At 38.1% G+C, this 138,825-nt stretch overlaps 6 protein-coding genes across 6 annotated transcripts in view; 2 read left to right on the top strand and 4 right to left on the bottom strand.

The window, feature by feature from the left end:
• Nucleotides 1-61,610: 61,610 nt before the first annotated feature.
• LOC135482114 (TPR repeat-containing protein DDB_G0287407-like) lies at nt 61,611-76,411 on the bottom strand. The gene is made up of 18 exons (XM_064761958.1): nt 76,298-76,411; nt 73,653-73,910; nt 73,275-73,489; nt 72,612-72,713; nt 72,186-72,261; nt 71,704-71,818; nt 71,174-71,457; nt 70,255-70,416; nt 69,362-69,590; nt 68,788-68,999; nt 68,345-68,491; nt 67,768-67,962; nt 66,984-67,159; nt 66,500-66,713; nt 65,855-66,053; nt 64,578-64,660; nt 63,683-63,866; nt 61,611-61,942 (listed from the first exon to the last, which is right to left on the bottom strand). Exons 1-18 carry the CDS (start codon nt 76,409-76,411, stop codon nt 61,611-61,613), a joined length of 3,297 nt encoding a protein of 1,098 aa, XP_064618028.1.
• Nucleotides 76,412-79,252: 2,841 nt separating this feature from the next.
• On the bottom strand, nt 79,253-90,438 carry LOC135482104 (nephrocystin-3-like). Its single transcript, XM_064761946.1, has 12 exons — nt 90,424-90,438; nt 89,122-89,283; nt 88,021-88,249; nt 87,494-87,705; nt 87,014-87,160; nt 86,335-86,529; nt 85,412-85,587; nt 84,670-84,883; nt 81,598-81,796; nt 80,658-80,740; nt 80,148-80,331; nt 79,253-79,580 (listed from the first exon to the last, which is right to left on the bottom strand). The coding sequence occupies exons 1-12, from the start codon at nt 90,436-90,438 to the stop codon at nt 79,255-79,257; spliced, it is 2,142 nt and encodes a 713-aa protein (XP_064618016.1). The 3' UTR covers nt 79,253-79,254.
• A 1,312-nt stretch (nt 90,439-91,750) lies between these two features.
• Nucleotides 91,751-94,988, bottom strand: LOC135482094 (telomerase protein component 1-like). The gene is made up of 5 exons (XM_064761935.1): nt 94,965-94,988; nt 94,208-94,484; nt 93,442-93,656; nt 92,859-92,960; nt 91,751-91,940 (listed from the first exon to the last, which is right to left on the bottom strand). Exons 2-5 carry the CDS (start codon nt 94,451-94,453, stop codon nt 91,751-91,753), a joined length of 753 nt encoding a protein of 250 aa, XP_064618005.1. The 5' UTR covers nt 94,454-94,484; nt 94,965-94,988.
• A 6,943-nt stretch (nt 94,989-101,931) lies between these two features.
• On the bottom strand, nt 101,932-104,767 carry LOC135461422 (cilia- and flagella-associated protein 299-like). The gene is given in 8 exon segments (XM_064738522.1): nt 101,932-102,273; nt 102,572-102,701; nt 103,173-103,249; nt 103,251-103,289; nt 103,291-103,317; nt 103,432-103,522; nt 103,848-103,978; nt 104,479-104,767. Coding segments are annotated over 8 exon segments (702 nt in total). The 5' UTR covers nt 104,587-104,767; the 3' UTR covers nt 101,932-102,174.
• Nucleotides 104,768-105,670: 903 nt separating this feature from the next.
• Nucleotides 105,671-124,339, top strand: LOC135461390 (calponin homology domain-containing protein DDB_G0272472-like). The gene is made up of 13 exons (XM_064738458.1): nt 105,671-105,834; nt 106,310-106,511; nt 106,836-106,944; nt 107,916-108,013; nt 108,332-108,411; nt 108,838-108,946; nt 109,945-110,042; nt 110,552-110,626; nt 110,865-110,965; nt 111,631-111,758; nt 117,432-117,587; nt 119,363-119,590; nt 123,650-124,339. The coding sequence occupies exons 1-13, from the start codon at nt 105,671-105,673 to the stop codon at nt 123,809-123,811; spliced, it is 1,710 nt and encodes a 569-aa protein (XP_064594528.1). The 3' UTR covers nt 123,812-124,339.
• Nucleotides 124,340-136,938: 12,599 nt separating this feature from the next.
• Nucleotides 136,939-138,825, top strand: part of LOC135481779 (uncharacterized) — a 15,123-nt gene continuing 13,236 nt past the window's right edge. Inside the window, exon 1 of the mRNA XM_064761479.1 lies at nt 136,939-137,067. The gene's annotated coding sequence lies outside the window, so the exon portion shown is untranslated. The remainder of the gene's footprint in view (nt 137,068-138,825) is intronic.

Below are 138,825 nucleotides of genomic sequence, written 5' to 3'. Positions count from 1 at the left end.
CAGAAATCAGGTTAACAAGAGAAAAGAAATCAACATTCTTTTCCGTCACAGACCTCTTGATTGGCACGTTTATGCGGTTCAAGACATAACCGAAAGGTAACTCCAAAAAGGTTAAATTCGTGAGATCAAACAGGTTTCTCAAAACGCGGCAAATGCCTGTCCTCTTTGTCTACTGAATGTGTCAAGGATGTGAATACGAATGACCAACTCACTCATGTTCACTTGTAACAGACACTTCACCTAGAAATACTTGTTCTCTGCTCTCGACAGAAATGTGTCAGCTTATCCTGTCCTGTTTTTGACATCAATTACTCTGAGCCTTCATACAAAAAATACATTCATACACACATGAATTGCATAGAACATGATTCGCGATTCGACTTGATTTATTTAGATGGAGGTCAAGTAACACGTCACTCTGAGGTACTTAGGTGTCTCAAAACAACCACATTCATCCAAAAGATCACTTTACTTAAAACGCCCGCTAAGATTTTCAGCTGTACAGTTATCGGAAATTCTTGCCTGGACAGGACTGCGGTATCCAAGCGCTTGGAGTCTACGCTTAATAAATCGGATGTCAAGTTTTGATATTTGTAATTTCGCTTAACGCCAAACTCCGAAACAATTTACTTATTTGATAGTATATAGCCAGTATATTATTGGGGCAAACCAAATCGCTCGGAGTAAATCACCGACTTGCTTTAATTTATACTGGTGATTTTTTTTTTTTTACGTGTAAAACATATCATATTGCTGGAATGAAAGTGGCTTCATAAAAAAACTTTACGTAAGAATACACGAATCATCACCATTGATCAAGTATTGACACCTTGGTCTCGACAACAATGGAAACAACCTATAATGTGTTACCTATAATTTCGCGCTGAAAATGGCCTGCAATAAGAAGGGACGCTTGTGACGAAAGAGACTTCAAATTACAGGAAAACAAAGTAATAAACAAGCTGTTGCACTGCAGTACACCACGTGTACAGCTCAGCTCAGCTCAAATCGTTTACTCACCTCACCTCGTCTGCTCGGCTCTCCTCAGCCTGTCTACTCACTTCATTACCTCTGTTCTCCTCACCTTGTATGCTCACGCCACTTCGTCTGCAAAACTCACCTCACCTCACCTCATCTACTCACCTCACCTCACTGCTCAGCGCACCCGTATACTCACCTCACCTCCTGTGCTCACATAAAATTGTCTGCCCACCTCACCTCGACGACTAACCTCACTTCGTCGGCTCACCTCGCCCCGTCTAGCTGCTCACCTTACACCGTTTGCTTACCTCTCACCGTCTGCTCACCTCACACCTTGGGTACACCTCACCTCGTCAACTCATCTCACATCGTCTGCTCACCACCCCGTATTCCTCCTCACCACGCCTGCTCACCTCACCTCGTCTGCCCACCTCACTTCATCTAGTCACTTCACCTCAACTCACTTTCACTACTTTTGTTTGTGTATTTGTGATCACACAGTGAACTGTCGCTTATCTTTTTAACTAAGCAGTTTATTGAAATGACAATATGGTTGCCACAAATGTCCTGAAAAAATTCTGCAAAATTTTGCTCACCTGTGCCGTTGCTCACTGTTCCTTAAAACTCCATCCGTGTAACATTCCAGCCCCTCATTAAACCTTAAGATAACGTTAACTTTGGTCAGGAATGTACTAAAAGGTACGTTCAAAGTATTTAGTACAGCTTATCAATTGTGTTCACTGTACAGAACTTATAACCGTTAATGAACAGAAGTTGTTTAAACAAACTGAGGGTAGTAAGCAATACCTTATTTAAACAAGTTATTTGGTACAGTATCGCCAACAGGACAATGGTCATATCCGATGGATATGTGCCAAAATATCCCTGAATAATTTTATATGTCGGCGTGTTCAGAAATATTATTTAATTGGTTTACTTTTGTATTCCCCGATGCGAAATATGACATAATTGTGTGCTTTCATATTCCCGGGAGACTTCCATAAAGGTATTCCTATAGAAGATAGGTTTTGAGCCAAAAAGCTGGATGCATCGCGACAAGAACCTGATACAATTCCAACCAGATCTGCCAGACTCAATCACAAGGTTGGCCGCTTGTCAAGTACCTGGAATTAATTTATTTATTTCATAGATGTTTTACGCCGTACTCAAGAATATTCCACTTATACAAGGGCGGCCAGCATTATGATGGGAGGAAACCGAGCTGATTCCGAAGGAAATCCACAACCATCCGCAAGTTGATAGGAGACCTTCCCACTTGCGGCTGGAGAGGACGCCAGCACTTGAACTCACCGCGACCGCATTGGTGTGAGGCTCCTGTGTCATTACACTGGGCACAATCACCTAGAAATCCTTGAAGATACTTGAAGATATAAGGGATCCATCTGAAGCTCAGATTAAGCCAACATCTTCACAGCGACATGCATTAATTGAGTTAAGACAAATGAGTTCTCATAGTCTCAGTGTAGCTAAGTGTTTCAATATATACATGATGGAAGAGTAGAAGAAATATACTGTTACCAGGAGCAGGTGTATTATGGATGCAGTGGGTATTTGCTTCATTTATACCCAGTCAGTGCAAGAGACTTTATTATGATTGATGCTGATTAATGATTGAAAATCGTTCTTCTGTTATAGCTTTTGCTCTTTTTCCGAACAGATAACTTGTAATAAATGAAGACGAATTAGATGGTATTCCGTTCATCCATCACAGATAAACCCCGTTTGGGCAAGTAAGGTGCGCTCCCTCATCGATATCCAAATTAACGGTGGTATTATGCAATCCTGGACGAAAGCTTTGCGGTTATGATTCTGAAACTTATCGCCGATTTACTTCAGTTGCTACGTTTGACGATTCCGGTTCAGATTTCTGACACTGCTAAACGGTATGGTCGCAGTCTGTTCTTAAAACCTCGTGTTTGTGAGAAAGAGAGGCAATTTAATGAAAAGCCTTTTATGAGTATTAAAGCGAAATACTGGCCACAAGTGCACGACAAGATGAATTACCGTATAAGATAAGATAAGACACCAGGAAGATTAAACATCTTCATCGACATTTTAAAAGGTGGTTTAGAGGTCAAAGGAAATTATTGGCAGGCTAATGTATGTGTAGTCAATCAGCTTATTTAATTTACCGGTATCTGAAGATATTCGAGTAACATCCGTTACTAATCTCTTACGTATCTAGTCATCTCGATTGGATATCGTTCAGTGCTGAGGTCTCCCGGGCCTATTTGGTAAATTTTGCCTGTTAACGTAGCACAGTTTATACTGACTTCCGCTTTCGTCGTACATGTACACACACATAAAGATGTACACACCACACCATCAAGATGCTGGCTGCTGTCGTAAGTGAAGTTTTCTTGCTTGAGACATAAAATTCCAATAAAATGAATAAATTAAAGAAATCTTTCAGTGTTACGCATGGCACACGCCGTAAAGCGGATTTCAGAACTGCGTACAAAACAAAATGAAATTGTTTGAATTAATTGACTCATTACGCAAATACATTACTAAAAGATGAGATGTGGGATAAGGGAAATCAGTTATCTCCCTTGATTTTGATTAGTGAGGGTAGTTGAGCTGGACCATGTATTCTCCTTACTATGGATTTTTTTAACAACGGCGTAAGGATTAATCCTGCAACGTTTCCTTTAAGAATTCGGAGTATAGCCGTATATATTTATATGTGAAGAGATAACAACCAATTTCATTAATCATGGCAAGGGGGGGGGGGGGAGCCGTGGCCAAAGGGGTCAGCATGCTAAATCACGGCGCAGACATTTAGGGATTTTACTCTTGTTAGGAAAACTGAAGACTAACAACCGCATGAAAATAAATCACTATAAAAATGGTCAATCAGGAGCCAGGCCACGCGCAAGTGTTTGGAGGCGAAGTGTACACGTGTAGGCTTGTTTAAAAACAGTTGTATATCTGCTGAAAGTACTCAATTAAGAGCTGGCAATTTAGTGTGTACAAAGCAAAACGAAAGAAACAACTTTTGTGAAGAACAGTTCACCTGGTGCGATTTGTTTTATCAACTTGAAGACTTCAACACAAATAAATATTTCTCTGTTACACAGCGCAATTCATACGACATATGAATATCTTACAATTCTTAACATTTTTTCAGTCATATGTCAACGAGGAGTCATTGGTTGTGTGTACATAATTTGTGTCTTCTTGTGGCAGGACGAGTCCATACCGCCAAAGTGCTGCTGCCTCTGAAATATCATGCCGACGACATCAGACATGACACCTGACCCAGTCGAATTATACCTTTTCCCTATCCTCTTGGTGCTGAACAACAGTGACAGCAGCACGCACCCCGAACCGGGATCTCTTACATCAAGTGAACTTATAAACCCATTACGAGGAGCCTAATACCATGGTTTCGTGTTTACGAAACCCTCTTAACGTGTACGAGCACATAACTACTATGACAATCAGCACATTTCGCCAAGGTAGTTACGTGCTCGTACCCTTTATGAAAGCTCCGCGGTGGGAAAGAGTCATAGACCATATATATATATATATATATATATATATATATATATATATATATATATATATATATATATATATATATATATATATATATATATATATATATATATATGAGCAGGACAATGTAACAGGTCAGCCCCTATGCGATATCAGGATTTTGTGTATTTTTTACGTATTTTGATATTTTAATTCTTTATAGATGACAGCTGACAACGGCTTGCTGCATAAAGAAATTTAATATCTTGTTTTGGGGGGGATATTTTTGCTTTTTTTTTTTCGTTATCGACATACTAAAGCCAAAAATATCGGCCATTCAAACGCTGTACTGTCATGGTTACAGCGTAGCTGCCTGAAAAGAAAGCGCTCAGTGACACGTTAATGTGCTTAAACAATCACCTTTTCACACAGTAACACAGCACCAACTGCATATCCTTACACACCTGCCAAAGCAAACAGACGCACTTGCAAAAACTGTCGTGTTTTACATATCGCTTTTTCCCTATTTTTCCTTACGAGTGAGTGAGTGAGTGCTTGGGATTAACGCCGTACTTAACAATTTTTCAGTCATATGACGACGAAGGAGTCCTTTGAGTGCATGTCATGTGCCTCTTTATAGCAAGGCGGATTTCCTCCGCTCTTTCACCTAGTACCGTTTCCCTGAGACGACTCATCGAAAGCAATTATACTGATACCACTCCTTGCACTATCCCCTTCATGATGAACGCCAAGCGAGAAAGCCGTAATTTCCTTTTTGTAGGCCTAAGGTGTGACCTGACCTAGGATTGACCCTGGATCTACCACCTTCCCAAAGTGGACGCTCTACCAACTATGCGATCGGAGCCGGTCATTTCTGACCATATGCCTCTGAGAAAGTAATTGTTGGTTGAGAAAACTAACAAGATTCTCACTCTTTGAGAGGCGATTTCTCCATTCCTGTTAAGTTGGTCATATTAACATTGTTAAAAACGTAAGCTCACTTGATTAGCGAGCTAGCGCAGCGTAATGACCACCAATGCGGTCGCTATGAGTTCAAGCCCAGCTCATGCTGGCTTCCTCACCGGCCATACGTGGGATTCCATGGGCTCTGCCCAATTTCCACCCACCATAATGCTGGCCGCCGTCGTATAAGTGAAATATTCTTGAGTACGGCGTAAAACACCAATCAAATAAAAATAAATAAAATAAAAAAATGTTAAAACGTAAACGATACACAGCACTCTCGCTATGTCCATCCACCCTGTCAGTTTTCCATACTGACAAAGTGCTTTTTTATGTACCCGGAGCAGGTAGGTAGTTTACTTTGGGCACCTCGATGTTCTCAACCCAAAAACATGTCAGGCGTCGTATAAGTTACACGAAAACCACTGCCTGGTGAGAGTCACCTTAATCGGTGACGCATATGAATGTCAAAAATTCACGCCACAATCAAAAAATGAAGAACAATATCTACTACAACAACAACGCTTTTTCTTGCCCTACGGCCATAGTATTATGTAAGCTTCAGTTAGTAATTAGAGATGGTGAAACGAACTTGGTTGAAGTGTTAACCCGTAACAAGACATTTACCCTTCTGGCCGACGAAATTGTGGATGAACAGACACTGTCCTATTACAGCACCCAACGGAACTTAACAGAGAGACATCTTCCATCAGACTCAGTAATGGCCCAAAATATCCGCTTATTGATGTTTGCAGAAAAAAGGACATTTTTATTAAAACCAAAGGAGTTAAGACCGTCAATCTCAGACTGGGAAAAAGGCTTAGAACTAATCGGTGTATTGACAAGTCAATCTCAAAGCAGGCGTGTGCCACAAACGCATAAAGTCTGTCAAGTACAGAAAAGAGGCTTGTCAGACATAAAGGGGCAGCTGTTGGCACCAATCTGTGATCTGCCAACTGGGTGCCGCAACTGTCTTCCTAAGTCATGAGTTATGATTTACTTTTTTATTGATCAATGAAGGTTAAACTCCCCCGGATATTGTGGGTTTATTTTGAGATTGTTTGGGCGGGAGTTAAAAGGATGACATCGTAACAGGCATATAATGATTATCAAGCCTATCAGTTGGTACCATGGTTCGCTCTGTTGCTTTCTTTGTGATGAAATGTCCTCAGATTCTTGACTGAAGCAAGTCCATCAGTTTATTAACCTAAAGGGTGTTAAAATTTGTTCTTCTGCCGATCGCAAATACAGAACAGAAAAAAACATGATTAAATGTTTTAAAAGTAGAGGCCACAATATAATCTTCTAGTGATACACAACAGAGGCAAAACTACGCAGACGGTGTATTCTCATTGTTGTTTATAACGTTTTCTAGGGGTTTATTGTAACTGTTTATGTAAAAGTTTACAAAATGTAACAACTTCAGACACCCAAACCTCAACGACTTAAACATAACCAGGTAAGAAAAAAGTATTGATGCCATTTGCATTACTTATCCCAAAACTGAGAATATTGAATTAACCGTCAGATATAAATGCAACCAGTTTTGTCTGCGTACTAAATGATAAAACTACAATACCTGATTTACTCCAACAATAATGCTGGCGGGAGTCGTGTAGGTGAAATATTCCTGACTACAGCGTAAAACGCCAATCAAATAAATAAATCAATGCAATACATACTATGACCCAAATACAACATTAGTCGAAGTCCATTTCTGCAGATTTAACCCTTGAATTTTCCATGATATTGATGGCTCTGTTTGGACAGACTTTTTGCTTGACAGATTTGTTCCTTGTGGCGGCTAAATCGCACAGCTCAATGCGCATTAATCAAAATCAGCGAGAAGGTCGCTATGACACGTGTTTGCTCTATACTCTTTCTCTCTCATACACCGTTTAGATTTTCCCAGGCAATGGGGCGAATGACATTCTGTACATATTTAGAGAGCGGGTATGTCCGTGTAATATGACGGGGTAATTCTTTTCACATGCATGTGCTCCATTGATCAGGGGGAAACATAAATCTGCTTAGAAACACGATGAAAAGTTTTACATCAATTTTTTGGCGCTATCAAAGAAGTGGTCTAGACGTAATTGGTAGCATACAGGCTGAACTCGATTAGACTCAAAACTTTGTGATTACAATAACAAAGTCGACCGGCCCAAGTCTCATCTCAGACCGCTGGGCTGCAACGTACAGATTAAGTGTGGCACAAAGATTAAGAAGAGATACGGAAGTGAGAATTTCATGGAACAGACAGAAATGGCCGATAAATTCCAAAAGAAAATATGCACAGGTGAGACCATTTTGAAATGTATGAAACAATCCACAAAGTTCAGTTAAAAAGCTATCGAAAAAACAGCTTCTGTCATGGTATTACTATATCAAGTAATTTTTGGTGTAATCTAGATATCAAAACAACATTTGGAAAGAATGGAGCATTCATTATAACCATCTCAAACCATTTAAGGGATGAAAATATGACATTTTGGCAATGGCGGTGAACGTCCAGGCATATATCGTGGTGATAATTGGAAAACTGTTGAATAACTAATAAGGGAAGTTACCAGGAACATGTGGATGACTTTAATTTAATTTGAGAAGCAACTGGAAGGCTGTTGAAAACATTAGAAGACATTAGGTTTAATAAATTTAGTTTTCCTGACAAAACTATACTATGTGTACATTGATGAATTTGTGAACTTATGAACAGTGATATAATATGAGTAGATCAATATTTCAGCACATATTTGACTGGGACTTTTAAAACTTTCAACATTACACCAAGTTATCATCTAACAACTTGGCAATTGTGTTCTCATGAATATATTTAAAGATCCTTCCTTCCCTACAAATTAACTAGCTAGAACTTATCCTCCTAAGGGAGAATAAAAAATTGTAAAGCTTCCCTTTTTGTAAAGAAATTAGATATATAGGATAGAATATTCCTCTATTCAGTGATATATTATGTACACATTGCACAGTGGGCTCTGTTTGTGATTCCGTGAGTCTCCACTCAACGCGCCTAATGTGTATTGCTTCGCCCTAAAAAAAACATGTATAATTGAGTTGGATCCGGAATATTTTGGACTGGTAATATTTTAAGATGCGCCATGAATCTATTATTGTGGTACGGCAGCGTAAAAAGTCAACCAGTTACCGACATACCAGTCCATACGTCATATATTCTATGATCATACATAGCCAATCAAGTAAATAGTTTGTCCTGTATCGGAACTGCTGCTCGGTCTTCGTCCGAATCTTTCAATACATTGCAAACGGTTTTAGAGTATAGAAAATTAATGCAGGGTTAAGTGCAGTGTGTTCTACCCAGTTCTGGTTAAATGTCAAGAAAATCTAGAAGCATGGCGCTATCTCCTGTTAACACACTGCTTTTCAATGCCAGGAGTTTTAGATTCTTTTGTACCTCAAGAACTTGTATGGAATGGAATGGAATATTTTCTGGAACGTCCTAAAAAGCATTACATTGACCTTTCCTGAAGATTATTGTTAACTGGCACCAAACTGAGAAATCTCCATAATACATCATTTTCTGTGATGTTCTTCGACATGCTCAAAATAAAGTATCAAATTTAATATCAGATCAAAAGAAAGTCACTTTGTTGTATGAACTTTTATGTTATCTAAGTGAATGTCATGGAAAGGCAGCTCTGGAGATTCCGGTCAACAGGCAAGTATGTAAAATGTGACTTGAGGCAGAGTTAATTCTTTCACAGTATGATGTTCTCTGCATGTGTTCACTGAATGAAGACATCTTACCATTTGCGCTGTGGAGTTTAAATGTATGCATGTCTTCGTGTTGGAATTAGGAAGGAATCTAAATAAGTTGACATTTCTGCCAAGGATTCTTTTGAATACTTAAATAATATTTTGTTTAAAACATATGCTGTATTAGTGTAAAAGGTGACTGGCACTATATTGTATGGATAATGTTATACTCAACTCATAGTGCTGTGCATTCTGCTTTGGGATATACTTCATGCTGAACAACATGATCATATGTTTCTCAGCAAACAGGTATTGTGGGTGTATTAATTCTATCTATTTGTTAATTATTTTCTAAAGCAATAAGTTTAATTTGGTATTGAATTTTTAATTTGCATGTACAGATGAACGGAAAAAAGTTTCATAAATATACATCATACGGGATGGGGCCGCCATCATTCTCAAAAAGCGGGTGAAGACAATATTTAGGCACACCAGAAATAGTCATCACTGTACACGTTCTCCATTAGGACTGGAGGAAATTATTCATTGTAAGACATGTAGTGACCCAAAATGATGGCAATCTCTGCACTCTAACTGCATAAATGTATGAGCTCTAATTGACAGGCGCTGCTAACACATGACATCCTGATCTCATCATATGGGATACTACACAAATGAATACCAGGGAACAAATTATTTGAGACTGGCCGATGTTTGGTCATTATTTATACATTTGGACATGGTTTGTGGAGTGTGTACATATGTCATACGTCGGACAATTAGATGCTTGGAGAATATTCTCACATGACCTTTACACAACTACCACTATGCCAAGTAGTATTCGTCTTGCATCCACGTAACATAACACCATTATAAACAATAGCTGTTTTGTTTGTTTGAGGTTTAACAATCGGTGCTCCCAAATTGTTTGACTGTGAATGCTAGTTGGTGTCATAGACGTTAATCAGTAAGAAACGAATAAGATTGATTCTAAAATGTTATTTTAAATTAACAAGAAATGTATTCATCTTACATCTTTGATTCTTTCCATAGATGCCGAGAACTTCTGTGTTAAACTGAAGTTTGATGTGCATTTGTAATCACCTGCTATCCATGTAACGGAAGTACAACTACAAGTGGAAGGTGTGGAGCAAGATCTAAATGTTTCATTGCGTTGTACAATCACTTTTTCTATCGCATTTCATACTCCTCATCTACTTGTTCTTGATTTTAACCCGAACAATTGGCGCAGGATCGCAAGTCAAATTGTGGCGCTGTTTTTTCAAATATCCTCCTGCATGTAATCTCGCACTGTCTTCTGGGGCAAGCCTTAGATATAGAGATCATATTTATATTAATGTTTGGGATATCATCAGTTGTTCTTTCAGTAGAGAACAGCAAACTGAGACCTGGAAATAGGGAACTGAGAACTGAGAACAGGGAACTGGGAATTTGGATTGAGAACCGGAAACTGGGAATAGGGATGGAGAACTGGGAAGTAGGAACTAGGAATAAGGACAGAGAACTGGAACTGTGAACTGGGAATCCGGACGAAGAACTGCGATCTGGAAAATGAGAATAAGCGCAGAGAATTGGAAACCAGAAGCTAGAAACTGGAACCTAGGAACTGAGAACTGATCAGAAAGGAGAACGTAGGAAATGGGAAATGGGAAGCAACATAATGTGGACCTTTTCTGACAAGATTATAAAACACAAAACTGTTCGAACGAGAATAGGTATAGAATCAGTATTGACAAAGGCTTTGTCCAGATTCAGTCGAGAGCCAAAATTTCGTGGACATTTCGTCAGTTCGGTCCACAATGAACGAGAGATTCCGTGGAATACGGGGTATCACAGCGGTATAATCAGGGCAGAATATCACTGGTTTGTCCTTTTCAGAATCAGGTATCGCTGTTACAACAAAGCACGACGTACAAGCCATGGCCCTGTCCGGCTTTCATTATTACAGTGGCAAAGTAACGTTGTACTGGTACTCTAAAGGGTATCAAACTGATAATCGTGTATAACACTGGGCGACAGGTGTTTCCTGATGATGTAGAAAGGCAGTAATGATGAACCGACGGTTACAAGTAGGACACCAACGTGACCGTTGACAAGATGACGTGTATACGCTTTAAAAGTCCCTCCTTATATTATCGGTGTTATCCCTAGCAGTTATGGTCAATCACACTAGACGCCTCCGAGTGGGTTCGGATACTCGGTTTCAGAACTACTGATGTGGGGCGAAAGACGTGGACTAACGTGAGCCTGCATTCTACGTATGGCTCTGTACGCTATACAATTTGGGAGACTTCGAAAGGTGTGGAACGTGCAATTACTGACAGACTCTGGATTTAGGAAGTAGACCGACACGTCAGCTATTAAGTCTAGTTGACACGTAAGGCAATATAGCACGAGGATCCGTGGAGTATCATTGGCCATGATCAAAACACGTGCTGTAACGCTTTTCTGAGTATTCCTCAGACATACCATTGGGTAAACGTTCAAAGGCAGGAGTAATACTTTGGAAATCACCGTGTCTAAAACTTCATTAAAATTTACTCATTCCTACTCCCTCACCTTTTCCCCGACATAAACCCTACGTCTCGGGTTAAACTGTGATCAGTGACGTCAAGTGACGTCATTGCCACCTGATCCAATCCGTATTGTGCATGTGTGCATGGTTTATTTATAAGAAGACAATGGATAGCTAGGGCTGTGCTCATACTTAAATACATTATCTATCAAAGAATGAACACAGTAGACATAAACCATGCAGTCAGTTTTTAATGTCTGTCTACGCTTTATATTTGTATTATAGAGTAAAGTGTGAATATGTGTTGAAAGACTGCAATACCTACATTTGGTAAGCTTACACGTACTGGGATGAAATATGGTGATGAAATCATGACTTTTACCATTCTGAAATATGTTGCGTTTGCAAAACCAATGCAGTTTCGTGATCATTTTTCTCAGTGCAGCTGCCTTCGCAGATTGATTGAAAATTCCTCTATCGTATACCTGGGACTAATATAACAGAATCTGTTATATTAGCCCCAGCGTATACCAAGTAATTTATTCATCAATTTGTGGCCCAAACAATCTTTATTATCTAGCTAAGCAAGTGACTTTTTCCTTTGTCAAACATTCACTGCAATATGAATCCATCTGCATGATTATCTCCATACGAGACAAAACGTGGTTTAAACAAACGGCTTCCCTGGATTTTAGTTACCTTCTATGCCTCTGCACGTAAGGTCAACGAACAACGCTCTTTGATGCTGTGTGAACATTGCTTGATATTCCGGCTAGCTTTGAGCGATAAGACTAGAGAAAACAGCATCGTCCTCTGCTCATTGCAAAAACGTAGATCTGTGTTGACTGACGCCGTTCTACCATAAATCTGGAAGGCAGACGAGATCCTTTATTTGATCAGCTTAATGAAGTCTTTGTCTCTGTCAAAGGCACACGATCTGCTCATTTTGTATAATTGGCACAGTACACACAAAGAATTTATGATAGACCATCCGCTGCGACACAATGATTACTTTCCAGCCAAAATAAGCAATATATTAGTACACATATGAGACCAGACACAATACGTTTGCGTTTAAAGGTTACGTTTTCCTAAGAATGGTTTAATATTTAAATAATACCAAAGACCATCAGATTTATTTCGTGAAACATACATACACCGTACCGTCTATAAAATATTTTTATTCATCACTTGTTTGTTTTATTCCTTTTTTCAATTTCAGATGTTTAATTTAATACGATAAAGAGATTTACACACATGAAAGTTTTGGTGTTTCCCCAAAACCATTAACAGTCGAACCTACATAGAGTATAGTATATTTCAAGATGTTAAACATGTCTGAATGTATAGGGTAAACAGTTATTGGGCATGGCTTCTACTGGTCAAGGAATTTCTCTGTTCAACTGTGGGAAAGGACACAATGCTTTTAAGAGACAGGTTTTCAACCACTGTTTTTGATTACGTCATTGACCATGGCCTTTATGCAAAACAGTTCTGTATAAGCACACTGTAGGTGATGTGAATACTTTAGTTAGGAACTTACAGTTAACTGTTCAAGATTTTATCACTATTTTCAGCCATGCAACAGGAGACCCTTTACTGGGATCGTCCTTGCTGGCTAATTGGATTTCTGTTTCTACATAAACCAAGTTCTGATTAGTATCTCTGGTCGAACTGATCCATCTTTTGTATATATGCACAGAAGATAATGCCAGTCAGTAGATCGGTTACAAAAGTTTACACCAGCACAGCCATACATTACAGGATATTGTGACAATCTAAATGGGATTGTTTTCACCTATAATATTAAACGGCCTTTCATGTTGTCGCCAAAACCGGATCTCCCACTGTGCGATTCTTCCAGCAATATCACGTAAAAACAGCTGTTGTTACACGGACGGAAAAATCAATCACACTGATTTTTAGGAGTTTGATGTGTTTGTCTGTTTCCCATTTCCTCGTCTGCGACTATCAGCGATGCGCTTGCGCTATGCTACCAATAGAAACTTTGAACATGCCCAAGGCTGAACGACGCATCATGATTTGTGCCAATGGCAACAGTCCTTCCACTACACTAGTATTTGTAGAATGCTGTCGTATCCTGGAGGATTACAGGACGCCTTAGAAGAGTAGTACAGTAGGAAACCCGTTAAAGAATGGTCTAATGGTACGTGCACAGACCTAATCGAACTCATTTAAAGGCAGTTACTTTACGTGTTTTTATTGTATGTGCAGTTAATTGTGTAAGCAATGCTTTTTTTACCAAGTGTAACCCTAAAACAAACAAACAATCAAAGCAGACTTTTATCTGTGGCCTTAAGTATCTACTATAGATCGACAGCACACTCAGGGCTATAAAGAATCACGTGGGTAATTTATTGTTGACCTTTATATAATTGTCACAGAGCAAAGCAAATCCAGTCGACACACACGTTTCCGTGCAATTCAATCTGATTCTAGCTCGTTACATCGGATTAGTACGAGTTTCTTTACATGGGAAGGCGAATAGGCTAATTGAATTTCAATGCAACCTGGGCCAAAGGTCTGGTGCACTTTTATTATATTACTCAATTATCAGTGCTGGATTCCAGAAAAACTTTGACACAGTGTTCCTTCTCGTTCACAACATTTTACAATGTCTCTGCTTTTTTTCCTGGATTGTCGTGTCGATATATTAACGTTTCACTAAGTCAAAATAGCAGGATTTTTTTATCATGATTCCCTGCATGCCGTTTAGCACATATCATTCATAAGCTCATTGATTTATTGGCCACTTTACATCGTTCATGTGATTCGATACCGGGTCAAGAAAACGGTTGAATTAACGAATACAACAGAGCCTGGCTACCACGATCCAACTTTACATTCATAGTACTGTGCGCTGTGTTTAATGGCTGCAGATCGAAAAGAGTTCTCACAGAAGCGACACAGAGCCTTGCTGATTGAATTTTCACCAGTCATATATCATGGCAACTAAGTTAGCCTACTTTAAAGGCAATCGAAAATGGCTCTACGACGTAATCTGTTCTAAATGATTTCGTGAAGGAAAACCTCGCTGCTCTTGACCACATTTGTGTGGACCGTGACTTTATCGTGCCACCAAAACCCCTAGGTGTTGACTGAACACCGGTTAATGACGTAAATAATACTAATCTTGCAGCATTTGTTATAAAAGTTCAATTATTTTTTTTATCTTCAGGTTGGATCTTTTTCCCTTCTTTCTTATTCAGCTTTAATAAGTAATCTGTTTTCTCCTTAGTGACCGTGAGCAAGCTGACTTTTGCTTAATGACCGACAATGATGGATTGTACATAGTCATTTAGATATCTGAGATGTTCGCGATCTTCAAACTGTCGGAGAGAACAAAGGCATTGGACATTCGATGTACTGATGAAATGGTTCAGATGTACTCGCTGGTTGTGTGTTTGACTGTGCAGAAACCGCAGTCAGTTTGTAATGCACGATTGATGGTTAATCGATGTAGCAAAAAGCACTGAAAAAAGTAATGTTTCATTTTGAATTATAACACGAGTTGTGTATTTGTCGAATCTGACTTTGATTTTGCAAGTGAAATGACATGGAAGGAACCCCATCTTCTCACAAGCCATGCTTGTCCCCTTTCATTTATTGTCTTCCATTTTAGCTGAAATAACATAATTATTTACAGACATGATTTCCTTTTATTTGGGTGCGTGTTAACCTGTTTTTCTTTCTTTAGTAGTCTAGGTCGCGTGTTATCTATATATTAGAGCGGCATAAATTCGGTGTATCTATTGTCCTACTTGGTTAATGTATTGGGAGAGTCCGGTAGAGAAGAAACGTCCTGGAAATGTCACCAGATTTATACTCTCGTTGATAGCCAGGTCAGCCTTCCTCTCCCAGCTTGACCACGTCTTTCCAATCCGAGAGCCGCGCTACTCTTTAAGGTCCATTACACTACTTGATGGTTGAATTGGACAATTTATTTGAAGTACTATTTCGCGCGCATTTTGTTGGTAAAAACGTAAACAAATCTCCTTGCTAATCAACTCTGACTTGTGGAAGTCACTTGATCGATTTACACACACTGTCTGTATTTGATTGACTCTTACCAAGCAGTAGTGTTCAGAAAAATCCGGAACACATCTACTCCGCTAAATGTACGACACTGTGCTGTCTTGGTCGTGCGGTGCTGCACACTTTTGTAAACGAGTGGTAACAGAAAAGTGTAATGCCCAGAAAAGATGGCTCTGAATGTTTCTCAACAGCTGTAACAGCACACGAAAAAACAGTGGTTCTGTTCTCGTTCTTTATGCTTCACGTATATATTCTTTAAACAACGTCATGTAGATTTTTACAATCTATTTGACAAAGGTATAATGGTAGAGTAAACACATTCCACAAATACCTTATCAGTAATTAGGATTAATGTGTACACATGTGTGAGATTTTATTATCACATGAAAAGAAGTATAAGCGATCTGCAAAAATCTCGAATTGAAACACGTATTAATAATTGATTATAATGGTATTATCGCTAGGTGAAAAAGAGAAAACATTCTGAAGACCTTTCCAAGACTTATCACGAGAGAAAATAATCAAATTGCTCTTAAAGTATCCAGGAAATTTTCTTCCGTCAAAAGAAAACGATCCAAGTAGTGTTTCAAGTGACCTTGGAATCACGCAATACAACTTTGGCGTGTAATCTAGTATCGTTAGCCAAGAATTTACAGTGATGACCTTAATTCAATATTAACTATAGATTCTAATTTAACCGTATAACACAATAACCTTTGATTGGGCAGACAATTTTTAAATCTTCGATTTTTTTATATTTTCTATGGCAAACGAAAAGAGAAGAAATATCGTTTAATCTCTTAGACATGACTTAATTTCGGGGTTACAAGCATTGGTTAGCAGACATTCTAAAGCACTTTTTGGCTTATAAGGTGAATTTAATGGATGGTTGTAATGCAATATATATCGAATTTCCGACACTGAAATAATTATCTAGAGACCAGTGAAAATAGTGGTTCGATTGGGACTCGAACTCACGATTTAATACATCTAGCCCCATTACTTTACCAAATGAGCTACAAAATGTATATTAAATTTCCTTTTGGGAATTTGGGGAATTCAATATATATTGATAATGATGGTAGTTGCTTTCGAAACACTGACTGGGCTGAAAATTGAAACATGGTATCTTGCAGTAGTACGGTCTTACGTGCTGATGCGAATAGTTATTCTTTGTAAATTGACTCTAACAAACAACACGTTCCCATCTGGCCCTGTAGCTCAGTGCTTGGTAGAGCGTCTGGGGCTAGACACTTTAAGTTCTCAGTTCGAGTCTCACTTGAGCCACAAGTTTCACTGGTCACGAGACAGTAATTTCTATGTTTCACAGTCCAACATTCCCAGATGTCGATGGTGCTTGTAATTCGTTTTTCATTCCACCTGCCACCTCCCTTAAGATGTTTGTTGAGTAACTGCAGACTGAGGCGTAGTGCCACCCCCCTCCCCCCCCGTGTGCAATGCGCCAGCTTTGTTCCACTCATGAAATTTAACGACATTTTGGTCAAAACGACCTAATACTGCTATGAAATAATTAAATACACTGAATGACCGAATGGCTGTTTTATTAAACTGTGGGCATTACTGTAGATTTGAAGGCCAACGATATTTTACCCAAGTCATCAGTGAATTGCAAGTTGTAACTGTAACACACTTGTTGTTTAGCCCCTGTTCAATCATTTCATCAATAAAAATATCCGATAATTTAGCTGTAAATTTGCAACCAGGATGGCGGCAAACGATATTTTGCTCAAGTCATCAGTGAATTGCAAGCTATAACTGTGATACGCTTGTTGTTTAGCCCCTGTTCAATCATTTCATCAATAAAAATATCCAATAATTTAGCTCTTGATCAAAATTGCTTGATTTCATTTAGCAAGACTCTGATTGGTGCCAGTCGCTGTTCGTTTTTGCCTGACAAGCTCATTTCAGTCTCTGACAGGCATTATGTGTAAGTGACATTTCACGGTCTTCGACGCCACTTGCCAGGACAGGTTATACGCTGCCTATTGACTAACCAGTTAAGCAGTTCTGACACAAATGCCAGATTGCTTACATTGGTAAAGCCACTGTTTATTTTCCCTCAGCGTCTTAATAATATATTTTATCATTGTACTGAAAAGAAATAAACTCTCTTCAATCTAAAATTCATTCATAAATAATAAATGATTGAGAGAATTTAGGAATTACGCTTTACAGTGCCTATAGTGTAAAATGTAACACTTTGAAATAGTGGTTTCTCCTCACACAATCAGGAATAAAACTGGTCTCTTAAGCATCTTCTTCAGAGTGTTACGGTATTGAAAACAGCAACAGAAAACAGACTCAGTGACTCAATATTACAATGTAAACAATGCTTTATATTTGTGAGCTTCTGCGGGAGCTGTGACTGATCTGAAGTGGATTATACCTCCATGCCTGTATTTACCCTGTGTTGTGCTCTGCGGGTGTGACGTCATTCAAAAGCTTGACTGTTCCAGTTCTGTGTAACCTGTGTACTGTGTTCGTGTTCGCTAACCTGGCGAAGTACCTGTCTAGGACAATTTGTGAATTGTGTGGTTATCCCATGGTCTTTACGTTGGATTTCCTGGAATACATTCCTTGGGATGCAAAGGTGAACTGGAAACTAGTAAAGACCGGTAATACTGATGTGTTTGTTGTTGTTGTTGTTTAACTGTCTGTAAAACTGTACGTCTCATTTTATATATAAAGCATTGTTTACATTGTAATATTGAGTCACTGAGTCTGTTTTCTGTTGCCGTTTTCAATACCGTAACAGATATTGGGGGCTTGTCCGGGAACTGATTGTTTCCTTTTTGTTTTGCACCGGATATTTGAAGCTAAACACATGTGAGCAGCGATTGCTTAATTTTAACGGTGAATGATTCAGTGGCTAAATATTTACAATGGGAGATTTTGATCCTAAACAGTTTGTTAATGCGCCCGATCAGGATGTTTTTGAGAGTTTAAAGAAGGAAGACTTGGTTAAGTTAGGGACATTTTTAGGTTTGTCCGTAAAGTCTTCATGGAGGAAAAGAGATATGCAGTATACTTTGTTGAAACATTTAGTGGAGATAGGGAAGTTTGATAGTTCTGCATTATCTGATTATGAGTTCGAGGGTCAGTCTGATGCCGAGCTTAAGTTTAAGCAGTTTGAGTTAAAGTTGAGATTGGAGAAAGAGGAAAGAGAGAGAGAGAAAGAGAGGGAATATGAGGAAAAAGAGAAAGAGAGGGAACATGAGATACAGTTAGAAAAGTTGAAAATGCAGAGAGAGGAAAGAGAGAGGGAAGTGCAGAGAGAGGAAAGAGAGAGGGAAGTGCAGAGAGAGAGAGAGGAGAGAGAAATGCAAGAAAGAGAGGGAAAGAGAATTGGAGTTTCAAATGAAAAAGTTAGAATTAGAGAGAGATGAGAAACCGGGTCCTTCCGGTAGACAGGATTCAGGATTTGATGTGACCAAATACATTCGGTTAGTTCCATCCTTTCAGGAAAAAGAGGTGGATAAATATTTTCTGCATTTTGAGAAAATTGCAAATAGTTTAAAGTGGCCTAAAGAGTTCTGGACTATGTTATTACAGAGTGTGCTAATTGGAAAGGCCAGGGAAATTTACACTCAGTTAAGTGTAGAGAATGCTTCCAATTATGACTATGTGAAAGAGGTAATTTTGAAGGGTTATGAATTGGTGCCTGAAGCTTACCGCCAGAAATTTCGTAACTGTGAAAAAGGTAGAGATCAGACATACGTTGAGTTTGGTCGAGCTAAGGAGCAGTTGTTTGATCGCTGGTGTATAGCCAAGAAAATAGGCAAGGATTTTGAAAGTTTGCGTCAGCTTGTGCTGGTAGAAGAGTTCAAGCGTTGTATTCATAATGATGTAAAGGTGTTCGTTGATGAGCAGAAGGCGAGTACACTTGAAGAGGCAGCCAGTTTAGCTGATGATTATTCCTTGACACATAAGGTTACATACACGGGTAAGCCATTTAATTCATTTACACGTAGAAATACCCAGTCACATGCAACAGGTAGAGGTAGCTCTACACAGAAGAGTTCCACACCAGGCTCCAATGGTTCTACAGCTCATGGTTCACGTAGTTCAGATTGGAATGGTAGTCCTCGAAATAGGGTCACTTGTAATTTTTGCAAGCGGGTAGGTCACGTGATGAGTGAATGTTACAAGTTGAAAAGGAGACGGGAAGCTGAGAATGAGTCTAAGCCCACAGGTCTTTGTGTTGCAATGCACAAAACATTGCCGGAAGTTACATCAGCAGTCAAAAGCAGATCTGAGTTAGCTGACATGGGATTGGATAAGATTCCCAAATGCTCTATGGATAGCTTCGCTCCGTTTATCAATTCTGGTTCAGTGTCGCTTAGAAGCGACATGTCTTGTGCTACCCCTATAAAGATATTGAGGGATACTGGGGCATCTCAGTCTCTGTTGTTGATGAATACTCTGCCCTTTTCTGAAGAGTCATACTCTGGGGTTCGTGCCCTTATTAGAGGTGTAGAGTCTAGTGACTTTGTCAGTGTTCCCCTTCATGATATTTATTTGTCATCAGATTTGATATCTGGACCTGTCAGGGTAGGCATTAAGCCTTCATTACCTTTTGAGGGTATTCATTTGTTGTTGGGAAATCACTTAGCACATGATAAAGTTACTGTTGATCCCTTAATGGTTGATAAGCCTTCTCTGAATTCAGTCACAGAGCCAGTTGAAAGCGAGATAGCGGGTTTATATCCTTCCTGTGTTGTTACAAGAGCTATGTCTAGAAAAGTCAGTACAGACCAGGGTAGTACTGTTGATTTGAGTGAGACTTTTCTCAACAAAATGTTGGATGGAGATTCTTCCAAATTAGACAGCCAGCAGGAAGTAGATACTAATTTTGTTAGTGATGATCAGCCATTTTGTAGGACTGAGTTGATTGCTGAACAACACAGTGATCCAAGTATTTCTTGCTTGTTTAATGATGCAGCTAAAGATGGTGAATCTTTACCTGACCCATGCTACTACTATGTCAAGTCTGGCATATTGATGCGGCAGTGGAGGCCTCCCGATGTTTCGTTGGAGGATGAATGGGCAATTAAGCATCAGGTAGTTGTGCCCAAGCCTTATCGTAAAGACATACTGACTATAGCGCATGAAACGCCGTTAGCAGGTCATTTAGGTGTTAATAAGACCTATCATAAGATTCTCAGTCATTTTTATTGGCCAGGAATAAGGAAAGATGTTACTGAATTTTGCAGGTCTTGTCATGCATGTCAGTTAGTGGGGAAACCTAACCAGACAATCCCCAAGGCAGCCTTGAGGCCTATTCCTGCAATTGGCGAGCCATTCAGTAGAATCTTAATAGATTGTGTTGGTCCGCTACCTAAGACAATGTCTGGAAATCAGTATATGTTAACCATAATGTGTACTTCAACTCGTTTCCCTGAGGCAATTCCATTAAGGAATATTACTGCCAAGACTGTAATTAAGGCTTTAGTTAAGTTCTTCACCATGTTTGGTCTGCCTAAGTCAGTACAGTCAGACCAGGTTTCAAATTTCATGTCTGGTGTGTTCCAACAAGTTATGCATGAGCTAGGTATTAGCCAGTATAAGTCCTCAGCTTATCACCCACAAAGTCAAGGAGCACAAGAGAGATTCCATCAGACACTAAAAAGTATGATAAGAACTTACTGCTTTGAGACAGGGAAAGATTGGGACGAGGGTGTACCTTTGTTAATGTTTGCTGTAAGAGAGTCTGTACAAGAGTCACTTAGATTTAGTCCATTTGAGCTTGTGTTTGGCCATACTGTGCGTGGTCCACTACAGTTGTTCAAGGAAAAGTTTGTGTCTGGTGATAGTGACAATGTTAACATATTACAGTATGTGTCAAGTTTTCGTACTAAGCTCAACAGAGTATGTGAGTTAGCCAGAGAGAATCTTACAGCTTCTCAGAAGAGTATGAAAACTAAGTATGACAAAGAGACAGTAAGACGCAGATTTGAAGTTGGTCAGAAGGTATTGGCCTTACTTCCAGTTAGTGGTAAGCCACTTGAAGCTCGTTATTTTGGACCTTATGTAGTAGACAAGAGGCTAAGTGATCTTAATTATATTATTTTCACTCCTGATCGGCGCAAATCTAGACAACTTTGTCACATTAACATGTTAAAGCCATATGTAGACAGAGATAGCACTGATCTCAATGTTGTACATCCTAGTGGAGTTGTTACCTCTAACTTATGCCCTGATTCAGCTGTTAGGGATGATCAAGATTTTGACTTAAGGTTCCGGTCAGCCAAACTCCAGAATTCAAGTATTCTTGAGGACATTGATTCTGTGTTGGGTCATCTGGAATATCAGCAACGCCAGCAGTTGAAGGATTTGGTTCGTCGATATGAACATTTGTTCCCTGATGTTCCAACCAGGACTGAATCCATCTATCATGATGTTGAAGTTGGAGATTCCAAGCCGATTAAACAACACCCATACAGACTGAACCCAACTAAAACTGAATACTTGAGAAAAGAAGTTCAGTACTTACTGGAAAATGATCTGGTCGAGCCCAGTAACAGTAACTGGAGTTCACCTTGTATTCTTGTGCCAAAACCAGATGGGACGTACCGTATGTGTACAGACTATCGCAAAGTGAATGCCGTCACTAAAGCAGACAACTTTCCCATTCCAAGGATCGACGACTGTATCGATGCCGTGGGAAAGTCCAACGTTGTCTCCAAGTTTGACCTATTGAAAGGATTTTGGCAAGTACCGCTCACGCAGCGCGCTCGTGAGGTGTCAGCGTTTGCTACCCCAGATGGTTTATACTAGTACAAAGTCATGCCCTTTGGGATGAAGAACAGCCCTGCCACCTTTCAACGACTTGTGAACAACGTTACATCAGGCCTTAAAGGGTGTCGTGTTTACATCGACGATGTAATTATATTCAGTGACACTTGGGAGGAACATTTAAATATCATGGAGGCATTATTTGCGAGACTGTCCCAAGCCAATCTTACAGTAAATTTGGCCAAGTGTGAGTTTGGTTGTGCTTTTGTCACATATCTAGGGCATGTTGTCGGACAGGGTCAGGTAAAACCTGTTAATTCTAAAATCAGTGCTATCTCTTGTTTTCCAGTGCCAAGTTGTAAGAGAGAGTTAAAGCGTTTTTTGGGCATGGCAGGTTATTATCGAAAGTTCTGTAGGAACTTTTCATTTGTTAGTGAGCCACTAACTCAGCTGTTAAAGAAAGGTACTAAATTCTTGTGGTCCGTTGAGTGTCAGAGATCTTTTGATAGATTAAAGGCCATGCTAAGCAGCGGCCCCATACTTGTAGCACCTGATTTTAATTTACCATTTAAGCTAGCTGTTGATGCTAGTGATATATCTGCTGGGGCAGTTTTGTTACAAGAAAATGAAACAGATCACGTTGATCACCCTGTATGTTTTTTCTCTCGCAAATTTGACAAGTGCCAGAGAAATTATTCGACAATAGAAAAGGAATGTCTGTCCTTGATTCTAGCATTACAGCATTTTGAAGTATATGTGACTTCGTCAAGTTACCCCATTGTTGTGTATACAGATCACAATCCCTTAACCTTCTTGCACAAACTAAAAGGTAAAAACCGAAGATTGTTACGGTGGAGTTTGCTTTTGCAAGAATTTAATCTAGAGATTAGACACATAAAAGGGAAAGATAATGTGATTGCTGATTGTTTGTCACGTGTCTAGTTGGTTTTCTGCAGCTTTGTTTTTAAAGATTGTGGCAAACGTTATTATTATTCATAATTATGAATATGTTAAAGAAAGTTTTATGCAAAACTTTCTTTCCCTGAAGGGTGGGGGTGTTATGTATGACTATTTAACGTCTTCATGTACTGTTAGTCTGCGGACCTTTGTGTTATATGTTATAAGCATAACAGGCCCTGTTATATATGTACAGCGCGGACCTGGCCGAAAGCACCTTGTTCAAGGCTCTGTTTATTTAACTGGCTGTTCATTGGCTGTTAAACTCTGTGTTTAAAAATAGTTGAATCCACCTGGCACGTATATAAGCCGTGTTTTCTGTGCAGAGGGGAGGTATTTTTGCTGCATCCACTGGGAGCCAGGAGAGTGTGCGACGCTCTCGTATCGAGTCCATTATATTTATATGAGCTGGTGATGCCAGTTTCATTTGGGAGGACAGATTTTTATGCCGGCACCGTTTGTGTACCACAGTAGTACTGATGTCTGGGTTATGTGAATTTCTGCGGAAGTCACGTTTATTGGTGTTCGGATCTTTATTATGATTATACAGTGTGAACTGTGTAATTTGTTTAACACGCTGACCTCACCTGACCGACAAGGTCGCCAAGGACTCTAAACTGAAGTTTTCAGTTTTGCAAAGGACGTTCGTTCTGCCACAAGGTGACATTACTCTACGTCTCTGAACGGCTCGTTTGTGAGCTTCTGCGGGAGCTGTGACTGATCTGAAGTGGATTATACCTCCATGCCTGTATTTACCCTGTGTTGTGCTCTGCGGGTGTGACGTCATTCAAAGGCTTGACTGTTCCAGTTCTGTGTAACCTGTGTACTGTGTTCGTGTTCGCTAACCTGGCGAAGTACCTGTCTAGGACAATTTGTGAATTGTGTGGTTATCCCATGGTCTTTACGTTGGATTTCCTGGAATACATTCCTTGGGATGCAAAGGTGAACTGGAAACTAGTAAAGACCGGTAATACTGATGTGTTTGTTGTTGTTGTTGTTTAACTGTCTGTAAAACTGTACGTCTCATTTTATATATAAAGCATTGTTTACATTGTAATATTGAGTCACTGAGTCTGTTTTCTGTTGCCGTTTTCAATACCGTAACACAAATGAAACTGGCATCACCAGCTCATATAAATATAATGGACTCGATACGAGAGCGTCGCACACTCTCCTGACTCCCAGTGGATGCAGCAAAATCCCTCCACTCTGCACAGAAAACACGGCTTATATACGCTCCAGGTGGATTCAACTATTTTTAAACACAGAATTAACAGCCAATGAACAGCCAGTTAAATAAACAGAGCATTGAACAAGGTGCTTTCCATCAGGTCCGCGCTGTACATATATAAAAGGGCCTGTTATGCTTATAACATATAACACAAAGGTCCGCAGACTAACAGTACATGAAAACGTTAAATAGTCATACATAACAAGAGCATCACCTGATGGTTCATTGCCGTATAACCAAGGAAGGAGAGAACTACGTGATAATCACATGTAGAAAACTGCAGTACTAGAAATTATTACCGATTCTGATTAGAGTTAAAGGCACACATCATACACATTCTTCGCTGCTCTGGTTTTTCTCTCTATGCTCTAAGTCTTTTATTATACATACAGAGTATTCGACAGAAAGTGAAATAAGATGTTGTAGTCAGTTATAGCATGGTACTCAGGACTATCCTGTTTTGTTCTGGCCATTAAAATGATATGGTTTTGTCTGGAGAACAGGTGATATGTAAGTTTATAAAATGTCCGCCTACTTTGCCTTTAGTATATGTGGAAATAGGTTAAAGATCTGTCCGCTGGTTCACGTACTTAAATACTTAATCTGTTCCTGGTTACAGAGATAATGCTAACCTATTGCTATTTGATTTACTCTGTGCTCTTTTTCATGGACATTTTCATGTAAATGTTAATAACATTTGTAAAGCATACATCAGATGAAAGAGCATTCCTGTTTAGGAAAATTGTTCGGTTTATCGTATTTTTAAAATCGTTCCACCCAGTAAAATGCAATTATAATACTGGATCCTACAGTAGTTTTTTTCTGACTGTATTGTGACCAGTGACATCACTTCATGTACAGCATATTGAACTTGTGCATTCAAAACACACACAGCTATGAACAGATTCGCCGACTTAACTTTAAAATGACAAATACTCTTAGCTGGTTTCAACAAACCAACACAAAATCTGATGATTTAAAAGACATGTTCCTCATTTGGACAAAACAAATAAATAATAGGCCTGTTTTCCAGTGTGGTCTTTCGTCTGATACAAGCTTCATTTTAGTGTTTTCTGTTCTCTGAACCAAATCCAACATGTTGTATTTTGTTAAGAATAGCCTAAAACCCTGACAAACAACAGGCCATTTTGAACGTTGCGATACGTGTTTTCTGTTTCTATTGCATGGAGGGGTTTCAGTAATCCCAAGGGAAATAAGATGGCGTACCCAAGTCCATACACTTACATACTGGCTGCACTTGGCCTTAAGCCAGACACGAGAAGGTTGAGGTTGTTTCAAAGCTTGCACAGGAATTCCGTCAATATGGAATTCAGTATGGCTTTATGTACTTTCCCTTGTTTCTCCTGACATGTTTGTGAGTATGAATACGTAGCCCGTGTTGTGGGTTCATTCAGGGTGCAGAAATTTATGAAAAAATTTTGATCAAAAATAATCTCTTGTACTTTCCTCAGGCACTTCTCATAAACAGATACTGTTATACGCCGCTTGGCTATTCCCTTGCTGCATGCACCTTTGTCAGTTGCTCTGTCTGTCGCTTGTTCATTTATTCAACCAGGAGTCTCAGGCTCTGAATTAAATTAAAGTTTAAATTGCTATTAAAAACGTGACGTGTCAGGCAGTGATGTCATAAGTAACATATACCATAACCTTTGTTTATTTTATTACCTTATTGATACGTATACACTCCCTTTTAATCCAAAGAACTGAGGACATTATTGCAGCAAATGCTTAAATCCTGAATAAGAGCATTTATGTGGCACAGGATCGCAAGGTCAGTACCCAGTCACTCATTTGGTGACACCATTTTGCCATATTATAGCTATCTAGAGTGACGTCACAAAACCTAGGAGCTCTCCCTTACCATCGGTATTACACATTGTCACAAAGAGAAAATACAAATAAAAACGCTTGATACTAAATCAAAGAGCATCAGCTCCGTTCCGTGTTCAAAGGACTGATATTTCTTTTAGTTTGGCGCTCGGTCAGGACGTCGTTCGTGGACACAAGCGTCGTGTTTTAGCGGTCCTGCTCGTCCTTGTCCTGTATGGGTGTAAGCATTTGGCCTAGCAGGCTGTACCTACTTCAGGGAATTTACCGAACATATATGAAGCACAACCTTCTGACTGATAACAGACCCTTTCATTCAGATTTTTGGAATATACTTTCGTAATAAATATTTGCTGAGAAATAAATAAAAAGTCACAATATTTTTCTTCAAGCAATGACTCTCTTGAGGCGGCTGTCTTGCCGGCTCACCCTGACAAGTTACTGCAGTATCCTGCCAAACATATACGCGTTGCGACACAGGGAGCCGTTCTCAGTTCCCTGCTCAGAAATGTGTGGTTCAAAATGCATTAAATTAACCCTTAAACTAACCGTAAAATCCAATGTATTGCATCGATACCTGTCTATGCACTATAAGAAACCACACTGACAATCGAGAGCTACGTGTAATAGGTTTTTTGACGTGACAGGAATTATCACGTGACGATTAAAGCACTAGTGATGGGTTAAGTTCATGGAGGCTTCTACAACATGACTACTTGAGGTGAATTATTGTGAATTGTTGTGATGAACTACATATTTTTGGCTTTCAAAACTTGAATTTTTTACATAATTTACTGTGATAACTGTGTCCTACATAATTTTAAGAGGCAAATATAGAGTATATATAGTGGCAGGGTTCACTTTAAAGAAAACATACAGATCGGAGCATGTGCTGTTGTTTAGTATGCTCCATAAGATATCCAGTGCGCCTGTTTCCCTTGCCGAGGAATTTGGTGTTTCCCATAGTGTGAAGCCAAGCAGTTTGATGTGCACAAACAAGAAATGTACAAAAAAAAAAAAAGCAAGAAAGCGACGCGTTTTGTTTCGCCCACACGGCACATACAGTGTTGTTGTTGGTGTGGTATGGAGAATAGAGGGGACATTTAGATCAGGATTTACACAAGTTATCCACGTATAACATTCAAATAGAGTAGGATCTGACATTGGTTCAGGAAATACCAGAGATGTGGCAAACACAAGTGGAATGGAACTCCAAGATATTCAGTACTAGGTGAACAATTCACACTCGTCATTCCATTCACATCTTAACACTTAATTGAAGTTGTCACCTTTTCCTCTGGGAATAGACGCACATACCTGGTCTAGTTCCCGGCTCGGCCAGTCAAAACAGAAAAATTAACGCTGGACTATAGTATAGAAAGCTCTACGAACTACAGGATATTAGTCAAATATACTAAGCTCTGGCTGCACCTCAGTTAACGTTTTCCAGCACGCTATAGGTAATACAAGTAAAGAACAAAGACTGATGAGTAACTGTCAATCAATTTAACTTAAATATCTAAAAAAAACTACCACAATGTGTCAGCAACCAGTCTTCAAACAACAAAATATCGAAAACCCGCTGCCAAGGACAATATATCTATACTAATAATTAGTCGACAACACAAAAGACATGCAAATTTGCTTGTATTCTTTGAAAGCATAATCTATTCAGTACATAGATCTCTTGAATAATATTTAAATGGCACTGAATAATATTATAATATAATAAATATATAAAGAAGAAGAATCAAATCGGCATAAACTATATAACAAAGGAAACAGAATGCAGTTCGTATTTCAAAACAATTGAAGTAAATGGTTACTTATAAAAAAACCACACTTTCTAAATTATTTAGGTTAAATACGCTCAGTCTGTCGAATTGCAGAAATCATAGACTTTGTAATGTACAGCACTGTCAATGGAAGTATCGGATGAAAATATACCACAGTACTGAAACTTTCAAAATGTCAAGCACTCGTTTGTCATCTTCTGATCTCAGCTGGTTAGCGCTATAAAATCAGCAGAGTTAATTTGTTTGTCTAGTGTACACATGCATGCTGGGAGAGTTTTCAAATAAAGAATGCAACTGCCCTTTATCAAAAGCTAATTTATCCTTTATTTGTTTGTCGCAGCCTCTGACACAATAACAATAAGTCAAATAGGCTGTGCTGTAGATACGGTACAATATTATTGTTCTAACAGATGAGATTTGCAGTATGTAATATTGTTACAGCTTGGATAAATCACGATTTATATAATTATGTATAGGGGTTTAAATAATCAGTTTTTTATACCCAAAACACCACTCAAAGGGGAAAAAAGTACGATCCGAAATATACCGAAAAATCGGAGCATTATTCATCGTCTAGGGTTGTATCAATATATTAATGTCCTTCGAGCCAAAAATGGTGCTTCACATATAAGAGTAAGTGAGTGCTTGGGGTTTAACGTCGTGTTTAGAAGTTTTTCAGTCATGTCACGCCGAAGCAGTCTGGGGGTACATGTACGTGGCATGTGCCTTCTTGTTGCAGGATGCATTTTCATCGCTCTTTTATCTAGTGCTGCTTCACTGAGACGACCCACCCGAGCACTATCCCCTCAATGCTAAACGTCAAGCGAAGAAGGTCCAACTTCTTCTTTTAAGGTCTTTGGTGCTATCCGACTTAGGATTCACCCTGGACCTACCGCCCCAGAAACGGACAATCTATCAACGTTAAAGGCAGACAAGTACTTTGCCTGTTCTTAGACCTGACCTGAGCACAATGGAAAGAAATACCGAGATATTTGGAGAAATATGCCAAGATCTGGGGTTAGGACTTGGTCTCAGACTAATTTAAATGCGCATGCGCTTTTGACTCATTACGGATAAGGAGTTTTGCAGTTGTTAACGAATGCAGCATGTCTAGAAATGATTACCACACCTATCACCTTTATCAGATTCGCCAATAGGTTGATGCACTCAGGGAAACTCTTGATACGCACGTAAAGCCTTTCGATAGTCTACACTTCGAACTATGTCAGAATGATGAACGTTTCAATGATTCAAGTTAAGTTAGCTTTCACAACAAGAGCCTATTTTAAGCAACTGTATACCACGAAAATTACATTAAACCGTGCCTATGCTCATCAAAGCTCATTGCCCAAAGAGACATTTAGCACAATCGATGGCCGAAAGGAAAGGTTCTGTGCTGTATTCGGAAGAATGAACAAGACGTTCGACTTTCCAGTTTTTATGTAAAGGAGGTTTCATGTTTGTGGAGCAGGCTGATTGATTAACTGACCCTAGATCAGAGTTGCTCTTGTTGTATGTGTGCTGTGAATGGAAACTGACAATGGTCAGTGTAACTTTTTACCATTAAGTACAATCCTATCTGACTAAATTCAGACCTATGCTGTTTAGTTAGCTACAAGTCAATATAAGGAGCAGCTAAACATGTACCAGATCTGACTGGAGTCAGACTGAGTATAATCAATAACGTCGACGAGCCATTTTCTTCGTTTCTCTCATCAGTCACTTACCTCTGTTAAATAGGATTGATCACGATTAATATTTAATTGAGTAGAGCTCTCAAAACAGTCCTCTCAGATTTTCTTTTTTTTATCGTTAGCCTCGTTACCTTGCCGGGAACCAAAAGAAAAGATAGAGAATAGATAATAAAGAAAACAAATGACCAGAAGCACTCCTGTTTTTCAGCCATGGAGTCTACAACCGACCTTGATGTAGTCTCAGATCCCAATTGACTTGGATAATGCATAAATACAAAGGATGGCTAATACACACATAACATAGGGGAAATATCAGGTGCCTTCTTAAGTAATGTTCTAATATGATTGGTCTTCCAGCAGCCTACGGATGGTCGTGGGTTTCCTCAGGGCTCTGCCCGGTTTCCTCCCACCATAATGCTGGCCGCCGTCGTATAAGTGAAATATTCTTGAGTACGGCGTAAAACACCAATCAAATAAATCTAATATAATTATACGTCCATGGCTGTAATTCACGGTGCAGCGACTTTTGTGTCCACATGTATAAGGTTTACTCGTGTTATCGCAGAGTTTGACAGGCCACACCCCAAGGTAGTGGTTGCTTTTTCTGGGAACCATTCATTTTAGTAGGTTTCATCAATGTCACGAATAGTCACCGGAAGACCTTTGTATTCCTTATCTGTGGATTATTAGTTAAACAGGTATGTCGGCTGAATTCGATTGCTATTTAACTGAAATTCATTTATGTCATTCGCTCTTACAGGTATAAAAAATGTTATTGAAATAAAGAAAAGGATCAGGAGTAACACCTGCCTAGTTCGATGATGATATGGTAAACCGTTTCCCATTTACGTATGTATTGTTCTCTGCCGGAATAAAATATTGATTACATTTCTTACAATGGTAAATGAAGCCATATCTTTTGAATTCCCGGTTACTTGAGCACAATGCTGTTTAAAAAAGGCGAATTTTGTTTTCCTATCCACAGCGCTGTGTCAAGACCATTTTTCCATGGTGACATATCTTCACTGTATGTTGTTATGGCGCATGCATCAGACGCAAATTTCTTTTAAGGATAACAATTACTTTGTACACCACAGACAAGCCTTATATATGTTAGATGGGTAGACAGATTTGGTGAAGGCACATGGACGTGCAGTGCACTATCTACCAACAGTGCTTCAACATTAACTGCACAATCAAATTGCATGTCCGCGGAAAATTGGGCAAGAGATTGAGAAGTCTGAATGATTCGTAACTACTGAACTGTCAGATATCTTAGTCAGATAATCAGTATTTATCGAACAGTTTCACTGCACATGCTTAACAGATGTGACACTTAACCCTTCATGTTAATACTGAGCGATACTCATTTACTATCCATGTCGCTATGTTGGTGGAACTTTGACCCTATAGTAGTGTTTCAGTTTGTTTCTTTGAGACGGACAAAGTTTCCTGTGTACAACCTAAAACTATGACCATATATTGTTGGTTGCCATTGTGCAGATGTGTGTTTAACATGATCATGTTTGAAACCGCTTTGTACTTTGGCTGCACATATATTTGTCAATGAAGGTGTTACCAAAATGTCGTTCCATTGCTGTTGCTGGACAATTTCTACGGATTAGGGAAGTTCAAGGTGTGCTCTTATTTTCCAACAGGTTTCTAAAACATAGGATAAGTTAGGTACACTCCTTATATTCCATCGAACTGCTCAGAGGATATAAACATGGGCAATGTCGAGGTGGGGATGTAAGAAAAGGGCGTGTTACCCTGGCAACTAACCTCTATAACTTGAAGGGGTCTCTGGAATAGTACAGGTAAAATTAAGTGTAAAATGATAATCTTGGCTGATAATATTTTCTAAACACTGCATGACAGGTATAGTTACACCCACTCCCCATGGAGTGCGTACATATCACTATTTCACCACGTAAGGATTAAACTAATTACGTCCACGGAAACGTTAAATAAAACAAAACACTTTCCCTACTTGTGCGTTCTATTGGTCTTGCGTCAGTGGAGGACCTTGAGCCCAGTTGGGTATGGTTTCAGTCAACTCTAATGCCGTCATGGTTCCCAATGACATTGACGGTGGTAAAGTCAATAACCTGCTCATATTTCCAGACAATAGTCAATTTTTATATCACCCAAGACATCGAATGTAGGTATAATAAAATAATTACATCAAGAAATATATAAAACACGCATATAAAAAGTTCTACAAGGAACAGAAACTCAGAAGAGTGTGCCATGCCCCATGTTTCATTTGGAGATTTAGGTGGATGTATACATTTGAAGGCAAAGGTACATGTGGAAAAGCTTACAACATTGTAATATAAAGACATACATGTCATGCGTCTTATATTGTTGCATAATGCGTGAAACACGCGACAAAATAAATAAGTACATCTTATATTGTTTACAACATATTGTTTACAATATAAGAGACAAATGTCCACATCAACTGGCTGGCCTGTTCATTGGTCAAGTGTCAACAGACTGTATATAATTTAAAATAAACATGAAAATCTACCTAATGCATGAAGTAGATGAGTCAGGCTGTATGGATTAGGCTGCTTTAAAGCATGAAGAAAAAGTCACAATTATTAGGTGACCAATATGAAAGCTAAATCTCTAGCATTATAGTCGACAGCATTATACTATGCTGCAATTATACTATCGCATTTACGTCATTTTGATGAAAACTGGACCATCCAGTTTTCGTTTCCACTGATATTGTCCAGCAGACCCTTGCTCATACCATGTCACTTTAACCGGAGGGCGCGCAATCAATCGCAATGGCCAGAAAGCTCTTTCAGTGTGACACATCTGGTGAAGATAACTCGAGAAGGCTTCACTTGGATTCGTCTTTTAATCAAGTTTTACTTAATTACCTGTTTGTAAGCTATTATAGATCCGAGCATCAGAAAAGGTCGTGTTGAGACAGCACCACATCAGCTGTGAACTGCATTGCTCTTGACCTACCCCTGTAATTAGCTCCTGCTCGGTTAGTCCGGTTTTTCCACTATTCTGTGGTCCGTTCCAAGATATCGATAATAAATGGCTAATTTTGGCGGTTGTTTGATTGAATGGTTGATTGAAAGATGTTTAATGCCGTGCTCAAGAATTTTTCTCTTATAAAATACCGGTAAAATACCGGTTTATGGGTAAAGAAATGCCCTGTTGTACACATCGTATCTATTGCAACAGTACGGAAATAGAGAAAAAAATGATATGGCAGACGCGGAGACGTACACGTTTTGCAAGGTTTATGAAAAAAGAAATGGCATATACACGCTTATGAAAATAATGCATTCTTAGACCTGCAGCGAAAATAAATAAAATTCTTAGTGTCTTACAAGAAAGGCTGGTAAAGTTTATGGGTTGCTAGAACAGAAGTGTCCTGAGTGAATCATTGACCTTCTCCGGGGCAGGAATCGAACGTGTGATGTTACAGATCGGCACGACCAGCAAACTCTTCACATTAGAGTTAGTGTTAATGTTAACGTGAATATTTATCAAACTATGAGGGAAACCTGATGACACACACTGGCAGAAATAAATTAAATGTTGACGCTCATTTAGCCATTTTTTGTTGTGAATCATCTTTCATTTTTCATAAAATGGCAACAAATTTGTTTTTTAATAATCGCCATAATTAATGTTCAATACTAACTCGTATTTCCACTTCATCACTAAGTTATGAGTCACTAAGACAGTAATTCAGTATGGTTTAGTTTATTATCCACGATAGGTAACTACGAAAAAGATCCGATAGATACAATCGCCAACTCTCCCAGTGCAGGCAGTGGTCTTTTAATATTAAATGTGTCAACAACACAGCATTTTGAGTAATTCTAGACCATTGACGTCTAATATATTGCAACAAACATCACCGCTTTTTTTACCTAATCCTGATTCAGCCGTGGGGCTGGAGGTTCTGTAGGCCTACATTGCTACTTTTTAAGTTTATACATGGATATGTAGGCTACATTTCAACGGTAATACGTGTGACCATTTACCAACTACAACTCGGTCGTCGCTGCTCTGGTTTTACTCTTTATGCAGTATAGTCTTTATAGTTTGGCAGTTTTCTTATCTCTGATTCTTGGAAATGGTGTACGACAAGGCATTATTGGTAAGAGTTTTACCATGACTATACTTTCTACTGCATCCAGGTACGTGAGTTTGGATGACTTGGCCTTACCTTACACAGGTATATACACCTGTTCTACTTAGCTGTTAATGGCAGTGTCCTGAGATAACCTGTGTTATTATGTATCGACTGGACAGCCGCATTACCCGCGAGTTATTCAACCGTGTTTCCTGTACCGCATGGCCAGCCATCGGCGGATTAGTGAGCTGTTAAGTCAATGGTATTCTCGTGTATCCAGAAATACCAATTTAAATCCTATACTGTCACATATACATCATACCTATTGCAGAGTAATTAAATTTTCCACCTGACTGGCGATTGTGTGGAATAAGTTTATGACTGCACCATAGTGATAAGAAGTTATTAAAAGAGACGATGCCATGAAATCTATTTCAGTCATGCTATTAGGCGCAGTGAGGTGAGCAATCGACGAAATAATTAAGTACGAATTAAGATCTAGATACAACTATAGAAGAGTTATGGGCAATAGAGAAGGGCACCAAGAGGAAACTTCTGATTACAAATGTTCTAAATTCAGGTTATCTCTACAATATGTACGCTTGAACAATCACAGAATCCAAAGATGGCATAAAGCTTCGAGTATAGATGAAGAACAAAAGAATAAATTAAAGGATTAAAATCCGCTAATAGTATGAATCTGAAGCTTTAGAATTACTTTACTTAAAAATTCTATAAGATTGCGTACAATTAAATTATGTAAGTTACAGGTACTTAAACAACAATAAGCCTGCAATAGCAAAGCTGTCAGTAAACAGAACCAAAAAAAAGAACCCGGTCTGCATTCTAATACTCTGTCTTTCAAGACTTTATACACTTTAATGGTATCTAGCTGATGCAATAAATAACTGACAAACAGTAATGTATCTGGGAAGAAAGCCTAAGCATGTTACAGGGGAAAATTGGAGAAAATCTACAGCAATTATGAGAAAAGCTAAATCTTCAAACAACATTAATACTGTATAAGTGAGCCGATGGAATGGAAGGAAACAATACCGTGGACAGTGGGGCGATGTAATGTTGTACATATTGCGGCATTTTATCTATAGCAACAGTAGGGAATAAAGAGAAAACATGGCTGACGCGGAGAAGTACATAGTTTGTAAAGTACAAAAATGACATAACGCGTGTTGTATGTAAAAAGAAATGACGTATACATTCATACGAAAACAATGCATTCACAGGCCGGAAACGAAAGCAAATAAAAGGCTTACTCTATGACAAAGAAAGGTTGCAGAGCAAACCACATTCAGTAGAAGCCAATATAGAAAATAGAAACATCAGTTATTTTGATCAGTCGTAACCGTCATGCCGAAGTAAGTGTGTCTAAATCTTTATCACAAATCATAAATGAAAATACCTCTTAGACAAAAACCTATTAAGCAGAATACTCTTTCACGAATGACATTGTGTCATCAAAGGTGACGCCACTAATTTGTCACACGCGTTAGATAAAGGCACGACGTTATATTACTGGCAGCATTTGATTAAACACCCATTTACATTACTTTACATGATTTACTGGATCTTTCTGTTGGTGCTGTACCCAAACACAGAAAGGTAAATTATAATGAACAAATAAGACAATTTGATCACATTTTGTTTCCAAGTACAACTGACTGTGCACATCGGACGACCACCGTTGCTGTCAAGCATAGCTCCTAAACCCTGCATTAGCAGTGAATTTCTACAGACTGCCTTCATGCCTTGTATCAACTGTGCGGTGTAAGTTCTCAGAGGCAGTTCTCTATAACCATGCATACTTTAATACTATCTACGCATCGACAAATTATGACACTTTAAAACTGACAAATGCAAAGTAAAGAACTTAAAGTAGCATAAAAATTCCCTTTATTATAAAGACCCAATTGGTAACGTGTGAAGTTCTACATTTGCGCCGACAGAAGCGCGATGAAAACCCAAATGTCAGTGCATGCGCCTGTACTCGTTTGTGGTGAAATGGACATCCTTTGGGTGATTTCTCGTGGTTCCGTATCATGCTACACCCATTCAGTGAAGACCATTTTAGTGAAACCATTTTCTTGTTTGGACAGGTCCATTCAAAGGCCACGACGACTACAAGGTTGCTGCACACACGAATAACCCAGTCACCGATACGGTTATTCACGGAGAAAAGTTCGTGTTTAGCGACCCTCAAGTAACATGTCTTCACGGTAGGCCTGTAGATAGTATTTACTTCTCGTGGTTGGAGCTGTAGTAAGACATCGCCACAACATTTATCATTAACTCCGGCTGACATACAATGCTACTGAAATATACCTTTGGCTTCAACTATGATACAAATGCATTATGTATGCTATCATGGTTTGATAGAGTTTGCCCGGATCCCCTCTTGTCCCGATGTACTGTTCATCGTTTATATTTCTCAAGTCTTGCACTTTTGCTTATTGAAACACATGACATTTTAGTTGCGACAAGCAATACTGTACACGTCACTTTATCTGCCCATTTGGTAGGTTTACATCGTTCGCCCTGAGAGTAAGAAGATGTCGATTTCTTGCTATATGTCCAACATATATTGCGAATTTGAATTTTTTAAAAATGCTCAGTTAGCAACTAAAAACTTAATTATTCCGTCGAACCTGATTATTATTTAACCATATCAGGAGATCTAAATTTCAATACCAGTGGGCAGTCGGTGGGCGGATGGTCGTGGGTTTCCGCCGGGCTCTGCCCGGTTTCCTCCTACCATAATGCAGGCCACCGTCGTATAGGAGCCGAAGTGAAATATTCTTGATTACGGGGTAAAACACCGATCAAATAAATAAATAAAAGTCAATACCAGTGGGGCCTCAGTGGCTGAGAGGGTTAGCATGTCAGCACGGCGCAGTGACCCAGGAGCCTCCCACCAATGCGGTCGCTGTGAGTTCAAGTCCAGCTCAAGCTGGCTTCCTCTCCGGTCGTACGTGGGAAGGCCCTCAGCAACCAGCAGATGGTCATGGGTTTCCCCCGGGCTCTGACCGCCGCCGTATAAGTGAAACATTTTTCATTTTGGCGTAAAATACCAATCAAATAAATAAATATGTCAATCAATACCTATACTTCTATATGCACCCGATTTGTTGAAGACGAAATGCCCATGTCTTTTTGCGAGATCGAATCCGGCTCTCGCTGTTTCGGTTCAGGCAATTAGTTTTCAAGTTTATATTTAATACAACGAACCGTTTAGAAAAAAAGTCCGGTAAACTGATTCATAAATGACTGATGAACTCACAGGCGAAGGGTAAACCTGTCGCCCCTCTGATATCAGTGGAGGCTAATCAAGAAAGAAATACCGTTTTAACCTCGACAAACTACATCAAGCACACGCCTCAAAGCTTTATAAGACAGAAGATATCCACTCATATGTACACACACACACCAGCCAAATTGTACTGATTGCCCAGTTGTATCGTTTATGTGCTTCTATTCCATAATTACTCTTTGCCTCGCTGGTGCATAAACATGCAAAACAAACCCGTTTCAGTTTGCGTTATTAGCTTAAGATGCATTTGATTGGTCCACAATATATCTCAAGGACATGCGGGTTGCTTTCTTTGTAATAACACCGCTGTTCATCACCATGTAAAAACCATAGGCAGCTGAGCTCAGTCTCTGATAAACCATGTCTTGACATTTGTAAGGTTTAACCTTCAGATGCCTGTAAATGCTTCCTAGTTAACTAGAAACTATCTGTGTGTTGCTCATGTTGTTGACGATCATGATTCGTGGGCAAACTGGTAACGTCGCGCTCATATATTACATGTGAACAATGATCACTCCAGCTTGGACCCTACTCGTCCTCGCGCGGCGAAGTTACCTCGTTAACATAGCGCTCACGTCATGTATATTTTAAACGGTTAAAAGTCTTGTATGAGCGGAGTTTTAGAATTCCTCCCCGAAACGTCATAGCTGCATGTCAACCTAATCGATTCAAATTCTTTTACAAACTTCTTGTTATTTTACCAGATTCCTCGCAGATTCCGTCGTCCGTGGGACGATCTGGGCGCAACCTGCGGATAGTCGTGAGTATCCCTCGAGATCTGCCCCGTTTCCTCTCACCATTACTCTGGCCGACGCTGTATAAGTAAAATATAGAGTACGGCATAAAACTCTAATCAGATGAATAAATGAATACATATTTCACCGAATGCTTGTCCGAATGGATCATATGTATATTTATTTTCAAATATTAAATAATATTTACCACCGTAAGGTACCCCACAACTTACAAAACGACGGTGCAAGGGAGGCTTTCAACCGGCTTCCATATATCAGTCACCGCAACTTACAATACTTACGTATACTTACGTATTGGAAGCTGAAATTTAGACACTTTCATGTAAGATAACACTGATAAAGCGGACAAAATTTTAATTTCTAAAACCAAAAAGTAAACTTTAAGATCGCATTTCGCATTTTGACATAGGTCAGAAATGGCTTTGTGGAATCGACCCCTAAGTCAATTTGGTTTGCCTTGCTTCCATTCCTTATCCCTTAATGGTGATTAACTAATGTGACGTATTTACATGTAGCCTGTCCTTTATTTATATATTTAGACAACCGTTATTCCATTCTGTTATGCCAAGAGAAACGAGGTGGATAAAGTCTGGGTGAAGCCCCACTAAGTCGGCTAAGAAACGCCAGTTTTGCTTTCAGTGGTTGTTTGGCGCCATCCAATGAGCGATGTGATGACTCTACACGTTCGAGTTTGAGCTAAAGTTATACTCGATTAGATGAGTGATTCAAAACAGTGATATCTGTAAAGTCGATACGTGCACTATGTAGGTTTGTCCGATTTTAAGGATAATGACATTGATTCCAAAACAACAGCTAACAGCAAATGTGTCTGGGCCTGTATGTGTTTCCGTTTAATAGAAAAATTGTTCATAAATTGAATTTCGAGAATTCCGAAAGTTCAACTGGCTCACCTGAAAACTTTAATCATGTCAACTCTCTTAGCCTACACAATCTTGCCTTTCAGTTGCTAGGAATACCACGGGGGAAGTGGGATAAAAACCCGGTCTATGTTAGGGAATTTGAAAATCCATGCACTACCACAGGTCGTGAGTCCTTGAGTCCTAAATAATTAAAATATATATAGTGTTAAATAGAATAACTTTTAGAAAGTAAGACATCTTAATCAACAAATCTGTATGGTAATATCTTGGATAGGATATTCCCAGTCTTTGCCATGGGTATATTTATGTTATTATTATATTTTATAATATGCTATAGCCTAAGTTAAACTTACAGTTCGTCACAGAGTTACATTATTGTTGCAGGTGTAAACTACCTGTACCTGCATTTCATTTTAAATCAAACATATGTATAATTTCCAGTTTTCCTTACTACTGAAATACATCAGTTTTCCTTACTACTGAAATACATACACACATGTCTAATCGTTTCCAATCCAGTTCTCTGGAGCAAAAAATGAAATATATCAAATACTCATACCAGCGACAGACTTATTACTTAAAGGGTCTTCTTGTGTTATTGCCTCTGTGTGTACTATAGCCTGTAACAGTCATGAGTAATTCCTCAACAGTCTTTACCTATACTAGTACATCCTAGTGTCGTGAGTTATGACTTTCCCAACACGTGAACAAGGAACATGTGCCCATATTTAAAACATTTTTTTAAAATAAGGTTGACTATACTCGTCAAATACACAGACTCTCCTCGTGAAACAAATCTCAAGTTATAAGGAGACAAACCTGTCCACTGATCTGCCAAAACACGGAAATTTGTGAGGAAGCCGTTTTCAAAACACTTTGCAATGTTATTTGTCCTATCCCTTTAAAGGGGTAACAAATTCAGAAGTAAGAAACAGATTGCTCATTTAAGCGAAGAAATAAAGTATCAAATGTCACGCAAGAAGAAAATAAACAAGTTTTGATTTAAAAAAGCTGTTAGGAGTAGCAAAAAAAGAGAGCTGTCCGGAACATTTTTCGGCCTTCAAAAAGAAGGTAAAAATTTCTTCGATGTGATGAAAATTAGATCAGAAGTCTCGCCAGTTATGGGTCAAGGTAAGTTTTTTGCGACAAGAATAACGTATTATGGATTATTTTTGTAGAATCAGTTCGTATTCCCGTCAAGTCAACTATGTTTGTTTTCATGTTTAAGTTAACACCACCTGATTGTCTTAAATAAATGGTATATTTGTTGAAATAAGGTAAGACAAGTGCAAAGAGAGCGAGGAATTACATGTACTGTTACCAGGTAACAAGTCATTACAGGGTTACCACAGCATATATGTCCATGAGCCCAAGACTATGAACCAAACCTCTCTCGCTCACGCTATTAACGTGACAGTATAGAGAATACTCACGGAGCTTTGGCGCCAGGCCAATGACAAAATACTTCAACAAGGCATAAAACATGTCAACATAGTGCAAATTTATTGGCAAAAGTGAAAAAAAAAATACAAACGTCGGGAAGAGGAAAAAAAGGAAAACAAGTAAAACAAAGAAGAGAGGACCGCATATTCAATATTTATAGTTTTATCAACAATACCTGTTTCAAAAAGACAAACCCAAAAATTTAAACTGCTTTGGCAAATTATTTTACTACAACAGAATCCCATGTGAAAGACACCAGAAGACAAGTTGAGCAAAATACTGAACTAAACGTCATAAAACGTAGACGAATGCCAGTATGTCCAAAAAATGTATTTGAATCGCCATGCATAGAAAGACTGGACACATTACTACATTCCTGTAGTAAAGCGATAACCTTTAAAATACCCCAAATCATGTTTACCGGTTGTTTAAGGGACACGACAAAATGAATCGGGAATTCAGGACATAATATTGGTCAAAGAACCCGTTTATAAAGCAGACAAAACATTCTCTAGAAATGCAATGCAACGTTACTCCGCTGGCCGAATCCTGCCATATGATTTTAAGTATGTATAAATCATTAACGAAAATCATGAATATCCCTGTGGTGTTGCTGGACGCTCGGCATGTTCCATCTCGACGTCATGTTTTTCATGCAGTAGATGTTTTGCTAGACGACGTCGTGTTGCTAAGCATTTTACTGTCTCGTCATCTCCTTTGTTACGTCATTTGACCAGTGGATGTAACACGAATCGTTTGATATTTGCGTGATTTTGGGTTCGACGTTGACTTGAATCTTGACAAGAAAACCCTTTTGTCTTTAGGCTTGGCGAAGTTGAATAATTAATGCACTCAGCAAATTCGATTAACGTGCTAGGATAAAGAAAAAGGCTTGAATGGTCATTTAGAGAAACGATTCATACATCAAACCCCATGCAAGAAAGAAGCGCAAGATTATAGGGGCTGTTACGTGTTGCAAAAACAATGCCGCCTGAAAGATTACATGGCTCCTACGGGGTTGAGATTAATGTGATGTAATGGAAACTAGACAAGAAAACCAATGGACAATGCAAGTTTTTGCTTCACGAATGATTTATGATGGATTATGTCGTAAAGCCTATTCCTGTTGCCATAAAGAGGTCTGTTTTTATTTCTCAATTGATGAAGAAGGTAACAACTCGATGAACTGGCTCCCCGTATGGCTCTTTTTGTAAAATCTGAACAGTTCACCCAGAGCTCCAGATGACATTTCTCTGCCACTTATATGGAATGCTGTTAAACGCTATAACTTTTCATTGATTTAGGCTGGACCGGGGCATGCAATGATGTAGACGAATATAAAACACTATAGATTCGTTATCACTATACAGTTCGCTATAGAGCAGGGAAAATATAATTAACCAAAACACAAAGCTGAGATGTGGACTATTTTATATTTATCTCACGTAGTGATTATAAACCTATGAGTCGATTCTTCTTTCGATTCTTTATTAGCGTAATATAAAATCCCAATGCCATGTTCTCTTAAGTCAGGATTACCTGTAGGCATCAGAAAATACGCATGGTAGATCTTCACCATTACAGCATGTACATGGATGTCTCCTCAGTCCTTTGTCGTTCGGAATCAACGAAACACTCACTAATACCTCCACACGAGTGTGGGTCAGATTGTACATGGTTGTCTGAAAAGGAATGTATAATTTAGATAGCATTCCGCTCATGTTCACACAACATACACAGCAATTTCACGCGATAACACAATTTGTGTTGCGCCTTCCGTAATAGGGAACCTTTCCTGCCTAAAATAATTAAGACCAATTGTGTAGTCTCATTCCTGTGATCCTAAGGCGAGCTTTAGGCAAACGGATAACGTTGTAGTTGTTTACTACAAAAGAACCGTTGGCCAGCATCCACCCCGCCATGGCACAGAAAAAGATACGCCATTGTAACATGTCTGTCAGCTACTCCTAGTACGGAGAAATTTATACACAGCGAAAATCTGTTCAGATCTGTATATGATTTTGTCATCGTGATTTAGTGCAGCTTAACAATTAATTACACCTCTCAATGCCTACCGTATGTTCTACTAGTAGTTGTACATTCTTTTTTTCTTATTAACTCCTCTTTACGTAAACCGCTATCATTTATGCAAACGAGCCGTAGAAAAAATTGCGTAGTATCTAGTATGAATAAAATATGACAATCAGGAAGTTGTGTTTTCTTAGTATGCTTTACCCGCTTATTGTGTGATATTGTATTTAAGCTAATGCATTGTACTGCTAACATCTATTTGTTTTATATGACTACGACGTGAGCAAAACATGTACAGTCAGGGAATGAAGAATACTGAATTTCATGGGGAATTTCCTGGGGACAAAGGTCTAACCGAGACATACTCTTCATTAAGTTGAACATCTACAGCACAGTGTACTTGTCACGTACCTACTGAAGATTCAATAAACATGGAACACACAAGATGTCTCTGTTGTATGTGGTGTTATTGATGAAACCCCATGGTTTCTCGCTATCCAATATGTGATATCAAAGATCTATATCGAACATCTATAGCGACGCGTGTATGGGCGTATGTTATACTCCCCTGATTCAAGCGTTTACATGTAAATAATGAGAAAAGGGATGCCGTGTACAAAACAAAAATACATGAACCATTGTCTGCGGAGAAAAAGACTTTTTCAAATCCACAAGATGAATGGATCTGATTGTGAGAGAGAATCAGGTTTGTGTTGAATAATGACAAAAACTAGGCCTTTAAAGCTAATTCGTATAGTGTTGAAGATGTCAGGATGCACAGTATAGTATAATAAAACACATAGACCTTGAAGATCAATAAAACCAGTGTTTCATATGATGAAACGATCTAGATTTGCGCAACGGAAAATGCTCTTTGGGTAATATGTTCACCAGAATGTGAGAACGTTGCAGCCGCGTATTGTTTGTGTTGTCATGATCGTTGTTGCCCAACTAATTTTTTTCCATTACGACACCTATTAAAAAAAGGTAACTGATTCATATCTACATTTCTATATATATACATATCTACATGTGGTTGAGATGAGTAAAACGCTGCCTTGCTGGGACTACCAGCACCTTTAGCAATGGTGTGGCATGTTCAAATCCAGCTTCTTTTTGCTTAATAAGATAATTTTACTTTTTCAGAAATGGTTTGATATGCTTTATTTTGATTTTATGGTATACTTGAGAAAACTGATGCCTTCCTCACACCTCGGGCTTACAAGATTACATGCCTGTGTATAAAGAGGTAGTGGTTCAAAGACTAAAGAATGTCGCCACGATATTTTGATCAGGTTAGTTAGAATGCGAGGTTCCAAGCACCAACATTTAATATTCAATAATGATATGTTATAAAATAAAATGCTAACACAAGCAAGCTGTGATGTCGATTGTATGTCTTTCAAATCTGTAAAACTCTATATCGACCTCCCTAAAACGTCACTAGCATGAAAAATATACTTTTGCTTTTATTTGTTAGAACTGTGTAGTTTTATCAGTGTTCCAGAAATATCCCAATAAATAAAACAATGGCGCTTCTGTAGAATTAATACTTTCAGTATTCTTACAAGACTGTAACGATGTCAGGTGTGTGTTTAAGTTACGATTAATGAAAATGATTTTTCTGGCGGACAAGCAACATTAGGCATCTTAGGCGATTCTCTGAATAAAATGCATTTATAATCAACTGATTTGACATTACATGCAACTAAGTGTTTAACGACGAAAGGATATTCGTCACGTTCGGGAAAACCTAGATATAATTCGCTACAGAAGGAAACGTTGGTCAGGTTGATTTATCCTAACAGGTTGTGGAGTGGCTATCTCAGGTCGTGCGAACCCTTCCCTGATTTCCGTAACCCGCAACAGTACAGGACCACTCCAGAGACAAACAGTTCATCGCTTGACGACTCAGCAGAATTAACATGGCAGTGATATATTGAATGTCCAGATGCTTGAGTACATTTGGAGATTTATTGTCTGACCGTCGCTTGTTCAGAAACCGATTTACGTGTGACTGGATCTTATTGTACAGCTGATTGTGAACAGCTGATTGCGTACAGCTGATTGTGTACAGCTGTTTGTGTACAGCTGATTGTGTACAGCTGATTGTGTACAGCTGATTGTTGTGATAAACATGTTGATGGCAAGGTCTTCTAAGGGTCATGGCACACTGACAGAGTAAAAAAAGGTACAGCGTATAAATGGAAACCGATCATTATGTACCACGATGAGATCCACGAAACCATGTAAACTTAATTTCAAATACGCCAACCACGAAAAATGCAGAGTAAATAAGTCAGGAAGAACATTTAAGTCTGGCTTTGGGCGTGATTCTTCTTTCTCCTAATTGGACCGGGACGACAATACTGTAAGTGCGATATTCTTGTGAATATGGAAAGACCACATCTGGATGGTCATACCGTTATTAATTTATGTTTCAATCCAAAAAAATGGTCAGTTGATTAATGAACATTTAGCTATCATTGAAGCTACTGCTAACAACCTATGTCCGTTCCGTGAGCATTGTCTGGTGCTCAGTTTGCCAGTGTTACATTATGTTACTTGTATATAACACTTCTAAATCATTTACACAATTAAATTCTGGCTAAGAAGCGTTGGATACAGATAGATCGATGTGATGGGATACCTTCTATAAAAGTAAATATTTTTTCCGTAAAACTAAAAAAGACATTTATATATTTACTGCGAGATGAAGTATTTCAGTGTTCCCCACCCCCACTCGTACAAAGAAATCTACACATGTAGGAATCCACCGAATCTGAATTTGGCTTTCTATCGATTTGTGAACAGCATGTCGCACAGAATATAATCCTGCTGGCGCCAGCGGTTTGTTTGACTAGTCCCAACTGTTTATTGTGTGTATGGTCCTAAGCAGACAGAATTATTTGAGAGTGGCGATTACAGATGCTAGACGAGAAGAATAATGTGTTCACATGGGACAAAAGTCGAACTGGCATAAACTGAAAATATTATGTTTTACCAAGTAGCAGAATTCCGAGTTATGGTATGTGCTTATCATCCCCTTAAAAGCTCTGCAGGTGAAAAACGCAAAAAATGTGTAAACCAGATTTCTCCTGCAGCCATATAAACATGAGCATACACTGAACAAAATGTATTATCATAGACTTTTACCACGAGGTCAATGGCAAATACTTCATTAATGTGTTAAAACATTTCAGCATAGTGCGAAATTATTTACAAAAGTAAAATGAAAAAGGGAAGGTCCGGCAGAAGCCCTCGACTGGTCGTGGGTTTCCTCCGGATTATGACTGACTGCCTCCCACCATAATGCCAGCCGCCGTCATATACTTGAGATATTCTTGAGTGTTTTGTCATCTCTTCTGTTACGTCATTCGACCAATGACTGTAACATGAATCGTTTGTGACGTTTGTGATCTTGAGTTCGATGTCAACTCGTATCTTGCTGAGGTATCTAGCTGTTTTGCCTTACGACTGACGAAGTTGAAGGATTGATACGCTCCGAAAAATTCGATTAACCGACTAGGATTAAGGAAACGATTCATACATCTAACCTCATGCAAGATATAATTAAACAAGCGCAGGATTATACGTGTTGCAGAAAAAGAATGCCGTCTGAAACATTATATGTTTTGTATGAGTTGAGATTTATATAGTGTGATTCAAACTAGGACAGAGGGACAATGCGAGTTTCGCTACAAGAATGATTTGTAATGGGGTATGCTGTAAAGTCTGTTCGTGTTCCTTTAAAGAAATCTGTTTTTATTTCTCGATTGATGACGAAAATAACAACTGGATGATCTGGCTCCGTGTGGCTGTTTTTTTTTTAAATGTGGCTGTTTTTGTAAAATGTGAACAATTTTTCCAGAACCTTTTCTCCGGCATGGTAGAATGCTTCAAACTCTGTGCATGCATTTTTCCAATCTGGGCCCAGACTTACAATTGATTCGAAATTAAGGAAGGCGAGTACAAAACACTACAGATTTATTATCACTATTCACTTCACCATAGGTCAGGAAAAAAATAACCTACGAAAACAAATCTGGTAAATGTACGAACTATTTTACATTTAAGCTGTCACAGGTAGAAATCATAAACAGCCTGAGTCGATTCCTATGAACACCATGATGCAAAATCCCAGAGACATGGTCTCTCAAGTCATTGTTATCGTAAGCACCAGAATATACTTGTAGCAGATTGTCCCCTTTTACAACACATACATGGATGTAACTTCAGTCCTTTATCGATAGGAACCAGCCAAATATTCACTGATGCCTTCACACCAGTGTGTGTCATGTTCACGGATTGTCTGAGAAGGAAAGTATAGTTTAGGTACTATTCCGTTCATGTTCACAAAATCTACACATATAATTACACGTGATGACAAAATTTGTATTGCGCCCATAGTAATACGGAATCTTTCCCGTGTAAAATAATTAGGACCTGGGCTGTGTAGCCTATATCGCTCATTCCTGTGATTTTAAAGCGAGTTTTATGCAAACTGGTAACATAGTGGATATTTATCACAAAAGCAAAAAGATACGCCATTGCAGCATGCCTATCAGCTACTCTTTGTACAGAGAAATTTATACACAACAGAAATCTGTTCAGATCTAAGTGTGATTCTGTCATCGTAATTTAGTGCAGCTTAACAATTTAATTACACCGCTCACTGCCTTCCGTATGTTCTACTTGTAGTTGTGCATTCTTTGTTCCTTATTTACTCATTTGCACGTGTAGTCGTTAATCATTTATGTAACGAACCGTAATAAAAAAAACACAGTGCTATCTAGTACGAATAAAATATAACAGTCAAGATGTTTTTGTTAGTATCCTATACCTGCTTAATACATTATATACTGGCTTAAAGTCAATGCATTACTGTCGATATCAAGGTGTTTTCTGTGACTACGACGTGAGAAAATCATGGATAGTCTGCAAATGACTGAGTTTCATGGGACAAAGGCTTTATTTACCCGATCTAACCGCGACACTCTGTACATTAAGATGACCATCTATAGCACGATGTGCAACATGAAACGCTTTTCCACCATTGTTGCATCTGTTTGTATTTTTTTTTTAATGAAAACGATTTGTCTGGCAGACATTCAACATTAACCATTTTAGCCGATTCTCAAGGGCAAGGCATTTCTAATCAGCTTATTCGACATTGCATGCAACTAAGTGTTTAACGGCGAAAGAATATTTGTCACCGTTCGGGAAGACCTAAGTCTAATTCACCACAGCAGGAAACGTTGGTCAGGTTGATTTATTCCTACAGGGTTGCGAAGTCTAGACTGAAGTGGCTTGTCACTGTGGGAGGCGGAGACACAGGTCGCGCGAGCACCAGGGTCGACCTGGTCTCCTTAACCTGTGGCTGTGCCGGGCCACTCCAGAGACCAACAGTTTATCGCTTCGGCGACTCAGCAGGCATGGCAGTGATATACTGTATAAAATGTCCAGATGCTTGAGTGCATTTGGATATGTCTGAATGTTGGTGGTTCAGAAACCAGGGGCAGCTTTATGAGTGATTGGATCTTATTGTACAGCTGGCTGTTGTGATAAACATGTTGATGATACGGTCTAGTAAGCATATAATTCTGTGGGTCAAGGCACACTGACGGTGTAATCAAAGATATAGACGAACAAATGGAAACCGATCAACATGTACTAATTGCTTGAAGATGAGATCCACGAAACCATATACACTTAATTTCAAATGTGCAACCACGAAGAAATGCCGAGCAATAAATCACAAATACAGTCAGGAAGAAATTTCAAGCCTGCCTTGCGCGTGATTCCGCCTTTCCTCCATGAACCTGACGTCCATCGTGTCAGTGGGATATTCTCGTGTATAAGGGAAGTAAACTATTTTTAAAACTATTTCGAGAATTAAAATAGAGAGCCTTTGCATGTAGCTGCATCGACGTCATAGGAGCCTTTGCATGTAGCTGCATCGACGTCATAGGAGCCTTTGCATGTAGCTGCATCGACGTCATAGGAGCCTTTGCATGTAGCTGCATCGACGTCATAGGAGCCTTTGCATGTAGCTGCATCGACGTCATAGGATATTTACCATCACTGTAAATATTTCTTTCCGCAAACCTGAAAGAAACTACATTCATATCTTTACTGCGATTTGGTGTATTTCACTGTTCCCCATCTGTGAACTTGTAGGAATCCACCGCATCTAAAGCTGGATTGCCATCGATTTGTGTGGTAGTTAAAATGTGAACACCATGTCTCACAGATAATCCTGCTGGGGCGGGCGGTTTGTGTGACTACTCTCGATTTTTATAGTGTCTATATTGTTCTAAGCAGATAGAAATTATTAGAGAGTGGCGATTGCAGATGCTTGACTTTGCAATGCTTAAACGAGAAGTGTACAGGGGATAATAGTCATGAAAAAAAAACATAATGTGTTCACATGGGACAATAGCCCAGAAGACACAAAGTAAAAACCTTGGTGATACGAAAAGAAAAAACGGCTTAATCTGTTTACATATCCAAAAAAGTATTTTTAAAAGCCTCTTACCGTCAGTAATAGGACTATTAATTAATATTTATTACTTCTAAATTTGCATGAATCATGGTATATTAGGCTTCATTGTTACAAAGCACAGTTTCATATTTCCTCTGGCTCTGAATGACTGGAGTGCTCATTGTTGTAACGCTCACTCTTCTTGTAGAATCTAGCCCAATGACAAGTTGCCAGACAGGAAATGAGTTTTATGCTGCCAAGTGCATAATTAGCAACAGTGGAGCACTAAATATAGTAGGCGTGATGGTTAAATGGATGTGTTTGTGGTGAGTGCTTACAATGATTGGATACATGGGCTTTCCAGTTATCACATTTATCACAGATGTTAAATATCGCTGACCCAACACATATTTACATGCAATATAACAACTGCCACAGAGGTTGTTGAGTACCTGAGAGAGAATACAAATGCTACATGCCTTAAGCACATGTTTATTCATTGATGTTATTCGTGTTTAAGCCCCTACTTAAGACCGATTTATTTTTATTTCCGTGGCCAGGTATATGGGTGGCCTTCAAAAGAAATCCAGCACTGTAGTTGTGGTACAAAGCTATGTCCACTGTCCCATGTTCCCCGTAACGCTCATTTTGACTTGTCTGGCAACTCTTCCTCGCTACACGGATGATCAGTTAATGTCTGGCATACCTTCCAAGATTCTTTGAAATAGCAGAACTCAGAACCACGTTATGCTCCTAACACCACCTTGCAAACGCTTTTAAACCAACCTCATCAGCTTTGGCACCTGAAATTTAAAGCCATCTTGAGTCGGGTAAGTGGCTGACCAGTTATAGTTAATAGGTGCGATGAGCCATTGTCTTGGGAGCGGTGCCATGATCGTCTGTGGTGTTCCAGCTGTGGTAAGGCGGTCATCAATGGAACTTGCCTATGGTGAGAGGAGACATCTTTTATTCTTGACGCGACATGTGGTCAGTACGCAGCCATCAAGAAACAATGCAAATTGCTTCAGCAAATGTCCTCAGATAGGACAGATAATAAGATACTGAAATTTGGAACAATTAAGCAAATACTTTTCACCACGATGACAAAATCTTTAAATCTTTTTTGAACAACAATCAAGTTCCTAAGAGATTTGATGAGAAGTCTTTCATTCTACGCCCAGAACATTCTACATGTGTTGCATATTGCCAGTTTTATTTATCATGAAGTACTTGTCAAGGTGTGTTCGCCAATTATATAGAGTTACGACGAACGAAGAAGGTAGGAGTATTAATTCAGCTGTCGTCAGTTAACGTTTTGTGTTATTTGAACTCCCGCGGCTTCTGTGTTGACATACCCCAAGATAACATTACTAATTACATCCACAAGTCAACTTCAAAATAACCTGACATGTTGAATCATCATGAAACACCTGACGTTTTTATATCAAACGATCCGTTCTTTACGGGATTCTTTCTCTGAATGCAAACGATATGTTAGTTATGACGTAGGTAAATGACGTAAACCAGTGAAAACGACGATCTCAGCTCATCGTTGATAAGGTGTATGATATGTTTATGTTGACTGAATATCTTGGTAATATGTGGCAAATATCTTCTCAGTTAAATAACTCGATACCTGTTGCCTCACAAGTGACCTTTGATGTTGAAGGTAGTCTCTTGCGATAAAGCTTCGCTCTGTACGTCAGTGGTACGTTCGGAAAGAAAAATTAATAATTGATTTATATTGTTGATTGTTGATTGATGTCAGAAGGGAATAACCATTATACAGTCCTGGAAGGAAAGAAAAAACACTCCACATGATTGAACATCAATCCAAGAATGTAAGGTGTGTCTCCGTCCCATACATTCGTTGAGCTTGGAACTTCGTAAAGCTGATCTTTTTAACGCAGACACATCCGTCCCTTATTTCTTCATTTAGGCCAATGTTACGTAATGCTTCTTACTGACTACAAGCACTACAATTAGACGGTTACTTTAAAGGCTTCCAATGTTCCTTAGTTTATCTCATCTACTTTTTTAGTTGAGCGTACTTTATAGTAATTATTTCGCTTTTATATGACTCAAAAATCTCTACACCGGGGCAATCCAATCGATCACTTTTTACATACATCGGATTTCATACATTTGGAATCCGTATCAAATTAGCTATATCTGCGATATCTCACCCCCCAAAAAAATCGATGTCTTTAAGCGAATAAAAATATTAAAAGTTATGAGTCAAATTGTCATTTGTCAATTTTATTCTGTTCTAAAGCTGCTCCCAGGAACTCCTTAACAATGCTGTAATCTATGATCCCAGCCACAACTAGTTGCTGAGGTTTCAGGAAGCCGTCATGAAATACATGCACCACATGCGGGCCTTTCTTCTTGTAAACACAAAACATTTTGTGAATACGAATAAATGAGTCAGATAAATGTGGCATTTAATGGCTGTCTTATCAATTATCGGCATCTAAATCTGCATTTTTATTCTTAGAAATGATATTTGGGCTTTGAAAGTTGTTGATTCTATTCATGGCATGGGCGTTATAATATAATGTATGTAGTCGGTATGTAACTTGCTGTTGAAGCGAAAGAGGATGTTGCAAGTTTTCAAAAATCCGATGATTGTCTACATGCATGGATTAAATCGTTGATCTCTATCAAAGATTTTGTATATACCGAGTCCTCTCCGACAATGCCCGAGGGGATATTGGTTACTTACGCTTACACTCTATACCCTCTATGAGCAATTGTGTTTAAAACAAATGCACAAGACGCGCACCACAGGTACGTATTAGTTGTAACAAATTTGCACAGGCGCATTAAAGTGTACCTCACACACGCATACTTGTATACCTGAACCTTTAAATGTGTACTAAATGGTGTGTACCTGTGATACATCTTGATTACACTGCAAGCTACGTACACAAACACACGTGTATAAAATGGTACACATTTGCATATATGTCGCTGTTGTACTGTGCGCTTAGTATTGTTGTGTCCAAAGACTTTACACCAGGTTTGTAATTTATTAACTGAGCTCTATAATGACCGACTCTATTTCTGGAGGATTACTCTACCGCGCTTCCTGTGACGTTTGTCCATCCGACCGCAGGTTAGTGGGCGGTTAACTAATTGTCTTTCTGTGTATGTTTCACCAGTTATAGGTATGTAATTCCTGTGCCCAAACACGGTCAGTGAATGAGGGTCTGGAATGAAACGTTTTCCCTGAAATAAATGAGATTTTGGTAGCATTTGACTGTACAAAAGGCATTCAGGTATTTATTGTTCATTGGAGCCTCTTCAAGCCTATTGTTCATTATAGTCTTTTTTCTGTCATTAAATTGGTCATGCAGTATTTGGGTTTTAATAATAGTTATTTCTGAATTCGACCCCAGATGACTTGAAAAACGATAACAGCTGTGTGTGGCTATATCAACCTGGACGATGGCCATGTACTATGATTTCGTATTTAACAGTGTTGATATGTTATCGGGCACAGCAAAAGAGTTTACAACAAAGACATCTTCACACATCTGCTATAACGGAGCAGCAGTTTAATATAGATCTGTATAGATATAGATAAAAGTGCTCTCATGTGAAGAAAAAAACTTCAACTTTTTACAATGCGAAAACTTAGACACAGAAATACTTCTTTGTTGACAGATATGCTTAAACTCTGAAGCCGCCCAAGCTGTGTAATTAATGTGAAATCAGAGATAACATAAAAATATGGGGACGTTTCAATAAACAATTGAAAGTGGCAGTTACGTAGACTGCAGTGGAAAACATAGTACTGCAACCGGAAAACAACACCGATCCGTTACTAGGAAAATGTGTGAAGATGACATGGCATCTTTATGTAGCATGGCAACAAGTGCCCGTATCTCCTAAGTGAAGTCTTGTAGCTATTATTAATTTTGGCCTATTTCATAAAGACCTTTGACAATAAGTTATGGCACAAAACATTTCCGCACAGAATACTGACTCTATAGATTCTATACAAAAATAGTGTATAATAATCAAAAAATAAACAAAATTATGCATTAACATTTCCTGAATTTACTTTTTGTGTGTGGAATGGCTTCAAAAATATGTTGTATGCGACTCTTTTACAGCCACATAGATTTCAATGAGGTCAAAAATGTGTAAAACAAATTCCAGCTCTTCACACTATCACACAATCTACAAGGCCGTAGACCATAAGTCTTTTGTCTTTGAAGTCCCTGCTCCGGTGTCTGATGGATGGAGAGCTGGTTTAGTTAGAAGCCACGTGGTAAACGGATTATTTTCTACTCAGTCAAACAAACATCCCAAGACATTCCGATGACAAACAACACCCAACACGCCCACACCCTGTAAATACAAAAGCATCGAAGCAGCGAAAAAAGGATTGTCTTGTTTTTAGAAATTGGGAAAAAACTTCAAGATTGAAAAGCGCGCGAAACAGTAATGAAAGATCGTGTGAAAAAATGTAAATAGCATTATAATGTAGAATTTCAAGAAACTATGTAAAGAAACATGACTATCTGAAGGCAGAAAACGGCCCGGCTAAGAAAGAATACTTGAAAAAGACACTCGTGCTAAGCCATGTGTAATCATAGATATGCTCAAAAAAACTTGCTAAAAGCGACCACAATACAACATTTTTAAGAGAGGTGAAAATAATCCAGCATAAATAGAAAGTAAAACTAATGCCTTTCATCTTCAATAATCAAGGAAAAGGAGCTGCCAAGATAGACCGACTTTGTGTGTCACCGTCTGTCTACCATTAGATGTAGAATTCAGTGTCTTGGAGCAGTTAATGGGATAAAACGTTCATGGTCGAGTCTTCCTCCAGTAAGGTGTGCATATCTATACGTCACACGAGGTAAAGTTCGACAGTAGCTTGGTTATCATCCAGGGAAATTTCTTCAGTACGGCGATTAACAACACTTATATAAATGGATGGATGAATGACCGAATAAGTAAGGTTTCAAAAGTTTTCATATCTTTTGGTGTAAATCTGTTGTTTGATATCTATATGCAGCTTTGGTCACGCTGGAATAAATCTGACATACCAAAAATACAACTCACGCTTAGTATAATCTCACACCAACCAATCAGAATTGATTCTGTATCCCTTTAAGAAAGATGCAATGTAAGGTACACATGTAACCAACGTCCAAACAGTGTTTCCTTTTATTCTTTTGTGTAATATGTCACGGTTTTGGCATGATGTTCGTGAAGCAAAAAGGTAATACACAAGTGTATCGGCGTAACAGTAGAGAATGATATATTTTACACACCTTAGAAACGAATTACATGTGTTTAGACGGAAAATGTTGCTCATCAGAGTCCACAGTGCTCTTGGTCAACCAAGAACCGGGGTCTATATTTAACACCATGAATAAATGACCTGAGTTGAAAGCAAACCACTGCAGTTTCTTTTTCACGGGGTTAAGGCTTGATTTACGTCTAACGCTACATCGATACGCCACAGAAACGTTGTTTCTTTGTCGTAAATTTGCAGCATTGTAATTGACTGGTCACATATGCCACCAAACTCTCGCACGAAGAGCATTCAACGCCCTGCTGATGCGTCCGTCACTTCCAAAAGAGATCGATGTGTTTAGAAATAACGATGTGAACGTAAAAACTCCGCCTACATGGTGGATAAAAGCAGAAAATCAGTGATATATCGGAGGTTTTTACACCTTGCTGTTGTTACATAGTTCAAAGAAAAAGAATCGTCATGCAGCACAAAGTTTAAAAAGAATACATGAAACATTTAGTTCTTATGTACTACTAGTTAGTTTTCTTCTTGCGGCGTAAAATATGGCTCTGAACTACAGTTTTCCTAAGGCCCCAAATGTCAGTCCGAATATTAAGTTTCCTGCAGTCGTGACGTCATCTGTCATAGCCGGTCAAAATAGCTCTGTACACAGAGGTCATTCAAATATATCAAACATTCCTCAAACATGAACTTTCAATTTTCATACTTTTCTTGGTTTAATTTTCTTCATTTCTATAAAACTGTAATCTCTGTTTTAGTATTCCTTTACAAGTATACTTTAACCCCTACAGGCTGATATATGCTATGCGTAAGCTATAGTTCACAAAGACGAGAACCTAAAGTAAGCTGTCAGTAATTCCTTTTTAATGAAAGACATTTAAGAAAAGAAATTGGATAAAAAAAATCACAGACAATTTCCCAAAACTGATTAACTTTTTGAGGTTTTTCAATGACTTTAGCAGCAATTAACCTCAGGTATTAATGCTTGGGATCATGGTTTTGTAAAAGCAGCTTTCCATTTTGACGAAGACATAATTTTTATTTATCAGAGATGAGCGGGGCCGTGGTTGAGCGGTGAACGCGCTTGCTTTTCGATATTCACGTCGCACGGTTTTCGTGTTCAAACACGGTCGTGAACACTTTAGATTTCCAGGTCCTCACTGCTCGTTGGGACCTTGGTGGCGTTTTCGACGGTCGAAGTTGTTTGTGTTGCTCTTTTGGCCTAACATTCGTTGGATACTCTTGTGATATGTTTATTAAGACTCCCTGTGCTGTACTCCATGTCGTTAAGCACATTCTTGAAATAAAGGATGAATGAATGATTATGGCTGAATACCAGTTTGGCAATATTGTATCCATGTCGTGACGAGAACATGTCTAAACCAGGATACAATAAATGTTTTTGTTTTGATTGATGCCATAATGAGAACATTCAGAATCAAACAAGACAGACGTAGACTTTTAAAGCCACTTAAAATATTATAAAAATCATATTTTTCAACACAGTCCAATCGCCTTCAACATTCTAAAAATGATCAGGACATTTAACACCTTGATTTTCATCAAAGACTTAGTTGTCGTTTCACGTTATAATCGAAATATGATCGCGAAGAGGTTTTGGGGTTAATCAAACTGGACAGAGCCCGACGGACATCAGCGCACTTCACCAAATACCTGACAAACCTTCTGACGTAAATCCGCAGCCCAACCAGTCTGAGCTGGATTTAAAGAATGACCTTGAAGACCAAGAGTTAGATGATTGTCTTCAGGAACCACCCACTGAATCTAGAGATGTGCCAGAAAGGGCGATGTGACCAAGAGTAGACTATTATTATGATTAATCACTCCGATTACGCAGTTTCAAATTAATTGCAACTGATATTGCAACAACTATTGACCAATGTGCAGACCAATTCATTAGGATTGTCAATAACTTGTGTAAAAAAAAAACTCAAACCTGACTACAGGTTTCAATGACCATGATCAACAGCGTAATTGAAAGTCTTAGCCAAAAATAACTTGATTAACTGCAGGTTGAACAATTGGCTTGTATCCTAAAGTGCTTTGATATTTACTTATTTCCGTCCATAAATAGTATTGTGTATAAATGTATGTTCAGATAACCGTATATACAAGCTCCCAAAGAGAAATCAACTACTTCCTGTGATCGCTAGACTGTGGAAGATTTCTTCTTAGACACTAAGTTGTTCCAGACAATGACAGTTTCTACTTTGAAACAGCTGATATGTACATAGATTATATCTTGAGGCTCTAATATACTTCGAGGGTATTAACCGTAACGATCTAGGGGTAAAAACAGGTATTCGTATACAGTCGTCAACCATAAAGGATGTTCCGGGCCAGTAATCGTAAGATCAATTTCCAAGGCAATGCGCAACTCAAACCACCAAAAAGCAAGCATATAAAGTTTGAAATTAGACATTGATTCACTGGTCTACCCCAGTGATTTGCAGCAGGAGGTTGCGACAGGAGACCTAACAAACGTTACAAGGCGAGATATGTACAAGCCATATACAGGACCCTTCGGTATATTACAAGCCAACTAATGCTATCAAGGATAATGCATGATTTAAAAATGGAACTATCCCTCTTGCATCAGTCGGCGTGACAAGAAACCGTTGTGGTCTGACCTTTATAGTTCAAGGGAACGTTTTTATTTCTTTCTTTATTTAACTGATTGGTGTTTTACCTCTTCTTACGAATATTTAAATCATACACAGAGGGCCAGCATTATGGTGGTAGGAAACCAGGCAGAGCCCGGTGGAAACAACAAACATCCATACGTCTTTTGCTGCGACACTTTTCCACCTACGACTGGAGAGGCCTCTTTAAGGAATTTTTAATACTTTATGGGGCACCAAATATTTAAAATTGTTTTTTCTTCACATTAACGATTGAATACTGTGTTATTCAATAGTTGCAGATTTCATAGCATGTCTCTACACCTATATAAAGGCTATGACGCATGGGCACCTATATGGAGCAACGGTGACACGAACATGACACAAGATCAACACATTGTGCAAATATTGCTGCAAATTACACAACATGCACCAAACGGAAATTATGGCCTTTGGCAGCTAACACTTTTTTCTTTCCAAATATTTTCTTCAGCATTAAGCTCACAAAGTCTCCAGTTTGGCGAGAAGCCTTACACAATTTCCATAATAGAATGATAGAATAAAACGAGCGCAAGTCTGTGTTGAAGGGCTTTGCTCGGGTTTCCATTTCGTTTGTATTCCCTTGATTAGAGTGTTTTCTTATCATGTAATGTAAGACAAAAGAAATCAGCTGAAGACCACACAGTTTTTTCATAAACACTTTGTGGTGTACTCCACCATATATATTGATTACCTTCCTAAAATGTGTTAGTTCAGTATTTCCAAAGCACGAATTCTTCTAATGCGGGCGACAATCAGCGTTGCGTACTATGGCTAATTCAGACTGGCATCACTGGAAAGCATGGATTAATAGTACAGAGTGACAAAGCGCAAGGAGCTCCCGTAAGACAATTCGTCAGTATTTCTCATCTCAAAAACAGAATCTACCAATTCCCACTTATCAATAATTTGTTTAATTACAAAACGACCCCCTAAACTCCGCTCCTTAACAGCCTGAAACCATTTTGGTCTAACTTCCGGAGTCGATACTTAATTGCAGCTATTGTTTGAAAGGGAGTGTCATGATGCTATGACTCTCTCACCTATTTTTGTTCCATTCAAACAAAGGCTTACTCACAGTTACTTTAGCTTGTTTGGAGTATACATTTAACTCAACAAATAGTGGGGACTGGGTTGGGCGTGGTTAAGGCGCCAGGGTAGACGAGGCGTGGGCTCAAACAAGTCATGTACAATATTGTTTTTTTCTGAAACACTTAACTGTTTCTGTAAGACATCTCTTGGATCAGATTTTGAAGCAGGAGAGCGTGTACAATAGACAAGAGGTTTCTTAAACAATTTGTTTGTGTGTTAACTTGGTATTATTGTCTAGTGTTGTGCTCGTGATGCAAAGAGATAGTTTACAAACACTACAGCGAAATAACAGAAATCATTGTGAGCCGACTCTTAATCAGACTTTCAAGATTCACGTGGTTTTGTCAATCGCGGAGCTTTGGTGTCAATATGCAGTCGATGGTTCTTACTGACGTAATCTTACATGAATTATATGAAGTCTGACCAGTTCGGTAGCCTGATGGTAAGAACGCCCGCCTTGAAATCACGAGAGACCCGGGATCAGACCCGAGTTGGGTCATAAAACAGACTTTAAACATCGCAATTGTTGCTGTCTCGCTCGGCGCTCAACACTAATAGGCTTGAGCAAGAAAACAGGACACGCTGGCCCAGTGTCAGTATAATGTGACTGGGTGGAGTGTCATGTCACGGACACGGACTCGACCTGCAAAACATTTATGCACACACACCTGAACAATCTTCGTCGTCATATGGCCGAAAATTGTTAAGTATGACGTAAAACCCCATGAAGATTGTTAGAGATTACACTTGCCTTCTAGTAATATGACATATCCTAGGTGCAAAATAAGTGAATGAATTATCAGGGATTAACGTTGGAACCAAGCAACGGTGATGGATTTCGAAATGGTAGTGACAAAATCCACCATAAAAACCAAACAGGAAACTAGAAGCCTTCAAAATAAGGTAAGAGGGGCCTCTGTGGCTCAGTCGGTTAGCGCGCTAGCGCAGCGTAGTGATCCAGAAGCCTCTCACCAATGCGGTCGCTGTGAGTTCAAGACCAGCTTATGCTGACTTCCTCTCCGGCCGTACGTGGGAAGGTCTGGTAGCAACCTGCGGATGATCATGGGTTTCCCCCGGGCTCTGCCCGGTTTCCACCCACCATAATGCTGGCCGCCGTCGCATAAGTGAAATATTCTTGAGTACGGCGTAAAACAGCAATCAAAAAAAAAAATAATAAGGTAAGAAAATATTATTTTATACAATACAATATACATGTAGTCTTTACACAATATCTAAATATTTAAAAAAATATCCGATATTTATATACAGCGTCGCCAGCAACGCCGAAGAACATATTCTGTTCACCGGGCCCACACAGGAGAGCCCTATGGCTTTAGTTTCCTTTCGCGCCAGGCTTGTCGAGATGGCTGAGGTTCTGTTGTTTTCACCTGTAGACCCCAAGGGAACGCAGGTGGAAAAGTTCACTCGGATTCCCTCTAACCGTAACTATACTGGTCATTATGTGTAAAAAAAAATTGTGCGTTAAGCGAAAAAAATGAGAAGGAAAGAAAGGTGTGAGCAGAGGTGGTACCCCGACAAAACTAATGAAATCAAGATAAATGTATACTGTAGGGGTTTGGGTACAGGAGGTAAAATATAGTTCAGTCAACTGGTTATAAATAAATGGTTATAAATCAACACAATCTTCTGTCAAAGCCGTGAATATCTGTCTTCAGTATCAGCTCAAGTAAGCTCCAGTAGCCAATAATTGTGCATATACATGTAAATAAAAATGTATAAGATTATATAATTAACAGATTTAACAAGGAAGTGGCCAAACTTGACAATGGAATTACATTTTGAAATTAAACGCTCTTCATGGATGATGATCTCTTAGCCTTTAACAGGCATACCAGCAGATTTATAAGGTCCAATTCTATGAGTACTGTATTGATTTAATGATACACATACCACACCCAGTGCTCATACAGCAGCCACAGGTATCAGGAACAAATCCTCTCGTCTATCTATATATGCTTAGGGTTTTACGTCGTACTCAACAGTTTTGCAGTTATGTGACGACGAAGAGTTATCAGGTGTGTGTACATATACAGTGTGTCTTCTTGTGGCAGGGTAAGTCTATGCCCCCAAAGTGCTGCCTCCACTACAGTATCATGCCGAAGACACCAGACATGACACTCCACCCAGTGACATTATATTGACACCAGGCCAACTAGTCCTGTTTCCTTGCTCTGACCTCTCCGCGCTACAAATCCTCTCGTATCCATTACTTATTTTTATATGAAGCTAAACTTAACTGCTCGAATAAAACGTTCCCCCTAGATCTACAATAACAAATACACTAGAGGCACATCATTGGCCAAGACTTTTAAGGCGATCGCTGTCAAAAACGACCAGCAAAGTCACGTGATCGAAAGCAACTGTCAAGCCAGTGGGTTTGTCAGGTACATGTTCAAGGCTTTACTCTGGGCACTCCGGTTTCCTCCACCTATTAACTAGACCAGTGTCACTAAAACATTTTTAGTGCGGCGTTAAACACTATGAGTCAAAACAAATAAACTGATAAAGAAATAAATACATTTACACGTGATTAATCACCCACAGGGGTATTATTTACTTTGAGATAATTCGCAAAAATGAACAGTAAGGCACAAGTTTCAAGGGTTACTTGCAATCTGTAAGCCTTAATCTACCCCAGTTATAACTTAACTTAAAGGAGAAGAAAATTTAAATATCAATCAAATACCATTGAAAAGAGTATGCTTTTCCTCGCAGGTGCATGCCATCGAAAAAATTCTAATATGTACCTCAAGTTGATAAATTATAAACAAAGTCAGCGCCAAAATCCGTTGTGGGCGACTCCATTTTGCCTAAGAACTAGTCCTGAAGTCTTCTGTGTTAGGAGGAGAATTGCCGTCAGAAACCGCCAAAGTGCAGGTCGTACATTTCCGGTAGAACTCTTCATCCCAGAAGGTAGCGAACAGTACAGTTCGTTTTCCGCTTGACCATCGGGAAACCGGAATGTTGGACGTAGGTTCCGAGTTTACACGAACAAGCCGGCAGTTTTAAGGACTCTCATTGGCTGGGAGGCAACACACACCCAGCATAAATAAGAGGGTGTTAAAGATGGAGGACGCGATGGACTCAGCGATTTATGCCAGCTTTGCCGTCTTCAGGCTTTACGTGTATGGCGAGGAAAAATCGTAAAATTATGCAGCAGGCACTACAAGATATAAAAAAAATGTGCTCTTTTCATCCTATAGTGTCATGTTTGTAAGTTTTCTTCTCCTTTAACGGAGTGTACATGAAGGTATTCCAATTCGTTCCCCCGGGCTCTGACCGATTTCCTCTCACCATAATGCTGTCCGTCGTCTTATAAGTGAAACATTCTTGAGTGCAGCTTAAAAGAGCGATCAAATAAATAAATACATATTTAAATTTGCATTTAATTGTTACAATTGTCAATTGTCACAGTTCCACAATGAAAACCAGAATCTGCGTTTGTCAACACAGTTTACAACGCCTCGTGATCATGAGGCTGTTTTTCCTTTAATTCCTCCGCTTCATTTTTTCTGCCCAATGACGTTAACACAATTATGTTGTCCTGTCGAGCTCGGACCGTGATTGGATGAGTTGGACCTAACAGCTCTTCTTGAATCTCTAGCTCATGTCCGTACAAAGGGAGCGAACTTTCTAGCCAGTCTCGTCTTCCGGGATCCAACCTTGCATATCGGTTCCAGTATAGCTGGCCATAGAGCTGGTAACATCGTGCTGTCTGGATGTGATACTTGCCAAACTCAAGCATGCAGAGCTCAAGGGAGCGCTCAAATAGCTTGACAGGAACATCTGAAACCGTAACGAAAACTTCCGATGAAACAATGTAAACACTAAATACATGTAGGGCGTTTTAAGCATGTTTCCATCCAACATCATAAGCCAACTGATATTTTTCGATAATGAAATACTACATTATTTAAAACAATTTTTTTTTAGATACAGAGATTTTTTAGAAATTTCTTGTGTTTTTTATGCAAGGACATATATTTCAACACTTCTCTGTCACTATGTCAATCTTTCCACGCCATAAATTAACACGGATAAATGGACGCTAAAGTCTTGATCACGCGTCTAACTGACATGCATCAATGAACGAAAATATATTATCGGACAAGTTACACATTACCATTTACATAAACAGTTTCTTCACCCAAAGTCATCGATGGCACCTCTTATGATCGTGCTAGAACCATCAAACCTCGTAAATCAAGCTGTTTTAACTTTTCAAATGAATCTCAACGTCTTATGGCAGCATATCTAGGCACGGTTATTTAACAAAAAGGTTACTGAGATTTTCAAAGAATGAATCAATTTGCCCCCTGGTGTTTAACGAAGCGGCTTGCCGTGGTTCTGATGGTGTAGAGAATATGACATGCTTATATCATCGCTTGTACTGGTTTGCCCTGGCTTTGGCGTACAGGATACCACTTACTAGTGTCATCGTTGTACTTGTTTGCCCTGGCTTTGGTGTACATGATACCTCTTACTAGTGTCATTGTTGTACTTGTTTGCCGTGGCTTTGGTGCACATGATACCACTCACTTGTGTCATCGTTGTACTGGTTTGCCGTGGCTTTGGTGTATAGGATACCACTTACTTATGTCATCGTTGTACTGGTTTGCAGTGGCTTTGGCGTACAGGATACCACTTACTTATGTCATCGTTCTACTGGTTTGCAGTGGCTTTGGCGTACAGGATACCACTTACTTATGTCATTGTTGTACTGGCTTGCCGTGGCTTTGGTGTGCAGGATACCACCCACTTGTGTCATCGTTGTACTGGTTTGACGTTGCGTTAGTGTACAGGATACCACTTACTTATGTCATCGTTGTACTGGCTTGCCGTGGCTTTGGTGTACAGGATACCACTCACTTGTGTCATTGTTGTACTGGTTTGAAGTGGCTTTGGCGTACAGGATACCACTTACTTATGTCATCGTTCTACTGGTTTGCAGTGGCTTTGGCGTACATGATACCACTTACTTATGTCATTGTTGTACTGGCTTGCCGTGGCTTTGGTGTGCAGGATACCACCCACTTGTGTCACCGTTGTACTGGTTTGACGTTGCGTTAGTGTACAGGATACCACTTACTTATGTCATTGTTGTACTGGCTTGCCGTGGCTTTGGTGTACAGGATACCACTCACTTGTGTCATCGTTGTACTGGTTTGAAGTGGCTTTGGCGTACAGGATACCACTTACTTATGTCATCGTTCTACTGGTTTGCAGTGGCTTTGGCGTACAGGATACCATTTACTAGTGTCATCGTTGTACTGGTTTGCCGTGGCTTTGGTATACAGGGTGTCATTTACTTATATCATCGTTGTACTGGTTTGACATGGCTTTGGCGTACAGGATACTACTTACTTATGTCATCGTCGTACTGGTTTGACGTTGCGTTAGTGAACAGGATACCTCTTACTTTTGTCATCGTTGTACTTGTTTGCCGTGGCTTTGGTATACAGGGTATCATTTACTTATATCATCGTTATATCATCACATGGCTTTGGCGTACAGGATACTACTTACTTATGTCATCGTTGTACTGGTTTGCCGTGGCTTTGGTGTACAGGACATGCGCCAAGGCGCGTTTTTCTCCCACTTTCTCCAGGATGTTTTGAGCTTCGTCTATCACCTCGCGACAGAAGTAACTGCACAAAGCCAGATTCCTGCCCAGTTCAAGATCAGTCTTTGGCCAGAATTTCTTGTAAACCTGAAACAATAAATTGAAACAGGCCATGGTATTCTACACACCCATACAAAGGTAAGCATTTCTGAAGCTTGATCCACTGACTTTGTCGATGTTTTGTTTGTGGGTATTACAAGCACTCTATACCATTCAGCTGACATAAACCAACAATTTACGTATCGACAAGGTGCAAAACCCCGCCATAGGCAGTTCTACGTTTTACCTTTAGTTAAACAGCCTTGCCATAAATTTATCATAATTACCTATAAGGTCAGGCATTTCGCTTAATCAAGGCCTTCTTGACCTATTGGTTAATGTGCTAGCTCAGTACGATGACCCTGGAGCCTCTCACCAATGCGATCGCTTTGCGTTCCCCTCCGGCCGTACATGGGCAGATCTGTTAGCAACATATGGATGGTCATGGGTTTTTCCCAACATCATGTTGCACGCCGTCGTATACGTGAACTATTCTTGAGTACAGCGTAAAACACCAACCTAAGATATATATGAATGTTTTTTTCTTAATCCACTTAATTCCATAACATCGCCTCCGTGGCCGATTGGTTGTGTGTTAGCTTCAGGTGCCCAAAGCTCTGTAGTCCCCACTCTCCCCCCCCCCCCCCCCCCCACACACACACAATAACACTGCCACTGTCGTATAAGTGAAACATTCTGAAGTACATCTATTCAATACTAGATAAATAATATCGCGTTGGTCAGAAAAAAATCATTTACCTTCACGCAAAGTGCTCCATATATTTTACCCATTCGTTTACAGTGCTGTAACGCTGGATTAGAGCCATACACAAACTTCAGTGCTGTAAATAGCAGATTTATGAAACACATATACAAAAAAGTTAAATACATATTATCTTAAATAATCAATGTCAAATGTCTGTTATCATGAATTATGAATTATATAGGATTGTTCCATTATTGGGATTTCTCGTCGATGAACATGTATCTCACCCATACTTAAGTCAGATTCATTAATCAGTACGTATGCTGAATGGTCGCCAACAAGAGCTTTTCTCTTTCTTTATTTGGGGAGATCAAACGTTTGTTGTTTTTTATTATTATTATTCACGTAATATACGATAGTACCGTGTCCGTAAGTACGATAAAAACTGTGTTTTTTTAAGGACCTGGTATGGTAAGGCGGGGAATCAGCCCCAGTGCAAGAAAGTGTGCTCCTCAAGAAGCGAAACTGACTATAGCTGTGAGTGACAGCTACTGACACAGTTGTGAGGCTACTTCTTTTTCAATTCTGTTTTACACTTCTCTTCCTGTTATATGGCAGGCATGCGATATGGCACTTATAAAGCTCCAAACATACATTTAAGCAAAGTATAGGTCATAAAATCGAAAAATGGTAGAAATATTTTCGCCCCATTCTATCGCACTGAAATATCTTTGTGTATCGGACACTGTGGGGAGGAGAAAATCACTGCACCGCAAGTGTAACTTTATGAAAAATTAATGAACACGCAGTTACGTACCAATGAATTAAGTACATATACAACAAATGTTCAGCCTTATACTGCCGGTACGCATAACATGTTTATGTTCATGATGTTATGTTTTGTTAATGCCGTGTCGGTAAATGTACGCTAATACCTCCAGTGCAAATGTACAGTAACGCATTGAGTATATAAGTGTAGAGCAATACCCGGTTTGTAAAATGTGGGGCAATACCGTGTCTGTAAATGTGGGGTGATGCCAAGTCTGTAGATGTAGGGCGACGCCGTGCTCGCGCAAACACAATAATACAGTATTAGCAAATGTTAAGTAACACCGTGTCTGTAAATGGACGGTACTACCGTGTATGTAAATGTAGGCTATGGCTGTACTTATTTATCTACTTGATTGTTTTAGGCCGTGGCTATGTCTGTAAACGTGTGAAGTAATACTGCGTCTCTAAATGTACGGTAATAATGTTTCTGTAAATGTATTGTAATACCGTGCCTGTATAACAGCAGAGCTGTACTGTGTATGTAAATACTGGGTAATACCGTGTCTGTAGAAGAGCGTGACAAGTGCCACTAGACAGCCGGACATCAGTTTACACTCCTCCCCGTACTTCTGCCGGAGCTGTTCTAATACCTCCTCCAGCAGAGACTGAGCCAGGTCGTACTGGCCAATGTCCAGAATAAACCAGGCTACCCTCACCTGTACGGGCTCTATCTCGTCAATGTCCACTAGATTATTCTCCTTCAAAGAAATCAAATATTTACTAAGAATCAAAGATTTATTATCTCTATTATATTATCTGGTGATGCCCCAAAGAAACTTTCACAAATTTGGGATTTCTATACAAAACTTTGCCGTATTAAACCAGGTTAATATTAACCTAGAACATTCCACTTTTCTCTACTATTTTCTGCCATCAGTGTAACACTCGCTTAAGATGATTTGGCATGTTTTGCATTATTTCAGTATGCTACACAAGAATACAAGAGCACTGTAGTATGTTCATTTACATATGGGGAGGGGAGCGTTATAAGAAAAGAAAGAAGGTTAAAACAATACAATTTAAAAATATCAGTCAGGTATCTATAGTGTCCATGAACTTGCCAATGGGAAAAGCTTGAAATTTAAGTTTCAAGAAAACTAAGAACAAAAGATATCCTTCCCCAAAAATGTGATCAATGTCTCACCTTTTTGTACATGGCTAAAGCGTTCACATACGCTTCAGCCGCAATTTCATATCCACCAATCAGCTGCCAGTATTTCATTAACTGCAGCTTTGTGCTTTCCTGGTATAAAATCTTGAAGACGTCCATTTCCAGAAGACACGCCTTCAATCGTTTAAAGTCACCGATGGCCTCACAGTGGTATGGTAATTCTTCTGCCTTCCTTTCCGCGTCATGGCTGAAGTAAAACAGAAAGTTAATACAGTGAGGGAGCTGTATGTCGCTAATGTTGAGGTTGTTTTATTTTTTTCTGGTAGTCTGTCAGCAAGCTGAAAGTTTGTCAGCAAGCTGCGGATGGTCGTGGGTTCCGCATGGGGTGTCGTCCCGTCGTACAAGGGAAATATTATTCTTGGACCATATTATGACATAATGATTCAAAACGCGAAGCACGGATGTTCGTTCGCAATTTTTTGCCACACATTTACATATACAAAGGAAACCAACGTACCAGTTTTCAAAGAAATCAGCCAATCGTGTGTGCCACTTTATGGTGTCTGCTTCATTTCCCATGTATACATTACGAACGACTTTACTGATGGTCCGATGATAGAAGTCCAGGCGACCTTCTCCAGAATTACCAGACGGTCTCAAATACTGCTTCAACCCAAGGAATATCAACGCCCACTGAGATGAAAAACAAAACGTTTAAACCATGTCAGAAAATGAAATTTCCTTCAAACAATTCTCGTTTCTATCCCTAATCTTGTCCTCTGCCTAATTGATTTGATGAAAATATGGCTCTGAGAATTGAGGCTTAAGACTATTTTAATAATGTTTCTCGTGAAAGCTGACTGAGAGCATCCGTGTTCGGCATACAGCTTTATTTATTTATTTAATTATTTATTTATATGATTGGTGCTTTAAGCCATACTCAAGAATATTTCATTTATACGATGAAATTAGTTCTTGGGTTCATTCTCGACACTGCAAGACTTGGATTAACTTGACAACTGTCCCATTCGCATTGATGTCATCAGCGCGAGGGAGAATTCAGAAGAAAATATCTCAGTGAAGTTTACCAATATTCGCATCAAAACCACTGCATTGCCCTTGGACAAAAGCTGAGTAGATTACCTTGTTCTCACTGTTCGTATAGAGCCATGGTAAAAACAGATGGCCAACGTCAGTCGTACGGCTGTTTGACTTCGCGCCATCATTTGTTAAAAGATCATCCATAAAACTGATCGACGTTTAAGTTAAAGGAATCTAAACCCCTGCATGGGTGCACTAACCTTTGCCATGGGAATCTTATCTTCGGTCTTTCTGTACCTTTCCGCCTTGGAGCCACTCACTGGCGGTATGACCGGGTCCACAGCTAACAGCTCCACTAGCTCAGTCTCTAGCAAACCAAACCTCGAAGCCTCTATCAGACAGAGGGTGGCTTTTACTAGGTCTTCTCCATAGCTGCTGATTATACGAGTTAACACCTGTGGCAAATGACAGGGCCCACATGCAGATATATGACAAGTCCTCACTTGTAAATGAATCGCAAAAATAACGTTTCACTCGGTTAATTACTACAGTGTATACAGTTGATATATTTACTAAATGCGTTCAACAAACAGGTACACAAAACGCCAGGATTGGGATGAAACATTTGTGCTCAGAGTGAACTTGGGTTGAGGACAAATCCATAAAATTACTAATTCCCCTTCAGTAATGATGCAAGTTGTTGACAGACATAAAATTAAACGCTGTCAAAAATAACCTCCTTGGTTGGGATTAACATCATACTCTGCATATGAAAGTCGGTATGACTTCGCTGTAATTCATATTCTTCTATATGAAATAAATGTTCCGTTCCATTACCATGTCAAGCAGGCCGATAAGTTGTCCAGGAAGATCAACTATTTTCTGTGAAAGTCCAGAAAAACTGCCAAAGATACGGAGTTCCTCACATGCCACTGAGAGCCATAATGGACGACCAGCGTCTTCCTTGGACACCATAGTACTCAGCTGAGGACAACAGACGGCAACAGAAAGAGACAAACAAAGTGATCCTATTAAGGTACGCAATTTTTCATGGGAACATCTCTATACAGCATTGATTAGTATCGTTAGAAGAAATGGTCTTGCTTGTTTCTAAAGATAGCATTACAGTTATCACAAGAAAACTTCAATATATAAATAGTTTGAATTACTGAAGATGACAGCTGTTTAACGCCCATAAACAATTCAAACATTTAGTTTCTTAAGTTTAAACTCTATATATTTTTGAAAGAGCGTATATCGTAAAGAATATCAGATGTTACCTGCTCTGAATCTAAGGTTTTGCTAAACTCCGCCAGTATCTGTGTTACAATCTGCTTCCTGATGTCGTAGTCCAGAGGTTCAACAAAAACTTCTCTGGCAGGAGGTTTCTTGTTTCTCAGAGAGTCTCTACACTTCCCGTCCAATGTACTGACCACCACTCTCATGTTACCTGGGAAACGACTTGGTAGCCAGCGTAATGACTGAGCGTTACCTTTAAGTGCATATAAATAGAATAATAAATACACTAGATAAACACAATTTAACTTGGCTATTTAAAAACGTTTGGTCTCTCAGTGAAGAACATTTTCGTATCCATTACATCCACCAGTTCTGAAATGAAGTCTGTGTTAGTATGTATATACACAAGGCGTTATTAAACTATACCATATACCATAGGTTCAACGAATACAGGCTGTTGAAATTACGTGATCAGAATTACCTGGTTAAAATATATGAAATGCTCCACTCATTGCTTACAGACAATGGCCTTAAATGACAGGATCCAAGACAATAACCTGCTGTTTTCTTTCAGTCAACAATCAAAATGACACGATTAGGAGACCTAATGCTTACCTTCATCATCCATCTGATTCAGCGCATCAATGAATAGCACTAGTTTTTTGAAGCCTTCCTTTTTCGCAATTCTCGAGGCGCGAAGGAACAGTGTCTCCATAGACCTGACCATCTCGTCTAAGTCGGACGGTATCTTCTCTTCGGTAGGTGCCAGATCCGTCCATAGACGATTGAGCACTTGGTAAAGGTCGGTAGACCCCGGCGTAGCACCCACGAAATGAAAGAAAGTCTGACAAGAATAAAAGTGAACGAAAGCATTTCAATATCTATTGATGACTGCAACGCAATCCTTAAAAATTCCTGCTTTAACCATTTGTGTTGAACGAATGATTGGAGTTTAACGCCGTTATTGGTATCACTTCGGCCATATTGTAGGGATCTTGTGTTGAATTTGTATTTTCCATCAGTGTTAACGCAATCTTCCTTTGTCGTAACAGCCTGGTATAAAGACATTTAAGGAGAAGAAAACTGTGCCACAATATTAATTAAATTAACTTTATCCGCAAATATTTGGGGATTGGATATCACAGCATGTATAGATGAGATAACGTCGTCCAGGAGACTTTCCGAATGTGTAATGAGACTGCAATTTTCACTGGTTGCATGTCCAGCCGTATAAGGAGATTTTCCTGAAGACATCGCGCTCCAAAGGAGGTTTCTCACGTACTTGCCGAGGTACGGTGTTTTTTTTTCAACAGTCTGACCGGTTTATTCCACAAATAACTAATAACGGTCATACAAGAGAAATGTTCTTAAGTATGGCTAATTTAAACACCTCTCAAGGAATGAAAATGAATTTTTCAAATGGTAAAACACAACTGACGTAAAATAGTAGGTAAATATTCAGAAAGACAGAAAATATTACTTAACGTAATAAACCCGTCATAAAGTACCTTGTATTTTGGTTTAGCCGTAAACTCTTTTGAACAAAAAGCCAGGACCGCACTCTTCCCTGCACCTGGCGAGCCCACCAAAGCCAATGAAGGTGGACTAGAGTTATCTTCCTCAATATACCCTCTGACCTCTTTGAGAACCTCATCCCGCCCTAAGAGTACCTGTAAAGATAGTTACTTTTGCATACAGGGATGCAACAAGAAACAAGCCATTAAAACACTTAAAATGTCTTTGTTACCAATCGCACTAAGAATATATCTATACTTAAAAAGCATTACTTAATTATGCCCTATCTACGACCTCTGCACTATCAAGTTATCTTTAACTTACATGGAACCTCTGAATTGGGAAATTCTCCTGACATTACCTGTGACCTCCTATCCATGAAGTATCCAAGACTTTAATTACCTTTGGATAGGTCAAGTGCATTTACCTTGGTATCGTGTCTATTCACTTTGTGTTGTCAGGATGTTGTGACTGCTTCGTAAACTCCTGAGCTTAGGCCTACCTGTGACCTCTGCATCATGAAGTTGTTCTGACCTCATCTGTAACCTCTGAATGAAGTCCTCTTGACATTACCTGTGATCCCTGAATAACGATGTTCTTCTGACCTCAGGTGTGACTTCTGAATCGGGAAATCCTCATGACCTCACCTGTGACCTCTGTAGCATGAAGTTCTCATGACCTTACCAGTGACCTCTGAATCAGGAGGTCCTTCTGACTTCACTAGTGAACTATAAATCATGATATTCTCCTGACCTCACCTGTGACCTCTGCATCAAGAAGTTTTCATGACCTCACCTGCAATCTCTAAATTATAAGGTTCTCATGACCTCACCTGTGACTTCTGAATCGTGAAGTCCCTTCTGACCTCACCTGTGACCTCTGTAGCATGAAGTTTTCATGACATTACCTGACCTCTGAATCAGGAGGTCCTCCTGCTGAACCATGAAGTTCCCATGACCTCACCTGTGACCTCTGAATCATGAAGTTCTCATGCTCTAGTCTTTGTATCTCCCCTATACTCAGATCCTCTCCCAGACAGTCTGATGGATATTGTTTGTCAATGAGAACCTTGAAGTTCTCCAGAACAGTCTGGCCAAAGTCCTCGAGTCCTGTCAGCTGTAATGTTTGGGAGTTAGGGTGAGAGACCTCTGTCCTGTACTCCCTCACCTGCTGGGGAAACCGTTCTCGCAGTTTACCTAGGATAGAATGTACCAACATAAATCGCAGAAAAGCGTACTGTATTTTACCACTACAGCAAAACCTTGGAAGTAAAGTAAAGGAAAATATGATAGATTCACGTTAACGAACTAACTACTCGCACCCGATTTATTCCATGGACAGTTGCTGGGTCGTTTTAGCTAAGATTTTGAAAGATACGTGTGCAAGCATACGTCATCAATTTACCTGAAGTAAGCTGCTTGACGCACCATGGTATCACTAACCTTTCAAGGTACAAAGTGACTGCATTGGAGATTCTTTACTTTCTGTACACGAAGCTCTACATTCCGAGTCCTTCACATTTTCCAGAAACTCTGACGATCGCAACATAAATAAGGCCTAAAGATATGTAAAGAAAACACAAAAACACACTGCGTTATTACGACATTTCGTCTTACAAATTATTGTCCAATACATATACGTGGTACCATTTAATTATTTTTAATTGTCGTGAGTAAGTGTGTTCTTCGTTTTGAAAATATGTCCTGGGATTATCGACGAAGAATTACGTGATAGTAAATAAATCATTTGCGTCATTTAAAATTCTTTGTAGTTTGCCATCCCTTTTGGAAAATCATCGACGGAGAAATAAGATAATTGCGATAGTAAATATGAAATCTAAAAATAAAAAATTTGAATCAGTTGAAATTCTTTGTAACAACATTTACAGCCAATATCGCATAGCGCGTTATACAGGTTGGTTTACATTTGGGTTATGGTCCCAGTATGCCCCTGTTAGGATCTCCAGTGACGTCACCGACACACCAGGCATCCACTTGTACCTGTCAAAATGTGTTTAAATGAGTACCCTCATCTATCATGTGTTCATTCTTTGAATATATCATGTGCGAACTGATGTGTTCTTTAAGCCAATGTCGACGGATTAAATAAGCTATACAACTACTCCAGGTCAAATTTATCAACATATATATTAAAATCCACAGACACGACGATTTGTGAAATCAGCCAGTGTCAAATCAAGTATATTGGTGAGATACTTGTGAAAAATCAATGAACTAAGCAATTCAAAATGATAATAGTATTTTGACAAATCTGATAAAAACGGTGCTTTTTAACTAAACTAAAATGACAAGGGTTCACAATCTGCTGATATTGTACCCTAAGTACTTACCTGGATTTGATATGATCTGGCACCTCTGTAGGCTGCGGACACCAGCCATATCTCTCTGACAACATACACAGGAAGTACGGACACCCATTTTCCTCACGACACCTCGAAACATCAACAAAAATAGTTGTTTATTCATTTATTTAGTTTGATTTTTGTTTTTAAGGCAATATTCAAGAGATTTTCACTTATACTATGGCGGACTGACAAACATTCCTACACGTGACGCATATATATTCACGCTATAGTAGTGGAAAACAAGTGATATTCTACGAACGTTATCTTCGACGAGAGTCGTCAACTGCTTATGGTCGCCAAGGTCCCCTTGACCAGTGAGAGCGAGGGATTGTACAAATTCCCTGTCCAACAAGGTTGGGTTAGGCCACTCGGCCGCGGTCCGCTTCCTGTTAAAATTTCAGTCGGGTCTGATCAAACAGGTGATTAGCCTGGTGCTTATATTTATATGACTGAACAAAATCATACATGGAATACCACACGGTCTGAAATCCGTATGAGGGGAGTACACTAAAGTATTGGGATTGTTATGTGGTTGTCACTTAAGCTTTTACCCTGAGAACGGAACAAGAAAGTAGAATCTTTGTAGTAGCCGGCTATACCTGTGATTCAACGTATCTTGTTCTTGCATATGTAAAAGAATGTAATTACCTGTCAATCTGAGACAAGCAACCAATGAGGGTTTTGCTGGTGTCAGAGTCTTTGGGGATTCCCCAGCGCAAGTCACACTCTATCAACCGGAGTTTTCTCCCCTCACACCACTGACGAAGCTGCGGGAATATTTGCTTCACCAAATGTTCTCTCTCAGAATTCATGTCTTTAAAAGTACTGCTGACAAATAAGCGAATTGTCTTCCATGTTTTTCTCTACAAGAAAATAACAACACAATTTATTACTTATATAAAGGTGAAATGTCAGGATTCCCTTCACTGATAAAAATGATATATCACAGGCTAGAGCATCTTCTTGAAAAAAGGTATGATACATCAATAGAAAGGAAAGAGTCCAACTATAGTGAAAACACATTACCTTTGTGTCTGGTATCACAGTCATCGGTGTTGGCGTGTTGAGTTTGTCCACAACATTCCACCAATGAAATGCATCGCTTCTTGTTTCATCATATCCTTCAGCCATCAACAATTTGTCTACATCCACAGACATCCAGGTCGAGGACGCTCCACTGGTTGTGGCTGAGAAAGTCCCAGACTGGGGAAGATGGGGTTTCTGCATACCAGTGCTTCTAGAGTCAATATGTACTTGAGAAGCTGAACAACCCATTGTGTTTTCCTAGAAAGATTAACACTAACATTAATTTAAATGAATTCTTAAGCTGGACATTTCACACACCGCGCTCATAGGAGACTAAATTAACTTTTATATAAGACTTATCGATATCAAGTGAAATGAATTGTCAATATCGATGACCAGAACGGATTTATTTCTATCGATAAATGATTTACCGATATCAGTAAATGAATTATCAATATTGACAAATAAATTATCAGTATCAATAATAAAATTATTGATTTCGATAAATCATTGGAAATGACTGTCCACTCTACGTTGCTACGAAACAGACACTCGTATAATATCTTTGAAAAAAGTTGTCAATTTACATTTGTTATATTTACCTCCGTTAACATCTTGAAATTTCCGGTAAAACTTATTTTGAGACGTCAGGAAGGAGTATTAATTTTGAGACAGGTAAAAACGCTGAATTACAGATATAATTAAAGAGAGGAATTTATCGATAGCTACAATTCATATATCGATATTGATAATTTACATATGGATAAATGCAACATTTTACCGATATCGATACAACATATTTCGATATAGTTAGTTCCTTTAACGTTAAGGGTAAATCAGTCAGTTATCCATATCCATACCGTCTGGTAATTCTCGATTCATTTTGGAAGTTGAAAGTCATGACCGATTAAATTTTAGGGATATATCTTGTTTTATGGAAAATAAAGAGTAATTGATTTACTTAATATTTATTTATTTACTTGACTGGTGTTTTACGCCGTACTTAAGAATATTTTACTTATACGACGGCGACCAGCATTATGATGGAAGGAAACCGGACAGAGCCCGAGGGAAACTCAGGATCATCTGCAAGATTCTGCCAGAGCTTTTCACGTACGGCCGGTGTTAAAGCCAGCATGAACTGGGCTTGAACTCACATCGACCGTATTAGTGGGACGCTCCTGGGTCACTGTAGCTACCTAGGCCAGGGAGGCCCCTAAATAGTACGAAGCCTAACTGTTGGCCAAAAAATCAGTTTCATTCATAAAAACACTCTACCTTAATTCTGTGCACTTTTGCTTTTCGTTCTAATTATGTCGAAAGCCATGACTGTTCCCAGGTACTAAGCTTTTCTCGCCACGATGTGGCTGAAATACTTCCAGTGTTGCGTATTCAAACCCTACTCATTCATTCTTTCATTTGACTTTACCTGTCAGTATAAATTCATGATACCTCTGCATGTGTCTCCCTCGAAGTGGATATAGCTGTAGCTAGGCTACAACATAAATGTTTGTAAGGTGTGCTTGGACCATCGATTACTATTCAGTACGTACGTTCGTATAGGATTCCAACAGTACAAACACAGTGGCGCTGCTTTGTCCATAGCGGTCCAGTTATATGCAGGTCAAGTGCACTAGCAACTGGAATGGACCATGCCTCGTGTGATTATATGCGTATGGACAGTGTCAAATCAACTACCACATTTGTATAGCACCCACAACTCTGTAGGCATACAGCATGCACTTTGCCAGTGGGTGTTCATAAACACTCTGCAATATACCTTACCCTCTTTACAGTCACATATAGGCCTAATATTGTGAATGGTGGCATGCATTGTAAATTATTCATTTAGTTGGGATTTGTACGGCAGTCCAGGAATATGTTTATACCTTGACCATGTAATACTCGTGTCCGAATCTACAGGTAACGACGTTCAGTAACGATTTCCCATCTAAAGGTCCAGTTACAAAGATACATTCGTCCCGTCAGTATACACATGTAACCTACTGGTATGACAAGACTGAATTGGACAGGCCTACCTATTTTGCCTGTTCAGCACCGTACAGACCAAAGCTTACCGGGAAATTCAAGTAGGCCTAGGTTTCTAAGTAGTCAGCACATCGCGAAAGTCAAGTAGGCCCTAAATCTGCATATCGGCTGTTATATAGGTTTCCATATTGGCTCCTCTGTAGTCTGTACTTGAGAAAAGTCTAGTAACCTGGACATCAACTTTCATATGTACATGTATACAGTCGACATCTGTAGAATTGTACTCGTATCGGGCATGAACTGACACGGTTAACAGAATATAGCTTAATACTTGTACAAGTTTACTCATGCATGTAAACCTACTACATTCTCTATGTATACAATACTACATTTCAGGAGTGAGGTAACCAGTAGGAAATGTTCAGACAAACGTTTGTACGCAACCTAGATTTCACATTTAAAGTTCTTGTAATGTAAAAATATTGAAAGTTACTGGAATGTGAGAATACAGGATACAAAGTGGGGGAAGTTGGAAACTTGTGATCGAATGTGCTGCTTAAAAGACCAGTACCTCTACCAAACACGCAAGGCCATGAAGTAAAAGCTTACACGTAGTTTCTCCATAAATCCATTTTACGCTTGCAGGTGGTTCTGACTCTGAGGTCGATGGTTCTGAGGCCGTTAGTTCTGACTCTGAGGCCATTGCTTCTGACTCTGAGTCCGATGGTTCTGACTCTGAGGCCAATGGTTCTGAGGCCGATGGTTCTCATTCTGAGACCGCTTGTTCGACACCTGGTGTGGACTCACACGACTTTCACTTGTAGAATCTTTATTATATGAAGAAAGTGCAATCTCCTATGCCTTCCTCACTGTGAAGGAATTTATCAAAAGCGATTAAAAATGTCGGTGAAAGGATCCTGTTATTTGGTCCGTTGACATTTTGTATCTGAAATTTTATAATTTGCAATATCGTTACATGTATCTCAGTATTCAGCCGCAGTAAAAATGATGACGCCTTACCTTTTAAAGGACCCGTAACACCATCACACGATCTGTGTTACTTATATATACAAACTCATGGGAAGGTCCATCAAGAACCTGCGGGTGGTCATGGGGTCTTACTGAATGCATCTTTCATGAAAGGAATAACTTCCAGTGAAATCGTTTTAAAGGTTTCCAACTGACGCCATACATGCATTACTTTCAAAGACCAACTTTTTACAGAAACAGTTGCTGTAAATATATAATAAAGATTGTTCAGTTTAACCGCATGTACAACTTGAGTAAACACTTTGCAATGCAGACAAGTGGCCGAATGCTGTAACTTCTCAGGATAAGGAAATGTTTCAGGATAAGGAAATGTTCCAGGATAAGGAAATGTTCCAGAAAAAGAAGGGGCTTATGACTAAATAATACCCACCAAATTATGGCAAACACTTATACCACATTTTTCACGTTTGTCACGCACATGCCAACGGTGGCTAAATGTCTATCAATGTGTGCGTGCTTGTGTGTTTGTTGTTATGACTAAAGGCTAAAAGATTGGCTACGTACATTTTGTATGTACGCTTGAAGTTTTACTTAGTGCTTAACAATTTTTCAGTTATATGGCTACAAACAAGCATTCTGAAAGTGTTACTTCCAAATCACATGTCCCCTCCCGATTTGAGTCGTCGGAGGAATAGCCGTGCTGGATTCCACACAAAAGCAAATGCACAAAAGCCATGATGTTTTGATAATGGATGAAACGGCCCCAAACTTGAACTTCCTTAGTAACTTGTCTTGGCGAAGGCACATACCAAACCGTTTAGGGAAAAAAAAAGTCAAAACCGAACAAAAAGTAGCCAAAATTTTGTCGAAACTGCCCAATTCAAATTCGATTCGTTATGGTGAAACAAAATAAAAAGCTTCAATTCAATCCGATGAATGCCCAGAAAATTGTTGTGTGACTTGGTAATCCCCCTCAGAAGCGAGTTAGGCATAACACTGAGTCCAAGTAAAGCGTTCTCCCTTGTTAACAGTACTCCGGTTATCGGGTTAACAGTACTGGTGTACTGCGATTGTGTAAAACACGCAAATTTGAAAGAAAATAATACTCCATTTGACACTAAAGAAGCCATACATTTTTAATCCGTCGAAAAAATGAGGAAGTTGAGACCATATCTTTATTTCCATTCACGACAAGCTTTTCGATGAGCCCGGTTTCACAAAGCTGTCTAATAGATTATCTATTTAGATAATATAACTATAATGGCACCACATGTTAAAGTGTGTGTATAAATACAGGCGTACATGTGCATATCTGTGCCTGGTTCAACAGGCTAACTGTTAATAAGTTGGATGTATAAGTACCACAGCAATACCAGACCACTGTAGTTATTAAAATCAACTAGGCCTAAGGTAACTTTGTGGATGTGCATATCTCATCATACAGGACTTGGGTTAATTATGACACAATGGCATACACGATGAATGTAAATATTATCAAGATCTAAACTTATTGAAGGTATCTCAACATTTATAAACATTTCCAACAACAAACTAGACAGGCTATACCTGTAGTTAATTTAACACCATTGGCTATTCAAATACTGGAACATTTGTGACATTAAAACAGCAAAAGGCGTGTCATAATTCATCCACTGAAACCCAAATATATATCACATCTGCTACATATATCACCCTGAAGTAAACATTACAGAGGTCAATAGGCATTTACATATCCCAATATCAGAATAAAGAAGTGTATAATACCCGACTAGTAATGTGGAGACACATTTTCTGAGCTTAAAATAAGTAAATAGTCTAATGTTTCCTATAATGAGAAGTGCACAATATTAAAACAAAACGAAACAAAAAAACACAATAAATTATTTAAAAATAGGTAAAGGAGATCTGATATACAAAAAAAACAGGTGTAAATTTCTATTTATATATCTTTTGTAAGACATTAATTTGTGTACGTTTCACAATATTAATGAAAGTAACATGCACATTTGAGTCTATATACAAACACACATGACTCAATATCACAGTTTTAAAGGGTCCTTATCTTAAAGTTAACCTGTTAGAATAATATCAACACGGTCATCCGCTCAGATATACCCCTCTCCCAAACATTATCACCCTTATAACATGAGTCGGAAACAAAAAAGGAAATGAAAACACAATACTGAAAATGCTTATCTCACACACTTGGCATGTTAAATACACTTGCTATGATATGATTATGTTCATTATGGGAGATTCAACTTAATAGTGTGTAGGCCTATTGGCTTGTAAAACTACATACAAATAAAACATAATATATCACATTGTTCAATATGTGTGTATGAAAATATACATGTACATGTATGCATGTTCATAACAACACCATACTAAAACACATAAAAAACATACAAAACATATAGCTTGACTAAAAAAACAGACCCCTTTAAATACAATATGCATATCTAAAACAAACATTTCATACAGATTTTAAATATAAGTTTGAGGATTCGTTTTTCATGAATAAAATGAAAATAAAGATTGAATTTCTGTGTTGGACGTTTTGGGCCATGCCATAGTTAGTTACGGTTCAAATAAGGCCTGATTAAATTTAGCGTGTTCGCTATCACAGAGCATCGTGTTGTGCCGGCTGTTGCCTAGCTAACACATTAGCCTCGTCATGTCTGTCCATAGTCTGTAAAATGATGATGACGTCCTCGCGAGAACGCACTGTGGTGGGATGAGAAGACCCCAAGAGCTCCTCAATGATCTCCAGCTCATTTTCGTATAAGGGTAGACATTTTCCCATCCAATCTATATTCTGATCACAAGCAAAAGTGTTCCAGTACAGTTGACCATACAACTGGTAACAACGAGCAGTCTGTAGATGATACCTTCCAAACTGTGACACACACAGCTCCAGTGACTGCTTGAAAAGCTCAATGGGGATATCTAAAACAAAATATACACATTGCAAAGATTTTTTCGTCATGTTTTAAGGGGCAAACACTATTCGACATGAGATTCACGGATTTTGCCCTCAGTCAACTAGTGAGCTGAGTGTATACGCCTTAAAGGCGAACGAAACAATAACCTGAAGTATGTATCAGACAAAAGACCATTACTGTAAAAATTCTCACCATACTGAGACCAATGACATCCAATTCAGTATTTGCCACTTGATACACTCCACTAGTTTTCAACATTCAAAATGCATACACATACAAAACTACGATGAATGTATTCACCTAACAGACAATATGAATGTGACATCATTTTGCTGGGTTAGAAAAATTTGAAAAAAAATAATTAAATCAAAGTATTTCCTGGACAGTGTTTTATTTAATGGTCTGATATATACTTCATTTTCATGCTTTCTTTGCCTTTAATAACAGTGGACACCAACAAACCTCACGCAAGCTTAGAGGACATACATAGCCCTGAGCTGCCCTCCTATGTACATCACATATCAGAATTTTTATCACAAAAATTCAAGTTTGAAAAATATCCCATACTTACTCATATCAGGGTTGTACTGCTGTTTTTCACCTATGATGTACAGGACATGGGAAAGGGCTCGCTTATCTCCTGCTTTTTCCAGAATTGTCTTAGCTTCCGTCAAAACTTTGGAACAAAAATAGCCACATAAACCCAAGGTGCGCCCTAATTCTAAATCTGATTCTGGCCAGTAAGTTTTGTAAATCTGTAAAAGAATCACAGAAAATTTTATACACTGATACAGTGCAAAAATACTTTATCACACTGTCCTTATCACGAAGAATTCCAGAGAAAAACACATGCAGATATAATGTATTACAATTCAGTCTTTAAAAGAAAAATGAATTTTTTTAAAACGACAAATAAAACTGCAAATACCACGTGATTACTCTGTATGTGTATACAGATACTTCTGTATGAAAAGTTAATTTTTTTTAATACTTATAAGTTTATAAGCACTAAATTATGTTCAAATTAGTTGCAACTAATTAAATGCACTGTGTTATGCGACAAATAGTAACAACTAATTACCTTAATACACTGTTCGGCGTATTTTTTCCCCATCAATAGACAGTGCTTGTACCCAGTGTTGGAACCATACACAAATTTCAGAGCTACAATGTATGGAGATATCAATAATAGCGGATGAACTTGCACATTTCACCCAGACAGACATATTTTACTATAAGGATCCAAGTCAGCATTATAAATACACATGCTGACGAAAGGGGAACAGTACGTGCATGTCGGACATGTAAACTTCAGTTCTAAAATTGTATTAAACCAAATGTCAAATCATCCATCAAATAAATATATAAATAAATGAGTTGTACGCCTCATGTATGACATGGCATGTACAAATGAGCTACAAGTTTAGTGAAAATTGCTCAAGCGATATCAGGTTTATGTGGGTGTCACAAAACATAGCATAAATAACCTAATGACACCCCAAAAAATTTGCCAAGGCCAAAGAAAATACAATGGCAAAGTACATGAACATGTGATGTACATTTGATAACCTAATAGCTATACGAGTGTCCAAGAAATAGAGTCGTTACACAGGGATGGACAGCGACCACAAGGACAATACCCCTATAACATTTTGGCAGATGGGAATATATTGCCATAGAGTCAAAGAGCAACTGAAATGGTTCTATTAAACCATTAGTGGCAAAAATCTGTTACATGAGGCCAACAAAAAGTTTGGCAAATTCTATTCCATTATAAAGGCATCTACCTATAGATAGTAAGTGGGAAGGTCTGGCAGCAACCTGCGAATGGTTGTGGGTTTTCCCCTGGCTCTGCCCAGTTTTCTCCCACCATAATGCTCGCCGCTGTCCTATAAGTGAAATATTCCTGAGTATGGCGTAAAACACCAATGAAATAAATAAATAAATAAATGAACCTATAGATGTAGGGGTAGCTATATATTAAGATCTGAATTAGTTGTGTTGGTCACTAATTTACGTACCTTGTCTGTAGAAGAGCGTGACAAGTGCCACCAGACAGCCGGACATCAGTTTACACTTCTCCCCGTACTTCTGCCGGAGCTGTTCTAATACCTCCTCCAGCAGAGACTGAGCCAGGTCGTACTGACCAATGTCCAGAATAAACCAGGCCACCCTCACCTGTACGGGCTCTATCTCGTCAATGTCCACCATATTGTTTTCCTGTAATAGTTTATTTTTTTATAAACATATGATCGTTTTTATTTCCTTTCATTCCTGTCTGAAAATTTATTCTCAGGTTAACTATATTTTTACATGACATTTTTACATGGAGTTGACAAATAAATTTATGCATGATCTTAAAAGTCACTGTATTAAAGGTATAGATTTATTTCCTTTTTTATCAAAAATTGGCATATCAAGCAAATTTTTACACAGAAGGATTGTAAACTGACAGCAACACTATGAAAAACTAAAAACTTAGAAATGGCAGCAAGGCTACCAAAGAGCTTGCCTTTGGGAGACACATGAAAGCAAAACTTCATTTCAATGCATAAAGAACTGAAACTGTGAATTTGGTAATTTACGGTAATTAATATGCTCACAGGGTATCAGCTATGGAACATCCCCCCTTGCGTCACTGTGCTCTACTTGCATGCAAAACTTCAGGTCAATACATGCTGTACTTTTTTAGGCATCAACATTGTTGAACATTGATTCTTATACACAACACACTAAGTCAGGAATTCAGTAGTTTACGGTACTTGATAGGCACACATCCAATCAATGATGAAATATCCCAACCGTGCTATGGTGCTCTACACGTCAGCAAACCCTGATCTCAATACATCCAGTACTTTTTAAGATCCAACCCCTAGTATTTTATTTAACATTGCTTTCTCCATTACTGGGGACCGGCCTAAAAATGGCCTACCTGACGGCTTGTCAATTTAGGGTATAAGGACGGGGCAGATCAATATAAAATTGGTCCCTGCGTGTGTGGATGGACAGCCTGTTTATACTTACCTTATATGTTACAAATGGACCATTATTTACCGAGAAATCGCCAAATTTCTCTACGACACCTTTTGCCGCTCGATGCTGGCGGTTAACATAAAAATAGGATCAAATCGTTTACGAAGACGGAAACGGAGTTACAGTGCCTATATATTAAGTTATGATATTTATTTATTTATTTGAATGGTGTTTTAGGCCGTACTCAAGAATATTTCACTTATACGACGGCGGCCAGCATTATGGTGGGTGGAAACCGGGCAGAGCCCGGGGGAAACCCACGACCATCCGCAGGTTGCTGCAAGACCTTCCCACTTACGGCCGGAGAGGAAGCCAGTATGAGCTGGATTTGAACTCACAGCGACCGCATTGGTGAGAGGTTCCTGGGTCATTATGCTGTGCTAGCGCGCTAACTGACTGAGCCACGGAGGCCCCATTAAGTTATGAAGAATAATGTGGCAGTTATATATCTGATTTCAGGTATAACACTGTAATCAAGATAAAATGCATCTACACCACAGTAAGTCCCATTTATGGAATAATTATGCTTTTATGCTGGCTTCCTCTCCGGCCGTAAGTGGGAAGGTCTGCCAGCAACCTGTGGATGGTTGTGGGTTCCCCCCGGGCTATGCCCGGTTTCCTCCCACCATAATGCTGACCGCAGTCGTATAAGTGAAATATTCTTGAGTACGGCTTGAGTAATTTTAATTTAATTAAGAGTTGCTAAACTACATAACTGTATACATGTCTATATATATATGTTCTTTGTGACTCTTAACTGTACCCTCTCCAGCCATATGTGGGAAGGTTTGCCAGCAACCTGCGGATGGTCGTGGATTTCCCCTGGGCTGTGCCCGGTTTCCACCCACCATAATGCCAGCCACCATCGTATAAGTGAAATATTCTTGAGTACGGCGTAAAACACCAATCAAATAAATACAAAAATAAATTTTCTTTACTGAAGCTACTACTGTATCATGGACGTTCATGATCGAGGTTGCTGTATAAATATATACATGCTATAGTGTAGAAATAATGTTAGTGGATGCTCCAGCTCATAATGATATTTCTGGAAAACATGATAGTGCAAATGTATATAAGTGAGGAATACAGTTATGTTTTTTCACGATATTACCTGATGACAATGCCGACGCTCCAGGTACGACACAAGCTACGCCTGTACTTTATTCAGGCGAGCTAAAAAGAATTCTATAATCCTCGACAATATTCGTATAACATATAAAGAATAGACGATCAAAGATAATAAATCTCACGTTTTACTCCCTTTGGTGCGTGTGCAAAACGCTCATCCGATTACGTAAATAGAACGTACGACTATCATAATACCGGATGTTAATTGTTTTTGCTGACATAACTGAATAGATAGATATCACATGTCAAATGTGACAGAACAACATCTCACGACATTGTCAATTTCATTCCATCCTAGATGAAAGCTATTGTGACGTCATGACTTCACAGAAATAATTTTTTTATTTCATTCCCGGCGAAGGGAATTATATCACAGAAAGATGGAACATGTACATGTGCATGTGTGCAGCAGACGACATGAAAACATCGCTTGGCAGCAGTATTCATTTCACGGTCAGAAATGTGTCATTGTCAAAGACAACAAGCATATCGGTACCGACGTACCAACGAATGTTTCGCCATTCAAAACACTGTACAGACTATTTTGAACAGCCTAATTTGCCATCAGTTTTTTAAAATTAGTGACTATAAAGACCGATACCCCTTTTGACCAGAAAAAACGATTCTGCCTGGTGTTTGTGACGTTGCAGGCCGTGCGCTATTTAGACTAACTTTGCAGGGATCTTCCTACGCCATTTTATGTGGGTGTGAAAATGTTTACATGAATGGAGTTTTTCTTATTTAATTACATATTACCAGCATTAAAACGTTTTGGGAAGGGTTATACAATTGAAATAATGTTCCTGCTACAGGTAGGCCATATCTAAAATAATAACCTCGTCCACCTTATTGACCATAAAACTACCGCAAGACACCCACAGCAGAAGCATTATTTCTTAAACAAAAAGACCTCTCTGTTCATCACAAACCTGTTTGTATGAAGCCAAAGCATTCACATAAGCCTCTGCAGCCACTTCATATCCTCCAATCACCTGCCAGTATTTCATTAACTGCAGCTTTGTGCTTTCCTGGTAAAGAATCTTGAAAACTTTCATATCTAGCAGGCAGGTTTTTAATCCCTCCAAGTCACCGATGGCCTCACAGTGATGTGGTAATTCTTCAGCCTTCCTTTCTACATCAGCACTATGGAGAAAACATTACATGAGGATAAACACATATAAACACTTAAATTGCAGAGCATCAATGATCACCTTATGTTATTCGCCTACTGTGTTAATTTACTTTTATGTTAACGTAAAACCTGAGTTCAGCACATACAGTACTTCTTACCAAACCACCTCTAACATTACGCATATTTAACTTCATGCATTCATTCATTCATTCATTCATTTATTCTAGTTCACGCACTACTCCAGAATATTTCACTTATATGATGGTGGAAGGAAACTGGGCAGAACGCGGGGATAACCCACAACCACCCGCAGGTTGTTGGCAGACCTTCCTGCGCACGGCCGGAGAGGAAGCCATCATGAGCTGGCTTTGAAATCACAGCGACTGCACTGGTGCGAGGCTTCTAGGTCATGGTGCAGGGATGGTGTGCTAACCCCCGTGGCCACTGAGGCCCCCTTAAGGTATGAAATTAGCTGGGCAAAAACCTATACACACTATGACAGAGGGCTATGAGGCAGAGAAGCATAAATGTCACCTTACCAATGTTCAAAGTAGTCCGCCAGCCGGGTGTGCCATTTCAGGGTGTCTGCCTCATTTCCCATGTAGACATTATGAACCACCTTACTGATGGTCCGATGATAAAAATCCAGGCGACCTTCTCCAGAATTACCAGACGATCTCAAATATTGCTTCAAGCCAAGGAATATCAACGCCCACTGAAACATTTTTAATTTTATATTAACAAAAAATGCATAGAAACATGTTCATTCATATCAGAGGATAACTGTTACATACAAAAAATGTCTCTGCACTCAGGATTTGCTTACCTTTTCTCCATTACACATCTAGCTATATGTAAATCTGAACACCCAACTGTTTCTGACTATATCAGTACATAGCATATAATATAGAAATTTCCACAACATTTTTATACAAATGTTACTCATAGGCGAGTCTTGCAGTTAGCAAGTATGTCAATACACATGTATAGTTGTATAGGACTTCAGCTGCAAATAAATTAACACTACCTTAACACATATGTAAAAACTCAAGTACATGTAGTTTTATGTGATTTTCAAACGTAAACTGCCATACATCATTCCTTAAAACATTTTGTACCAGCACATTCCCATACATACTAAAGAATTCACATTCAGCTGAGGTTTATAACAAGCATTGTACAAAGTGTGTATATAAATTGCTCTTTCAATACATGTCGCTAAATAATAGATCTGTTGAAACTACAGTACTGGCAGCCCAAAACTGAAAGCTACTGTGACGTCATGACTTCACAGGGTCTATCATATTAAATAAAAAACCTGTAAAGCTAATATCAAAACTTGACAAAACAGCCATATTTTGTTCAAAATGGTCTAAATCTGATCTTGATCTGCAAGTCGTTACGATGAAGTCATGTATGAATTCAAAATGTTGAACAGAAAATTGTTAACAAGCCTTCTAACCATAGCCATGGGAATCTTGTCTTCAGTCTTTCTGTGCCTTTCTCCTTTGGAGCCACTCACTGGCGGTATGACCGGGTCAACAGCTAACAGTTCCACTAGCTCAGTCTCTAGCAAACCAAACCTTGAAGCCTCTATCAGACAGAGGGTGGCTTTTACTAGGTCTCCTCCATAGCTACTGATTATACGAGCCAGAACCTAGAAACAGGGGTTAAGATGTAACATTACATAACATGCAGTCTTGTGTTAGTATTTTACATGTATTTACCAATCTAGGGTAGCAATGGTCCATGTACATATGTACAAATAAAACATGTAGCTAAAAATAAATTTCTCTGTGAACATGCTACAATGTCCTCAGGGGTACAAAGTGCCTGTCTGAAGCAGGCTGGCCATTAACCACTGACATAGCTGACATATGTTTGCATCAAGGTGTCAAAGTCAGAAGTATTCTCAGGTTCATGTACACGAATTCCACCAGGACTACGGGGTTATACCTCAATCCATAAACATGACCACGTTTGCATCACTGAAAATATCTGGAGTATGGCCTAAAGCCCCAATGAAATAAATACCGATAAGTAAAAGCAATGTATATCACATTTTGTAACATATAAAATCCTCATTTAATAACATGTTTTGTTACTAATTATTTGAAAGCAAATTGATTAAATGTCTGTACCATATCCAGAAGTCCGATAAGCTCTCCAGGAAGGTGGGTTATTTTCTGGGTGAGCTGATCAAAACTGCCAAATACACGCAGTTCCTCACAAGCCACAGAGAGCCATAATGGACGACCAGCATCTTCCTTCAATACCAGCGTCCTCATCTGAATTCCAAATAAAACAGCAGTGTTCAACAGAATAGACGGATATCAAATGAACCACAATTACATGTAACTGTATACCAAATAAAACAGGAGTGTGCAATGTGTAGCTAGATCTCAAATTAGACACAAATAGAGTATTAGCTGAATACCAAATAAAACAAAATAAAACAGCAGTGTATTCAACTCGACACTGTTCCTCAGGGAACATCCAAGTGCAATGTGTACTTGCCGACCTTCTCCAGAATTACCAGACGGTCTCAAATACTGCTTTAAGCCAAGGAATATCAACGCCCACTGAAACATTTTTATTTTTATGTGTTGATGTTCTTGTACCTGTTCTAGGTCCAAGGCTTTACTGTACTCTGCCAGGATTTGTGTAACAATTTGCTTCCTGATGCTCACATCAAGAGGGTTAACAAACACTTCTCTGGCAGGAGGTTTCTTCTGTTTCAAAGATTCTCTGCATTTCCCGTCCAGTGTACTGACCACCACTCTCATATTACCAGGTAAACAGCTAGGTAACCAGCGCAATGATTGCGCATCACCTAAAACATACCACGATAAAGTTCATACAGGGCATAATCTGAAGTGGCCACAAACTTTCGGATGTGAAAGATCAACTTTCTTTGCAATTTTTTGCATTCGTAATTTGACTATGGAGACAAAACTACACCGGCTAGCAAAGTAACTTTTCTGGTTTTTTTTCCAACTGTTCGATTGGTGAGGTTTAAGGTAAAATAATAAAAAAAAAATTATTAATACATGTAGATTTAAAACCTTGAAACCATTATCTTTTCACTTAGCTTTGTTTTCTTCTTGCTTGACTTCAATTTTAAGACGCTTATCTATGTTACATGTACCTTCATCATCCATTTGATTGAGAGCATCAAATAAGACCACAAGTCTGTCATATCCTTCCAAAGCTGCTAGTTCAGAAGCTTGCACAAACATTGTCTGCACTGACCTCACCATCTCATCTAACTCAGAAGGAATTTCTTCCTTACAAGGCATCAAATCTGTCCATAATCGTGTTAAACTCTGATACAGATCAGTAGAGCCAGGAGTCGCTCCCACAAAATGGTAGAATGTCTGAGGAAAAAATGAAATTGACACTTCAGAAATGATTTTACATGCTATTTTGAAAGCAGACCAATTTAAGCAACAACATTGCAAAACCACAGAAAAAAGATATGTCTTCTAAGCCATGTAAGTTGTGGTTCCATTCACTTTCTAAAAATGTCAAAAGAGTGAATTACATGTAAATTTCTTTCTTATTAATGAGATGTTGTGACACTCTATGAGTAATGCTTGGCCTCTATCAGAATACAGGTGTGCATGTTTGTAGGAAAATGCATGTATGACACATACATACTTTGGAATTGAGTGAGTGAATGAGTGCTTGGGGTTTAACTTTGTATTTTTCAGTTGTATGACTACGCAGGAATAATTAGAGTGCATGTAATGTGCCTAATCCTTGTTGTAGGACGGATTTAAACCGCTCTTTTATCTAGTGCTGCTTCACTGAGACAGCTTAACGAAGGCAAGTAAGCTGTCCTGCCTGAGCCATTATACTGATACAGGTCAACCAGTCGTTGCCCTATCCTCTTCATGCTGAACACCTCTTTTAAGGTCCTAGGTGTGACTTGACCCTGGATTGACCCTGGATGCTCACCAACTGTGTTATCGGGGACAGTGATTTGGAATCGATATGTTATAGTAACATAAAACACTAAACAGAATTGAGAGAACACAGCAGTCTGCCACAGTTAAATGCTCCTCCCCAAAGCTACTGACAGACAGACAAATGAACAACTGGCAAAAATGATGTCCTTAGCAGAGCTATGAATTACTCATTAAAGCTTTTACTAATCCTATATCATGGAAACACAAGGGAAATAACATGACAAATGACAAAAGATTAATTATGGAAACAACATAACTGGGCAACTCCATCAAAATACCTTGTACTTAGACTTGGATGTAATATCTTTGGCACAGAAAGCGACAACGGCACTCTTTCCTGCACCCGGTGACCCCACAAGCACCAATGGAGTAGGGTTAGAGTTATCTCCCTCAATGTACTCCTCGACCTTCTTCAGGATGTCATCCCGACCTAACAGCACCTGTAATGACAGCAATGTGGATAAAATATTTAATAAATCGGTTTCACCTGCACATATTATACAACTATGACCCAGGAGTCTCTCACCAATGCGGTTGCTGTGAGTTCAAGTCCAGCTCATGCTGGCTTTCTCTCCGCCTGTACATGGGAAGGTCTGTCAGCAACCTGCGGATGGTCATGGGTTTCCCCCGGGCTCTGCCCGGTTTCCACCCACCATAATGTTGGCCGCCGTCGTATAACTGAAATATCCTTGAGTACGGCGTAAAACACCAATCAAATAAATAAATAAATAAATTATACAACTAACTGCATTGTCCACATATTTATGCATGGGGCAAATTCTGGATCACATTTTAGAAGCAATAACTGGGTTCTTGTCAGCTCCTCTACATAATGAAGACAAAACGGGGTCTCCATTGCCCAGGTGGTTAGAGTGCCATTGTCGCACAATGACCTCTGATCAATGCAGTCGCTGTGAGTCCAGCTTGTGGTGGCTTCCTCTAAGGCCATTCATGAGAAGGCCTGCCAGCAACCTGCAGATGGTCATGGGTTCTACCCAGACTCTGCCTCCCATCCTAATGCTGGCTGCCATTGTATAAATGAATAATCTGGACTAAAACACCAATCAAATAAATAAATTAAAGACCAAAAGATATTCAGACGTTACCAGTGAATTCAGAATCCTCCTTAATTTGCCTGTGAGCTGCAGCTCTAAATCATAAAGTACTGTTCACCTCATCTTTGACCTTAGAATCTTGAAGTTCTCATCTCATCTGTGACATTTGAATCATGAAATTCTCTTGACCTAACCTGTGACCTCTCAGTCATGAAGGTGTCATAATCTCACCTGCAACCTCTGAATCATAAAATTCTCATGAACATACCTGTGACGTATGAATGATGAAGTTCTCTTGACCTCACCTGTCACCTCTGAATCATAAACTTCTCATGACCTTACATGTGATATTTGAATGATGAAGTTCTCTTGACCTTAACATTGAACTCCAAAAGATGAACTTATAATGACTTTACCTGTGACCTTTGAATCATGACAATCTCATGGCTTCACTTGTGACCTCTGAATCATGAAATTCTTATGACCTCACCTGTAATCTGAATCATGAAGTTCCCCTGATCTCACCTGTGACCTCCACATCATGAAGTCCTCATGACATTACCTACGACTGATGAAGCATGAAGTTCTCATGACCTAACCTGTGACCTCTGAATCATGAAATTCCCATTATCTCACGTGTGACCTCTGTAGCATGGAGTTCTCATGACCTTATCTGTAACCTCTGAATGAAGTCCTCTTGACATTACCTGTGATCCCTGAACAATGATGTTCTTCTGACCTCAGGTGTGACTTCTGAATCGTGAAATCCTCATGACCTCACCTGTGACCTCTGTAGCATGAAGTTCTCATGACATTACCTGTGACCTCTGAATCATGAAATTTCCATTATCTCACATGTGACCTCTGAATCATGAAGTTCTCATGACCTCACCTGTGACCTCTGAATCATGAAGTTCTCATGCTCTAGTCTCTGTATTTCCCCTAGACTCAGATCCTCTCCTAGACAGTGTGACGGATATTGTTTGTCAATGAGAGCCTTGAAGTTCTCCAGAACAGTCTGGCCAAAGTCCTCAAGTCCTGTCAGCTGTAATGTTGGGGAGCTAGGGTGAGAGACCTCTGCCCTGTACTCCCTCACCTGCTGGGGAAACCGTTCTCTCAGTTTACCTGGACAAATGGGGAATGGATAATATAATTTGTTATGAATAACACACACCAGTACTATAATGGTTGTCATAATCTTTAGTCTAAATTTATTATGAGGTCTAGTTTTGTTTAGGATGAATTGCCGATGACATCAAGGGGTAATCTTCACCTTACAGCTAGCTTACACCATGGATAACTGTTTACTGTTTATTTTTCGCCTTACGTTTTTTGCAAGTTTTTTTTTCTTTGTCATTATTTTATTCTAATTTCTCCTCTACTGGGTTCCAATGAAACTGTTTGTGAATGTCTATTACCCACCCTTTAAAACATCCAGTGACTCAGAAGCAGTAGGTCTTTTTTTCAGTACAAGATTCCTTACACTTAGGGTTCTTCACACTGTTCAGAAATTCTGGAGATCTCAACATGAACAATGCCTTTAAAATAAAGATAACATACAACAATGTGTTGATTAGGATGTAAAAACAAACAACTATTTACAAAAAGAAGCCCATCTGCATCAAATTCAGAAACATTGCTGGAATAAATAAATTTTTGTGAGAGTCCCCAAATTTTTTTTTAAGAATTCTGTTGTAGGTAAATAATACAAAATGTTTCACATCTGGTTCACATCTGTTTATATCATATTGTTATTAAGGGTTTCGTAAATGATGCCGAAATTGTGAGAAAATATGTATGAACGTCCTCAGACATGAAATCACTTTTCTTAATAATGTCTTCTGGAATGGAATTATCTCACTGTCGTGCCATAACACTTGGATGAAATGTGTCTATTTCCAAAACCTGTCACAGGAATCCCCTGATTCTTGCAATTTTGACCTTCTAAGAAGACTTCTACACTTACGTTCGGGTTGTGATCCCAGTAGGCCCCGGTGAGGATCTCTAGTGATGTTACAGATATGCCTGGCATCCACTTGTACCTGACAATCATAACAAATTGATTAAAATTTTTTACTCCACATACATTTTAATAAGTACTTCATGTATGCCTTGATTAAAGAAATTGTTTGTTCTAATTGAGCTCATGGCTCAGCAGATTTATTGATTTCATTTATATGACCAGAGTTTTATGCCATACTCAGGAATATTTCAATGCCGAAAAGTTAAATGCCGGCGGCTAGCATTATGATTGTGAGAGAGGCAAGGGATGAACAAGCTGTATCTGGCTTTTGGTTATCAAATTTATATGGTACCAGAAGTAGTAGATACAGTGATTTCTCTCAGTTTTGTTTACTTTTGTTTACCCGTAACCCTAATGACTAGCAAAATATTTAATGAGACATATTTACTTTTGATGTGAAGCAGTGACCAAATAAATAAATCTTGTCTGATCTAGGTAAGGCAAGTTCAGGCAATCTACTCCGTTGAATTACACACTGTAATTTTATCAAATTTACAAATTAAATTGTAAAGTGTGATCGGAAAAATAAACATCCATCCAGTTACAAATACAATATCACACTGCGCTAGCGCAGTGAAATGACCCAGGAGTTTCTCACCAATGTGGTTGCTGTGAGTTCAAGTCCAGCTCATGCTGGTTTCCCTCTTCGGTCATTCGTGGGAAGGTCTGCCAGCAACATGCCGATGGTCGTGGGTTTCATCTGAGCTTTGCCCGGTTTCCACCCACCATGAAGCTGGCCACCATCGTATAAGTGAAATATTCTTGAGTACGGCGTAAAACAACAATCAAATAAATAAATAAATAAAACTGTAAGGATGAATCACAAGAATAAATTCAGTTTTATAAACTAATTAAAAACTTTCCATCATGAAACTCTTTACATTAAATATTAAAAACTCTGGGGCTTAAAATCAAGATGTAATGAGTATTATATTACCTGGTTTTGATGTGATCTGGCACCTCTGTAGGCTGCGGACACCAGCCATACCTTTCTGACAACATGCACAGGAAGTACGGACACTCATTCTCCTCACGACATCTGAACAGTTCATCACAACACTATGCAGATTCATTTGACGCAATAATGCAACTTCACAAAAAGACACATACCAGTAGGCACTACATGTCCCTCGTTAAGTCAAGTTTTTTTGTCATTTTGTCATATGTCATTTTGTAATCCTGTATATAATATATAAATTTTACTCACAATAATTTAGTTCACATATGCACTGTTAACACATTGCTGAATTAAAAAAACAGGTACAGAACTTAAATTAAATGTTTAATATATCACGTACCATAAATTTGGATACAGTAAACTTCAGTCAGGATAAATATGACATTTTTGTCACTTTCTTATGAGTGAGTGAGTGAGTGAGTGCTTGGGGTTTAACGTTGTGCTTCTTTCTTATGTCATATAGGTTGTTACTACATATACATGAACCTTAATGCAGAAAAAAAATGAAGTAGGCCTACTCATTGAGAACGATCACATGCACAGAACAATAACACAAATGTACCTGTCAATCTGAGACAAGCAACCAATGAGGGTTTTGCTGGTGTCAGAGTCTTTGGGGATTCCCCAGCGCAGGTCACACTCTATCAACCGGAGTTTTCTCCCCTCACACCACTGACGAAGCTGCGGGAATATTTGCTTCACCAAATGTTCTCTCTCAGAATTCATGTCTTTAAAAGTACTGCTGACAAATAAACGAATTGTCTTCCAAGTCTTTCTCTGCAAAGAAGTAAGATATTAAACTTTAGGGGGGGGGGGGGGGTCGCAAATAATATTAGCCAATCAATATACTTTTTCTGAGTGTTAGAACAACATAAGAAAAAGGAAAACTTTTTACAGCCATGAATTAGTGAAGAACTCAAAAGAAAAGAAAACTCAGTATTAATTATAATGTAAATACTGAATATATTTTAGAACATATTTGCTTAAACTGAATTATGATGAATTTGACAAATATCTCTTAATATTATTTTTTTTTTATTTACACTTATCTGAACAGTGTTTTATTCTGTACTCAAAAATATTTATATAACGATGGCCAGCATTATGGCGAGAGGAAACCAGTCAGAGAACAGGGGAAATTCACAACCATCTGCAGGCTGCTGACAGACTTTCCCACGTACAGCTAGATGACTTTTTTTTTTTACAATATTTACTACATTACTTAACATGAATTTCCAGTATAAAGTGCACTGTTCAACAAATAACAGTCAGACTGACCCATTGCTTCTTATACATTTCCAAACCATGTAATGCTTAATTACTCCTACCTTTGTGTCCGGTATCACTGCCATCGGTGTTTGTGTGTTCAGTTTGTCCACAACATTCCACCAGTAAAATTCATCAGCGCTGGTTTCATCATATCCTTCATCCGTCAACAATTTATCAATGTTCACAGACTTCCAACTTGAGGGTGCTTCACCAGGGGTGATTGATGAAACCTTTGTCTGAAGAGGGTAGGGTGCTTCACCGGTGGTGAGTGAACCCATGTTCAGTTTCTCCATACCCTTCTCCATATTGTTCCAGCTGTTAACTTTCTGATTTTCACTGTGACCATGAGAGGGAAAATGCGATTCTGAACATCCCATCTTCTGTTTCTACAACATAATACAATGATATTGGACAAACAAAAGACAACTACATGTATAGTGATCTTTGTTTTGTTTGGCATTTTTTTTTTCATTAAACAAGGCATTTTTATTCGGGATTTCGTAACCTTAAATTTTTCAGAGAATCATCACACTACATTTATACACTTGATGCAGGTGGACCAGTTTGCACACAAGCGGACACCAGAAACATTTAACACATTTATCAGTTGATTTGTTGAATCACTTAGATAATTCAATACACGTATAAGCTTTGCAGAAGCAATGCAGTGAAGTAGAAAATTATTTGAGAATGAAACAAAAATTGCACACAATGATTAAAACTGATACGTGGTATTAAGTAATGTGTAGTGGACAGATTAGAAGTCTACAGCATCTGACAGAACAACTACAAAAAAACCCATTCAGTTACACATACCTTATGAGTAATACTTGCACTACATGTGATGACATTATTGGGTGCAGCTGGAGATATTTCTGGAAGAAGGTCTTGACTTTAGGACACAAGAAACCAATTATTTTTATTTCTTAATATGTCCTAACTTAAGAAAGTACAAAAAAGCTTCTTAGCTTCTTCTTAGGATGTAAAAGTGGCCTTAAACTACAGTTTTCGTAAGCCCCAACTTTTCAGTCCAGAAATTAGATAGCCTACAGTAGTCGTATCAACAGAGTGTAAACAACTAAGGTGGAAACTTTGAGGAGGGGTGGGGGGGGGGGGGTATTTGTTAAGGCAGCCAATAGTTTTCCAACAAATTTATCCATCCTGTCATTTCCAAAAATTCCGGCCAGAAAATAGAGGGTTATTATTTTTTTCATCATTTTCTTAAGACAATAGCTAGTTTTAAAGTTCATTCCCATGTACCTTTTAATTAATGAGGAGCTATGTCAGAAAAAGTTATTGCATGAGTGTAAAAAAAGATGTATTCCTGTACTGTTACATTTAATCCCATGAAATTTTAATCATATACATATGTTAATATACATATGCAATCCAAACCTGATAAGTGCCAATATACATGCTATTTTTAATGATGGATGAAGATGTTAATGAGTGTTTCAACTTGGTGTAACAATAAAGTTTTTTAACAATGATGGTAAAAATTATTTTTAACACCATTTGAAATTAAGCAAGCATTCAAATGAAGGAACAGTGTGCAAAATTAAGCAAAGAAGTGACCAAAATTTGTTTCTTGAAGTCTACTGTTTGCGTCAACTTTGACAGGAGTACTAACTACTAAGCGGCTATGTGCTATGTGCAAGAAAAAGTGAAGCAGGCAAGTAAAGATAAATACATAACTTAGCAGGTAAAGAAGTCATTCATCTCAAACCTACAATTCTACATACTAATATTTTACAAAAAAAAAAAATTCTATAAAAATGAAGACTTTATTAGCAGCTCATCAGCTCAGATATTACAAGTAGGATAAAACTTACAAAGTTTCTGTACATTTTGATGTAGGTTAATTAACACATTTCTCCACAACCTGTCCTGCTCATCAACTTCAACTTCAACTTTAAAATGTCCAAAATTCCCTGAGTAGCCTTAACGCTAGTGCCTTATTGGATAGGCCTACACCTGTCAGAAAATGCACATACAAATCCCATTTAGCAATATATACAAATATATATATTAAATACATACAAGGTCATTGTAAGTATTACTATTATTTGTTTTGTTTAATTTTAATTTAATTAAGAGTTGCTAAACTACATAACTGTATACATGGCTATATATATATGTTCTTTGTGACTATTAACTGTACCCTCTCCAGCCATATGTGGGAAGGTCTGGCAGCAACCTGTGGATGGTCGTGGATTTCCCCTGGGCTCTACTCGTTTTCCTCCCACCATAATGCTGACCGCCGTCGTATAAGTGAAATATTCTTGTGTACGGCATAAAACACCAATCATATAAATAAATATTAACTGTACCATTTTGAAAAGTCTCAAAAGAGATGAAACATGTTATTGGTTTAAATACAAGTATGATGTTATAGCAGTCACGGCAAGTTTTCATTCATCATACACTTCACTAGCTTTAGCTAAAAAATCACTTTCCTTGTCATACCAAACACAAGGACTTTTCACATTTCTTTTTTGTTATAGTTTTCTGTTTTCTCGCTGAATTAGTAGTAACGGTATCTGGGATTAGCACAGACGTCTGTCTTAATCACAGGTAGTATGAACATACCCACAAAGTTAAAAACAAAACCAACAAAAATTGACCCTATATTTCATGGCACAAAGTAGCAATCATATTCATACAGCTGCTAAATCCAGTATGCCAGACATAGCAATTTGCCACTGAAAAGTCTGGTCAAGTGACATAAATGTGAGTTTAAAATCATTTAACGATTCATTTTGTCAGGAAACTCGTGAAGTAAGCCTACATATAGTTAAATTAACGTTGATTTAGCACATACCGTCTTTTTCAGTCGAGCAACAAAGCATCATTAATTACTATCAAATTCAACAACTTTGAAAATAAAACTTTCACAGACTATGGGTACTAAAGGGAAAGCCTGTCTTGACTGGTTGAGGGCAGCGAGAAAAAGTGACGGTTTGAGCGAGAGGTGAGGGAGGGGAGATGGGGGGGGGGGGGGGGACGAGGATTAGTTTGTGTCTGTAACGTCCATAATGTCACAACCTCAACATAGTATGTTATCAGGCGCACTTTAACTTACTGGTCAAAGCGAGGAAGATACCAAGCTAACATGCCAAAAATGTAGATCACTTATTTTCGTAAAACACAAAGGATTATGCCGCTTTGTAGCTGAAATGTTTGTAAACCATGTTTGCTATTTCGTAGCGTCATTCGCAGCCATAATCATTCATTCATTCATTCGTAACCAATGACAGCAAGTGCGAAAAAAGAATGGTGTTGTCCAAGGGGGATAACTGAAAGAATATTATTTATTTATTAATTTGATTGGTCTTTTACGTCGTACTCAAAAATACGAAGGCGGACCATAATGGTGGGAGGAAACCGGGCAGAGCCCGGTGGAAACCCACGACCATCCGCAGGTTGCTGGAGACCTTCCCACATATTAAATTCGTCCACAAATACTGGTGCGCTAGTTCTTTGATTAATGATACATCTAAACAGTGTACTTGCCGTGGCTTTATTTTGTTCTATAATTCTAATTTACAAGTTCACTTAATTATAGCATTATTTAGATTGCTCTTTTCCACTAACTGTAACTGCACGCCGATCATGAAGACAAAAAGCACAAATTGTCTGGGTAATATTACGACAGTGTCTTCTTACAGCAAACAAGACTAAATGCCGACATATTTATCGTTCTTCCTTGTTGGATTGTCGTGTTAGACACCAGATAAGACGTCTTGCAGAACATGTACTGGCCAATATATACATGTATTTTGGCTCAGTATAGGCTGAAGTTGTTTTCTTACTTTCTCAGTGGCCGTAGGACCCATACAGCCCTACATCGTGTCGTACATGCATGTCTAATCATGTGTCCCAGCCAGCACATGGTGATCTTACTTTATGGCAATTACAAAATGATGTCTCCATCGCTGCACATTTATGAGATAGGAGCAAGAGCGTGCACATTGATAAAAACATTTCTGGAGTTTCCGAGTGAAATTCATGTTGTGGGGAGATTTTAATATTTTACTGTCTCTTTCCAGAATGTTGGTGGAATGTATCGTATACTGGCCTCGACTTCAATGATCCACGTACCTCTTCCATGCAGATGGCATAAGCTGTTGTAATAACTTAAGTCCGGGAACCAAGACTTGTGACGTTCAAGGTCTATGTCACACTAGCACCATGTTTTTGTGCGAGGAAAATCTGCTGATACCCCCAGTGCCTTAGTGTTAAAACCTCGGTAAATTATTACGTTTCTTGTCAAGTTTCAACTTCTGTTTTCCCAACCTGAATTAGATATGATCTGGCCTCCATGGAATTTGCAAATATTCAGACGCGATTGAACCTGTCCACTCCAGTTACTGAGTGCCACCTGAGGACATCGCCACTGGATGTCCGCACAGAGGAACGATTGTGTGGCGTGGTTCCACTGGGAACCTTCCCGTGTGGTGGAAAAAGTGTTCTTCAGCACTACGAATAATGACATCCTGATGATACGATGGAGAATAACAGATGCAAGAGAGGTTACATAGTGGCGCCGTGCCCTATACCGTAGTCTGACCTGAAGAGAAGTCAAATCATACCAGACAAGTGATGGAAGACTGAGGAAATGTGGAGAGGCAATGGAATAATATCTGCAGATCAATGGACTTGCAGTACTGGTCAGTTCTTGACAGTCATCAAACATTACGCCGCCAAGTGAGCTCACACTAGTAACCATATAGCAGCCCACATAATAGACAGTGCCTATATCTCACCGAAAGCATGCGAAGCGTGTATTGTAGTCCGTCTGTATTCATGCTTGAAGTTTCGCGAGTTATATGAGTATTAGTTACATAGATTATATCATCATTGCAAAGCTCAAGCCATGTAGGACTACAGTATAATGCTACGCATGCATTTATACAAGACTTTTCGTAAAGATGCCTTGGCAATCTTATATACTTATATTGAGGTGCTCTGATTGCTGGACATGCGCATTGGGACTTCAGGAGAGAGAAAGCTCTTCTTTTAATTTTATCTTCTTTTTCTTTTAAGTTCTTTTAATGATTTTTGGAATATTTGTAGTCTTGCTATACTTTCAATAGAAAAAGCAAAACGTTTTTTTTTTTTAGGTGTAGCCTGTATATGAGCATACACAGAACAACAGTTTCATGAATCATCGCATCAACAGAGCAAAGATATATATATATATATGAATATGTAAATCATGGTAATAGATGCATGGCTCTTCTAATAAGTTCCGTACTGAGCAAATATGTATACTATGTATGTATGCTTGGGGTTAAGCGTCATATTTAACAATTTTTGGTGTCATATGACAACCAAGAGTCATATGGTGTGTATACATATATTGTCTTCCTGTATCAGGGCGAGTCCATATCACCAAAGTGCTACCGACACTGAGGTATCATGCCGAAGACACCAGACATGACACCCTACCCAGTCACATCATACTGACACCGAGCCAACGATTTATGTTCCCTTGCTCTAACCGCCCAGTGCTGAGCACCAAACGACGCGGCAGCAAGTACCATAAAGTCTTTGGTGTGACCCGACCAGACGCTCTGCAAATGTTTCTGTATATAATATTATGTAATTTATTACAATCAGATTGCACATTGTCGCACAAAACCATGCTCCAATAATGTAAGTACAAGGATAGATTAATAAATGCATAATACTAAGCAGTTAAGTGTAGATTAATAAATTAGTCATGGATGTATAGTTGAGAACAGGTCTGATTTTCTCCACAGAAGTTGATGTGCATGTGTATGATACCAAATACTGTAGTACATGTACATATGTACGCATTCATGTAAAAAGCATGTCTTGTGACTTGGGACAAGTGGGTCTATATAAAATAAGAAGCAAATTATAGAAACACCCTCCTTGACTTTTTATTTTCTGATTTCGAGACTAAACGTGCCCCCTCAAGTATTTTTTAATGGTGATACGTGGTACACAACATCGCCAGTGTCGCTTGAAAGCTTAATTGTACATGTATGACTGTTTAGAAAGCAGACTATATGACAATAAAACCTGAGACTGGTGCCATTTCTGACATCATTCAAATTTGATATACTATTTCAGATGTTATGTTTATGTCCAAAACAATTAAATTGAAAAAGTGTCATCTTAAGATAAAAGTATCGAAATTCCAAGTTCGAAAAAAAAAAAAAAATTTTGTGAAGAGGTTTTAAATGTTGACTAAATAAGAAATGGCTTTATGGATTCGCCTTAACATTTTTAACAAGAAATCACGCAATTTGGCGAAGTAGTATGCATCTAATCCAACTCTTGTACGGCTTTGGCACCTTGTCAGTCAATCAATGGGACAATTAATTAAACAGCCATTGACCAAGTCTGACTGGTCAATCGACTATTGCATCAACTTCAGCATGTAGTTCTTGGAACTTCCATGATCACACAGAGGCGAGCGGAGAAACTCCAACATTGTAACTTGGTATGTTGTCATGTCCCCGCCTCTGATTTTAACCAGGGGATGTTTCTTGTAATTAGGTTGTATGTTTCTGGCCAGGAATCTAAAGTAAGCCAAACTGGAATTTCTTGCGACAGCAATGAAGACAATGGGAGCCGTCCTTCCAGTTTGAAGTAATTCGATCTAATCTGTGTATACTTGTAGTCTGTTGTTAATCATCCCTTATAGATGGCGTTTCGAGTGTAACCTCCTCTCAGAAAACTAATGTGTAGCAAGAGATAAATGGTCAGCCCAGCTTATAGTCGCCATTGTGATGAGAAAATAGGCCATGTTGATCAGTTTCTACTAAGTCACCAAATCCATGCAAGGGATAATGTGTAGGCTGTAGGCCTAATCAGCACATTTTTATGTACATACAAACTTAGCCTAGTTTGCTTAACTCTCTCTTTTGTAGACAATCAAATTGTTAACAGACACGAAGCATAAGAATTCGCAATGGGATTCTTGATTAACAGTTGTGCCCTAAGAAATCTAGCCCTTGTTTCAAGCCGTATACTATTTTGTTCTTTTCAGGGGGCTCCGCAGCTCAGTTGGTCAGCCTGCTAGCACGGGTGTAATGACCCAGGAGCCTCTCACCAATGCGGTCACTGTGAGTTCAAGTCCAGCTCATGCTGGCTTCCTCTCCGGCTATAGGTGGGAAGGTCTGCCAGGAACCTGCGGATGGTCAAGGGTTCCCCCAGGTTCTGCCTGGTTTCTTCCCACCATAATGCTGGCCGCTGTCGTATAACTGAAATATTCTTGAGTACAGCATAAAACACCAATCAAATAAATAAATTAATCAAATAAATTTTGTTGTTTTCTGTTATGTCTATAGTACGTCTCTGCTGCCGTCGTATAAGTGAAAATTTTTTATCACGGCGTAAAACTCCAATCAAACAAATAATACATCTCTGTTTCAAAGGAGTTCTGTGTCTACAGCAAATAAGTAGTTAACAGGCAATGCAGCATATTAACAGCAGAGGGCAATGTATTTTATATGGCTTAGAACCAAATTGTTTAGGAGGGAATGGGTCCATTACTCAATACAACATTGCTTGACTATGACCTTTGATGCCATACTACATGCCAGCCATGATAAAGTAGTAATATTAATTTAGACATGACAACTTCAACCTTCAGAATCTGGGTGTCAAAACAGGCATTCATATACCAGCCGTCAACCTAAATTGATCTTCGGGTCAATAATCACATGATTTCCGAAACAACTTTTCACACAAAGCACCAAATAACTATATACCCTAGTATATAAAGTTCGAAATTATAAGAGTTCCATCCCAAGTGAAGCAGTCAACAGCAAATTCTGCTGTGAGACATTCAATTCTGTAATGTCACAATCATGTATACCAGTACACTTAAAAAGCATTTTTAAAAAATTAGAGCCTCAGTACACTAATAAATCTATTTTATTTATCACAGCCAAAAAAAAAAAAAAAATCAGAGTTTCATTGTAGTTCATATATTTACACATGTACATGGAAAAATACTGATTTAAGGACACAAAATTTGTTCTTGGTTTTACGTCTTCCTCCTGGTGATATGATCATAAAGAACGACTTGGATATATTTGGTTTTATCAATCACAGTTCTGGTGGAATTATCCCCTGGAGAGGCTGCCTGAAAAACAGAACCAATTACTGGTTGAACACAAAAAATCAAGTTTTAACACATAAGTGGAATGTCAGCAAGCACAAGAATTTAGGTAACGCTTAATAATAATTAAGGATTTCTGATATACGATATGATTTCTGGTACATGGTATGCTTAAATGAGTACCCATATGTCAGTTTTGTGATCATGATTTTTCAGCTACATTGGCTACATAAAATCTCTTAACGTAGTACAGATGTTTATTTGTGCAGTTTTGTATAAAATTACTGACTCTGCAACACACAGTTCAGTACCAACCACTTACTTTGGGATCAACATTTAAAATCTTCCTGTCTCTTTTATTTTTGAAGAGGAGACCAGAAGCATTCTCTGCTATCACCTGGTAGTTAGGAGTGGGATTTGATGTTGACGTCTGTGTCTCCCAGTTATAGAAAACTGAAATGCAAGGAAAGCTGTATGTGTAAGTATTTGAAAAACATCATACAACTGCCAACGTGACCTCAAATTTTGGGGAAGCTACTCAATGTACCTGATTATGAGAGTTCTAATGATCTTAGAAAGGTGTTTTGCGAAAAGTGGGGTGATATTCTACTTAAAAAATGTAAGTTACAGCACAAAAGTATTATTCTGTAACATATTTGGCCTATTTGCTCTGAAAATGCACTTTTGGGGCAAATTCTTCGGGCAATACAGTAAATAAATGACAATTCCTATCTATCAGTTAGTGAGTAAGTGTACAGTCTAGAGACAACCTGCAAGCAAAATATCACAAGCTAGTTTAAATATGAGCATTCAAGATGTTACCATTGAGCAAACATGCACCTGCAATTGTTATCCCTTGCCTGTATTTTCATGCACAGATTATAAACTTTTACTACATGCAGTTTGGATTTCCACAAGCTTACCTTAAATCAGATGGTCTTGGCAGAAGTCTCTTTTTACCAGAAAAATAGGGCTCAAAATCCTCAGTTTTCAGTCTGTGGGGCGTAGTCAATGTATCCCGAGATTTCCTGTCCACGAGCCATTCTTGTCCCGGATAAACACAATGGTCTGAAATAAATCAAACATATGAGTTTATAACACATCACAGTTTACTTACATTATACCGATAAACATGTAAGGGAATGGCAAAATTTACTTATCTCACATTAACAATATACTCACAGTCATTTTGCCTGTTCTGTTGGCTTCTTCCCTTTGTGCTAAAGTTTTCAGCAATGGATCTTTCAATTCTTTACCAGAGCTTGCTAGAGTTCTGAAAGAGAACACCATACAGTAACAATAATTACCAGACCTGTACAGCTGTTCACTATGCGTCTCATCTGAAGAATGTTGGTAAAATGAAATCACTACTTACAGTACCCCTTGCAGTTTACCAGATTAAAAAAAGGTGATGTAACCAACTGTGTATGTAAATTGACAAGCCTTTTCACTGAACAACTCATCATCATCATTTAATAAAATTTAAAAAATACTGCTTAAATAAGTACAGCTGACTTTGCCCAAAATAACATAGTGACAATATTCCATACATTGCTGCCAAGGTTATGGTCAGTTTCAGTAATAAATGACATACTTACTTTTGCTGACTTCTCTTTGACAATCTGCTTGCTTCAGCAGCAGCTTTGCGAGCCTCAAACTCCTCTCGCTTTAGAACTTCTCCACTGCCCCTGTAACCTAATTCTACCAGCTGACGTGCAAGCTCTTCATCCTAAAATCAGAATTATAAGATAAGAAATGTGTGTACACCTAGCTGGGACTAATTTAACTTATGCCAGATATCACATTATTGATGTTGTACATGTACCGTAAGTAGAGGAAAATATATTTTATTGTAACATAATATAATTAAAACACATGTTGTTGTGATGAATACAAGAAGAATAAGAGTCAAGATAAACTGAACTTAATACTATATAATAACTATGATGCAAAACGTACAGGTATTCCGTGGAATTGTATCTGTAATTAAAATTACATTCACAGAAAATATCATACCATTTTCAGGCTGAAACCCTTAATTAAGAAAGAGTTTCGTTATATGATGTGATATATTTAGCAATCCTTATAGCTATTAACTGACTGGACCAGTGGCTATTTTAACATTGTCGGCATTAAAAAAAATGAACTTAAAATCTTCACACTGATTTCCCCTATTAAAATGTAAAATCACCAAACTGCTGGTGTCTTTTAGTTTAGTGCAATACTAACCTCGAGGTAGTACAGATCTAGTGACGTTATTTGGGAGTCGAGAAAGTCTTCGTATGTGTTAAACTCAGTCACGATGTTGTCACTCCCGCTTGGAACTTCCTCCTCCATCTTGAATATGTTCACTGTTAATATTTCACCGTCAGATAGCCTATGCTGCCCGCCTCTGTGTTTCTGGATATGAAGCAATTACTTGAATGTTTCAACTGTTGAAAAATGTCAGTCGCTAGGCCTAGATAACGTAGTTTTTACTTTTTTGACTTGACGTTTTCACGACTACCTGTGACGGAAGTCATTCGTCGCGCGTATACATCATTTGTTTATGTAGCCGTGGTTACCGCTTGCTGCTACCCGCCACAACACCAAGTGCTTGTACAACAACAACGCCTGTGGTTTCGGGCGAAAAGGAAATGGTAACTGCTAAAGACACTTTTGGTGGTTTGCGTGTTTTTTCAGTATTTTTGTCGATGTAATATACCTTTGGTAAAGGCATTGTCATTGACATAAGACTCATAACAAGCTATCCCAACTTTGAAACATGTAAATTTATAATTATTTTTTTTGAAGACCAAAGTGCTATGTATGTTTATCCCTATCGGTGTGTGAGCCAAACGCCGTTACCGGGTACTTAACTTGTCCTTCCATTTGTTTTAATATTTACATTTACCAAGATTTAATATATTATCAGTTGATTATAAAATAAATGCTTTTCTCCTCCTTTTATTCAACCCTAAAAAAAATCGGTGTACAACTGACACAGTCTTTAATAGTGTTTTTGGGCATAGCAGTTGAATGAAGACTTCCTAGTATGTTGGTGACTACATTTATATTAGTCATATGCCTTTATGTATCTGTGAAGCATATATATGTACAGACTTTGTCTGGCCTCATTTCTGTTTCAAAAACAGAGGAAATTTATCACAGCCTTTTCACCTTCTTTATAAAATGACCCAGAGCATGCATAAGTTACCTTAGTATAACAGCAATAATGGTGCTATCAGTAGAATAATTAATCATGCTTATAGAATAGTAAACTGCTGTTTCAGTTTGCTGCAATAGTTTATGCAGTTCCTTTAATGAAATATTGACACGCTAACATTTTCATGGTTATCTGTTTAATACTTTCCTAACTTTAACTTTCTTTCAGCTGATTTCATTTTTAGTTCTGTAGTATTTTAAGCCAAGCAGAAGGAAAATGGTTCTGACAGATTTACCTTTTGAGAGGAATTCTCGTCTGCAAAGTCGATATGATTTGATTAGGCCAGCCAAACGTCCTGATAGTGCTCCTCCCAAACACAGGGACCGGAAGCAGTCAGCAAATTCAAAGAAATCAAGTGAAGAATACGCTGGGTTTCTGAAGTAAGAAATTCTCAGTTTTCTAGTCATTGTATATATACATTGCTGTCATTCATTACTATTTAATGATTTCACTTAATTTATTTGTATGATTGTCTATTTTAACTGATACTGCAAAAATATATCATCTGGGTCAAAAACCTGGAAAAAAAATTTGAAGTTCAATTTGAAGTAAGATTACAATACTGAATACATAATCTGTTTGAGATATATCAATATTTAGAAAGCTCAGTATTTATTTTCATGAATGATTTGTGTACATCACAAATGTCTCCAGTATGTTCATGTACAATGTACATGTGGGCATAATAGAATCATGTATATGTTCTACATTTTTATAACAATCTTGAAGGTGGCAGTAATGAATTGTGGTGCTGCCATTGTCCTAGAAGGATTCTTACAATGATTAATGACATCCTCAGTGTGACCTATGTGACATAAATTTTCAGTTTCAGTTTTCAGTTTGTATGTATTGCAGATTTCAGGAGCGTAGTGTGGGCCCAAATGGATTTCTCGACTCTTCTCGTTACTGCCATTCCTTCACGGTCAAATCGAAAAGGAAAACATCACCTGGTCCGACAGGTGTGCCCCAGTCTCTGTCTGCACCCACCAGCGTGTCCTTGTCTGCAAGGATCAATCAGGACTCCAGGGATTATGACAAGAGAATGAAAGTCATTGAGGTGCTCACACTTTTACATGTACATATGTATACATGAATTATTGCCAATTAATGAATTATTGAAATAAAAAACAAGCATGAAGACAAAGTATACCAATCCTATATAGTAAGCTTGTACATACATGATGTACATCAAGCAAAGAGCTGGTGTGAAACTCCCATCCTAAACACTACGAGACCTTATTTGACTTCATTTGATGTGTACATAATATTGTTAATGCACAAACAACATTATCAATCTATTTGATCAGTTATGCTAGGACTATTTCAGCATTACTTTCATTTAATATGTATTGACATCTATGGCCGATATTTTTTATAACAGGACCACATGTGGAAACACAAACAAGAGGAAAGAGAACTGAAAAGGGCAGAAGGGGACATCATCAAGAATCAGCAAGCTGTCAGACATTCACTTAGGAATTATGAGAACTGTGAGTGATAACGCTCTTTAACATTCACATATAATAGCAATTACTATCATTAATATGCATGATTGAACACCAAAATAAAATAAATCGATGAATTATAAAATGAAGTAATCTTTCAATGCGTAGTGCATCTTAGGATATCTCTTGGGGTAAATGTAAGAAATGTAGGGAAAGGCTAATTTGTGACAGAAACGCATTGAAAAAAGTTGACTTTTTATATTTCTTTGTCGTGCAGTTCTTTTTTGTCATGTTCAATCCAAGAAGCTTCTTGTCTGTCATCTGTCAGAATGAACCAAGACTGCCCTTATACATTTACCCAAGTATAAAATACCTAACGTGGCAGTGACATCATTATTTTACAGCCTTTTTGGGTGGTTTTACTCTTGTTTAAAGTTAAAACCGTTATTACAGGGTGAGTCCATTACCGGGTCATGGAGTAGACATTATAGGAAGGATTGTTTTTGGATTGGATTGGTGTTTCACGCCATACGTAAAAATATTTCACTTATATGACGGTCGTCAGTGTTATGGTGAGAGGAAACCGGGTGGAACTTGGCAGAAACTCACAACCATCAACAGGTTGCTGGCAGACTGTCTCATGTACGGCCAGGGATGAAGCCAGCATGAGCTGGATTTGAACTCACAGGAACTGCAATGGTGAGAGCCTCCTGGGTCGTTGCGCCACATTGGCACGTTAACCACCTCGTCCATGGTGGCCACTACCCATATTGATTGCACGTGTTTTGCAAGAAAGGATTTATTGTTGTTTCATATTTAACGGGTTTATATCCTAAGTAGATAAGCAGGAATCAGTCACCCACACTCATTATGTAATGATGTTCTCAAACTTTTCATATAATTTTTATGTGTATTAATACTATCTTATTTATTTATTTATTGGTTTATTTATTTATTGGCAGTATAGTTATTAATACAAAACTGGAAGACCTAATTGAAACTATTATCTTTGCCAGTGGTTAACAGGAAAAGACGAGCAGAAGACAAGAAGTTAAGTAAAGGTCAGGAGAAGTATGTTGTCATGCAGAGAGAGAACACCCATGCAAAGGAGGAGGTATGGTGTAGACTGATGTTGTGTTACAGTGTCAGTTATACATGCATGTACTACCTTCATGCTTTGCAACATTTTTGTATGTCTTTGCAAAATTTAGGAGACCACTTTAATGGTCAGAAGAATTGGCACAAATACTTCTAACATTTCCATGGCAAATCCAAACTGCTACATACAGTTTTTCCTTCAAAGTCTCTTACTGGCAAGGAAGTTTGATCCATAAATTCTTGAAAATTTTGTTCAATTCTTTGGTAATAAAAAACTGCCTAACCCTAGAGGTACATTTGTAGCAGAATTTTTTGAATGACTTTTTCTTCCAAGCTGACCAAAAGACGAATCCAGCACAACATAAACATGGAACAAGAATTGAAAGATGTGGATCGCAAATGTCTTCTAAAGGAGTAAGCTTTATGTATCTTTAATACATTCTTAGAAGTTGATACTTTTTATATTGAAAATCTTTTTTTTTTGAGAACACAGCTGAAAGTATGAAAAGAGGGATTGCAACAGTCCATTTAACTGCTTCGTATGATTTACAAGGATTTCATGTTTTCCAGACTTCGTGTATACCCAATTATATATACTTCATATAACCTAATACAAATTTTGTTGAACTGTGTTAAATTTTGTAATAACTGAATAAAAGAGTTATTTTTAGCTGCAACAAGCAGATCTGTGGCAGGATGCCATGTTTTAGTTGCTGAGGAGGATGCATGTTCTTCTTGTTCTTTCTGGTGAATTACACTTTTGAAGTGCTCATACATCTCAGCTTGGAACAGTACATCCATCATTTTTTTATTTTTGTTTTATTTGTTTTTATTCTAAAGAATGGAATTGAGAAGAAAATACCAGACTAAAAAAAGTGAGCTGGAGTTGAAACGAGTAGAGAGGGCAAGAATAAGCCAAGAGTTTGAGACCAAGATGAAGACTAAAGAAGTAAGGCAAATACAGTTGTTGTGTATACATATGTCGATACTGTAATTCTCCAACCTTCTCACATGTTTGCAAGATGGTTATTCAGGCCTATTCTGAAGGCATTATTCTGTGTAGACTGATGAAATTATACTTTTTGTGAACCTCTGAAAATAGGCAATCTAACCTTGTCATCAAGATCAAATTAAAAAAAAAAATATTAGATCACTGAGCTTAATTACTCAGTAATTAGAGAAATTGAAAAGTATTATGTACCTGCTTAGAGCGGAAATGCCTGTTTCATACGCTAAACCACATTGGTCATTATGGAATAAGGACCCAGAGAATTAAATGTTTGAACATTTTGTTCTGTATATGCCCCTAAAAATTTGCCCTCAAAAGTGCATATTTAGATACCAATAAAGGTCACAAAATATTAGTTTTTTTGTTTTGAAATGTAAATTTTTTCAGTAAGATCATCCTTCCTACCAAACTAATTCAAAACATATTTCTAAGATCAGTACAACTAAGATCATGATTAAAAAAATCACCTAAATTCCTGAACCGTTTCACATATGGAAAAGCAATTTTCAGTGCAATTTATGCACATTTTTAATTTGAGACAAAACTACATTGGTTGGATTGTACATTTTCAGGGCTTCACAAAAAGTATATTTTTATTAGTCAACACAGAATAATAACTTTAGAATATACTTGAATAAACACCATGCAAACATGCGAAAAGACCTAGGAATTACAGTATTGAAAATTCAAATGACTTTAATATCCATGGGGGAAATTTTAGGTCAAATACGGTAATCCAGTGCAGACTATATGTATGCTCCAAACTGAAACATGTCTTCAATTTCACTCTTCAGCAAAGAACTATAGCATTATGAGTGTTTAATCCAGATGGCTTGTATTATTATGCCAATGATACAATTGACACGATAGGTGGAAAATTATTGTGAGCAAAGCCAGAAATGTGAATGTTTAAGTCTGTGTGTTGTTTTATGTTTTAGGAAGAAGAGTATAAACTACAGAAAGAATTGGCTGATCTGGCCATTGGACTCAACATGGAGGTGCTGAAACATAGACAGGAGATATTTGACAAGGAGAGGTTAGCATTGTCAGATTTTGATTTTTTCATTCTTAAAGAATCCAAGGTGTCTGTTAGCGAAAGAAGCTTGAAATTTAAACAGAATTTATACCTTTGGAAAAAGTAAAGCATAAAAAAAAATGTTAATTCTCAGAATGATACCTTTTGTATTTTTGCTATAGACAAGTGTTATACTGTTGATTATTCTATCTGATGTCAGAAGACCATAGACTCACATAATGCTGACAAATTCAAAAAATGAGAACAATCACAAAAACCATTACAAAAGCCCATAATAACTAAGTAAAGTTTGGCAATTGGAAAAATTGATTTTTAGTGAGAAAGTTCAATACAGATATCGCTGGATTGAAAAGTGAAAATCCCATGCAGTCAGTTTGTGATTTTTTTTAGCTCGTGCTAAACTTACCAAGAGTTAATGATTTGAATTACTGATATTAAGCTTGGTGAACATCGGTCTGACAATTAATCCTTTCATCCTGAATTTCTTTTGTTTATTTCTTATTTTCTAGTCAAAAGGAAAAGGAGGTAGCAAAGAATATTGAAGCAGATTTGGCCAATGAGAAGTCATTGAACTCAAAAATCAGGTACTTCTTCCATTTCTCTGCACTACAATGAAATAAATGAACTTTGTGTGATGTTTTGTGTAACCATAATATATTTTAAGATTTTTTTGTTTGAAAAGGGTATGAATGCCCAAGCTGTCACTTTTGTGTTTGTCAGAACATAATCAAAATGCTGCTGCTCTTTTTTTAATGCACATGCCATGCCAAAAAAAAAACAACATGTTTTTCCTTTAATTGTTTTCTGCCTGTTTATCTTCAGTAAAGGTGACGGGGACATTAAAGAGGCTGAATTGACAAAGAGAAAGCTGAGTGCTGACTTGTCTAAGACACGTGCACACATTGCCATTAAGACCAGAGACGGTGAGAGTTGCTTGTTGATGTGTTATAATTACTGTGTTTAACTGATCTTATGCTGGGCCTACTCCCAATAGAAGCAAGCAAAAGTTCAATGCAGCATGTGTATTGGTATTTTGCCAGTAAAAAAATATTGTAATGTAAACAGTGCTTCAACATCATCATCATGTTTTTGTTTTTTTTTTTACTTCGCTGCATATTATACGTTGAGAGAACAAAGCTACTGGCTAAAGGATTTGCGTGAAAGAGGAGTCAAGGGGGGGCAACTGGAATTTGTGTGACACGTTAGCACTTCTTTAATTCTAGAGTTATGCCCCATAGATTGGAATAACTTGATACACACATCTAACGTTTTTTCGCTTTGTTACAAGCAATTTTACATCATAATCACAAACAAGAAAAATTATTACTTATAAATATAATAATATAAATGTATTTATTATTATAATAATATAAAATGAAAATAGTCCAGTTGTTTGCTTTTTACCCAATTTAAACAACTGTATGTTAGTCCCAGGTTAGATTAGAAAGTTATATGTTCACCGTGCTAGCAGTATCATATTATCAACTGTAACATGCTTAGTGTACGTACGTTATTTTCTAATGCATTTTGATTTTATACATTTTTCAGATGTAATAATCTTGTTATTTTATTTCTTTATTGTTTGCAGAACATCGCCGTCTGACAGACACCCAGATGAGGTTAACTGACAATGTCAACACGCAGAGACAGCTGAATGATGCGGCGAGATTTGCTGACATGGATTTGAGGGCCAAGAAAATTGAACAACGCCTTCAGGTTTGTCACATGTATTTATTTTATTGTGGACATGTACGATTTAACTGTTGCCTGGATTTGTGTGAATTTAATATATGAATGGTTTGCATTGTCATTTTTGTTTGCAGTGTTGGATTAATGTTGCTTTATGAGCAATAAACGTATAATAATTATCACTTATTGAACAGTTGCAGGCTGATGTTGATGAGTGCTGTTTTTACACGGCACTGAAGCACGAATGAGATCGCAAGTTCGCACTTCCTCCACGCAAAAACAGAACGAGTCCACATCAGCTGGTATTCATTCAAAAACTTATTTATTATGTACACCAAACATCAATCAGTTCAACTAGAGAGCTTCGTCAATAAAAATTTAAGATAATAAAACTCATAATAATATTGCTGTGAATGGTACACGCATGTTTACAGAGGGAAAATGTGCAGTGTCATCGAATGACATCACTGTAATTTCATGTTGCTTATACCAAAGTGCAATATGAAAGTTGCTGGCATTGTGCGATATGAAATACATGCAGCAAGGCTGCCACAACATGGATAAGCTTCTGCTGGCTTCCTCTCCAGTCACACATGGGAAGGTCTGTTCTCAACCTGCAGATGATCATGGGTATTCCCCGTCATATAAGTGAAATATTCTTTAGTAAGGCGTAGAACACCAATCATAAAAATAAATAAATAAGTAAATCCTCTTCTGCAAAAGTTAATGAACTGTTGCACAACTGAAATAATACTGTTCATCTGGAGAAATGCATTTTCTATGTTATACATCCATTTTATACTCTACGTGTCATCTGATCCAAATTTAGAGCTAATTCTAACTTGGTGTAAACTTGATTAGGTCGAAGGGTGACTGTGGTATTAGGAGATTTCCAGCAGAACATGCCAGAAACTTTTCATGCTGCTTGACAGCTTTCAAGACGCGAAGCATTACTTAATAAAAATCTAAGAACTTTAACAACCATGAATTAAGTAAGCTGGGCTGTTAGAGTGTTGATCTTTCTGAACAACATGCAGCATATAGCCCACAATGTTAATAGTTCCAGAAATATGTGCAAGAATCAGATGTTGGTTATACTATTACTTTCAATTTTCAACACGTAAATTATATATATGTAACATATATTTATACAGTATATTTGTAGAAATTTTTTATTTTTAGATAAAATTTACACTTTTTGTCAAGCCCTGTAAATGCCCAGCCTAACCAATGTAGCCCTGTGTTCGGATTCAAATGAAAAAGGTGCACAAATCATGCTGCAGATTGGTCTTTTATATGCAGAAGAAGAATGACAGCATGAGGATAATCATTTCCATTTTTATTCAGTAAATATAATGGACTTACATGTAGACCTGAAACACATATTCTAAGGTGGCATTTTCGCACAGGAAAAATTTTGTTTAGTTGTAGCTACATGTAAGATTGGTTAATTAAAAAATAAAAAAAAAGTGGTTAAGTCTGATTTTTTTTCTACAATCAACATCTACAGGAAACAACTTTACCCATTGCTGTCAGGCCACACCAGATGTGGACTGACATTCCCACAGTTGTGCCTTTTTTATTGTTGTTAGTTTTTTTTTCAATACTTTAACTGAACAGGTTAGTATTTTCTATTAACGCTAAGATGTGAGAAAAAAAATAAGTGACAGGACAATAACAGATAAATGACAAAATAAAGCTTAACTCTAAATTCCAAACATTCTGAACTGAGAACACAGATTGGTTTTTACTATTAGATCCACTTACCTGGATTTCTCCTCTGAGAGGCAGTTTAATTAGGTGTCAAATGCTGAGTGTTTACCTGACAGATTAAATGATTTACCATCACAAAAAAATAACAACAGCAAAAACATTTCATCTTCATCAGTGAGTCATGCACCCACAAAGTAACATTTAATTCCATTAAGGAGCAACAAAACAGAATCATCCTTCTTTAAGGTAATGTACTTAAGTGTTGGAAAATTTATTTGAAAGTTTGAATTTTTCTTTAGTAATAGACAGCTATTGCGATCATTCTACATTCATGTTGAGAGATATAAAAGCAAGAAATATAAAAATGCATTATCCATGCTAACTTTTGATTCTGCAACCAATTTTGACTTCCTGAGTTTGAATTAATTAAGACATGTAAGTTAGTGTTGTTAATTACAGACATATGTGTAAGGTTGTGCCATGAAATGCAAATTTAATTAGAGAGGTAAGGACAAATTTTAAAAAAATAATAGTAAAAAATAACTACCCTCAAAACATGAAGTTTTAACTATGTCTCTTTCGGTCTGATGATATTTATAGCAAGTGACATAATAGAGTGTGGGCTAGTGTATATGTATGTACTTTCATGTGAACCTGGTTATATAAAACTTAACTCAAGTCACATTTCTTGCCATAAATGTTTACTAACAACAAATGGGCCTACATGTACATATATGTACACAAAAACACAAGGTATAAGGAAAATTAGACTACAATGAATGAAAATGTTGACTTTTTTTGCCCGAAATGTGAGACAAATACTGTTTAAAAAATCTCTGATGTATCATTCGGGATTCGGAACGGAAATCATTTATCATACCTGTCAGATATGTGAATGTGAACAATGGTTATTTCATATAGAAAAGTCTAGAAAGTTTCAAACTTCTGAAATACATACTTCTGATGTCTGATTTCTTACCAGAAGTAATTTAAATACTGACAAGAATTTAATATGATGATATGGACTTTGAAGTAAAATTCATTCATTTCTATTCATTACCTTCGTTTACTGTTTTTGTATTGATTTGATTCGAGCGAAATGCCATGCTAAAGAATGAATCACTTCTGCAATGGTGGTTAGTTTTATGGGTGAAAGAAAAGAGACAGAGTTCCTAGAAATCCACCCGATTTAAAGCCACAGCTTAACAAGCCATAGACTGCAGTACATTCATATTCTAAAACTTAACTCATACATATTGCTTCAAAGTAATGTGTTTTACTGTTATAATAAAATTATCTATTTTAGCATGAAAATATGACACTTATAATGACGAAATTAATGTCTGGATAAAAATGTACAAAGTCTTAAAAAATTTACCAGCCTTTAATAGCAGATTAGATCCCACTTCACTTCCTTGCTTTTCAAAAACTAAATTTGAAAAGTGTTTTGAATGTCTTTGATGTTTGATGGGGGAATAGCCATGCCATTGGGGGTATTCAGTATATTAGCAACAAGTTCCCAGTTACATGTTCCAGTGTTCAAGAACTGAGCAATGTTCAAAGTTTATTTGAGAAAGTTCCCAGAAAGCAAATTAGTAGCAAAATCTTTAGCTGGTTTGTATTATATTTTTAGTTTTACTTATTTTCATTTTTTTTTTTTTTTAGTTTGTAGTGTGTTACTGGATATTTTGTATATTTACTCCTTAAATTATAGAAGAGAAAATATAACAGTTGAAGACAGTTCAAAGTTGATGTTTTAGTACAAATTGAAACAGTTGTTTCACATCTGTGAAGACACATACATTTGTTTCATTAAAGAATAAAGGTTAAATTAATGGCTGTGAGGATTTTGTTTTACACATCCAGTACGATTTAGAGTTAATTGTTGTTTGAGCCAATTAGTTTTCATTTTTCTCCATATATGACAGTTGTGACATGTTTACACTTGTGTTCAATATGCCAGATGTATAGGGTCACTGGATGCATTTGATGACAATGGGCTGTTTTGTTTTTGTTAATATATGGAAATGGATTGCTGAAAATGTGTATGCAGGTGTATATCTTAAACCCGTACTTAATACATTGGACCTTTTATATTGAACAGCTCCAAATTTGTCTTTTTGCGCATCATTTTCGCATTCCTCATCGACAACACCTGGGTCATTAGTGTAAAGCCTCTGTCGGTGAACAAAGCTAGCAATTGTTTTCTATAGTTTTATATGATCGGTGAATGTCATTGTGGTGATGGTTAGTGACATGATCGTTAGACCAGTTTCCCACACCTTAGCTGTAGAGTTTGACAGCATAAGTGTGTAGAAGGTTTTAATTATCAAGTTTTCCACAGCTTCTGGTGTGACAGTAGTCAAGGCCAGTTGTCAGCACCAAAACACAGGTGGACGTTTGAAGACATCATCAAGGCATTAATCAGTGCCAGACACTAACGTGAAGAAATTTACGAACTCAGACCACAGCTGCGTGAATGAAGCTTTTTTCTTTTGTTTCTTCACTGTAACTTGTTTTCCTGCGATTTAGTGGTTTGGAATACATCAGCCAATTGTTCCAGCTTTTTGTCCTTGTGTTGACGTTACTTTAAATTCCTCTCTGAATGGTCTTCTTAAAAACTTCATCCATCATAATGGAGGTTATTCTTCAAGTAAAAACAATCACCTTTTATTTGTTTAGAAAAAAAGGTTAGATCATATATAAATATATATACCATGTAAATAAACAAACACACCTGGCTTTTGTGGTTTTAAGTTCATTACCAGTACAGATACATGTACAAGCATATGGTTTAATTGTTCGTGTGTTGAAATCTGGCTCCGAGGGCTTGACTATATCAGTGGTATCCCTTGATTCTGAGGAAATTCTATTTTCTCCAGCTCAGAACCAAAAACATATAAACTTCCAGCATAGTAATGATGAAACAGTAACGAGTCAAAAATGGAATACAAACACAGTTTCTTTGTAGGGAATTGTAGCGAAATTTTAAATAAGTCTTTTGTGAGTACTACTTGCACAAGGGCATTTTAACATTACAAAAACTAGTTTGAGTGTGATTTAATAGCTTCTAAGATTTTTGTGGGTGTGTTTTTTTTTGATTGTGTGCTTTGACCTTACCCAAGTGTAAACTAATTAGATAAACATAGAGGGTTGTCTGTTTCATTTCTTTGTGAACAAAAAGTTTATGAGTACAAACGTATTGTTTAAGCTGGTAGGATGTTACCCATGTCATCTTATTGTGTGTGGTTTATGTTGAGATAACCATCACAATAATCGTTCATTATTTCATCAAAGGAGATAAATATCTGGGTGAAAAAGAGACCAGTCTTTTAGAACAATCATATTGTTCAACAGTATAACAAGGTATTGATTGTTTTTCAGTAGAGTGAAGGGTTGAACAATTTGGTTAAGTGTTGGGTGGTCTGCTCTCGCGCCTCTTCAGACAGCCTAGTGAAAATGATTTATTACAGAGTACAGACACATGTTGGCGCGAAGCTAGTGGTTAGAGCCAGCTCTCAAGGGTTTTCTCTTACCTTAGATACAGACAGTAAATTTATTTTCAACTCAGGTAACGGGGTTATTCGTCTTTCTGGGGTTTTTTTCTTTGATTTTTTCAAAATTTTTTGGGGAAATGTGTACAACTTTCCATCCATCAGCACAACTGTTGTGGATTATGTATGCATGTTGTGTCGGTGAAAGATTAACCTGCTGATATGTGCTCGCAGACACGACTGATGTATCGTTTTGGCCAGTTTTTTCCTCGCAGGTAAATAATGCCCCATCATTTGAAATACACAACGAGTGAGATTGATCATTTGTGGTGAGAAAAACATGAGGCAGTATTGTGTAAGAGTGGAAGAAGACCTGTCTGCTTGATAGGTCTCTGATTAAACACAGTCATTAAGTTTTTCTTTCTCATTTCCAGCTGTGCAGTGATCACTTACACCAGACATATAATGTTATCTTCCCTTTTGTCTGCTACAGGCGCACAACGAACGTCGACAAACGCAACTCTCAAGCCGCATCAGTCAGAAGAGGGACAGAGAAGAAGCGCAGCAAGCTATACTGCAGGAGAAGTTCCGCAAGCGCTACAATGAACAGCGCCGCAAAGAGCACGAGGACAGCCTGAAATTTTTCCAGGTGGGCTGCAAGACTAACTTATGAAGACATATACATACCAGCAGAGTGAGAAGGAAATTAAAAGTTAGACCACAGTAGAGGAGGGTCCAGGAGCTGCTTAGGCTCTGGAAGCTCCATGAGATTGCCATAGATGAGATCTCAGCAATTCTGGGGGTCTGAGGGTCGAGAGCTGTAAAAGTGACAATGAAAGTTTTGAAAGGTTACCACAGCACATTAGGCGAGTGTCGTAGAGCCACTGAGTCTCTGCAACCTTAGAGACACTCAAAGTTGTAGCATCAGGAAACAGGAATTTAAAAGACTACAGCCACATTTGATCAACTGAAACTAAAGAATTTAAAAACTCTTAGTATAACTTTTAATGCTTTGTATTTTGCCAGATGCAGTTATAGATAAATGAAAACCAATCTTGCATTTACTTGAAAAGTGGATATGACTTGAGTATTGGTATGATCACAGCCCCATGTTCTGCTTAATAACCACACAACAAATTTACTCAGATAAAGCTTTCATCAATTAGGGTGTCACCAATGAAGTATTAAACTCAGATCCTGACAATTCCTCCATTCATAATGTTGAGGGTTATTCTTGACAATGCAGTCAAATAAATAAATTGTGTATAGAAACATTTACTAAATGGTGCCCCTAATATACATGTATTTACTGAGCTGACAGAGCACAGTGCTGAGATTCACTGACCCATTATCTATGTTCAAGTTATAATTGTGAGTTGATGACGTCTCAAGCTTGTGTTTCACAAAATTCAGTGAAGCAGCACTATAAATAGGCGGCTCCTTTATGTGTCAAAAGGACATTGTCTTTAATCCTGGCAATTTTATTATTGACTGATGTGAATTTACAATTTGAATGAGAGGTCTGACCTACTTCAGGGTGTCACCAATATTGCAATGTACAGTAATATACCACATGCAAATCTTATTATCCCAAAACATGTCAATACATTTCAACATCTGAAGAGTAAAAACATTTTGGCAGTGCATCAGTTGTGTAAAATTCACATATTTCAGATACACCCAGGCACATAGAAAATCTTTTTATACACATTACAAGTGTGCTAAGTATGTTGTTAAATTTTGAAATTGTGTATACATATATCCTTTGTTATTGAAACATTACACATGTACATATCATAAACGGACATTTTTAAATGTGACATGAATATCAAGATTTCAGAAAAAAGATATCTATGTAAATAAAGCTCGCAGATTTCAGAAGTCAATCTTCTGTCACTGCATGTGTGGTTGGAACTAATTCATTTTATTTTAGCAAAAAGTAGCTGAACACGTTCCTCAATTTACTTACATATAACATTGCTAAGGAACCATTATAGGTCTTCTAAACGTACCGGTATACTATGTAAACTGAGAGGTTTATAAGTGTAGCTATCTCAGAGACAGGCTTTACAGGTAAGTTAGTTCCAGATGCCCCAATAGCGGATAATGATTCCCCAGGCTAGTGCCATTCTCCTCATCCTTAATGGAGTAGACATAATTTCACCTCAGTGTTTCACCTTATTGTCTGGGAAAACATTTTGGAGAGGACTTCTCTGATAATACCTTAGATCCGGGTAGAGGATAACAAAAGGATGGCCGTTGTTGTGGCAGTTGTTTCTCTGATACTCTCCTCTTAATGAGCTCCAGCTGGAAACTGTCTTCTCAAGAACAAACACAGTTGTATTGCCTTAGCATTGCCTGCTAATTGAACAAAGTTGTGTCTACTTGTTTGATGACTGTTTCCTTTATGTTGTTGGCTTCCAGAAAATGGTGAGCAAAGGGGAAGAAACAGAACAGAACCTGTACAATAAAGTTCGGAATGCTGAATACGCTCGGCAGAAACAGGAGCAGACCATCAAGCATCTTCAGCTTGCCCTCCAAGAAATCAAGCGCGAAAATGCCGAAAAGATTAAGAAAGAATTGGCAGATTCCTTCAGACATGAGAAGGAATGCGAGGAAAAGTTACTGCGGGAAAAGGCTGAACTTGATAAGGTGAGATCAGTGTAATGATATTACATGTCACATTATTTTGTTGTTCTGTGTTTACTTTTATATGAATTACTTGATACTCCAATTCCCAAGACAATAAACATTTCCATGTAATTGTACCTTGCAAATTTGCAGTTTTTATATCATAGAACAAATCACTTGAGACCTCAGGGTAAAAATTGCTCAAAATTCTGACAGTTGATCAGTAACTCAAATTTCAGTCTTTTTATCAATGAAATTGCAAGTTGATAAGATTAATGTTTTGAAAACATTCACTTGCTTGGTATTTATTATTATTTGAACTGGATAAAAACAAGAAATTGACAATCTGCACAAAACATTTCCCTGAAAAAGAAACAAAAAACAAATAACTCACTGTTACACCAAACAGTTGAAAAAGAAATTACCGCAACTGTTCTGTTTAGTGCAGAACACAGTTTAGTTAACACTTTAAAGACTGCATTGAGGGGTGATACTGATCTGTACTGAAACAGAAGCCAAAACCCAGGTTTGAAGGCTCCTTGGAAGCCGTGAAACTGCATGCAGTTAAGACATAATTTAAAGAGCCAATTTATTATGTTTATAAGTATGATATGTTATTCATGGAACCTAAATATTGCACGATATTTGTGGGGATATGTTTTACACATTAGTCTTCTTGCACATACATGTATAAATCCACCTATGTTAATGGTTTAACTCCACATACACCACTGACCCTTTAATTAAACCTGCCTTTTTTTTTAAACTTTTCAGAATGCTATATTACCCAAAGTATCAATTTTATTTTATTTGCAAGAAGCATTATCACCAAATAATCCGTTAACAGGTTAAGGTAGATCTGTAAAGATTAAGGCCTGGCCAGGGGTTAAAGGCTGACGCATACATGACGCAGTACTAAGGGTCACTTGTGAAGCGGAATTAATCTAATTCCTGGGTAGGAGAATAAAGTCAGATTTCATCAGTACAGAGTTAAGTTTGACTCTAATAGCTAATTGCATAGGTGCTGGAGCAGAAAGGGACATGTAAGTTTTTTTTGTTTGTTTTTTTTTTTTTTTGTGTTTTTGTGGTTTTTTTGTTCACTTATACATGTACTTTTTTACTCCTATCTCTGCCCACATCCCTGCAAAGGAAACATCTAGCAATTGCTGGACAGTTCTAGATCCAGAATGATTCTTAAAGTTAGAGCAACTTTTATGTATGTATAGTGCAACAGTGTAGCAATATACATTTATACTATTCTTTAAGAATCAGTATATATTGATAAAAGAGAAGAAACAAATGGCAAATTATGTAAAAGTAAATGACAACATTTTTCGCTCTAAAGCTGTTCTTGACTGAAAATTTTTTAGGGTTTCTCAGGTAATCACCACTTTGCAATGGGCAAACATGTGTGCTCTTTATGAATGTCCACGGCTGTCAGTTTTATGTCAGTTACATGTACCTGCCATTTCACCTGCAATTTACCTGTCTGCACCTGTTTCCGAAATTGACATTTCCCATCACTACTGATTGGGAGCTGTATCCTGTTTAGGGGAATGAAGGTAACAGGTTAGCAGTCTGATGCCATTCGTGTGCTCTCTCAGGAACTCCCCCACCCCACTCTCCTCCATCTCTCTTCCCTAGGGACCATTTATGTAGAAGTTAAACTGTCAACGTTTTTCATGCCCGAGTTGATAATAGTTCATGGCATATACCTGTATATTAAGTTGCCCAGTGCTCAGCTGTATGTATGTATGGTAGAGTACCAGAGCCCTGGGTATGCATGTATTAACTGTACCTAGTTTAACCTGGTGGTATGAAAACACATCTCCACACGGTTAACTTCATAGTTATAATGGTGCTAAGGTTCCTTATTCACAGATCACTCCCTTTTTCATCCTAATGTGTTGAAATTCTATAGTATTAGCAACAACACTGTACCCAGAGAGTACTCGTTAATGCGTTTGTCCTAATGCAATTAGGCAATTCACATCTCAAGTTGAAGGACTTAAAAGAAACTCTTGAAGTTAAACTAACGTGGCAAAAAGCTTGGTGTATGAGTCCAGAAAATCAGGCTGGCTGAAGAGCCATTAAGTGGTCTTAAAATTCAATGGCCTCTGGGAGTAGAACGGTCGGAAACAACTCATTCATTCATTCAGTCACTACATTGACCTATTTCTATCCTTTTCATAATTGTCACTGGAAAGTTCATTTTCAGTGGTATAAAAAAGGGTCTTTGTGGTTTCGTTTGTACTAGATGAATAAACTTTCTGAAGTGGTTCTCTGTCCTCTTCTATACACGTAACTTGACATCTTGACAATTCTAAACAAATATTAACATCCAGCTTCTAGCATATGTATCCTTAATAGCTTACCACCAATTTTTTTTTCTTTTTTTTTCACCTTCATTCATTCTTCCCTTAAGTGTTTGTGGAGCCAAGATTTTTACCACTTTGCTGTGAACAAGTATTTCAAGCTAAACGTGCTACTGTCATGAAAGTTTGTATGGGTATTTTCCTAACGGAATATGACAGATACAGTGAAGTTTTACTGCCGACTGCCCTACCTGCTTCGAAGAAAATTTCTTTGTAGATTTTTCCATTTGTACCGTTACTAATGACTCCGCAATATGCTTATCTAAGTATACTTTATAGTATCCATATTTCAAATGTGATTTATCAAATAGTCGTAAATTTTGTGTTTCAGACAATTTGTTCTAATTACAAGTACATGTATCTCCAAATTTTGATTTCATTGTTCTTATTTAGCTCATGTTTTTTTTTAGGTTATCGCATTTGGACTTTTACTGATGTCTCCTGTAGTATTTCAATTATGATTTATCAAACCTGGAATTAAGAGAAATCCCAGATCGAACAGTCCCAAATTATGTGTTTCAACCAATTTGGTCTGCTGTATCTCTATGTCTTCATATCAGATGTAACATGTCAAGAAACCTTTTTCTATTGCCTTTAGCTTTCTTCTTTTTTCTTTTTTCTTTCTTTCACAACTTCTTATTAACCTACATGTATTTATTTGTTATGCATGATATGAATTATCAGAAAGGAGGCCTTAATAATTTGCATAATTAATATTAAGATGTTATTTCTTGTTTTGGGTTTTAATTGCATGATAGAGACCCCATTTCATATCTGTTGCATATTTTAAACACAAAATGACTACTAGTATTTAGTATATCAGTAATGAAATTATTCAACTTTTTGACATGCAGTATGTAAATATACTTTAGAACTTTATTCTGTCTATCATGATTAAATTACACTTTCTGGAATGTTCAGTAGCAGTTATGTTCACTATGCATAGTGGCAACAAATCAGCACTTTTCTAAGCTGTGTCATTGTGCTTTGTATGTTTATACTGTAGTGTACATCAGTGCTCGTTAATCTACATTTAGGCCTACTACATCACAGATTCTAAAGGATTGTACCAGGATTTTATGGAGTCATAAAAGTAGAGTATGGACAGTTAGCTTGAGGGCTGCTTAAGAGACAAAATTTGTGTCAGGCAATATACAAAAAATAGGTTTTATACGCATGCAATTAATATAGATAAAATTTCAGGCATTCACTGCCAAGCAGTCTGATGTTTGATTTCAAATACCTGGTATTCTTAAAAGTGCCAAATTTTGGAATTCCAAACCATAGAGCAATTCTAGAAAGTAATGCAGGAGTTTTTGTGTAAAATTTAAAACCTCATATTGTTTTGCAGTGTCAGATCTCAGGAGTTGAGTGTACATACGTATTTATCTTCATGTAACACTTTTTGGGTATTCTCAGTTTTCAACTGCAAATGGCTATTCGTTGTACTTAATAGAAATTGTTTAAAGGCTCGTAACAAACTTAGTCCTAACTTAAACCATACTCAGAAAAAATATGATTGTCTTATGTAGAGGAACACTGAGGTTATGTGATTGTGGATTTATTGTATACAGAAAACTCTACAGCATCAAATGCTAATTTTAAAAGAAATGAAAGATTTGACCAGTTTTATCATCTTTGATAGACCTAACATTTACCAATATTAAAATATGTACATGCATATATACAACTTTGTATGTTGTAGGCTCACGCCCAGAGAGAAGAGAGCTATATGAAGTTACAACATCATCGCACTCTTCTTAAAGAGGATAGGTACCAGTTAGAGGAACACAAGAGGGAACACGAACGTCTGACCAAGATTGGGCTCAAATCAGACCTCACTTCAGACTCGTTCATCTACACCTAAAGATACAACAGTATATGTATGAAAAATGGATTGCATAAAATCTTCAGAGCACACTTTTCTTTGTTTAGTCAGTTAAGAAACAGTTGATCAAATATCACTAGTCATATCACCACTAGGTGATCTTTGATCATTCTAACAATACCATTAACAATGACTTTCAAAAACAACATCAACATGACGTGACATGACAGACATTTAGCCTCCTGTGCAAGCACCACACAATTTTGTGTGTCGTACATCATACATTAGGCAAATCACATTTGATCCCTTGTTTTCCATTACTTACCATTCATTGTTTTACCCCCACATGGGAGCTGATTGTTGGAAATAATGATAATGAAAAATGAAAATTGCTGCACAGCCCATGCCATTTTTCAAAAAATGCTCTGATGGGAAACAAGGAATAAAGTGACCTTGACCTTAAAATAATTTAAAATCTTAAGTAACATCTTCATGTATTCTGCTTAAATGAAATGTGAAGTAATAAAGTTCTCAACATAGAATCGGGTAAGAAGTTATTATCTTATAGTTGATGTAGATGTATGGAAAGCAAGACCTGTGAACATGAAACTGGTGATGTGATATAAAAATCAGATACATGTAAGGTGTGGTAATATTGTTTTTTGAATGAAAACAATGGTAAATGATCATACTTTCAAAATAAGAAAGTCTTCCCAACTTCCTTTTTTTGCTTTCGGTTAAACATGAATGTCATTTGTGCATTATTTTAGCATGTTAAGAATGATTTTAGATGACCAAGATTGTGTAGATGAATGAACATGTTCTCTTTGAGGAATTTCCCCCCATGCACTCCTCTGAAATGTCAAAAAAGTGGTTACATCCACTGTTTTTGTAAATCAGGTAATACATCCATGAGGTAAATAGTCAAGACATTTTGTTACTTGATCTTCCAAATAAAAAGAGGACACTTAAATTTCATTTGTTCTGAAGAGTTGATCATGTGTGAATACATGTACTGTGGATTTTTTTGTACACATATTTAAGTGTGATGTGACCCTATACATGCATCTGAAGATATATATATATATATATATATATATATATATATATATATATATATATAGGCCTTTAAGAGATACAGTGTACATGTACATCATCAATTTGTTTTGGATTTTGCTTTAGCAAAAATAAGGTTTTCATATTAAGTAAAGCATTCGGTATTATGAGTGACTATTTATACTATTTATACATTTTACTTTCCAATCTGTTATGGTACTTTTATTGCTCTGTCTATTTTCATAATTGTACATATTTTTTTTAAAGCAAAGGTCAAACTTCACCTACATTTCAACTTTTGAAATGTTGGCTGTACTATAATGTTTATTAAAGTATGCATTATTTGGCCAATTTACTAGGTAGCTTCTGAATTGGGAGAGAATCGACAGTCACAATTTGAACAAGTATAAATTTCAGGAAATCTGGATGGCTCTGTAAGGTTATTAATAAACATCTCCCAGAACAATGTTAATGAAATTCTGTGAATGATATTTTCAATTCATAAACATTACTCTGTTTGTTGAATTGTATTTTAAAGTTTGACGTGCAACGTAACATGTTAAATTATTGCATGGGTGTGGTATGGCGATTTAAATTCTTAGTGTAGTGATCAAGGTCATATTTTCATATAGACATATTGCTGTAAATGTGTATGTTATTGTTGAGCCTCTAATACTATTATGTCCACGTGAACATATATATGATTGGTTGTACTGGCTTCCCAAATGGTAAAGCTTCTCAAATTCCAGTACCAGTATTATGATGATGATTGCCAAAACTCATTGATGCTATTATGCAGATTTTATATATGTGTTATATATTTGTTTTATTGAAAACGTTTTGAATTGTACACTTATAGACCTTTTAAATTAAACAGAGATTTGACTTTCGTTAACTTTTGTTGGTATGTGGTGTTAGAAGTAGAGTATTCTTGAGAAGGGTCTTAGCGGATGTTCATGTGCAGAGAGCCAAGTCCGTAGGCCCTAATGCGGCAGAGGTGACATAGGCTAAGTATTTGAGCCAAGTTGACAAGTGATCACTTGTTCAATGCGTTTAAAGCATCTCCAGTGGATATCATTTATGCAGATACGGAGTATGAATCACAGTGTGTTTTGGAAAATTGAATTCCCGTTTTGATTTTCATGGGACATACTTAAGCTTTAGGATTGGAATTGGTTGATCTGTCAGAATTCATAATAATTACCTTGCGTTTAGCACTTGAAATAAGGAAGGCTTGTACCAAAAGTCTTCGTTTTAGGACCAACACTCAAAACTATGGTTGGTTCATACGACGTTTGTTTTATAACACTGTCAGTGTTAAAGGAAGTTTTGCTAATCGGGAGTAGTGCGAAAGCATCCTCGCACTATGCAATACAAAATCTAACTTATACCGTAGTCATTTCCGGACAGGAAAGGGTATACTACGTTTCAAATTTATTTGTACATGTACCTTACCTTCTTTAAACGACTGTATTAGTATGTAAACTTAAAAGTACTTAACTGATGTTGAAACAAATCCTGTGGACATTAGTACGAGCGTGAAAGCCTTACATGTAGGTTCACATAGGCAGCACCTTGTGTTCACAGAGGATTTAATCGCCAAAGCGTTCCTTAATGAATAGTTAAGTATTGTCCATCATCTGATTATAAAGATAGGCTTGTTGACGGTTTAATATTCTCCTCACTGTAGTTATAAGGGACATATCACCTGAGGAAATAGAATTATGTTGTTAGGTAGATATAGCACTTGAGATAAAATGGAGAGTGGGCCTTAGTGCGCAGGTCCTGTTTTAAATAATTAGACGCCTTCCCGCCGGAGGCCACGTATAAATAATTTTGTCTGTATCGCGACTTAAGTAGAAACTTTTAGTGGGATAGTTGGTAGTATTTAGGTGATTTACTAGCCAGGCTTTTCTGCCTCCAGATGTGTCGGCGCGCCAGGTCGCCAGTTTCCACTTTATAGGTGCGGTGTTAAAAGGCGCCCAAGAGAGTTTTATATAAACTATATAAACATTATAGCGACACGAACTTATACGTGAGAGAAAAAGATACCTTTGTTATTTCCTCATTTACATGTAGGCACATCCATTTCTCGTGATATACGTATGTATAGATTCTTGTTCATCGTGTCTATACATGCAATAATTGTCCATCCTAGCGGGAGATTATGCAGAAAGATTTACATGCGAAAGTATACCAATTTCCAAACACTGTGGGTGGCCCGTAACAGTTAACACTTCAGAATAAGAATGTATCTACAATACAGAATTAAGCTGATAAGGTATTCGTGTATGCTGCATGGTATATTTATAATTCAACCTGCATGTCTATATATACACCGAAAGGCGTGTAAGATAAGAGATTATTGACTTTTATTAAAGATAATATTCTCCTAATGTTATTCATAAATTTTGGTACAAAAATATCTCTCAGCAGACATCTTATATATATGTGTGTGACAATTCTGTGCAGTAACTGTGCAGTTTCTGTTTTGGTCTAATCTATATATATCAGTTGACAGAATTTTCCCCACATACAAATATCGATGAAGATTAACCCTTGAAACAAATCTATCCGACTTCTCCTAAATGAAAGACGTTTAAGTCAAATTACCACATCATCCGTTATCTGTTGTTCTCATGCTTTAAGCTCATTTTCATCCTGTGGAGTTTTATATACTATCCTCACTCCTGTCACAGCATTCCAGCAACATTGCTGTAAACAAATTCACGTCATAAGTACGGCAGGATCAGGGTTAAACTGAAATTCGGTAATTATAACACCATATATAGCGATACAACTTTCATTTCTGCGACAGTAGTCACGTTAATTTTTTTTACATTGAGCTTCGACAATAATTCCTAAAATTAGATTTACGCGTTTAGACCGTGATTCCCTCGCTTTGCAACAAAGTGCGTTTTCTAATTTATTTTTTAATTTTTTAAAATTTTGTCTTCTGAATATTTCCTGAGTGATCTTTTCAGAAATTGTGATCATATATACGGTGCCTTACTGGCATGCATAGGTATGCATATATACAGCATATAAATTATTCTACCTCTAGCAAAATCACACAGACAGATCGGAGATATTCTACTGACTATAGGCGTATATAATGATATTTCGGCCACTGCCGATGCTCCGTTGCAGTGTACTGACAACTATAAAACTGATGTATACTGACAACTAATATACCTTCAGTGAAAGATAAGTTTTACCTGTATTTAATCTTAGGAAATTTCGCTTTTTCGCATGCTTTGTATTAGCTACAAAACTCCAAGAAGTGTAATGAAATTTCCCTTATAGAGATGAGCCCCATACATTGTCACGTTTACGTCATGCACGGGTTACGGATTGCTAGCACGGACCGGTTAAGGCGATGTTTAAGATCACAATGAAAGTAAACCCTCGATAAAGAATAAATCCATCGCGTATTCACAAACAGATTTCGCCTACAATTAAAGGCAAAAAAAGGCAAAAGTAAAAATCCACCTTACTTTCACTAGAAATTCGAATTGCACTGTAGTCCTACACTTGGAAACTGTCTTCTTTGTTCATTAAGCAAAAAAATTTGAAAAATAACAAGCTGAATGTTTGCCAAAGAAAGTAAGTTTACACTGTGGCAAAAGAAGAATTTATAATGATATATAGCAGAAAGACGATCTTTTCTTTTCTTTGGGAGGAAAAATGCGTCTTCTTCGTGTACTAGCTCTGATATGGAACTCCAAGCAACGGAAGCATGTTTCTCTCTGAGCAATGTGATACGTCTTTGATTTCAAAGATCAAATGTCTTCACCAGATTGGAGGGGCGGAAAAAGAGGCAAGTTCACAGGAAACGCAGTCTGCAATAGGATTCTCAGATATTTTCAGTCAGTCTTTCAAGCCCACCAAAATTTTAAGTTGTAGTTATAATGATAACCGCACGTATAAAACGTCTCGCCAGTCTTCTGCTCATTCTGTTTACTCGAAATCGACAGTGTATTCCTGCAGCTGCATGGAAAACCTTTGATCTGTCATTGAGGTCGATAGTTTTAGCAGAGATGATGTCAGACACTCTCAAAAAGTTTTGAAATTCCTGCTTAGTGTGGGAAAACCATCATTTAGAACGCAGGCTATCATGACCACTGTATGATGGATATTATTATTTGAGCGTATATAGGACCCTATACATACATCTTAATGCAACTTACAGTAGTAAGGAAAGTTTCTCCAGTTCTAACTGACGTTTATACTACAATGCCAAGAAAACTGCACTATCTGATTGTCTTGGTTATAGATGATGTGGGCTATACATGTACATGTAATTGTCAAATTTACAACACTGACGGTCATAATGGTATACAAAGAAACTTTTTTTGCAGTTCAATGTTTTAATAGACTTAGTAATATAAAAAAATATGGATATATTTCAACATTTATCCATGGCATATACAAGGGCATGGGTGTTATATATGGACATATTATATTGTATATTGTTGCCACTTTTCGACACAATACAGTAAAATATCTTATAAAACAACTTAAGTCGATGGACGTCAGTTAAAATTAAAGGTCAGTTAAAGAAAGAAATTATTCTGAGGGAACAAAAAAAAGTAAAGCCTGATATGAATGTCATGTAGTTTCGGTATTAATATGTCAGGAAATGCTGTATACAGACAAATGGAGAAATCATGGGGATGGGAATGCCGCTGACCTGGAAAATGACTGGGACGAGTTTGAATATGTGATATCACGTCTAGCGGCGATAAACGCACGTGAATTATGTAAGAAACCACACACTTTGGACTTCAAAGGCAATTAAAAGAAATGGATATCACAGATGTTCTTTAAAAACTTTTCTTTACGACAGATAGGGTCATTTCAGAATGGTGCACCTGCCTATAACGTTAATTTAAATTGTATATCTGTTGTCGTTTTTTTTCCTTACCCAAATTCATTAAATTCAAGTTAGTATAAGTAATGATTGCCAAGTCTAAATACCGTTCAGTAATATGAATGCAGCTTTATAATGTGATTTAAACACGACAATCCAAATAAAGTCTGTCGTGTTTAGAACGTGAAAAGAAATGAAACTTTTATGTGTAAAAGACAAGCTTTTATTCATTCAAGCTTTTAGAGATAGTGCGGTATCAGTACCTAATTTTTATCTTGCTACGATTTTATTATTTTGTCGTTTCAAGGACGAAATACGTATTAATAGCAGTTATTTTTTTAATGTTGCTTATAACTAGATGTATGTTTCAAGGCTTGGTGAAATTGATAGCCTGCAAATATAGAAGGATTATATTCCTCTCCGGCCGTACGTGGGAAGGTCTGACAGAAACCTTCCGATGGTTGTGGGTTTCCGCCGGGCTCTGCCCGGTTTCCTCCCACCATAATGCTGGCCGCTGTCGTATAAGTAAAACACCAGTCAAAACACCAATCAAATAAATAAATAAATCAATCAAATAGAAGGATTATATAAGTTGTTACATGTAACTATTTTTAGTTGAAATGCTGAAACATCATCAGGCCTATATCCGATGTAGGAATATTCAGGGTAATTCACTTCGTCTGTATTTATAAAGCCATCTGTATCCTGCACATCAGACTTGGGCAAAAATTAACCCAAACTGTGGCTACCGGTATACAAACAGGTAAACATAATCCCAGCTCTCTTCAGACAGGTAATACACGTCGGTCTTTGGCAGGTGAGTCGGACAGGTGAAATGAAAGTTAAAGAACACAAGGTCAAGCTACTACCTCAACTAGCCATTTACCTCTCAGATTTGACGTGTCGGAGAGGCAGGTAAACTTCTGGAGACTCATAAAACTGTCGATTGAGTGCATGGCGTCTTTGCTTTTCCATCAGCGCCGCGACGTCAAATTATTTCTCCTCGCCCAGGATTATTACATTTTCCCACAGCTTTAAACTTTCTTCAGCGAGGGGTTTATACCTGGTGGGTTTTCTTTGCAAAACCTTTCTTCTTAATGGATTTATAAGCAAAACAAATCACTGCACCCGAGATCCCATTACTGGGTTATTAAAGTCGGGTTTTACGATGGCTGCCCCTATGTTGTATAGCCCAAGTCAGTGTACACGTCTGGGCCTTGTGGCGCTGCATGCGTGGCGTATGGACAAAACGACCACGCTGTTACACATGTAAATCCAGTGGCGACAATAAGATGAATTTTAGACTGGCAAACAAAACAAATACCCCACAAAAAATATATGCATATATCATAATTTTCAGTTTTATTTACACACTTCGTGACTCAACGAAAAACAGTTTCCAAGTTTGTATGTCTGGACACAGAAATATGCCAATTAAATAAAAGAAAATAAGAAAAGATATTTGTTTGAAAACAATTAAATACATACCGCTGCATTTTAGGAAAACGCCTGGCTGTCTATTGTGGTTATTTATTTTATAAGCAGTATACACATTGTCAGGTTAAAGACTTGCAGCACTGATTATACATCAGAGATTTATAAATTTGAAACCTGTAATATGAATAATGACCGCCAGTTGAATCATTTATATATTTGTAAGTAATGAATGTATACTGAGATTTGCTCATGCGATTTGCGATTTGGAAACGGTGACTATATTCTTTGCGCAGACAGTATTTTTTTTAGTATAATGCGTGCTTAACTAGCGCTTAACATTTGCCCTTCGCGATGAATGCATCTTCAAGACGATATGCGCATTATAATGCTTATTGCACACTCTGGTTTGCATCTTATATATATCTTCGCTGTTAATTTATTATTTCATGTGCATGTACAAATCGCTAGATTTTTGCGTTTACAAGCATATGTTCTTTCGCATCTGAACGATTAACGTTTAGCATTGTCTGTAGTCGTCCACACGTACATGGTCGATGAGTTAGCCGTTGGTTATCTTCGTCAGTTCGCGTGTCTTGTTCACGGCGAAAGCCCTATATAGACGTGCATTGAATAAACTCACAAACGATAAAATCGCGGATGTTACTGTCAAGAAGTCAGAAAGGCAGAAAGTGGATGGTGATTATTAGCTTCAGTCACAGACCTGTGCGTGTAGGCTACGGAAACTGAGCATGGACCGTGAAGTGTAAACCAATACATAGACGTCTTTCACAGCGCTTTCATCCTTCACACGCCCAATTTCACTGCTGACGGTTAAAACAAGCGGACAAGCGTCAGTCTTGTAGCTCGAGGCTGTGTTTACACAAACGAGTGGCGTTTAAACACTTATAAAATCCATACTGTATACCTTCACAGGGGTTTCTGATTAAAGCCTTTACTACTGTACAATCCACCCACGTATAGTTCTGTTCTCGATTACTTTCTACAGTCTTTATTTACATAAAAAATGCAAATGCTTATAATTGCGCATAATAGTCTTGATACCGTTAACTTGAGGCTTTCTGTCAACCTCTGTAAAACATAAAATATGCGTTGTTTTCAAATTTTGGCAACATGAATTGTGGACACGTGTGTATGGTTAGAGTATATGTAGATGATGTATTGGGATGGCAGGAAATAACTGGATCACATATACATTTAGGAAAATAGGATTGTTCTAAGGAGATAAACAATAAAAGCCTAGACTACAAATTTATGCATAAAAATAATGGTGCTTAAATGTGACTCCATACATGATTGATATAGAATATATCATCGTGCCAGGGAGATATTTTTGGCCTATATTGATTAAATTATTACAGATAATTCTCAATTAATCGACGAATCTATGGTATCCTGTCACAATTTATAACCACAGATGATAATAAGTCACGTCGAGAGGTCAGGTTTGGATTACATCTGACAAAAATTATAGTGAACAACACCGTGAACATATTTTTATAACATTATGTTTCCTACATTTCCTCCTTATTGTCACGGTATCAACATATACTTAATAGGTCAGTTTTGGCATCCACACCTTCCTCTCCGGAGGGAAATAGGCTAAAAACCTAACCAAACTATGTGACATAGAATAATCGTCAACTGGAGTAAACTATAATTGCCTTTCGCCAGCGATCTGACCGACTTCATTATTATAAGCCGAACCTTTGGGAAGATGAATTCGCTGATCGAGTTAACGAGGGTTCCTGTCGTCCATGGTGCAGTACGCGCATTCTTGTCATTTGGGCTAGTATAAGTTTTGCCCATGCAGGAATAAACCGAGTTGACAAAATAACATGGGTTGTCCCATTTGCCGTGAAATGTGCAAAGTGAATGGCTGTAATGTGGTTTTTGTTCCATACTCCGTCAACTGCTAGCATGGTTGTTGTACCGTCCATATGCATGTATATTAGGTTATCGCCCTTTCTGACAACTGACAATGCCAAATAACCACCGGTCTAAGTAAGCTGACAAAGCTCGCCGATGTCAACGCCACAGCACATAATGCAAGATATCTAGAGCAGGGGGCTTTCCCTGGAGTTGTGCGTGTCCAGGGCCCATGATGCATGCCCTGGAAAATCCATGAAAGGCTTGGGATTTGAAATTAAAATTTCCAAATCTTGAATGATGACAACTTAACAGACTCTGGATGTGTAGAGGGCAGTCATTCTCAGCGAAGATCTGCATTATCATTTTTACCGGCCTGCATCACTGCGGAATTTGAAATTTCCGAACCTTGAAAGTTTTGGAATTTGTGAGCTGTTCACTCAACTTTAGAAGCCCTAAAAATGATGAAAATGACTAAAACTGTGCAAACTGTTCACTGAGTATTGTGATACATTTCAAATTTTTGACATTTACGAACAGCAAGTTTTTAATTCCTTGTTGATATATCCTTTGCGCATGACCACACTTACTAATATCTGCAAATGGCTAAATGGTCAAATTTCCGCCTAAAAGTGGAAAACACTATACCTTGCTGGTATTCAGTGAACTGGTAATGAAAGCCCAAGCAAAGTCCTGGAATCCTATCTGAAACAGTCATACAAGCTCATTGAATTTATCATGCAAGTATCCTGCCGCATGAATTCAGTTCCGTACCACATCCTGTACATAATATGTCCGTTAACTGTACAAACATGTATGCCTTCATAAATGAAATTCAGTATAAATAAATAAATCATGAAAAAAGGTCCGCGATTTCCTTTACCGACAGACAATATAAATTTCACAGTTTTTAACACAGTAAAATAAATTTATATCCTATTTTCTTTGCTTTTTAACATGGAGGTAAACGTGTGAATGTTGGGTCTACTCTTATGTCTGTGCATGCTGGCGAACGCTATTTTTACCGCTAAATATATAGCTTCTGTCAACCCGCTGAACTGACAAGCTCTTCCTCTTCTATAGAAACTGTCGCATCTCCGCCCAAGTCATGGATGCGCATTTGTCTTCATTACTAACTGCCTATACTCCAGTTTTCAGAGATAAATTAACACCTGCATAATATCGTATACAGATTGCTTAGAATAAGATTAACTAATCGAGCCATTTGATATACTGATGAAATGCTTTATTATGTGCTGGAAAAGATATTAAACCAACTTAATTGCAATATTTATCATACGTTATAATAGTTTTATTAATTATATATGCCTTTTAGTCAATCTATGTAGTTGGTATATAGATTAGTGCCGCACGTGGTTTGCCCTGACGACGTGAACGTGACGCGTGTCAACACATGGCATTTAAAACACGTCATTTTTTATGAGGGTAATGAATCTGGTTTTAATCGAAATGAAATTAACAACTCCACACCAGCCTCCGCGACTAAATTGCAATCAAGGAGTGTCCGTCGAGTTGTAAAATGGCATGTCTTAATTGTGAGGATTAAATTTTGTTATAGGCATACATATGTTTTCTTGAAAGGGTGATGGTGGTGGCATTTTAATCATTAATAATATGCTCAGAGACATTGTAAATATTTCGTATAGTACATACTTATAGGTGTTTACCATTATAAGCTCGCTTTCTTATTTACAGAGATGGTGACTTGAAAGGTTATCCTACCACTCGACCCTTAATCTCTATCTCATTCGTCAAATTCCAACTTGGACGAAGAAAACTAAATGATATTATTAACCTAAGCCATACGCGAAACGATATATACTGTAGCTGCTTAGGTCTGACTGAAATGTAACACATTGCCGCATATATCCCTGTTTACGTGTAACGTTACATTCTCATTCACGCGTACATGTAGCCGTCTGAGGTGTGTTTATCAAAGTGCATTTATCGATGTAAATGAGCAAGCAGTCCAAATACAGCTCCATCTGATTTTACTTCGGATTTTAATCTAACGCTGCCCGATTTTAATCTAGCTCCATCTGTTTGTAATCTGACTCCATCTGCATGATTTCATGTTTTTACTCTAGTTCGACCTGATTTTACTCTAGCTCTATCTGGTTTTATTCTAGCTCCGCCAGATTTTACTCCAGCTCCACCTGATTTTAGTCTAGCTTCACATGATTTCGCTCTGTTAAGAACTCACTGAATCATATACTAGAATAACATATGCTACATAGAGTTCAACACTCTTAGTGAAACCTGAAGTGTCAGTTACTGTATTAATATAAATGAAACGCGGTGCACCATGAAAGCGATGTTTTCTATATGGACTATTTTGATACGTATCGGAGCGATGAGCGAGAGAATACAACACGTACAGCCTCTGTTCAGTTGTCCTGTTAAGCGCAGAATGTCTGATAATACGCGACAGTTAGCCCTGTTCAAGCATACGGTTGTTTCGCGCCTGAGATCTCCCCAGCTTCGCAATGGGCTCGCCCGGACCCCGTCACAAGCCTGCGGGGGTTTCATTCACAACGCTAACCAGTTCTTAAACTGCTTGTTCTAACGGCTATACAGAACATTTGCCCAAGTGTTTAACTACATAACAGCCAGTCAAATCGCTGCTTGTAGTAGATATAGTCGCTCGAGCAGGGATTAAATAGCAAGTATTAACATTCGACACCGGGTGAAAATTTTATGAGAACTTCAGTCATCAATTTCTGATCGCCTTTTGTTTTAATTTTGCCACGTTTAATTACTTTTCAATGCTTAACCATCCTACAGCAGTGCCCAAATCTTGATTTTATGGGCAGTATTGAGTTTTCTATTTCAACTGCAGTGTCGCATTTTGCGGAGCGAAAGTGAACCCACAGTAGTAAACCTTCCCCAGGGAGGTCTTCCTGAGAACCACTTGCTGATACCGCCCAAAACATGTGGACATCGTAGCCAGGGCATGCACGGTGACAGCACGGACACAGCGTCGCTTCCCCTGGCCCTTAAGCAGACATCTAAAGCCGCCAACAACAATAAGTAGATGACAGGCAGATGATCACAACTTATCCGACAGGGGATGTGGAAGTGTTTTTCGCAGAGGGCAGTCATTCACAGCGAAGATCCACACCATCACTTTTACCTGCCTACATCACTGTAGAACTTGGGTTACCTATTCACTACCGGTACTACACGCGACAGGCATTGCTTCAGAAGCTTAGCCAGAGGTACCGCTAAGGGATTGTATGGTAGCTTCTCGGGAGAGGAGAGCGAATCAGCGCAGGTGAACCTACGAGCGACCTGTAGTGAGCTACCGGACAGGGCCAATAATCAGCATTCTTCCCGCCGGCCCAGGCAGGGGATGGCACGGGGGATCCTATATATAGAAGCTACAGCAGCTCTTATTCCATTATTTCCACGTGTTTGAAACTCTGTTTTTCCGTCGACGTATAAATTCGAGATATTGTTTTTACAACCTGTTCAGTATATGAGGAGGTGGCTTTTCCCGATAAATACGTGAATAGCCTTTCTCAGGATTTACCGAGGATTTAGTTATAAACAGATCAGTGGATTGTGTTAGACCTGCCTGGAACTGCACCCTGCGGGGTCTAGTATTGAGAAAGTCATTAATTTTTCTGTATTGTGATTTGTGATATTTCTGTGCAGTTCTTCTCAGGTTTGTCGGATAAAACGACTTCTCCCGTTATGGCACACACAGTTGTGTGGTCGCTGATTTTGTTTGTCCTCAGTGCTGTATCCATTGGAACAGACGCCCGATCTCGGAAAACGGGAAAGCCTTACCCTCTTGACCGCCATAATGTTTTGCTACCGGAAAAAGTCAAAGTTGTGTTGGGATTACCCGATGTGTCGACATCGTCCTCTCCTAAAGAGTTAAGGGAAGGGGGTAGCAAATATGCCCCGGACAAGCCACCCAGGTACATGAGAGAACTGTATCAGATTTACCGCCATGGGGCGGCCAATGCCGAGTTGACGACTGGCAATACGGTTCGGAGTATACATGCTGATATAGGTAAGTAGGTGAGGAATAAGGAAAATGATGTGATTGCAGATCATGAATAAAAAAAAAACGTAAAAGATAAAGTGTCGGTGGGAAAGCTGATTAAAGTAGTTTTTATAAACTTTCTCTTAGTTTCACCTGTGTTCTGTACTTGCGACAGAAATGTGTATACCTGTATAAATGGTATTAAACCCTCTTGAAGATCCCATTTAGATCGGTTACAACTGAGAAGTTGATACAGTGCGATTCCTTGTGAAACGTAATGCAAACAATAATTTCTTCATAGTTTTAATGCATTTTAACCGAAGTGCAGATGAATAACTTTCTCTTTCCAAATACCGTGCTCTGCGCTGTTATATCAGCTTTCTAGTTTCTTCAATGCCCCACTTTTCCAGTTTTGCACCGAATATAGAACAGCAACGGAATAAGTTGTCATTTTTTTCGTATGATTTCTCCTTGTGTCTGTAAAACTGAGCTGCTTTTGTGCACGCCTTGCAAAAGAAAATCAAATCTTTATTCAGCTAGACCACTGTTTTGGATTAATGTGAGAGATTAAGGAAATTAATCAATGGTCGAAGCATTGCATAGTGTGAGGACGTTTAAAGTTTGCAAGTGTGTGATAAAACCATGTTGCCGTAGGTACATGTGATTTGATATATCTCATGTTTTATAAATTTATTTAGTATGAATATTAAAGTCTCACGTTTGTCATCAAGCTTAAAATCAGTTTGGAGATGTCATCACGTAGTCATCCGAACTCAAGGCTTATTGACACAAGACCACGGAAAATTCATGTGGTGTTAGGGATATGTTTTCCTGGGAGACTCACCACGGGGTAGAGTTTACCGAGATCCATCTGGGAGCCAAACGTGCTTCTGGTAAAGCTGAATTGTGCCGTTAACGCTGTCCGCCTGTCCTGGTCTTACCATGTGGTAAAAGCATGGTCGAACGACACACATAACTTGGAACCACATTATTTTAAGGTGTATTTTCCTATTCAATATAACGGTTTTAAGAAATACTGTTAAATGCTGTTTACACCGCTTAAGCAATTCGTGTCCTCTGGTGGTAAATTCATCCTTTCATGTAAAATGTGTATACATTTATATACACATATGTATATGTTTTAACAATTCAGTCATTACAGAAATGACTGTGAACATTAAGAATATATAAGATGAAATATTTTTCAGAAAACTTCTGTGTCAAACACAAGCTATTTCAGTAGCATTTACTGGGCTCCATGTTTAGCTTGTAACTTATACTACCTTAAATGTAGCTGCCGGTTACGTTTTATCAGGCATTTTCCCGGACCTTTATAGTACAGTTTGCCATATAAATAATCGTAGACACATTTACTTAAATGCATGAGGGTATGAGAATGATCTGGTGAGATATTTATGACAGGAAATAAAGAAAGTGTTGTAATATTAGGTGTATTTCGAGCACAATACCAGAATAAGTGGATTGTTTTGGGCACCGCTTGTGTTTTTGCTGAACTGGGGAAGCGAGTTTTGTTTGTCGCTACCTCGGATTACCGCGAGACGTAAAGCACGAAGCTGCCAGGTTGGGGGCACAATTATCACTGTCAATGGGCATAACTGAAGCCGATTGAATCGAGCCATCTACTTGAACTAATTACAACATTGCCAGTGTTTGTTGGGCCACAGGAAAATGCTCTTTTGTGAACATCGGTCGGACGGACCCAAATTCTACCGTCTGCCTTGACAGTATTTTGTTGAAGAATGACGGGTCGATGGTATCTCCGTG

Source organism: Liolophura sinensis, chromosome 1 (assembly GCF_032854445.1).
Source record: "Liolophura sinensis isolate JHLJ2023 chromosome 1, CUHK_Ljap_v2, whole genome shotgun sequence".
NCBI classification, from domain to species: Eukaryota; Metazoa; Mollusca; class Polyplacophora; order Chitonida; family Chitonidae; genus Liolophura; species Liolophura sinensis.
This window is presented reverse-complemented; position numbering and strand designations above follow the sequence as displayed.

What these genes read in the sequence shown, in the direction of transcription:
- LOC135482094 (XM_064761935.1), bottom strand. Translation starts at nt 94,453, where the DNA reads ATGGAGAAGGGTATGGAGAAACTGAACATGGGTTCACTCACCACCGGT. An exon ending in CAGTGATACCGGACACAAAG is followed by an intron (nt 93,657 to 94,207) that starts GTAGGAGTAATT and finishes ACTTCTTTGCAG; the next exon opens with AGAAAGACTTGGAAGACAAT. An exon ending in TGCTTGTCTCAGATTGACAG is followed by an intron (nt 92,961 to 93,441) that starts GTACATTTGTGT and finishes TGAACTGTTCAG; the next exon opens with ATGTCGTGAGGAGAATGAGT.
- LOC135482114 (XM_064761958.1), bottom strand. Translation starts at nt 76,411, where the DNA reads ATGAGAACCATCGGCCTCAGAACCATTGGCCTCAGAGTCAGAACCATC. An exon ending in CGGCTAAACCAAAATACAAG is followed by an intron (nt 69,591 to 70,254) that starts GTACTTTATGAC and finishes TATTCTTGTCAG; the next exon opens with ACTTTCTTTCATTTCGTGGG. An exon ending in AAACCTTAGATTCAGAGCAG is followed by an intron (nt 68,492 to 68,787) that starts GTAACATCTGAT and finishes TGTTGTCCTCAG; the next exon opens with CTGAGTACTATGGTGTCCAA.
- LOC135461390 (XM_064738458.1), top strand. Translation starts at nt 105,671, where the DNA reads ATGGTTCTGACAGATTTACCTTTTGAGAGGAATTCTCGTCTGCAAAGT. An exon ending in GAATACGCTGGGTTTCTGAA is followed by an intron (nt 105,835 to 106,309) that starts GTAAGAAATTCT and finishes TATGTATTGCAG; the next exon opens with ATTTCAGGAGCGTAGTGTGG. An exon ending in AGAGAATGAAAGTCATTGAG is followed by an intron (nt 106,512 to 106,835) that starts GTGCTCACACTT and finishes TTTTTATAACAG; the next exon opens with GACCACATGTGGAAACACAA.
- LOC135482104 (XM_064761946.1), bottom strand. An exon ending in AAGCCTTGGACCTAGAACAG is followed by an intron (nt 87,161 to 87,493) that starts GTACAAGAACAT and finishes TTTGGAATTCAG; the next exon opens with ATGAGGACGCTGGTATTGAA. An exon ending in ACAAGATTCCCATGGCTATG is followed by an intron (nt 85,588 to 86,334) that starts GTTAGAAGGCTT and finishes AAAATGTTTCAG; the next exon opens with TGGGCGTTGATATTCCTTGG.